Genomic DNA, 144,179 nt, shown 5'->3' on the forward strand with positions numbered 1-144,179 from the left:
GTTTCTTGAAGTTGTTAGATTAAGAAAAAAAAAAATCAAGGGTTGGAGAGTTAACTCAAAGGGCTAGTGCATGCCCTCTGCATGCCATAGGCCCAGGTCTGATCTCCAGTACTACAAGGTCTCCTGCACTGATGGGTGTGAGCTCTGAACTGGGAAAACCCCTTGAGCACGGCCAGGCACAGTCCCAAAACAAAATAAAATTTAATTTAGTTTAAAAACCAGGCTTATTGGGGGTATGGTGCCGCCAGCAGGTCTATCTGTACCTGTGAGGCGAGTGCATCAGCAGCCTGATAGCGCCTTCAGACTTCCAGATACCCCCAAATTGCTGCTGTGCCTTTGGCCAGACCCCAAAAACTTGGGGCAAAGTTTACCAAGAAAGTAAACGGCCAAAAGTTAGGTATGTGGGAAACACACCCACAAACCACCTCCGGCTCAGCTATATACTTGGAGGCATGGCCTCTCTGGTTTCTGATTGAACTGCTTAATGGCCATGATCCCAGAGACTCAGAAACAAATCTTGAAACCCAACGGCTTTTGGCAGAAATGTGTCTGATCTCTGCAGTAGGTCACCGGTGCTGGGCCAACCCAGGTGGGAAGTGGTTTTGTGCCTTGGCCTGTTCCCCCTGGTGGCCCAGTGACCACCATCCTTCAGAGGCCACTGGACAGTCAGGTTTGGGCCCCCAGTGATGAGACACGCAGGGTCTCATGGGATGGGGGTGGAGCCAGTCCTGTCCTCCTCACCCAATGAGACCCCAAGTCATTGCCCACAAACGGCCTCTCTGGCTCCTGAACAAACTCTTTAACGGCCATGATCCCAGAGACTCAGAAGCAAATCTTGAAACCCAGTGGCTTTTTGTAGAAATGTGTCCGGACCCCACAGTACGTTACTGTCGCCGGGCCACCCCAGGGGGAAAGGGTGTTGTCACTCAGCCTGCTCCCCCTTGGCGGCTCGGTGGCCGTCATCCTCCAGAGGCCATTGGACAGTCAGGCTTGGGCCAGCAGTGACGAAACTTGTTGGGCCTCACGGGATGAGGGGGGAGCCGGGCCTGTCCTCCCCACCCCAATGAGACCCCTAGTCATCGCCCACGAACGGCCTCTCTGGCTCCTGATCAAGCTGCTCAACGGTCATGATCCCAGAGACTCAGGAGCAAATCTCTAAACCCAGTGGCTTTTGGCAGAAATCCCTCCAGATTTAAGTGTTAAAATTTCGGAATTTCAAAATCACATGGCCCTACTGCAGCCATGCGACATCATATGTTATTCATAACCAGCAATATAACACAAATTGTCTATTGTTGCTTTTTCAGCAGATCCTAGTGTTGGGGTATGGGTCTGGTGTCAAAATATTGAATGTGATCAAAGTAGAGAGAGAGTAATGTGGAAATCATCTGCCCCACAGGCAGGGGGAGGGTGTGGGATGGGGGTATACTGGGGTTTTTGGTGGTGGAGAATGGGCACTGGTGAAGGTACGGGTGTTTCATTGTTTGACCGAGACTTAGATCCGAAAACTTTGTAACTGCTCTCATGGTGATTCAATAAATAAAATTATAAAAAATGAAAAAAAAAAACTAGGTTTACTAGTTTTCAGTTTGAATCTTTCCAATTTAGTAAAATTGAAACAAAAAAACAAATAAGAAAACTCTAAATCCAATATCAAATGTTTCCTTAAAACTTAAGTAATTTCATACTAGTTCTTATTACCAAAACCCAAAAACTTGTGCAGAATGTCTGTTTCAATTTTTAAGAAAAGCACACAATGAAATACTCTGGAAATGACTGATTCTTAAAAAATACATAGTTACAAACCAGACAAATGTAAAAACATAAAGCAAGGAGAGGTTATTTTTCTGGTCATAAAATATTTATTAAGGTATACTTTGGGGAATATAGTGAATATAAAATTTAGGATCACAATATGAAGTAATTTCAATCCTCTCAAAAGTCAGCCCAGCCCTCAATGCTTTGCAGATGTAAAACCACTGGTGAGACTCACTAAAAGCAGTTTGACTAGTACAGAAGAGGCATTTCATGAACATTTACAACTAGAGCATCTGAATACCTCTTTTAAGTGCAAAACCACGCCACATTACACTAATGCAGTAACAATGCATTCATATTGTTCTCATTAGTCATTAGTAGTCAACTTGCATAAAACACCAGAAAAAAAGCACAGTGGTGCTCACAAAATGGGCTAAAAAACACATTGCAATGGAAGAAGATACATTAAAACAAAATATGCACACTACAGAAGCTGCGGTCATTTCAAAGATCTCAGTTATCATTTCCTTTTCTGTGAAATCAAATTACATGAACCAGGCACAACTAATATTTGAGAGGCAGTGTGTAGCTAAAATTTCATGTAACTAATTATTCAATGATTTAAAAAATCCCCATAAATCTTTTCTGTCCTGAGGTAGTTGCAAAATAAATCATAACTTGGTTATCAACTAGAGCTGAGGCTTTGACTTTTTGCTCATTCAAACTAGTTGTTACTGTCAGGAACTACCTTTGATATTTAAAAGACAGCTGAGAAATGGGCCTCTTACTACACACACAGGATGATGGCTAAGTAGGAAAGAGGATTAGCTGCTTCAGAACGTGAGCGAGATATGGTCCACCATAGCTTCCACGTCCCCCCACCCGCCCCCCCCGTTTAGATTCTTTATTGTCCAAAAAGCCGCCAGGAACAACACAGTGGTCGATCATCGTCCTTTGCTGTACCCGGGGAAGAAAAGGTCAAGTAGAGTCTGCAGAACTTCATTGGGGATCATGACGTAATTCTGGCCAAGATCATGACGGCAAGCAGGGCAGGAGAAAACCTGTGCCTTAAAGGAGCGCTGCAAGCAATCCTATGGCAAAAGCAAGACGAGACAAAAGACAAAACGAAACATTCAATTTCATCTGAGGATAAAGCATGTAAAAACGTACGTAACAACTACATTTTTTAGTAGAAACTATAAAATTACTGTGTGGCGTAACAGGAACATACGTGGTAAGCTCTGAAACTGCATTATTAAAAACAGTCTACAAATATACCTTTTTGGGGGCGGGGGGGGAGGGTCACATCTTGCTGCGCTTGGGCAACCATATTGGGTGTCAGGAATGAACCCAGGTTGGCTATGTGCAGCCCGACCTACTATATACCATGGCTCCAGCCCCCTTTGTTCATTTTAATTTTTTTAATTTTTATTTATTTTTGCTTTTAACTCAGATTTGTTTTCTATTTATTTATTTTTTATTTTTTAAAATTGTTATTAGTGAGACATCATGAGGTACAGTTGTAGACTTACAAATTTTTGTGCTTGGATTTCAATTACACAGTGATCAAATACCCATCCCTCCACCAGTGCCCATTTCCCACCACCATGGATCCCAGTATCCCTTCCACCCCCCAACCCCCTGTTCATTTTTAGCACATAATATTATGAGGAAGATGACTACACTTTTGTTTTCATTTTCTCATTCAGTAAGTGGGGACTCCACGAGACCCATTTTTTGAGCTGCATTTTAATTGGAAGTTGGGGGAGGGGAGGACTCAGGGGCCACTTCAGCAATGCTCAGCCAACCGGGCTTGAGGATGTGTACTATAGATCCTCTGTGGTTAAGGGGACCCTCAAGGCCACCCTGGCAGTGGTATCAGGCCTCCAGAGCTGTGCCTGGTGGTGTTTGGAAAGACAGGTGGCATGAGACATCAAACCAGAAACCCTGCACTCATGATCCCTATGCTAGTTCACCTACGCTAGGCTGCATTTTAATGGAGAAAAGGCTTAAGAAAATAAATTCAGGATTCCTCAGCTTGGAACTATGTTATATATTTTACTAAAAATATGTAACATCATGCAGCATATAAAGGAACTTCCGAAACTATAGTATTACATAGTTATAGCACATTGTTATATATTACATAAGACGAACACTATGGGGAAATTTTATTTCTAATTTATGAAGGAAAGTATAGATTAGAAGTTAGAAGTTAGAGCACAAAACTGCTAAGCAGTAGAATAGGGTATTCTAAGCCTGGTTTCTTCTTCTTTTTTTTTTTTTGGTCACACCCAGCGATGCTCAGGGGACACTCCTGGCTCACGCACTCAGGAATTGCTCCTGGCTGTGCTCAGGGGACCATATGGGATGCTGGGAATTGAACCTGTGTTGGCCATGTTGGCTGCGTGCAAGGCAAACGCCTTACCCGCTGTGCTATGGCTCCAGCCCCATACGCCTGGTTTTAAAACTCTGTTTTACTCTTACACAACTTCTACTAAATAATATTCAATTCATATGGGCATGCTGCCAAGGTAGAATAAGTTTAGAATTCCACAAATTGCATGGAACAATTCCAGCTTGACTTTCAATATAGCAAACATATTTGTTACATCTTAGAAAACAGCACTGACATATCCTTACTACTTTCTCCCCATTCTAATCCCTTCTTCGCAATTCTGAACAATACAGAATAACTCAACATATCCATCTAAATCAGTATTACAGAATTAAAATTTACCATCAAGATGCAATTGTATGTTTCTGAACAAGCAAGGTTCTAGAACTGTTCTGTTTGCTGCTTGCTTCAGAACAGTGCTTCTTCATATATTACAAATAGGTTTTGTATGCCTTTTGTCTTAACAAGGGTGAATATGAAAGGAATTCTACTTACTTTACAGACATTGTGGAGGCAATCTGTTGTAACAGGCTGGTAGACTAGCTCCTGGCAGCAGACACACATGAAAGATTGTTCCAATTTTTTCAGAAAATTCTAACATGGTAAAAAAGGGTAAGAGAAAAAGGTTAGTTTTATGTATGTTCTTCATGTTAATAGAAAGGCAGAATTTAGGGGAGATGTCAAAAAACTCACATTTTAACATCACACATTCTCTCCCTGACAAATGGTTAATGACTAATATTTCTCAGTACCTCCATGATAACTGAAATTAAAATTTAGATACTAGAGGGATTTTGAGTTCCGCATGTACTCAGGCACTCATCTCTGTGAAGTGGTGATGAAAACGGCAAGGTCCCTGCTCTTAGAGAACCCTAATTTTCATTTGAAGAGCAGACAAAAAATTTATTTCACGTAAGAGTACTAGAAGAAATAAATCAAAACAACAGAGTGGCTCTTTTTGAAGCAGTGGCCAGGGAAGGCCTCATTGAACAATGTCGTACTTTTGCAGAAACTTAAAGGATAAGGCGTGAGTCATACAAGGATAGAGAAGAGGATTCTAGTCAGCGAGGTAATACATATGGGAAAGCGCTTGAAGCAGAAATCACTGTAACCAAAGCAGTCTGGGCCTGACTGAGTGGCAAGAGGAGACTGAAGAAGTAGGTACAGAAGCCAGAGTATGTAGAACTCTGGGAAGGTATTTGGGTAGAAATACGCACACATATGTAATATATTTAGTTATTTAAGTCATGTTAGTCAATTCCTGTCTATTTTTTTTTTTTGAGCTAATGATTTTTTCCTAGCTTATCAGTGGAGAACAGGTATAAAATAACAGGACAATAACAGTGCATCAGCACTAAGAATTACTCCCAGCATCTGGCTTATTTTACCCGTAGGCTGAACAAATAGGTATTGCACGATCACGATCACAACCATCCTGTTATTCCATCCTGTCATTTGTCGATTGCCTCGAGCAGGCCCCAGTAACGTCTCCTTTGTCTTAGCCCTGAGATTTTTTAAATAAAGTCCCATATTCAAGGCTCTTTCAGAGTTAGGAGAATGAGACCCATCATTGTTACTGGTATTTGGCATATTGGGTATGCCACGGGGAGTTTGCCAGACTCTGCCGTGTGGACAGGTTACTTTCGGCAGCCTGCCAGTTTGTCCAAAGTAGGAATAAGATAATAAGATGTTGCGTGGCCGCATTAGCGGCCGCGCGCTTCCAGGAGCTGGGTTTTATAGTCTCTTTTATAGGTATTGCAACTTGTGCTTAATTTCCTGATTAGGTTTTGTTTTGGTGCCACACCCAATGATTCTTAGGACTTACTCCTGGCCCTGTGCTCAGGAATCACTCCTGGCAGGGCTCAGGAAATGGCATGTGGTGCTGAAAATCAAACCTGGGTTGATGTGAGCAAGGTCAGTGCCCTTTTTGCTGGCCTACTGCCCTAGCCCTCCTGATGAGTTCTAAATTAAGCTGAATAGATTCTACAACAGAAAACATCATCATATCTGAATCTCAACATAAACGAAGTTCAGACACGCACAAGTAAAAAGTCAATTTTGAAGTATCTAAATATTATCCTAGATTATTTCCGAAAGGTGATGGCAGCACTGGATGAGAAGACTGGGTAAAAGGATGAGGTTGTGACGGAGTTGAGAAAATGACACATCACACGGAAACAAGTTTTCATCATTTGTTAATACACAACATTGTGATTTAAAAGAACATTTACATACTGGTCCTTCCACAAGCGACGCGAGCACTTCATCCCATAGCTTCTGGTTTTGATGGTCTTCTCTGATGAGACGTTGTTGTTGCGGTGTGAGTTGGAAAGCCTCCACTGCTTCTGCGGAATCTGATGCTTTGGGCACTTTGGAGGCACTTGGACAATTGTCTAGATTTATGTAAAATCACGTCAGAGAACTGATGAGTGAGTGGCTCTGAGCAGAACTATGCAACCGAAGTGTAAATGCACCAGTTCTGTTGAACTTATTTAAAGGTAAGCTACATAAAGCAGACTCTAACCTCCCCTGAAGTCTAGGTTATTTATTGTTGGTTCAAACCCTATTAAAATATACAAGAAGTATCTCTCTGACCTTCCCAGCACCGGTCCCCACAAAACATTAGCTTTAAATTTCGTATCAATTTCTTTCTCAAATAATTTGCTTAATATTCTCTTTCTTAGAAACTGTGTCGTTAGGGCTTATGCTCGGCAATCATTACCTACCATCTGGAGTTGGCCTTTTGGAGACTTCATTGGCCTGCTTCTTTGACTGTCCTTTAGTCTTTTTCCCGTCCTTATCTGAAGGGTAACCGACTGGATACTGATGGGAGGAAAAAGTATAATACAGACTCAAATTTCATTCAGAGGGGGAATGGACTCTAGATCTTGGTGAGAAATTTAAAAAGGCAGTGGGGGAGGAATTTATACTTTCCCTGAACTGTAGTATATCTTTAAACATAGGCAACAGACATTAAAAAAAAAAAAGTCTAACAGAAACAGAATAACAGAATTCTCTGTAGGTTCCTAAAATCCCCAATTCAATTTAAAGCCTTGTTTTTACACTAGATTTGGTATCAAAATAATGTTAGTTTTGGAATCTAAATGAGGAAAGGTAAGTTGTGAACACTTGGTTAGAAAAGCTTAAGGAAGTAGGAAAACTGGAACTGAGATATAAAGGTTGGGGAAAATCAACTACACAGGGAAAAGAGCTAGCTCTCAGTGGGATAACACTACAGATAGAGCCAATCTTAAAAACAGCCTTGGGCAAGAGCGCCTCCCTTCTCAACAAACCTTAAGGGTTAAGCTTCTTATCTTCCAAATTATGGGATGGGGGGAAGTTTCAGAACACTTAAAGTCACTAAATTATGGGAATTTACATCAGCTGAAAGTTAGACTTTACTGTGTTAATGTCAGAGTACACAACAGGCAACTCACATTTGAATGTGGCTTAATTAACACATATTGTAACGCCAGCATCTAAGTGTTAAGGAATTAATTCTAACAATTATCCTTGCATTTTACTGGCTACTTGTTATTGTTTTGTTTTTTCCTCCCTTGCAGGTGGCAAGCATTGTGATTAACATGCCCGTTTAAAGCTCAATGTATTCCCAGTCTTATCGATGACATCCTGGGGCTGGTGTAACAGTACAGCTTGTATGGCGTTTGCCCTGCACGCGGCCAACCCGGGTTTGATCCCCGGCATCCCATATGGTCCCCCAGCACCATCAGGAGTGATTCCTGAGTGTACAGTCAGGTGTAACCCCTGAGTATCACTGGGTGTGATCCAAAAAGCAAAAAAAGACATCCTTAACTCTTTGTAGAGGATGGTCTACTGCTCAGTTTCAAATCTATTTAAGAAAACTACTCTCCTGGAGTGGAGCTGCAAACATTTTTGAAAACCGGATTTAACAAGTTTTAAAATATTGTCTTATTTATTTTTGTTTTATTTTGGGCCAACCCCAGCGGTGCTCAGGGCATATACTTGGCTCTGTGCTGGTGGACTCGGGAGACCGGATGGCGTGCTGGGGATCAAACTTGAGTTGGTTGTGTGCAAGGCAAGTGCTCTGCCCACTGTACTATCTGGCTTCAAAATTTTGTTTAAAAATTTTGAGGGGGTGGGAGGGTCAGTTATTTTAGCAGGTGTCGATCAAACAAATTTTGAGTTTTAAAAGAAAGCAAAACCAGAAACAGACTCAATGGGTAGTCAGGCCTTTGCCCATAGTTCAGCCTCTACACGTGCAGTGGGCAGACCAGGAAGCACAATGATGGGGAAGGACAGGGTCTGATGGAGGATAAACTCGAACCATGCTCTGAAGTCAGTGTCGGACGAAGTCTGGAGTGTACAGGCAGCAGAGGGGGGGAATGCACATCCAGCACATAAGGTCTATATGGGTCAATAGCTGAGCATGGACAAGGTGGGGGACACAAAGGCCAAATCACTAAACATGGCAGCAGGACAGGGAAGGAGCTTGGGTGGGGAACAGAGGGGTGAGGAAGAGAGAAAAGGGTAGAAAGCACACCACTCTTATTAGCCACCTTCCCCCACCCCTACCAGACATGCCCCCACGACCTCTAGAACTAACTTCCCTTCTCAAGGACTCCTCATACATCAGTTGTCAGTTTTTCTTGAATTCTCAATTTGTATGGAGATTCTGTGGCTTACAATTTTTTGTTTTATTTTTTATAAAGTTCTTTACAATATTTGATTACATTTAATATTCAAACACCAATCCCACCGCCATTACACCTTCCCACCCCCATACTTCCATCCCGAACCCCAAACCCTGCCCCTGAAGAAGAACCGAAATAATTTATTTTGTATGGCTTGTTATGAATAATCTAAAAAAAATGATCCAAAAAAGGTTTCTCAGAGGACAGTGTGTGAAGAGCGTTGCATTTCACCCAGGAGCCAGTAAGCCCTTCTATAAGAGATCACGAACATCTTGTTAAAGGTTGAGCCTTGTGTGCTTATGTCTATATCTCTATAAAGATATTTCCCCCTAAGGTTGGTTGCCTTCTACTTTAAACCCAACCAAATGTTGTACTGCAACTCTTGGTACACTGGTAGTATAAAGTATGAGTTGTCCAGGAATAGACGGACTCATGGGTGAGGCTCAGCCCAAGCGTGTGGAGAGCGGCTGTGAGCAGGGGTGGTGGTTGAGTTCTGGAGGTTTCAGCTGCCAGTTTTCAGGTGCATTGGGGCAGGGAGGGGCCTCACCCACCCCGCTCAGGGGTGCCCCAGTGAAACAGCCTGGCAATGGGTCTGGAGGCATGGCTATGGCGTATTGTTCTGTGTTTTCTGGATCGTGGCCATTAGTGAAGTTCTCCTCCCCCCAACCTTTTTTTTAAAATACCTTGAGACATTCCAAACTGAATGGAAGCACTTTACTTTTCATTTACAAGCCCAGCTTTTCCCAAGCACAAATTGTGGGCTTAAGGCAGTTTGGCACCTAGAAAGCTATCTTCTTCCTTTTGTATACTTGGAAGATCTCACTCCTCACCCCCCTTAGATGTTCTAACCTTATAGGTCATGTTCAGTGTTAAGGAATATCAAACAGTACAGAGGTGTGTGTTTTTAACAAACATGCAAGTAGTTTAGACAAATGTAATCTAACCTGTAAACGTAGACACAACCTCCTTGACCGCTCAATTCCTTCGGAGGTCCAAGGAGCAGGTTCAACATCATCTCTTCTTAAAAGATAGCGCCAAACCAAAAACCCATGGCTTGATGAAATTTCTGGCCAGTATTTCACCACCTAAATAATGATATGTGAGTACCAGTTTGAAATATAAAGTATGCACTTATTTATAATGTCATGTTAGTGTAAACTTCGCAGAACTAAGCACAAAATGCCAAAGAAAAATTCAAGATACTTGCTTTGCTGTATGAGTATAAACAGACTATTCACTGATACATTGTTTTGACTTTATTTTCAATTAAGAAAGTTCCCGTAAGTACAGACTGCTATCTATTTGAAATAGGAGATTTTGCTACTTAACAAGACTTTGCAAAAGCAGTACATAAAATGGAGGCCGTAGAGGCTTGTATTTTTTTTCAATGAATAAACTTACTTTCAATATGATAATGTGCTCTTCTTTGAAAATTACAACTTAATTCATTATGAAAGATGTTAAGAATCAAGTTCTGTAATAGCCAAATTTTTATCGAAGAGAATATAATATATACTTGTGAAAGTCATAGCCCCAAATATAACTGCCTTGAGGAATTTCAAATAAGCTTTAAAAGCAAAGTATCAAAGTTAAGAGCTTGCTTGCGCATCTGTTACATTCGCAGAAAAAGTAGAAATGGTGATTACAATGATCTACTTCCTTCAGCCCACCCACAGAAGAGTAGTTCCCTGTGGCTACTCTGTCTGGAAAGCCCAGGAAGAATGACTAACAAGATGTCATGCCAGATAGAGCACCTTATAAATGCCATCATATCTGTTGCCTTCTTCAGGAGCATATTTGCTGATCTTCCTCCCTTTAAAACTGCGTATCACTCTGACTGGCTTACCAGCTCTCCAATTCCGAGACTCTGCTCCAATTTTATCATCCAATGGAGCATCACAGTTTAGGGCCAATGCCCTAAAAAAATAAAACAAAGTCTTTATACCAAGTAATCTTTCTTCAATTACGTAATCGCATCATTAGCTCAATTGAAAGGTGAATTATGCCTTACCTGATGGTTAAGATTCTATGATTCTTTCCATATTATTCCAGATAATAGGATTATGCTTTCCCCCACCAGCAGAGAAGACAAATCAGTTTTCTGATGTCACCCCCAAGCCGGGGGATTGGTTCTCAGATAGCCTGTAGGGTTCTTCTGAAAGTAATAACATCTGTGCCACGTATAATAGAAAACAACTAAAAATACATGGAATTTTCTTTAAATAACGTTTGTTGAGGGAAGGGAGAAAGTTGGATAACTAAAGCAAGTGATTGTTGTAATATTTATTTTTGATAAGGGAATGAGGTAAAATTGCTGGAATAATGTAGAAAGAAATCCAGAAAATTTGTCAGCAAGGTACAAATGACCTTTCCAGGTAAACTTTGCACATTCCAGACAAGCAATAGAGGTTTCTTATAGTTTAGAATATATTAAGACAAAGTTCAATATGAGAGTATTCTTTAAAGACCTCCAGTAAAGGATAAATTTAATTAAAACTGAAGCATTAAATGCCTTTGCTAAATCATGATAATAAAGATTTTTGGCTGCTTGATATCTCATTTTACTGATATATGAGAAATGCAAAAGAGTGAACTGGAAGCAGTGCCTGGTTGAGTTTCCTTAGTATGTGTGCTCACTTAGTAAAAATTGATCAATAAGGTTATGGGAAGTTAAAAGTTTCTTGGTAGGGTTTAGCCCTTCCAAACAAAACAAAACAAAACAAAACAAAAACCCTAAACTGGAATCTGTTTAAAATTAGTGTTCTTCCTCTAAGACATCTACTTCCTAAGTGAAAACAAACTGCTAAAAATAGGTAAAGTTATAATGTGTGTGAGTGTATGTGTGTGTGTGTGTGTGTGCCTTTACACTGTGAGTCTGTGTCTGTCCTCCAGTTGTTCATCGATTTGCTCGAGCAGCAGGCCCAGTAACATCTCCATCGTGAGACTTGGTGTTACTGTGTTTGGCAGATAGAATACGTCATGTGGAGCTTGCCAGGCTTTGCCGTGCAGGCGAGATACTCTCGGCAGCTTGCCGGGCTCTCTGAGATGGGCAGAGGAATTGAACCTGGGTCAACCGGGTCAGCCGTGTGCAAGGCAAATGCCGCACTCACTGTGCTACCGCTCCTTTACACTCAATTTCAAAAAAACAAAACAAAACAACTTGAAACTAATCTACTGAAATCTTTTTTGTTAAAGTAAATTCACTTTTTAAGTACTCTAAAAAAAAATCTTTTCTAGATGTAGTCAAAGCTAAGTTTACCAAGTTATCTGTTTTTACTGTAGGAACTGCTTTAAAATTCTGAGAGGTAGGAGGAAATGTTGATGTCAACTTCAGGGCTAGTGTTCTATCATATTTATGGAATGCTTATTGAGACATACTTAGTTTATTCTCTTCAGCTTAAGCCAGGGCAAAGATAATACTACCTTCCTATTTAATAAGTGGACCGTTCTGGTGCGCTCTGGTACCTTCAGTCAAAATGAATGCCACCAGTAACTTGCACTGTTAACTCACTCCTAACTTCATATTCTATCCAAGCTGTTCAAGGATGTAAGAAGAGTCCAAGAGGATAAAACGAGGCAAAATAACAAGGCTTTTCCATTACGGTAGCTGCAGCTCAAGGGGCTGCCTCCGAATGCCCTGATAAAGGATGGACCTCGTTGCTCTTTAACTTTCATAAAGGAAAAGCTAAGAGATAGCAACAAGTTTCTACAAAGCAAGAAACAGATACCTAAACTAACTCATACAAACGCGAATCAATTTTCGAGTTAGAAAAGAACGTAGCATGGGTCAGAAGCAAAGCCCCTTCCTTCCAATTTTCATGTTTTAAAAAGTTCTGCTTGAGGTATTTATAACCACAAGGTGTACACATAGCCTAGTGTAGAAATGAACCATATGGATGTTAGAATCGGTATGCCAAGTTCATCCTAAATGGTTTTGAGTCACTATTTCCTCCTCGCTACCTTCCATTTTATACATTTTTGCTGCTGTCAATTATTTTCTAATGAGACAATCATAAGCTAAACAAGGTGTACTGATTTGATTATGCAAAAGCTTGAAATGCATTTACCATGGACATCGCAAGTGCAAGCAGCTAACATAAGTACTTTCATTCCAGCAAAATTATTACCATTAAATGAGAGATGTAATTTTCAAATTTGACAGCTGGAAAAAACCTTCTGAAAAGTCTAAGTATATTTTCATTGATAAAAAGATGTAAAAATATTTCTCTTTTAAGATCATTCCTCTTGAAGAGCTGCTTTCATTTTAGAAAAATTGCTAGGGACTGAATTCCTACCTCAGGAATGTTTTCACCAGCAAATCTGACCTGTCTCCTCTGCTGGTTCAATAAAATAATCCTACTGTCAGAAATAATATAGAAGGAAGATACAAAAACACAGAGTCTATATAACTCCGTAGGCAACAAAGCCTTAACATCATATGGGTATAGTCTTCACCCGGGAATCAGAAATTGAGGGCACACTACTTAAAACTGATTGACTTAGACTCAAGAAAGAAAGGAATAAAAAACCCCCAAACCCCAATTCGCTTTTACTTAATGGCTCACAAAACACCCATAATAATAGGATATAAAAATGTTCAACTGTATGAGATGATCATATAATTTTAAGTGTACCAAGTTATAATGTGGTTCTTGTTATCTAGTAGTTTGGGTTACTAATTCTTTTATTATTGGTATTAGCATGCATTCATTTATGAAATAAAACACTTTGAAGTTACTTATATGTTCCCAGGGAAGTTGAATGTCAGTAATATATTTATAAAATAAAGGTCAATAAACAAGGTGGCTCTTTTGTAACAGCTTAGAAGCAGTTAGGAAGTCTTTTTGGTAACTAAATTAATATTCCCTTTTATAACACTTAAGTGGCATCTTATTATTATGACTCTTAGAAGCACCTTGAATATAGTTTTCATTAAGTTATTCGGTGTTTCATTTCTACACATAAATGTGGCTCACAGAGAGATTCCAAATTGACACTGTTGAATTTCTTTTAAAAAGGAGTTTGTCATTTGCAAAGACAAATTTTACTGAGCATAACTTTAACCTATGGGGTAGCAAATTAAAAGGGCCACCTTGTACTCAGATTCGCTTAAATCATATAGGCTTCTTTCCTTTAAAGTTTTTAACGTGTTTCCAAACGCAAGCAAGTATTAGGACTAAGAATTATGCAATTTTAAAATAACGAAATAAATATGTTAGGATGCATAGAATTATCTTATCAGATAATGGGACTTTTATTTTAGATTTTCATCTAAATTTGTTGTTTTTTCTCTAGAATATATGACACCGATTATAGTCCTATGATTAAACTTTTATAATAGGCCACATTCTAAATAATTTTTACAAACTCTAACGAGTACCTGTTCATGTTTGTTAATGTTTGGTCAGCTGAAGGTGCACCAATTCGCTTATTACCAGCCAGATTTTTACCACCACTCCCCGTGTACGTGAACTCATCACCTCGGTCCTGCAGGGGAAGATTTTTGGCATTTAGAAAGTAAAACCCAGTAATAGTTCCATCAATTCTGTCAGATTTGGTTAAGACATCATGAATTAAAATGTTCTCTCAAAGAATCTACCGGAATAAGGCAAATTCAACAGCAAATCCAAAGCAACATGTGTGCAATGAAACATGAACTTATATCACTTCATGAAAAATATTTATCTTAAATTTATAGTTTTTAACACCTGAAAATGTGACTATGAAGATGCACACATATACTTAGCCAAATAACTGACTGAGTATTTTACCATTTTAATGGATGACTTTCCTCTTGCCACCTGTACCAGTGTTTCTCAACCTTTCTTTGATTGTGGCCCTGATCTGAACGTTTTTCTATCCTTCTTGTGGACCCTGGTCCCTACTTGACTTCCTAATCTCATGCCATAGTCCCCCATTTATGTGAGTTGTGACTCCTTTGGAACATCATAGGAAAACACAGGGGATCACATAGTTGAGAAATATTGATCTATACCATAATTAAGTTCGTCCTAAATTTTAAGTTCCAACAGCAATAAGTTCCCACAATGAACATTTTATACGTTTACTCAAATCACATTCAAGTAAAATATAATTGAAAATAATATGAAAAGTTGTACAAAATATTTTTAAAATCCCCTGAAGTTAAAAAGTTACATAAACTCTAAATATTCCACAAATATTATATAGTACCATAGTATTTCTGTAATAGCTAACAGATTTACATTGATTTTCTCTACTCAATTCAGCACTAAATTACAGTTAAAAGTAATTAACAGTTCACATATTGATTCTACAAACACTAGCGAGGTAACATTTATTCTAAGATTATTTTAATAAGTTCAGAATGAGCTGGAGACATGAAGTTCTCTCTCTAAATGTCGCTGATATTAATGGTCAATTATTTTTCATCTTGCTTTTCCTTTAAAGTAAAGGCATAAATAAGATTTCATGGCTTTAAACATATCTCTATCTGCCAAAAGAACTTGAGTTCACTTTCTGTAGCTCCACTTTTGAGGTGTGCACTCTAAAGACTAAGGAATTAAATTCTTTTTTAAAAGATTTTGGGCCGGGGCTGGAGCAATTGCACAGCGGGTAGGGCGTTTGCCTTGCACATGGTCAATCCAGGTTGGATTCCCAGCATCCCATATGGTCCCCAGAGCACCGCCAGGAGTGATTCTTGAGTGCAAAGCCAGGAGTAACCCCTGAGCATCACTGGGTGTGACCCAAAAAGCAAAACAAAAAGGTTTTGGGCCACACCTGGCTCTGTACTCAGAAATCACTCCTGGCAGAGCTCAAGGGACCATAAAGGATGCTGGGGACCAAACCCAAGTTGGCTGTGAGTACGGCAAGTGCCTTACCCACAGTGCTATCTCTCCAGTCCGAGCAATTGAATGTTTTAACCTTTGCTCTGCACTTGGTCTAAAGGAATTCTAATAATTAAATACATCTAGAACAGTCTAAGGCACTTCTGAAATTGATCAGAAACAATACTTCAAATGTTATCTGGACTTGCTTCACAATGCTCAGACTTTACCCTGTTGACTTTTTTGTTGTTGTTTATTCCTTTATTCTGTTCCTTTATTCCTTTGGTTCACATTATTACAAATTTGGAATAATTGCAACTGAATGATTTTTTTGAATTTTTATTAGTGAGACACCATGAGTTACAGTTGTAGACTTACATATTTTTGTGCTTGGGTTTCAATTATACAATGATCAAATACCCATCCCTCCACCAGTGCCCATTTTCCACCACCACGGATTCCAATATCCCTCCCCCTCACACCCCCATCCCACCCTGCCTCTGTGGCAGGGCATTCCCTTTTGCTCTCTCTCTCCTTTTGGGTGTTGTGTTTTGCAAAAGAGGCAATGGGTGGCAATCATGTTTGGTCTATAGTCTACTTTCAGCATGTTTCTCCCACCCTGTTGACTTTTAAAGATATAATGTTGGAGTTCTGTCACTGTCACTGTCACTCCCGTTGTTCGTCGATTTGCTCGAGCGGGCCCAGTAACGTCTCCATTGTGACACTTGTTACTTTTTTTGGCATATCGAATATGTACGGGGAGCTTGCCAGGCTTTGCCGTGCGGGCGAGATACTCTCAGTAGCTTGCTGGGCTCTCCGAGAGGGGCGGAGGAGTCGAACCTGGGTTAGCCAGGTCAGCTGCGTGCAACGCAAATGTCCTACCTGCTGTGCTAACGCTCCAGCCCAAAGGCAAAAGCAGTGTGGAGTAGGAGGGCACAGTAGAGGCAAGTTAAGCTACACAGATAGCATTTGAAACAGGCAAAAATATTTTGAATTATTCTCCAAGCAGTCAATAAACAAAAAGTGAAAATTTAAAATTCAGTCATTAATTCCTCTACACCTCAAATCTTTATAGCAACATAAAGTTATACAAAACAAAGAACCCAAACCTCTGTATTTTACTGAATGATCAAGACAGGTTCTTCCCACCCTCCTATCCTAGATTTTTTTTTTTTTTGGCCACATCCAGTGGTATTCAGAGTTACTCCTGGCTCTGCTCTCAAGAATCACTTCTGGATGTGCACAGGAGACCTTATGGGGTGCCTGGCATTAAACCTGATTCGACCATGTACAAGGCAAGCACCCTACCCAATATAGTATCATTCAAAACCTTCCCTTGAAGTAACATTGTTTTAAAACATTATATTGGAGCCCATGTCTGCATTTTTTTTTTATTTTTGGGTCACACCCAGCGATGCACAGGGGTTACTCCTGGCTCATGAACTCAGGAATTACTCCTGGCGGTGTTTGGGGGGACCATATGGGATGCTGGGAATGGAACCCAGGATCAAACCCACATGCAAGGCAAACGCCCTACCCACTGTGCTATTGCTCCAGCTAATGGAGCAATAGCACAGTGGGTAGGGCGTTTGCACGTGGCCGACCTATTCCTCTGTCCCTCTTGGAGAGTGGCAAGCTACTGAGAGTATCTTACCTGCATGGCAGAGCCTCACAAGCTCCCCATGGTGTATTCGATATGCCAAAAACAGTAACAACAAGTCTCACAATGGAGACGTTACTGGTGCCCTCTCAAGCAAATCGATGAACAATGGGAAGGCAGAGGTACAGTGCAACATACAGATAGGAGCCAGAGAAATAGTACATTAAGCTTGCCTTACTGACAAGCCAACCACGGTACACACCACATGATTCCCCCAAGCACTGCCAGGAGTGATCCCTGAGCACATGTACAGGACTAAGTTCTGAGCACCACCGGATATGGCTCAAAAACTAAAAATAAAATAGAATGCAACTTTATAGAGATGTCAGGTATACATCTGTAGTTTAATACATTAAGTTCATCATTAAAATTCAAACTTCAGTCCTTAAACAAACAGAATCAAAAGAATAGGTTATAAAGGTGGTATTAAAACTTACTACTTCATCTGCAAATCCTCCAGCCAGGACAAGAGAATAAGCGCCATCATTACTTCGACCATGAATCCCCCCAACATGAGGCCTATGGACACCAGCTTCGCTCACCTACAAATGAAGTAAAGAGAGTCAAAATGTCTTTAAAAAGTTAGTTGAGTTACATTTTTAAAATGCTTATCATATATCATTGTCTGATTAAGAAAAATATTAAAGATGCAATGGAGAATGGGTCTTAAACACATAAACCATATACTAATATTCAAATTTTCTAGCAATGTACATATATTACATTACTTTAATTTTAAAACATTATTAAAAATATCAATAAGAGTAACTCAATGATTATTAAAAATTTAATAATTTCTAATCGGAAACTATACTGCTTTAAGTAGGCTTCTTCCCCCACCCCACAGTAATTAATCTTGATGAAATTACCTAAATATATTAGCACTACTCAAAGGGGTAAAAAGAAATAATCTTATCTTTGGTTTTTTTTTTAGCACTTCCTTTAGTCAGTATTTATGTTAACTTTTATTTAGGAGAGTAAGTCCCTAAGAATACACCTGAGGTTGAAAGCTTTCTTAAAGTTCAATCTCAGTAAATGAAAAAGCACTAAAAGGCTTAATATTTTGATAATTTGGTTCTTGAATTCAAGCTCCCATTTTTTGGGGGGGAGTCACACCCAGTGATGCTCAGAGCTTACTCTTGACTGCATTCAAGGATCACTCCTGGAGGACTCAGGTGATTAGATGGGGTGCTGAGAATTAAACCCAGATAGGCTCTGTGCAAGACAAACACCTTACCTGCTGTTCTACCACTCTGCCCCCTAATGATTTTTTTAAACTTAAAAAAAAATTCCTTGGCAGAACTATACAAAAAGCTTAACAATAATATTAAATACCTTAGCTGTAATAAAAAAATAAAGTTATGAAAGGCATAGTTGATGCTTTGTTAATTCCCTGAGGTATGTTCCTCTCAGGGAGACCTTGTCATTCTTAAGAAAATCTTTCATTGGTGGGGATATGGTGCCGCCAGCAGGTCAATCTGTACCTGTGAGGCGAGTGCATCAGCAGCCTGGTGGTGCCTTTAGACTTCTAGATACCCCCAAATTGCTGCTGTACCTTTGGACAGACCCCAACAACTTGCGGCCAAGTTTACCAAGAAAGTAAATGGCCAAAAGTTAGGTATGTGGGAGACACACCTACATACCACCTCCAGCTCAGCTATATAATTGGAGGCAAGGCCTCTCTGGTTCCTGATCAAGCTGCTTAATGGTCATGACCCCAGAAACCTAGAGGCAGGTCTCAGAAGCCAGTGGCTTTTGACAGAAATGCGTCCGGTCCCCGCAGTAAGTTACCAGCACCAGGCCACCCCAGGGCGGAAAGGGTGCTGTCCCTCCACCTCCTCTTCTTGGTGGCTTGGTGGCCACCATCCTCCAGAGGCCATTGGACAGTCAGGTTTGGGGCCTCAGTGATTAGACACATGGGGTCTCATGGTATTGGAGTGGAGTCAGCCCATTCCTCCCCACCCCAACGAGACCCTAATTCACCGCACACGAACAGCCTCTCTGCTCCTATTCAAGCTGCTTAACGGCCATGATCCCAGAGACTCAGAAACAAATCTCGGAACCCAGCGACTTTTGACAGAAATGCCTCTGTCCCCACAGTAGGTTAATGGTGCCAGTCACCCCAGCTGGATATAGGTTTTGTGCTTTGGCCTATTCCACCTGGCGGCTTGGTGGCCACCATCCTTCAGAAGCCATTGGACAGTCAGGTTTGGGCCCGCAGTGACCAGACATGCAGGGCCTCACAGGATGAGGGTGGAACCGGCCCTTTCCTCCCCGCCACAACGAGACTCTGGGTCACCACCATGAACGGCCTCTCTGGCTCCTGGTCAAGCTGTGTAACAGCCATAATCCCAGAGACTCGGGAACAAATCTCAGAACCCAGCAGGTTTTGGCAGAAATCCCTCCAGATTTAATTGCTAAAATTTTGGAATTCCAAAATTGTGTGGCCACACTGTGGCCATGTGACATCATGTTATTCATAATCAGCAATAGAAAACAAATTAACTACGGTTGCCTTTTCGGCAGATCTGAGTGTTGGGGTAAAATCCCAAATAATAATGGTAGGTCTAGTGTCGAAATATTGAATGTAATCAAAGTAGAGAGAGAGTAATGTGGAAATCATCTGCCCCACAGGTAGGGGAAGGGTGTGGGATGGGGGGTATACTGGAGTTTTTGGTGGTGAAGAATGTCAAGAAAAAAATAAATAAATAAAATAAAATCTTTCACTGGGCCAGAGACATAGTACTGTGGGTAGGGCACTTGCCTTGCATGTGGGTGGGTTCAATCCCTGGCACATTCTATGGTACCCTGTTCCTCACCAGAAGTGATCCCCGAGCACAGCCAGGTACACTCCACCCCCCCCCCCAAAAAAAAAAGAAAAAGAAAAATTTTAATTGTAACAACCAAATGCCATGTGATACTATCTAGGTTAGAGCACTGATAATCAACAGAATGACACTGGTACAATTTGAAATTTTACCCTTTTGACTAAGCCAAAAAAATAAAAGTACCTGAACTCTAAATCTCCATGTTGATCCAACAGGAATCCCAGGAATAGGTCCATAATGATTTGAAGGAACAATAGTACATTCTTTAGTACGACCAACACAGGCCATTCCCTATAAATCAAAGAACAAGCTTTTTGAGAAATCAGTTAGGTTAAATCTTAAAGAAAGATTCCATATGACCCAGCAATTGCACTCCTGGGAATATACCCCAATGGCCCAAAAGCACAAATTAGAAAAATACATCTGTAGTCCTAGTGACTGTAGCACTATATTAGCCCAATCACGGAAACAACACACGTGTCCATAAACAGATAACTGGATATAGAAACCAGGGTACATACACTCAATGGGTTACTATGCAGCCTTCATAAAAGATACAGTCATGCAATTTGCTGAATCACGTTTAGTGAAATCAGTCAGAGGGAGAGGAAGACTCAGAATGATATATGTCATGTGTAGATATGAAGAAATCTCCTGAGGGAGTATCAAATGCCCAATGGCAACAGAAATGAAGAGCAGGAGAATTGGTCTTCGGCAGGAAGCTTGGCACTGGGGCAGGAGTAAGGGAGCAAGTTGGGGAAGGGAACACTAAGACTATGGGGGAGGGGAAAGTGCCTGCCACAGAAGCAGGCTGCGAGGTAGGAGAGAAGCTGGGGACACTGGTGGAGGGCAGTGAGTTCCCTGGTGAAGGGACTGATGTTAGAACAATATATGCCTAAGAAAGATCAATCATAAATATCTTTGCAATTTTGTAATTCAGTGATAAAAAGGAAAGCCCTTACTTAGCTCCCCTAAAATGCGACTAAAGTAGAAGCCCAGTTACTTTTGAATAACATAATTATTATATAATTAACACACATATCAAATTAACAGTATAAATTATGTAATTAAATAATAGTTATTTGTTAATGTTGTTGGCAATCATCACTAATTTCAATGTCACCACTAGTACTGAAACATAACTTGCATTGCTGTTATAAACATTATAATTAGAAAGAAAATGCAACGTCTTTTTTTTACCCTGCCCCAGTCTCTCCGGCTTTCTGTACTAGCTGATGGCATCTTAGCTTTCTTTTTACTCATTTTCAGTTTTTCACCAGCCTTTACAACTTCACTGGAATCAGTTTTACAGGACGGACAATACCTTTGAAAGAAAAAATAAGAAAATTTGTTAATGGGGCTGAAGAGATATGGTAACATAGGTAACACACCTTTAGTACAGAGCAATTGTAAAGCAGGCAAGGTGTTGCTTCTGCAAGCAGCTGACCTGAGTTTCATCCCTGGCATCCTGTATGGTTCCCCAGGGCCCTGCCATGAGTGATTAGTGAGCACAGAGCCAGGAATCACCCCCAAGTATTGCCAGGGGTGGCCCAAATACAAAAGAAAAAAAAGGGAAAAAAGAAAATGTGTTAATACAACATTAAAACCAATAATGGAATGGCCTATTTATGTAAAAACCATTTTTAAGATAAAAAATTTTTAGTGCTTTAAGAGCTTCAAAGTATTAAGCTTACAAAATATTTACATAGTTATGAGCACTGCCAAGTGTGGCTTCAAAAGAAATTATACACACACACACACACACACACACACACACACACACACACACACACATAAATAGCCAGAGAGGTAGGACAGCAGGTATGGCACTTGTTTTGTATGCAGGTGACCCGAGTTCAGTTTCCAGCCCCACGTATGGCTCCTCAGTTACTTCAGGGTTCATGCTCTGAGCACAGAGCCAAGAGAAATCCCTGAGTATCATAGGTCTGGACTCCCCCTCCCCCAAATAAATTAATTAAAAAGGCATACAGCCAGGGGCTGGAGGAACAGTACAATGGGTGGGGCATTTGCCTTGAAGGCTGGCATCCTGGGTTCAATCCCTGGCACACCATATGACCCAAGCGCCATCAGGAATGATCCCTGATTGCAGAGCCAAGAGGAAGGCCTGAACATCAGGAAAAAAAAAAGAAAGGAAAGGAAAGGAAAGGAAAGGAAAGGAAAGGAAAGGAAAGGAAAGGAAGAAAGGGAGGGAAGGATAAAAGGTATACAGGTAGAAATATTAAGTCAAAGACACTGTGTTCAGCACTAAAAGGTAGTATCAAGTCTCCAAAATAATACGACTGATTTATATTTGAAAGAACAAATATTCCAGGTTAAGGAAGAACTAGAGTAACTAACAGTTTATAAACTATTATAATAATCAAAGTATCAATTCCTAAGTATAAGATGGCTACCCACTTTATACATAAAGAACCACTTTCACACTACTTACAGAAATCTTCTATTAGTTCAAGGGTATTATTTTAAAAATGCAATTCTTAATACAGTCACAGTGAAAATTCTTGATCATCATACCAGTATTCTTCTTCAGGGATCTTCTCCAAAGGTGGGTCCAGGCAGTAGATGTGATATGCCATGTTACATTCATCACATAGAAGTTGCATATTGGGTTCCTGTTTCCCACCACACGTACGGCAGGAGCAAGAATGGCATTTCTTGTCTGGGTCTCCACCACAAGAATCACATTCAGGGTCATTTTTCCCTATTAAGAACAAAGTTATAGCAATCTCCATCTTAAGGTCACTATTGTATTTAAAAAGTCAAAAATGGTGTACAGTTCTATTAATAAAGGACTCATAAGGAAACATCATGTATGGAACTTTCCAGAATAAATGAGGTGGGGGTAGTGGAGAATGACGAGTAGCAAAGCACATGACTTACATATGCAAGGCCTGGGTTTGATCTTGGCATGACATAAGTGCCCTTCCTGTCCCCACTGTGACGCCCAGAACAGTTAATTCCTGAACTGCATACAAGATTGATGAATTATATTTTTAGGGTTGGAGCCAGGCATCTAACAGTGATCAATCTAATGACCCACAAGCATGAGGACTAGTATTCCCCTTTGTCTTAAAAACTGTTTGTTTTCAAAGACAGATTTTTTTTGGGGGGGCCCACACCTGCCAGGGCTCAGGGGTTATTCCTGGCTCTGCCCTTAGGAATTACTCCTGGTGGTGTGAGGGAACCATATGAGGGCCAGGGGATCAAACCCACATCAGCCAAATCCAAGGCAAGAGCTCTACTTGCTTTGCTATAGCTCTGCCCCCCAGATATGAAAGGCAAGTTTTGCAAGCAGGAGCCCTGGGCTTGAGCCACTGCACCATGTTGTCCCTCAAACAAAAATGTTATCTGTATTGACTTGGACTCCATAATGTGCACCATGACGTAAAGGAGCAAAGCAGAGAAATCACTAGGGCGCCATTTGGAGGGAAATAAAATGACACCTATTGAACAAAGTTACAGATCAAGACCTTTCCATGGGTAGTCAGAGCTAGGAGAGGGAGAGAGCTGTTGAGTTAGCAGGGCAACTTTGGTTTCTATATAGCTACGCCTCGAACATACTCTCTACTAGTAACAGCAGTATTTCTTTTACTTTTCATTTTTTGGGGGGCGTGAGCCACGTGTAGCAGTGCTCCTGATCACTCATGAGCAGAGCTAGGGGACCATATGCAGTGCCAGGTATCAAACCAGGCTGCCTGAATGAAAAACAAGTGCCAAGTGCCTTGCACCTTTTATTATCTCTCTGGCCTCAGTAAACAGGAATGAAGATGGGTTCCCCAAGCGGTTCTGAGGAGGCCTGGGGACCACCTGAAGCAATACTTAGACCACCAGATCAAGCAGGTCAATGCTGGAGTGTGGGGATGTGGAGCTAATTGCTCTCTGTGGTGCCCAGGACCACCTGGCAGTGCTGGGAGGCCTCTAGGGTCACACCTGGAGGAACTTGGAGGCCCCTACAGCTATGCGAAGTGATGCCCAGGAGGTCATGTGGTGCTTGGGGTCAAACCTTGGCCCTAAGGTATGCAATGCATGCACTCCTGGGCTCTTTCCTGGCCTCACTCAGCTGAGTTCTCAGTTTGTTTTGGTTTACGCCTGGAGCCACACCTAGGGGTGCTCAGGGAATTGGGATGCGAACCAAGCTGCAGGCATTTGCTTATCAAGCATCTTTATCACTGGGCAAGCATCTTTATCTTTCCAGCCCACTCACTTGATTTTTATTTTCTTGTTGCTGGTTCAGAACTCTAGAAAAAGGTAACAATTATCGTCCACCACACCTCATTTAAACCAAAACACATTTTGCCAAATTATTTTTTACTGAACTTAAAAATTAAATCACAACAGAGAGGTAGGCAGGTATACTGAATTCAAATAGGAAATTACACAGAATTTATTTATTTATTTATTTATTTAGCTTTTGGGGTCACACCCGGCAATGCATAGGGGTTACTCCTGGCTCATGCACTCGGGAATTACTCCTGGCGGTGCTCTGGGGACCATATGGGATGCTGGGGATCGAACCTGGGTTGGCTTTGTGCAAGGCAAATGCCCTACCCGCTGTACCATTGCTCTGGTCCCTGAAATGCTTTCCTTAGAAAGAAGTTTAAAGGCATAGCTATGGACCATAGAGAAAAGAGGTGCAGGCTCTTGTCTTGCATCCAGCTGACTCAGGAATTCAATCTCTGGCACCACATGACCTACCACTATCACTCAGTATGGTGCAAACCACCCTCAAATTAAAATTTAAAAAATAATAACAAAAGTATAGCTATGTGATTAGTTTTAGGCAAAGAATAAAAATATGCAAACAATAAAAAAACCCCACAAGGACGTAAGATAAGCCTTGCTAATCATGGCTTTTTATAGTGCTTTATTAAAAATGTCTGTCACATGAAATAAATTTACTTATTAAGTTTTTATTCCTAGGATATAACCATTTAAATAATTATAGAAAATATGCTTTCGTGTTCTTTATTCAAACATAGGTATATTAGCATTGAAAAAAAATGATAACAACTTATACAGATGAGTAACATGAAGTCTATTTATTGGCCCATTAAAGATCTTTGCCATCGCTCCATGGACGTAATGCACTGCATAAGGCAGGAAGTCTAATTCTCCGGTATTACATGGTTCCTACCAAGAGAAACCACCAAGCACCATTTCAGGAGTAGCCACTAAGTACATGGCTGAGAGTGGCCCCAAATGTATAGAGGGAAAAGGATCTTTGTTGTCTACTTCTAATGTTGAAACACTATGGTAAGAAGTTATTTCCTTGCAGAATTAACTAAGCATTGGTATGGTACTGGGCTGCCTAAAAAGAATGGAACTATCAGAGTCAGATACTGTAATCTATTTGGAAAGATTCTGAGGCACGTGAACAAAAAAAAATGCCTAGGATCTAGTACTATAACTATTAAATATGTATAATAAAAAGGTAAGGCTACAGTAGAATATTATGATTATGTCCCAGAAACTTGAGGCACACTCAGCATCATTCTTAACTGCACTGACATAATAAGTTTTGTAAAACCAGAAAGAATACAAAGGTTAGGATCCTGCCTGTCATGGGGCTGGGGACATGACCCTGGTTCAAATCCCAGCATCACATGATTCCCCAGGGACTGCCAGACGTGGCCCCTAAGTGCCACAGGTGGGGCCCAAAACCAAAATAAAAATTTAATTATTAAAAAAAAATTTGTGTGCCAGGGGAGATGGATCAAAGGTGTACAGCACCTGCTTTGCTGGTGGCAGGACCCTGGATTCAACTCCAGACATTACATGGTCCACCAAGCACCACCCGAAACACGAAGCTGGTAGTTACCCTGAGCACTGTCAAGTGTGGTTGAAAATCAACAACAACAAAAATCTGAATGATGGAAAAATAACAGATGGTTCACTTTTAAATTTTACTACTTTTTTACTGAATGCACCAGGATTTACAATACTGTTAACAATAGGGTTTTTAATTTAGACATTCTGTAACAGGAAAAATTGCTAAGAAAATGTCCATAAAATGTCAAGATTAGAAGAATATTTCTTGGAAAAGAGTTTATCATTTGGAAAAGTTATTAAATAAAAACAATTTTAGACTCCCAAAAAAAGTTGTCTTGGAAAATAAGTTCTTCTGATACAATGATACTATTTTATACTTTTCCAAAAGTATCCCCAAGACAAATTTCAATCATGTATGTCAGTCTAAACCTGTAAGAAAAATTCATACTTAAAAACTTTCCATCTGCTAACGAGAGAGGATGAGCTCCAGGTTTCTCAATCTTGAAGATTTCATTTACGAATGTTATCTGGCAGTCATTTAATTTTCCTTCGGTACCCCTGTTTGAGAAAGGAAGAAAGATTAACCTTTGACAACAATACATAGTCCTGTTCAAATGATTAAGTCAGTTTACAAACTCACTGAATTTTGTCTATTTTCAAATTAGAATGATATTACTGCAATCATTGTTATTGTTTACAGTAACAGGGAAAAAACTGGAGATTTCATTGTTAACTAGTAAGAAAACTTAAACATTTAAAGACAAAATAATTGAGTGTCCAAAGGTTTAGACATACTTTCAATAATATTATGTTTCCATAAATAAATTACTTTTATCAATGTCTTCCAAACACAAGTCATATTTTTAAGACATACATTATATCTATTTGCAAATGCTTCTTCAAACTTTCCTGCTATGATCGAAATTACATATGTTCTTTAATCTGTCAACTTTTGCTTTATATTTTTGAAGCTAGTTACTGGGAACATGCAAACTTAGAATTCTTAGTAATACTTAGTAATGTATTCTGTACCTTTGCTTTTCTGGTCATCACTACTTACTGACTTCATCTTTTTATTCTTTTCTTTGAAAAATTTTAATAAAATACACAAGTATTTAATAAAACTTAAATGTAGGAAACTGCATAAATGTATAGTTAACCCATTACATATAGGCACATATCCTTGTAACCACCAATCATGACAAAAGACAGAACGTTCCATTATCTCAAAACTTTTGACACATTCTATTCCAATCACAACTGTTCACTCACTCCCAAGATAGGTATTTTCCTCAATTTTCTTCAGTCATATCATATTTTCCTACCTTCCTAACCAGATGGAAATACTTGTCTGTTTAAAAGACTACAAATTCCCATAGAATCTTTTTTTATCTTGCAATTCAAAGAAACTCATCATTTCTTCTATTTCCCAAAGTATTGATTTTTATATCTGCACCCCCAAGGTGTAGTTTATTTTATTTATTTTTATTTTTTATTTGTAAAAAATTTTTATTAGTGAAACACCATGAGGTACAGTTGTAGACTTACAAATTTTTGTGCTTGGGTTTCAGTTATACAATGATCGAGTACCCATCCTTCCATCTGTGCCCATTCTCCACCACCCATGATCCCAGTATCCCTCCCACCCCTCTTCCCCCCAGCCCACCCTGTCTTTGTGGCAGGGCATTTCTTTTTGTTCTCTCTCTCCTTTTGAGTGCTGTGGTTTGCAAAAGAGGCATTGAGTGGAAATCATGTTTGGTCTATAGTCTACTTTCAGCATGCATCTCCCATCCTGGGCGGATCTTCCCAACACCCTTTATTTGGTGCTCCCTTCTCTATCTGAGCTGCCTTTTCCCCTAGCATGTGCGGCTGGCCTCCAAGTCACGGAGTAAATCTCCTGGTACTTATCTCGGCTATTCTTGGGTGTTAGTCTCCTATTTTGTTACTTTATATATAAATGCCATCTTTCTATGTCTGTCCCTCTCTTTCTGACTCATTTCACTTAGCATGATACTTTCCATGAAGTACCCAAAGTGTAGTTTAAATTGTGCTTTCTGACATCTTTATTTCCATTAAATTGACTGCTGGCTTTGAGCAAAGGTAAAAAATAAACACCCTTAATTCACTGATTATTTTTACTGGCACATGATTCGCCAAGTTGTTTATATATTCTTTAAGTCTGGTTTTTGCTAAAACGGCAGAGCCGAGTACTTGTGACAAAGATTACCTGCAAGCCCCCCCTCTGCTACTCCCCCCGTCCTCAGAAGGCCTACTATCTAGATCTCTATAGAAAACCAAGTCAATCTTCACACTAAATGCTTATCCAAAATGCAGGTTCATTTACTCAGTAAAATTATGTCAGTTTCCATCAAGTAGTACCCAGTTTTTTAACTGTTTCTTCATATACTCAGTGCCTGTATTTATTGATTGGGGACTGGAAAACTATATTATTCCCCTTCTTGTTTATGTGCTGAAATCTACAAAGAGATGCCTGGCTTCATCAAGCACTGGTAACCCAGTAGTATTGCTTATATAACAAGAGCAACCACTTTTTTTTTAAGCAGTTTTTTTTTAAACACTTTTAATATAACCAATGATTTTCTGTTTCACTAAGAACTCACGAATTTGAGATGTTTAATCCACCAGTTATTTTTCTTATTAAGATTCAAACTGTCTCCTCTTTGGTCAATGACTCTTCCAGTTAACACAAATTTTTCTTAAAAGAAACTTACTCATCTTTGCAGACTACCTTTTATCCTCTGTAAGAGAAGATATTACCAAGTTCATCTTGTACATTTTTCTAGTCTCAGCCAGAAATCTCCAAGGAAGAAGATTGATTTCCTTAAGGTGCAAATGGTTTCTTCAAGACCACAATTTAGGAGTAGGAAAGCTTACTGAAAGCTGACAGACCACTTCAGTGGACAGATATAAAATTTAAACATATATATTAATACAGCTATAAAAAATCTTTTGTGTCCAGATGAAGCATTTCTGTTTATATTTAGGAACGGAGAATAAATTTGCTTGTTGCTCCTGGCTGGGGAGTCAAACCACGAGGCAGTCAGGGTCATCACATTGTAGGACATGGCAGCACCACCTGGAAAGCTAACTCATGGTCTCAAGCCTGCGTTAGATACTGGCTAAACCACTGTGAGCCATCATCCATCTTCCAGCCCTTTCTCACTGGGGATCTCCAGACCTGCTTTTGGACAGGATCACAGTTTACACCAGTGTCGGCAAGTGCCTTAAGCCACTTGTCATTTTCTGGACCTAGATAAATCTATTTTTTAAAAAGTTAGCTTTATATGCTGCTGCTTTTTCCTCCAATAAGAATCCCCGTTCTCAGGAGCTGCAGAGATATACAGCAGGTAGTACAGTGCCCGCTTGCATTCAGGTGACACAGATTTGATCCCTGGCACTCTATATGGCCCAAGCCCTGCCAAAAGTGATCCCTATGCGTAGAGACAAAACTAAATCCTGAACTCTGCTGAGGCCCCAAAACAAACAAACAAACAAAAAAAAAACAAAGAAAAAGAAAAAGAAAAAAAAATCCCCGATCTAAAAGCCATTAGGAGGGCTGGAGAGATAGCACAGTGGGTAGGACAGTTTACCTTGTCCGCGGCTGGCCCGGGTTCGATTCCCAGCATCCCATATGGTCCCCGGAGCACTGCCAGGAGTAATTCCTGAGTGCAGAGCCAGGAGTAACCCCTGTGCATTGCCGGGTATGACCCAAAAAGCAAAAAGAAAAAAAAACAAAAAAGAAAGAAAAACCATTAGGAGGCCTGCTCTTCAAGCCCACGTTCTCTCTTGAATATGTATCTTGCTTGCTTATTTCCCGCTCATGTCAGATGGGCAATGTGCCTATGTCATACAAGATTTAAGGGAGGCACATCAAACAAATGTGTGAACACACAATCATCCTACTGATAAAGCTGAAAAGGATCTGTTTCTTTGCTTCTTCTTTCCTCTCTTCCTGTGTTTTCTCTCTAACTCCCTCTCCCCTCATATCTTTCTAAAGAAATTTCAATAAAAACTACCTTGCTTCATTAAAAGGCATAGGAATGCCAAAATCAGAATGCACAAATACTGCTTTGCTTTACTTTTCATTACACACAAGACCGTTTCACTGCTTGTTACAATTTCTATCTTCCTCCAAGTCTTAGATCTATGGTGTCAAGTCATATAACTATTAAGTACCACAATTCTCTTTGATCCCACACTGTTATAGTTCTAAATGTGAAAACATCCCTAAGGTCTATCACTCTTCTTTAAGTCAAAAATCTCTTAAGTCATCTTGAGAGTTGAGGACCAGAGAAATTACAGAGGTTAGTAAGCTTACCACCTTACATATGAATGACTGGTTCAAATTCCCAGTATCACATATGGGACCCTGAGCACCACTGCCAGGGCTCACTCCAGAGCACAGAGCCAAGAAGATCAGGTGTGTCCCATTCTCTCCCCCCCACCCCCCACCCCTGCAAGTAGTAATCTGGAAACAAGATTAAGGAGGTTCATGACGGTGATAATAAGAGAACTCTTAGGAGTAGTGAAAAGGCTCTGTACCTTGATTCTGGCGGTGGCAAGTATTTAGACACTTGACAATATTCACTTAAAATATCTAGCACATTAATGCACATGATTTATAGCGAAAATAATTTTTAATCATGAAAGCTCACTTTTTGAAATCTCCTGGTTTTACTCTCCCTTACATTTTTAAAAAAATTTTTTTGGGTCATACACAGCAATCGTTAGGGGTTACTCCTGGCTCTGCACTCATGAATTCATTCTTGGGGTACTCTGGGATGCTGAGGCTAGAAACCAGGTTGGCAGCAGGTAAACGCCCTATTTGTACTTTTTTTTGTTGCTTGGAGGACCCTTCTAGTACTACTTGATCAAAGGACTGAACAGTTCAATCCAAGGGTCTGGCAAAAAAAATACTGCTCAGAGTCCAGTGATGCCAAGCATCACCAAGAGCACCCCAGCAGTGCTCAGGTATCATGTGGTGGCAGGGATTGAACTTGAGGTCTTGCACACATAAGACAAGTGCCCCGGACCTCTGAGCTATCTCTTTTCTCCTACCTTTTTGTTGTTGTTGCTTTGGGGGCCACAACTAGCATTCAAGGCTTATTCCTGGCTTTGTGCTCAGGGATCACTCCTGTTAACGCTTGAGGACCTGATGCAGTAACAGGGGAATTGAACCCAGGTCATGTGCATACAAGGCAAGCACCCTACCTTCTGTGCTATCACTAGGCCTAAACGAAAATAAAAGATTTGTACTCTTTTCACCTTTCTAGATTACTATATATTTAAAGATTTTTTAATTGAATCACTGTGAGGTAAACCCTTATAAAGCTGTTCACAGATAAGTTTCAGTCATACAGTGTTCTAACACCCACCCCTCCATCAGTGTAGTTTTCCAGACCAGTCAGTATCCCCAGTTTCCCTCCCATACTCACCTCCAGCCTGCCTCTAGGGCAGGTACTTTTCTTCCCTGAACTCCCCACCTCCTCCCACCATTCTGGGCACTGTGGTTTGCAAGACAGATGCTGCGAGGTTGTGTATCTCCCTTTACCTACTCAGTTCTTGTCCAAAATGATCATTTCTAGCGACTGTTGTCATTCTGGCACCTTTCCTGTCTTACCTACCCTCTGCCCACACAACCCACAGTTGTGGTTGTTGTGGTTGATTCCAACTATTGACCAGTCTTCTTGGTACCTGTTTACCCTGACCATGGATATTAGTCTCCTAATATTTATATATATTTTTTATATACCACAAATGAATGCAGTCTAAAATATATTCTTGTATTTTCAACTTCTGACTTCATTTTGAAAGTCTTTTATAAGTAGCATATAGTTTTGTTTTGTAAATCTTGCTTGCCTTGATTTTAATTTTATTGCTTATTCACATGTTGTTATATAATGGCTAATCTATTTACTTTTTGTTTCTACCATTTCAGTTTTTATTTTATTCTTCTATTTTAACAGTCATGATTACATTCCAGGAGGAGCGATAGCACAGAGGGTAGGGCATTTGCCTTGCACTCGGCCGACCCGGGTTCGATTCCTCCATCCCTCTCAGAAAGCCTGGAAAGCTACGAAGAGTATCTAATCCACCCATACAACAGAGTCTGGCAAGTTTCCTGTGGCATATTCGATATGCCAAAAACAGTAACAATGATAGGTCTCACTTTGTGTTCCTGGAGTGAGCAGACGCCATTGGGCTACACCAGCACGTGACAGGGACGAATGGAGACATTACTGGTGCCTGCTGGAGCAAATCAATGAGCAACGGGATGACAAGTGATACAAGTGATTTAGTATTTCATTTCCATCTTAATTTACAAATGTTTTATCAAAGTTTAGTAGTTGTTGGATATTGCACCATCCAATCCAGACAAGTCATTCTTTTTTCCACTAGTTTTCCCCAATTATTCCTGAATTCATAGCAATATTTGCTAACTCCATCTTCTCACTGAGATGTCATGCATTTTAGTCTATACATATTCAAAACCTCATTTTTAATGTTTCTAATAGTCTATTTGTACTTATATTGTCACCTTTTTGTTCTCAAATCCCTTTCCATTGTCTGTCTGATATTACAGTCCTTTTCTTTTAAGATCTCCCTTTAGTATTTTTAGTGCATCTTTTCGTATTCAATTCTCTGATATTTGACTTGGTAACATCTTCATGTGGACTTTTTATAGGATCTTGTTTATACATTCATAGAAATATATATAAGTTGAGAATGTATTAGTTGCTTGGCTCATGCCTGAAGCACTTGCAATGTGTGCGGGAGGGGAGATGCATGTGAGACCAGATATTGAATTCAGGAATTGAAGATCATATCCTCAACTACTTAAATTGAGAAATTTTAAATCAGAGTTTTCAGGTCCATCCCTTGTGTTCTAGCTCACACAACTTGCAATGTAACAAAAACAGTTGTATTTCCGTTATTTTTATCTTCTGTTTTCAACAGCCAAATGCAATAAGATACTATTTCCTTTAACCTGCTTGCAAGGTTCACAAAACTGTCATAGTAGGCTGACAGCTTTAAAACGTTTCCGAAAATTCTGTGTTTTTCTTGTTTGGTGGTCCATCCACTGACACACAGTGGTTATTCCTGACTCTGCACTCAGGAGTCACTCCTTGTGGGATTGAGGGACCAGATGGGGTGCCAGGGATTGAATCCTCGCCAGCAACATGCAAGGCAAACACCTTGCCTGCTATACCATTACTTCAGTCCCCAAATCCTGTTTTCTAATCTTTCTACCCTAATTCCTCATGTGGGGAACTGCAAACATATGGAATACATACCTTTTCACCAAATAATGTAACCCATTTTCTGTGTTGTTTTCTGTTACTTTTTCTGTCTTTGCCTGATCAACTATCAAGATAATTTTCAAGCATATTTCTAGTTTTGGTTTTTCTTCTTCTGGTTTTGATTATGTGATGCTACCTTTCAATAGCTCAGTCTTTTAGGTTCATGATGGCGGTGGATATAAGACATTAGAAGCTTCAGATGTTATCTTGCCTCAAAGAAGGTCCAAGTTTTCTTATGCTGAGTGCTACTGTTGTGACTGAACATTTTAATAATCAACTCTATACTAAGGGCTGGAGCAATAGCACAGCGGTAGGGCGTTTGCCTTGCACGCAGCCAACATGGCCGACCCGAGTTCGATTCCCCCGTCCCTCTCGGAGAGCCTGGCAAGCTACCGAGAGTATCTCGCCCGCAGGGCAGAGCCTGGCAAGCTACCCGTGATGTATTCGATATGCCAAACACAGTAACAACAAAGTCTCCAATGGAGACGTTACTGGGCCCGCTCGAGCAAGGGAAAACTGGTGCATAGCCTTCGTAAGGTTTAACCTATTTGTTTTGCCATGGGCATCCACATCTTTTTTGTATATTCTGTAGGACCATTAAATCAGTGATGGTAAAACCTATGTGTGCCATCTAAGTCTTTTAAGTTCAAATGTTTATTCTATTTTTTTTCTTTGCTTATGTTTTCATTCTAACCAGCAGAAGCTGAGTATTTGGCAAAAAATATGACAGGAATATGCTTGAGGCATTCCAATGCCAAAAGCTGATTTCTATCCCTACCCTGCTATCAGTTGCTACAAGCTAGATTTGCTCCGCATTCATAATTAGAAGTCTCCATGACAAAAGCAACTACAAAAGTCAACTGCTTTCAAATACAAAATTGTATTTGTTTGGCTATTCTACTTGCTTTAGACAAGAATTCTAATGTAATTAATTCTAATCTAATTAATTCTAATCACTGCTAGTGATTCCATTCTACTGGGAAACAGAAACTCTGTGTGTGCTTCTTTACACAGTGCTAAGATTAATGTCACATAAACATCAAAACTAAAATCACTTTCCTACTCATTTACCTATTTTAGTTGAAGATTTACCATACCCTCAGCATAAATTGATGAACATACAGTTTAAAATCAAAACTTAAACTGTTCATTTTTTCAAGAATTGTGTGCACGCGTGTGTGTTCCCCTCTCTGTACCAGGAAGAAAAGTATAAATTTTCATTAATAAATACCACTTTATTGCTGGAGGCAATAAGATGAGATTGAACAACAAATCTAATCTATATAATGAACATAACATAATAGATAACAACCCTTATTTGTCATATATTTTCTGTCTTCTTGTCACAATTTATTTTCCAATATAATAGCTATGTTACAATTTGTAGTACTACTTGGACTGGAGAGATAATATAGTGGGTAGTGAGCCTGCCTTGCATGTGGCAAACCGGGTTTGATTCCTGGCACTTCGTATGGTCCCCTGAGCTCTACCAGGTGTGAGCCTTAAGTGCAAGACCAGGAGTAAGCCCTGAGCACTGCTGGGTGTTCTCCACCAAAAGACAAACGAGTAATATTCAATATGACTCAACAGAGATTCTCCAGTTTACCTTCTACCCACTTTTATTTCAATCTAATAAATCTACGGTTATAAATGCAACATTTCACAAAGAACTGGTCTGTCAAAAGGCAGTTCAAGAAGAATCATCAGATAAAGCTGGGACAACAAATGGACGCACACAACTGTGAGATGTGTAACTTCATGAAATTTAAGAAAGAAAAATGGAAAAAACTAAAGATGAGGTGTCTAAGAGGGTTCTAAGGTAAAGGTTTCTTTTATAGTCAAAGATAAGTGAAAAATAAACTGCCTTACAGATTAAAAACAAAATATACTCGCTTGTTTCAATATTACCACTGAAAGAGAAGTGCTTGTATCTCCTTAAAGTTGAAGTACAAGATATCATTCATGCAGATTTACAGATATAAATTAACAATACCTATATTGTCTTTTTAAAAAAAGTTCAAGCAGAAAATTAAGTTAGATGACACTCTAAACCAACTAGCAAAAGGAAACTCAAAATTCTGAAAGAATTTAGCTTCAGTCTACCAGGAACTTTAAGAGTTATACTGTTTTCAGAGGATTCGAAAAACTAAATCTAAGATTCTATTAAATATTTTATTTACTGAATAGACACTGTAATAAGTACCTAGAAGATGGTCTAACATAAGAGCAAACAATAATCAAGGCACTGACAGTCTAATAATACAACCAGCAGAATGATGGGCCCCAGAGATGTGCATGTTCTAAGTCCAGAAAGCCATCAATATGTGCAAAAGAAACTTAGCAGAAATGATTACAATAATAACTTTTAAACAGAAGAATCATCCAGGTTGGCCCAGGTCATTAAGAGAAACTGAAAAATAGAAGAGGGAAGGAAAAGAGAGACTGGGGTTGTAGAGGGATAGTTACAAAAGAAGAGATATTGAAATTTAACATTGTTGGTCTTGAAAATGGAAGAAGCCAACCAGACTATCAGAGTTAGGTGGCTGCTAAAATACAGAAATGAAAATATAATTTCCTTTAAAGTTCTTAGCAAGGTAAGGATCCTGGATGAAGTAATACATATTCCACACACCCCTTTCTTTCTTGACCACCCCCGATCCCCCCAGCAACTCCCCCAGCCAGGAGCGATCCTTAGGCACGGAACCAGGAGGAAGCCCTGAGTACCGATGGTGTGCATTCCTCCCCCAAAATAAAAAACAAAGATCAAGACAACAACTCTGAAATTTTAGCCAAATAAGACTCATCTAAGACTTTGCCCTACAAATGGGATGCAATGCAGACCAATCTCAATTAACAAAATATAAACACAGAAGGCTTAACCTGTAACATGTTAGTAATCTCTTTTACAAGGGCTTAATGGCGCCATACAACAATTCTTATTAACTTTCTTCTAGGAAAACATTTTTGATTATTCTTTCAACAAATTTTTAAAAAAATTTTTATTAGTGAAACACCATGAGGTACAGTTGTAGACTTACAAGTTTTTGTGCTTGGGTTTCAGTTATATAATGATCGAGTATCTTTTAGCAAATTTTTTTTTATAACAAACAACATAAAATAAATTATTGAGGGCCTGCTATGGGAGCAGGATTAAGGGGAGGTTGGGGAAATTGGAAATAATGGTGGTAAGAAGTGCAATGGTGTCGGAATATTGAATGTCTATAATAAATCATCATGAACAACTTAGTAAAACACAGTGTTTATATAAAAAAGTATAAGGGAAAAATAAAATTATTTAAAAAAGACTCTGTCCTATTGTACTGTACAATAGAACATTTGTTCTGTTGATTAAGCCACTTATTTTGTGGTAAGCTGTTATAGTAATAAGAACTTAATATAAATGAGGTAAAAAATACAAATACGCTAAATGCTTATAAGAAAAATAAGTCAGAACAAGGGAGAATTCAAGCAATTTATGCCTTGGTCATGTATATATAATTTTGCACAGCTTGATCAAGAAAAGCATTTTTTGAAGTGACTGAGGTTTGGTTATAACTTGACATTATGAAACAGTGGTACATTTACTAAGAAAGTCATTAAAGAGATTGTTATGGTAAACAACTATAAATAAAACTTAGTAAATAAATCCATATAAAAATGACCCTGAAAATTAAGTATGCTCATAGCTTAAGTATTAGATCAAATTATTATTTTACTATAGAAATCTGAATTCAGATTCTACTTGTATCCACCTAAATTTTGGATTGGGATTGTGGCTTAGTGGTAGAGCACTTGACTTGAATGTGTGAAGAAGCCCTCTGTTCAATTCCCACCACTGTCCCTTCTCAGAAAATATTTATTACTATAGTAATGACCAAAATATTCTGACGAATGAACTTAAACCCTCACCTTTTGTTTTAAATTGTTTTTCAAACTAAAGAAGCAACATAATATATAGCAAGTTAAAAACAGAACTTGATAGCTAGAATTAAACAGTTCAAGCATTTTCACTTTTTGGTACTCACAAATTAAAAACAGAAACAAGCATGAACTTTAACTCCAAGTTCCCTTATCAAATCTCCAAGGCAGATAAAAAATCATGTCCTCTATTTTGCTTCTTCCTTTGTACCTTCAATACAATAGAGAGGATCAAAGCTAAAGATTACTTTGCAAAAGTCTAATAAAATGTCTGCTAAACCTCTGGTGATACTGATTAAAAAAGTCACAAACTATGTTTGGGAATAAAAAAAGGATTATGTATATGAAGAGGAATATTACAACAAAGGTTCAAAACATTTAAAAATATAAGAGTACCAAATAAACATATGAGTAAAATTTAAATAAAATAAGAAAGTGTCTATAAAATTAAACCCTACTTCAAGAACAAAATGAGAATAGTCCTATGATCATCACAGAAATTGAATTAATTGTTGAAAAAAAGCCATTTCTCAAACAAAGTTCATTGCCAGAAAACCTTTAGGAAAAGTCCTATTAAGCATTCAAGGAAAGGACAAAATTCTGTCATAAAATATAGAAAGAATATTCAAGCAAATTATTTTTAAAGCTAAAACAACTTTTGAAGAACAGCTAGACAGAAAAAAATGCATTTTTTACTCATTAACACAACTATAAAAATCCTTACATGATATATTAATCCTATCCTATATACTGTTAAACAAAATCCAAGAAAGCATATCTACAAAATACCTGCATCAATTATAGTTACTGGTGGAATTCTGAAAATTTCCCTTGAAGCTCAAAGAGAAAAGAGATGCCTGCTATCATCATTTCTTTTCAAAACTGTGCTAACAGGCAGCTAATGAGTAAAGATGAAGAAGTGACCACGGATTAAAAATAAAATGTTAAAAAAACACAGATGATTATGTTAAAAATTCCAAACCCATTTAAATGTAAATTATAATTAGTAACTCAGTAAGGCTACTAGATCCAAGCTCAAAGGTTACCAGTATCAGAGTGAAAAATGAACTAAAAATATAACTTACAGCAACAAGTGGTACTTAAGATTAAATAGGAAAAAGGGACAATAACAGAACTCTGGAGAGATTATCAGGACAAAACTCTCAAAATGCCATTATTAAAATATTCTAAACCTATAAATGTATATTTCATATGGATCAACCTAATAAAAACATGGGGGGAAAATCACATTCATGGAGAAGACTGAATTCAGTGCCTATCAAATCCACAAAATTTTTAATGGGGCAATTAATAAGATAACCGGAAAATTCAACTGGAAGTACAAAGATCTGAGAGAACTACTGAAGACTGAGGTAGAAAGATCTGTCATATGAAAATGATGAAAAGGATACACAAAATGGATCAATAGTACAGAATAAAGAAATCAAATGGATACATCAAAGATAGATATGTGACTTGAGGTTATATTGGTAATCTGTGGGGGAAATGAGCTTTTCAATAAATGGTGCTAAGAAAAATGATTATAAATCCAGGTAAGTAAAATCCTTACATTGTACACAAACAAAAAAAACTATCCAAGTAGATTAAGGCCCTCAAGAAAGACAAAACCAGGATGAGTACTTGATCATTGTATAATCAAAACCCAAGCACAAAACTTTGTAAATCTACAACTGTACCTCATGGTGTTCCACTAATAAAAAAAAAGTTCAACAACAACAACAAAAAAAGAAAGACAAAACCAGTTTTTATAATATAATAACAATCATCTTAATGTTTCTTAGTAGAGAAAGTTCCTATCAATCATTATATTGATATAATTGATATACAACATTGTGTAGCCTTAAGGCAGTCAACATGATATATTAGACAAATAATCACAGAAAGTTTAGTTAACATACTTCATCTCAAATTTTCTAATATTTCCGCATAAGTAAAACGCACTGTCTTTGGCTTTGCGCTTTCAGACCACACCCAGATCTCCTCAGGGCATATTTCTTGCTCTGTGCTCAGGGAATAGAGCACTGGTGGGACTTGAGGACATTATTTGGTGCCAGAGGTCAAACGCAGGTTGGCCACATGCAAGGCAAACACCTTAACCTCTGCACTATCACTCTGGTCCCTTAGAATTTTTTTTTAAAGACTCATCATTGGTTTATAATGCTACTGAATTTCAGGAGCATAGCTTAATAACTCTATTTGTATAAGAGATTCACAATGCCCACGAAAGTTCCAGTGCCCTCCCACCACCGAGAGACATCCTCACTTAATGTACGTGCTTTCCAACCATCATCCCTTTACCTCTGGTAAACCCTGGCATTTTCACCAAGTCTTAGAGTTAAGTTTTGGGTTTAGCCAATTTGGTTATTTTTACCACATATAAACAAAACCATTATCTTCCACTTATTTCATTTAGCATAATCATCACAAGTCTCACCCGTTTGTCCCCAAAGGCACCTTTAAAATGGCAGAGTACCACTGACTGTATATATCCAGCCTCTTTACCTACATTTTCTTTTTTGCTTTTTGGGTCACACCCAGCGATGCTCAGGGGTTACTCCTGGCTCTGCACTTAGGAATTACTCCTGGCGGTGCTTGGGGGGCCATATGGGATGCTGGGATCAAACCCAGGTTGGCTGTGTGCAAGGCAAACGCCCTATTCACTGTACTATCGCTCTGCCCCCCCCACTTAACTACTTTTTAATCTGATGGATATTTGTACTGATTCTTCCATATTTTACCTATTTTTTTTAAAAAAAATAACATTGTAACATTGTGATCTGAACACAGAAGTACTTTTCAAATTACTTTTACATATTTCAAATAAATCCTTATGAGCAGCACTGGTAAATCATATGGTATTTCCATAAAATAAAATAAGACAGGTATAGGCGTAACCCCTGAGCAACACTAGAAGTGCCACCCCCACCAAAAAATCATCTCCATACTGAAGCAGCTGCACCAATTTACATTTTCATCCACAATATACTTGGATTCCTCTTTCTCCCCATATTTCCCAATACATTTTTGATATATGCTGCTCTCACAGGCATGAGGTGACAGTTCATTATGGTTTGATTTGTGCTTTCCTTGATACATAAACAATCATTTTTTCATATGTCTATGGGAATCTATACATGTACACCCAATTTTGATACAGAAGCATTTTTTTTCATGTGTCTATGGCCATCTATACAGGCACACAGACTTTGGATCAGTGTCTATTCAGGTCTTTAGATCATTTTCTAAAAATTACATTGCTTTTTTGTTGTGGTGTTATATACTCTTTATATATTCCAAAATCCGACACACCATTTCATCAGTAAAGAAGCAAACAGCACTCGGCCCAGACAAGGTCAGAGCAGAACACCTGAAGAATCTGCCATCAGTACTCATCAATACACTAGCTCGGCTCTTCACACGCTACCTGTCTGAATGCAAGGTTCTGTCCCAATGGAAAACCAGCAGGACCGTTCTACTGTACAAGAAGGGAGACATCCATGACATTGGCAACTATTGCCCGATCTGCCTGTTGTCTGTCGTCTACAAGCCGTTCCCTCGAGTCATCGTAAATAGGATTGGCAGAACACTACATGAAGGACAACCAGGCGAGCAAGCTGGGTTCCGAAAAGGATTCAGCACCATTGACCAAATCCACATGGTAACCAAGCTCATTGAGGTTTCTCGGTAGCTCAAGTTGCTGCTCTGTCTAACGTTCATTGATTTAAAGAAGGCCTTTGATTCTGTTGAGACGGAAGCAGTCATCGAAGCCCTAGCCAATCAGGGCATTCAAGCCCAATACATCAGGATCCTCCGTGAGCTGTATTGTGGATTCACTACCAGGATCTCACCATTCTACAAAGAAGTGATCGTTGATGTCAAGAGAGGGGTTCGGCAGGGTGATACCATTTCACCGAAACTCTTCAGTGCCACCCTCGAGAATGTCATGTGATGACTGGAATGGGAGGGAATGGGAGTGAAGATAGATGGTCAGCAACTACACCACCTCCGCTTTGCTGATGACACTGTTCTAGTAACACCAAACATTAGCCAAGCAGCACAAATCATGGCCGACTTCGACCATGAGTGGAAAGGTTGGACTACAGTTGAATCTCACAAAGACAATGTTCATGAGAAATGGACTCATTCCTGATTTTCCATTTGCTCTCAACAGAACGAACATCTCTGAATGCAACAGTTATGTATATCTAGGTCGAGAAGTCAACAATGACGAATGACCTGGCACCTGAGTTGCACAAGAGGAAGAGAGTGGCTTGGAACGCTTTCAAGAGTGTCAAAGAAATTAAGAGGATGAAGAACCTCCGGCTCCAGACACATCTCTTCAATGCCACTGTTCTTCCTGCATTAACATATGCCTCAGAGACCTGGGCCCTACGAAAACAGGATGAGAATGCTGTTTGAGTCTCCCAAAGAGGAATAGATAGAGCTATGCTTGGAGTATCATGCTTCATTCAAGTGAGAGAAGGAATCCAGACCTCCATTGACGATCAAGAATCAGGCATGCTGTCTCGTTTGCCAAGGCGTCGAAAATCAGATGGGCTGGACACCTAATGTGATTTGGAGACGACTGCTGGCCTAGAGCCGTTACAGACTGGATTCCACAAGATGTCAAAAGATCGGGTGGCTGCCCACCTATGAGATGGTCAGACTTCTTCATCAAGACCCTGAACAATAGTTTTGAGGCTCTTTGTGTTCCTGAAGAGAGCAGACACCATTGGGCTACACTAGCACTCGACAGGGATGAATGGAGATGTTATTGGTGCCTGCTCGAGCAAATCAATGAAGAACGGGGTGTCAAGTGATCAAGTGAAGTGATATGTTCTAGAACGGGGTGTCAAGTGATCAAGTGAAGTGATATGTTCGAGATACACAGCCATTGCCATGCATGTGAATGGACTAAATATTTTTTCCTAATCCAAATTTTTTTTGTTTTGGGTCACACCCAGAGATGCACAGGGCTTACTTCTGGCTCTGAACTCAGGAATTACCCATAGCGGAGCTCAGGGGACCATATAGGATGCTGGGGATCGAACTTGAGTCAGCCGTGTGCAAGGCAAACACCCTACCTGCTGTGCTATTGCTCCAGTTCCCTAATTTGAAATTTTTAAGCTGCCATTGTTTTTGTGATTCCTTTTCAGTATCAAAGCTTTTTAATTTGATATGAACCTAACTGTTTAATCTTGCTTCACTTTCCTTGCTAATGAAGCTAGAGTCCTCAAAATACATTTTATGTCAGGCTACTTGAAAATATTATCTATACTGTCTTCTATGTATTTGATGGTTTGGGGTCTTTCAAAGACAAAACACAGTATCTTTGATCCTTTTTGAGTTAATTTTTATGTGCAGTATTAAATTGTGATTTAATGTCTTTAAAGTTCCTCCCCCAGCTTCCAACTGTAGTATCTTGGTTCCTTTATCATAGATTACATGTCCATATACTTATGAGTCTACTTCTAGACACTCTATGCTCTCCCATTGGTCTATGTCATTTTATTTTAATATTTCTGTCTGAATTATTATTATCTTTGTAATACAGCTTGAAGTTGGGGAATGTAACGTCCACATATTTATTCTTTTATTTTAGAAATGTGCTGGTTATTTGTGATCTTTCATGGTTCTATACACACTTTAGAATTGATCTATAAAATTTCCAAATAATCACTGTGCTTCATATATTACATCCCCAGAACTCATTTCTTTAGGTTTACGCATTTTCACCACCTTCACCCATTTCACATACACACACAGAGATTTCTTAAGCAAAATATAGCACGAATGTAAAAAAGTAATAATAATGCAAAACTAAGAAAACTAACATTAAGTCCTAGGTTCTGCAAACAGAACCAACAAAAACAAATTAAGATTATTCAAATATAACAGAAAATTAAACCACATACTGGGGGTGAGGGGGAAAGGTACTTTCTCTACATGTAACTACTAACAGCCAAGCCCCTACCATGAGATCTAAAAAGCCTAAAGGCAGACTGGAGAGAGAGCATTAAAGGTCAAATGCTTGGTTTACAAGCATCACAGTAGGTCTCCCAGACAGAGCTAGGAGTGACTCTGCAGAGCAGAAGTGGCTGCTTCTGGGTGTAGCCTGAAAACGTCCTCCCAATCCCCAAATCAGAATACAGACAGATGAAAAAATAGCAATGTTTATAACATGGCCCTGAAATTGCTAATAATGTTAGGGAAAGGTTCTGGGGCCTAGAGAGAGTACACAACTTAAGGCCTTTCCTTGCACACAGCTACAACCACAAACCTGGTTCAAAGCCTGGATATAACATAAGGTCCCTAGAACACTGCAGGCATAACCCTGGAGTAGAGTACCAGGAGTGACCCTTGAGTACATATGGGTGTAGCACCCCCCAAAAAAAGAAAGGTTCTCGGAAACTCTCAAAGAAGAAATCCAAATGGCAAAAAGGCACATGAGAAAATGCTCTACATCATTAATCATCAGGGAGATGCAGATCAAAACCACAATGAGATACCATCTCACACCTCAGAGACTGGCCCACATCCAAAAGAACAAAAGCAACCGATGCTGACACAGATGTGGCGAGAAAGGGACACTCCTTCGCTGTCGGTGGGAATGCCAACTGGTTCAGCCCTTTCGGAAAACAGTATGGACGATTCTCAAAAAATTAGAAATTGAGCTCCCATTTGACCCAGCAATACTACTCCTGGGAATATATCCCAGAAAGGCAAAAATGTATAGTCGAAGTGACATCTGCACTTGGCTATACCCAAGAATAGCTGAGATCAGTACCAGGAGGATTACTCCATGGCTTAGAGGCCAGCCGGGCATTCTAGGGGAAAGGGCAGCTCAGATAGAGAAGGGAGCACCAAATAAAGGGTGTTTGGAGGATACTCCCAGGAGGGGAGATGCATGCTGAAAGTAGACTATGGACCGAACATGATTGCCACTCAATGCCTCTTTTGCAGACCACAACACCCAAAAGGAGAGAGAAAACAAAAGGGAATGCCCTGCCACAGAGGCAGGGTGGGATGGGGAGGATGCGGGGTGGGAGGGATACTGGGATCCGTGGTGGTGGGAAATGGGCACTGGTGGAGGGATGGGTATTTGATCATTGTATAATTGAAACCCAAGCACAAAAATTTCTAAGTCTACAACTGTACCTCATGGTGTTTCACTAATAAAAATATTTTTTTAAAAAAAGGTTCTCAATCTTATTAGTAGTCAATTCCTTGACAAGTCAAATCAAAGCAAGAATGATACTATTTTATTATTCACTGAACTGTAGCACTGTCCTCCCATTGTTCATCAATTTGCTCAAGTGGGCACCATTAACGTCTCCGTTGTGAGACTTGTTACTCCTTTTCACATATCAAATATGACACGGGGAGCTTGCCAAGCTCTGCCGTGAGGGTGGGATACTCTCAGTAGCTTGCCAGGCTCTCTGAGAGGGACGAAGGAATCGAACTCAGGTCGGCTGCTTGCAAGGCAAACGCCATACCTGCTGTGCTATTGCTCCAGCACTCACTATCCCTCACTATTTTATTATATACTAACAAAACCCCAAGTCTGACAAAATTAATGACAGAGGGGAATGCACTATAATGGCAGCTTTCATACTGCTGTGAAGTGTAGCACTGTAGCACTGGTCCTCCCGTTGTTCATCGATTTGTTCGAGTGTGCCCAGTAACATCTCCATCGTGAGACTTGTTGTTACTGTGTTTGGCATATCGAACACATCACGAGTAGCTGTAACCTGGTATAATCAATTGAATATTTCCTCCTATCTACTAAAAGTGAAGATGTATAGATTCCACAAGTCAGCAATTTTACTCCTATGCATGATACACTTTACAAAACTAGTATACAATACACACCAAGCCATGGGGACAATTAAAAAAAAAAGAACACAGTACTTTACATGACAAAGTATTTTATTTTTGTTTTGTCTTTTTTTGGGAGGGGGGGTGGGGTTCACATTCAGCCATGCTCAGGGCTTACTTCTGGCTCTTTCTCTGCTCAGGGATCACTCCTGGTGGAGCTCAGAGGACCGTGTGTGTCAGAAGATGGAACCCTGGTCAATGTATATATAAGACAAATGCCCTACATGACAAAACATTTTATTTTTTGTTTTGTCTTTTTTTGGGGGGTGGGGTTCACATTCAGCAATGCTCAGGGCTTACTTCTGGCTCTTTGTCTGCTCAGGGATCACTTTTGGTGGAGTTCGGAGGACCATGTGAATTATCTACAATTTATACTCACTTTGAGTTCTAGTTCCTAAAGCCAGAGATACTCATATGCCACTCAACCTGTACCCCTGCCCTCCAAAAAGATAAATATACTCTTTAGAAGAACCAGAGAGATGTTGATAATTATGTACATAAGTGAAAAAAAATAAAGATAATTGTGTGTCAATGCATCATAGTAAGCCATTTGAGGAAATACTTGCAATAATGACAGAGGGCTGGAGAGATAGTAGTCAAGGGGCTAAGGCAAGACAAAATTTAATTACAGAAATAGGTATGTTGTTTATTATCTTCATAAGTATATTACTTCTACAAGTTAAGGAAAATAACTGAAGAAAAACGTCAGTTAATCTAACAAATCCAGCAGATAAATCTTAATTTTGTAGATATTCACTACTGGAAGGCTGGATACTTCTAATAAAATATTATTTACAGGCTGAGGATGTGGTTCAGAGGTAGAGCACATGCTTAACACCCCTACAACTGGGGATATAATTTCCAAGATGTTTCAAATAATATTTCTAATATTATAGTAGCCATAGAAATTTATAGACTATTCATGAGAAAAAGTTAAAAGAATTTATTTTGAAAGGTTCTAAATTTCTATCTTTGACAGATTCTACAGCTAAACTAAGGAACATAAACTTAATTTCTAAGAATAGCATGTCTTGGTCCAGAGATGTGGTTGAGTGGAGAGATCACATGCCTTGAGTGTGAGTGGCCTCGAGCATACACAATGATTCTTGGAATTGCAAAAGCAAAAACCAAACCCATTAATTCAATAAGTAGGTGGTATCAGTGAAGAGAATCTTACCCCAAGAAAATATTCACATGAAGCTCTTTTTTGGTTCTGGAGATTGTCTTCAATGTAGTAATCTCTGCATCAAACCAAAATCCTCTATCTTTTGGACTTTCGACATTGTAATTAACCATTACCACATCACCGACATTTAGTTCGTTCCATTTCAAAATGGTTCTAGCTCGTGGTCGAAGATCCTTGACATTTATTTCTACAGTACCACTTTCTGGATATCTGAGGAAAAAGAAAAAGAATCTTAGAACACTGATTGCTAAAGATTCTCAACAAAGACAAAATGATATGCAATGCATAAAAAAGCCCTATGTTTAGAGTTAGTCATCTAGGATAAAAAAAGTAAAACGGGAAGGTCCTTATGTCGCAGATGTACTTCTTCCCTCTAATGTGATACCTACACATGAAGGTTAAGTATGAGCATGAAAATCTCCCCCCATTTTCAGTCTTGGAGAAGTGACTCTCCTCAAACCTTGTACTGTGTGCAAGTGTTAACTTCTATGTGTAAAAACAACAATCTTATCTACTTTGAAGGGAGTGTATCTGCAGAACATAGTATGTCTACTCAGACAGCTACTGATGCCACCCATTGAAATTCTGAACAAGAAACCTCTATTATTAATGATACATAAATAGACATAATAATGATTTTAACTGCCAGAGTAAACAATTCTTGCTAAAATCTTAGCGTATTCTTTGCTAGTTTAATTAAAGAGTATAGGGATTGGCACATTCTTATGCTACAATTTCTCAATCTTACTTTAAAAATTGTTTTGCTAGTATTAGATGTTGACTCCCTAAACTTGGGACTAGCTCCCTAAATTTGACCTTTTGTTCTACACAAAACAAGGACATGAACTTGGTACATTTCAGTAGCATCCATTACTTAGAAAGAAAAGGAAAGACTCTTGTTCATGCATACAGCCGCACCCTAGTAATGGGGAAAAAAAGATGGGGGGTTTTTTTAAAAAAATGCACCAAAACGTGAAACCATGTGCAACAATCATAGCAGAGGGGTTGATTAGTTGGGGGTAAGATACTTGCTTCGCATGTGGCAGATCCTGCATATGGTCTCCTGAGCACAATCAGTATCTCTGCTGAGTAGAGCCGGGAGTAGCCCTGAGAGCCACTGGGTTTAGCCCAACCCCCATCCTCAATCAAAAAAAGAATTCTAATGGAATCCTTATTTTACTTGTAGAAAAAGGTAAGCTTAATAAAAACCTTTATCTGACCAGAATTAGAACCTCAAGTACTTCCTCAGGACTAATGTCAGAAGGTCAGTTAAGAGTAATAGAATAGTTGATAATTGTCCTGTAAAATTAATACTTTTGTACAGTGATCACTTCTGGCAGTGTTCCTGGGACCATATGCGATGTGAGGGACCAAACTAGGGCCAGCCATAAGTAAGGAAAGCACACCTTCTGTACTAACAGTCTGGTCGAGGCCCTGTCACTTTTAAGAATTGCTTCGTAGGGGCTGGAGATATGATGCAGGGGTAAGGTACTTGCCATGTGCATAGCCAACTCTATTGTGATATACTGCACCACCCCAGATCATTGTTTCCTGAGCAGTGCCAGGAGGGATACCTAAGCACAGAGGCAGGAGGAAGTCATGAGCACTAAGCAGTGTAGCCCCCAAACAAAAACAAAATGGAATTGATTGGTAGTAATTAAAAAAAATGAATAAAGGAGTAATAACTAAGTTCTACTCTTGGTGAGCTCAATCAACTTGGGTAGGTCAGTCTGCTTTGGTAGTGGTTCTCATGTATGGTCCTCAAAATAGCATCAGCAGCAGCATCTGGAAATATGTTAAAATGCAAATTCTGAACCCCCACTTTCAATCTATTGAGTCAAACTTGGAATAAGATTCCGTAATCCATTTCACAGATGTCCTCAGTGATTCTAAAACATCTTCATGTTTGATTATTTACTGTGCTATAGGAAACATAACAATTAAGTGCTACAGTACAAAGGTCATTAGCTTTTCACTTAATGACCTGTTCAAAATGTGAATGAACACGAAATGCAGCTTTAGAAACTAATAGGTTTTTGTAAATTAAACTAGTACCATGTAAGCCTAAAACTCTTACACTATTAACTCATTTGAATAAATAATTATTAATTTTAGGTAGGGCTTTTTACTCAACCACCTAATTTACTCAAATTTCTTAGCACAGCGGGTAGGGCGTTCGCCTTACACGCGGCCAACATGGCCGACCCGAGTTCGATTCCTCCGCCCCTCTCGGAGAGCCCGGCAAGCTACCGAGAGTATTCGATATGCCAGACACAGTAACAACAAAGTCTCCAATGGAGACGTTACTGGGCCCGCTCGAGCAAATCGACGATCAACGGGAGGGCCTTTACTTTACTTTACTTTACTTGAAGAAAAGAAAAATATTGGCAAGAAACCCAGAGCAGATCTGATTCATTTACCCTCACTTGCACAATTCTCTTTTACCACAAACCTTCCAAATAATCAACCAAACTCTGCTCAGACAGTAAGTGATGAAGTGGCTGTTAAGTAAAGCAAATTGTCTTCACACAGATATGACATTGGAAAGAAAAGATATTTAACACTAAGTAAGTTTTGCACTCATTCCATGCCTAAGTTCCATGAGGAAATGTTTTTTTTTTCTCTACAAAAGACCCCAATAGCTGTCCGTCTAAATGTTCCCACCCATCTTTTCTTTAGGCAAAAGCATTTTTAATGGACTCCCATTAACTTATACAAAAATTTGATTCCTTTATTATCATGATATATTGACTCAAATTATGTTCTATTTTCAGTCAACCTAGATTTAAATGACAATATAGCACATCTTTGAGAAACAAACTAAATCATGTGTAAAAAATATTTAATGAAGACTAACTACCTCCTATCCTTTTTTTTCCCCAGAAGTAAAATAAAGACCCTGCAACTAAATGAAGAAATGTTTGCCGGGGTTTGCAAAAATTCCATAGAAGAATGGAAATACTATGAACAGAGTATTTGAATAAGGTTTAGAAACTGTATATAAAATGTTTATTGTAATAAGGCAAAATTAAAAATTTTATATACCACAGCAAGGTATAATACTGGTATAATAAGCTAATACTGTTCTGAAACTAAATTTTTATGAGTTCAGAACAGAATTATTGAATATATGAATTATAGAATATCAAATTATAGAATAGAAAGTCTTTGAAAGATACATGAACCGGGTTCCCAAACTTAACTGGCCTACTTAATCTTGCAGAAAACACATTACTCAGCAATCCCCTGGAATTCTACCTTAAAAGCAAACAGAAGAGGTCCCACAATTACACTTGAGGCTACACTGTACGTCTCCCACTTCAGGTATTACATGTCTCAACATAAGAAAACATAGGAAACATCCACTTTCCTCACCAAAGTCAAAACTTGTCAGGTTTTCAAATTCTATTTTTCTTTCCTTGGGGCATCTTTACACATCTTATCACATGAAGTCATAACTTGGAAGCATTGCTCTAACCCAAAACTTTGTGCTAAGATTCATATTCCAACTATATTTCTAACTCTGAAGTCTCAAAAGCATCTAATTCAAAGGATTCATTATGAAACCTCCACCTTCACTGCACCCACCCCATAACTGCTAACACTATTTTCTAGAGGAAATTTGCACATTCTCAATTTAGGAGTCATTCCTAATTGCTCTTAACATGTGTCCGCCTGGTAACTAAGTCTCTCTCTCTGTGGTATAACCCTTAGAGAAGACCTGCATTTCTGAGACTGTCAAAGCACAACTCTTCTTTTTGCTTTGGGGTTACACTCTGAAGTGCTCAGGATGTACTCCTGGCTTAACACTTAGGGATTACTTCTGGCAAGTTCAGGATACCACATGGGTTGCCAGAGATCGAACCCAGGGTGGCCCCGTGCAAGGCAGATGCCCTACCCTCTGTACTATCACCCTGACCTCAGCTCTTCTACCTTTTGGGTTACTCCTTACAATGCAAATAATACTTTTGCCAAAGTGTCTAAACCAAGTCATTGGTCTGACCGAGACAAGAAGGCATCAACCACATCACGCCATTTTCAACACTGGAGAAGAACTGTTCCTCGGAACATGCGACAAAAGAGGCATCGATGGTGTCTGTGTCCTTGTTAACACGAACTTAGCCATGAGCATTGATTCATTTAAATGCCTAAAAACCCACATCGGATGATTACACTTGAATAGATGTGGTTTACTGCCAGCAGTTTCTATCTTCATTGTCTATGTACCAACATCTAATTACGATGAAGAAGAAATGGAGAAGTTCTACATGGAGCTGGAGAAGTTCTCTAAAGAAGACCACACCTTCTATAAGATCATTGTCAGTGATTTTAATATCAAGATAGGACCGAGAAGATCAGACCAAAAACTCCACATTGGGACCCATGGCCTAAAATGGAACGAACAGGGTGAGAGACTGTCTGAGTTCATCATGTTGACCAAGACCATCCATGGAAACTCACAGTTGCAGTAGGTCAAATCTAAATATTGGATATAGGAGTCTCCTGGTGGACGGTTACACAATGAAATTGACCACATCATATGAAATTGACCACATCATATTCAATCGACGGTTTTGCCTGACCAATGTCACTGTTGTCCCAAAATTCCAAATGGGATTGGACCACTATCTCCTTTGTGCAAAATTCTACTTCATGGAGCAGGGAGAAAGGGCTGCAAAGTTTAAGAAGAGAACTCCCAGAACAACTACCAACTGGGAGCTCTTTGACACTATTGCGGCAACATGGAAAGATGCCGTCGTTGACAACATTGACAAAGAATACGATCAACTGGTTCAGCACCTCCATGATTGTGTGAGGAACACGGAGAGAGATAGCCACAAAAAGATGCCTGTCTTCGAAAACTCTCGAGCTCATTCACCAATGTGGCTTGGCGCAAGCCTCGGGCAAGCAAACGCCTGAACTTGCAAAGCAGTGCAGAGAAGCGATCAAGGAAGACCTCAAAGACAGAAGAGCAGCAGTGCTGGTCGATGTAGCAGAAGCCAGGAAAATCATTCACAATGCCCGCCTGTCCTTGGCCAACTACAAGACCAAGATGACTGCCCTCCAACGTTCTGATGGATCTATCACATCTTCCAGAAGGGCAATGGAGAAGATGAGAAGATTATCCATGACTTCTACTTGGACCTCTTCGATAGTCACGTCCACCTGCCCACATACCAAATTCCGCAGGATGGATATACTGTTCCCAACGTTCTCCCTTCTGAAATTCGACACACCATTACATCAGTAAAGAAGCAAACTGCACCCAGCCCAGACAAGGTCAGACCAGAACACCTGAAGAACCTGCTGTGAGTACTCATCAATTCACTGGCTCGGCTCTTCACATGCTAGCTGTCTGAATGCAAGGTTCCGTCCCAGTGGAAAACCAGCAGGACTGTTCTACTGTACAAGAAGGTAGACATCCATGACACTGGCGACTATTGCCCGATCTGCCTGTTGTCCATCGCCTACAAGCTATTCACTCGAGTTATCCTGAATAGGACTGGCAGAAGACTAGATGAAGGACAACCATGCGAGCAAGCCAGTTTCTGAAAAGGATTCAGAACGATCGACCGTATCCACACGATAATCAAGCTCATTGAGGTTTCTCAGGAGTTCAAGATGCCACTCTGTCTACCGTTCATTGATTTAAAGAAGGCCTTTGATTCTATTGAGACTGAAGCAGTCATGGAAGCTCTAGCCAAACAGGGCGTTCAGACTCAATCCTCCATGAGTTGTATTACGAATTCACTAATGGGATCTCACCATTCTACAAGGAAGTGATCATCAACATTAAGAGAGGGGTTCGGCAGCGTGATACCATTTAACCAAAGCTCTTCAGTGCCACCCTTGAGAACGTCATGTGACAACTGGAATGGGAAGGAATGGGAGTGAAAATAGATGGTTGGCAACTACACCACCTCCACTTCGCTGATGACTCATTCTAATAACACCAAACATTAGCCAAGTGGCACAAAAGCTGACCGATTTCGACCGTGAGTGGAAAGGTCAGACTACAGCTGAATCTCACAAAGACAATGTTCATGAGAAACATAGTCATTCCTGATGTTCCATTCGCTCTCAACAGAATGAACATCTCCAAATACAACAGTTATGTGTACCTAGGTCGAGAAGTCAACATAATGAATGACCTGGCACCTGAGTTGCGCAGGAGGAAGAGAGCAGATTGGAACGCTTTCAAGAGTGTCAAAGAAATTGCTAAGAGGATGAAGAACCTCCAGCTCCAGGCACATCTCTTAGATTCCACTGTTCTACCTGCATTAACATATACCTCAGAGACCTGGGCCCGACGAAAACAGGATGAGAATGCTGTTTGAGTCTCCCAAAGAGGAATAGATAGAGCTATGCTTGGAGTGTCATGCTTCACTCAAGTGAGAGAAGGAGTCTGGAGTTCCGACCTCCATCGACGATCGAAAATCAGGGATGCTGTCTCGTTTGCCAAGGCATCGAAAATCAGATGGGTTGGACACATAATGCGACTTAGAGACGACTACTGGACTAGAGCCAGAGCCGTTACAGACTGGATTCCACGGGACGTCAAAAGATCGAGTGGCCGCCCACCTATGAGATGGTCAGACTTTATCAAAACCCTGAACGATCGGTTTGAGGCTCTTCATGTTCCTGGAACTTGCAGACACCATTGGTCTACACTAGCACGAGACAGGGACGAATGGAGACGTTATTGGCACCCGCTCAAGCAAATCATTAAGTAACGGGATGTCAAGTGATCAAGTGATATTAATGATGGGAATACAATATGATACTACCCCCTGAACCCTGTATTCCAAATATCACATCTACTTCTTTGGTTTAGGTTCTAATTAGGGTGGGGTGGTTAAAAGATTTATTCCTGTAAATTAACCAATCCTCTTATTAAAGCATTTTTGTTGTTTACAGTTTGCTTTCTGATAGTTTTATTCTATATGCCTACCTCCAAAGAACCTGATGAATCAAAGGCCAAAGTCTTCCAAAAGTTCTTTAGTGCCACTTTATTTGCTTACATGTTGTTGGCTTCTCACCCTTACGTTTCTGCTTACTCTGGTCTAGTAGTAAGGTATCATGTACTCATTAGCTTAACTTCCAAGTGTTTTTTTTTTTATTTCTCATATGTATCTTACCCCACTTTTTAGACATGAGGGTTTATACATGAATTTTTAAATGGAGGAAGAGGGGTGTTGGACTACACCTGGTAATGCTTATGAGTTACTCCTGACTCTGCACTCAGGAATCATTCCTGATGGTGCTTGGTGGTCCACATGGGATGCCAGGGATTGAATACGGGTGGGTGTATGAGAGGCAAATGCCCTTCCTGCTGTATTATCACTAAGCTCTAAAACATGATTTTTTTTTAACTGTCTTCAAGTACAGTTTAAAGAGTTGAAGTAAATATGGCAAACTCCCCGTGGCGTACCCAATATGCCAAATACCAGTAACAATGATGGGTCTCATTCTCCTGAAGAGCCTTGAATATAATCTCAGGGCTAGGATGAAGGAGACGTTATTGGGGCCTGCTCGAGGCAACCGACAAATAACAGGAGGATTTGTGTGTGTGTGAATCTGCCATGACTAACTAGAAATCTTTAGTTGCCTTTAGTTTTACATACCAATATTACCTTTTCAATTCGAGCCATACTAATCTATTCTCAGGTTGCCTCATATTTCCTACTTCATTTTCAGTGTACTATTTTATCTCAGGAATATAGAAATAACTTTACACGAGACTCTCAGCAGTCTAGGTACTCTAAAAGGTATACATAATTCTTGGAATTTAGACTAAAACAGCAAATTTTTGTTGAGTTTTAACACTACATTCAAACTCTAGTGTTGGGATATACCAAGACCTGCAAATGTTTAAAAACAGGTAGCTCGGGGTCGGAGCAATAGCACAGCAGGTAGGGTGTTTGCCTTGCATGCAGCCGACCTGGGTTCAATCCCCGGCATCCCATATGGTCCCCTAAGCACTGCCAGGAGTAATTCCTGAGTGCGGAGCCAGGAGTAACCCATAAGCATTACCAGGTGTAGTCCAACACCCCTCTCAGCATCGCTAGGTGTGGCCCAAAAAGCAAAATAATAATAATAAAATAAAAATATAAACAGATAGCTCATTAAAAAGACTATTTTTTTGTAACTAAAAGTTTTAACCAAGTGCAATAAACTGAATATTTAAAAAAGATCCCCTTGGAGACCCTCCTCCACTGCTGGTGGGAATGCCAACTGGTTCAGCCCTTTTTTGAAAACAGTATGGATGATTCTCAAAAAATTAGAAATTGAGGGGCTGGAGCAATAGCACAACGGGTAGGGCATTTGCTTTGCAGGCGGCTGACCCGGGTTCGATTCCCAGCATCCCATATGGTCCCCTGAGCACCGCCAGGAATAATTCCTGAGCGCAGAGCCAGGAGTAACTCCTGTGCATTGCCGGGTGTGACCCAAAAAGAAAAAGAAAATTAGAAATTGAGCTCCCATTTGATCCAGCAATGCCACTTCTGGGAATATATCCTAGAGAAGCAAAAAAGTATAGTTGAAGTGACATCTGCACTTGTTTGTTCACTGCAGCACTCTTTACAATAGCCAGAAACTGGAAGAAACCTGAATGCCCACGAACAGATGACTGGGTAAAGAAACTTTGGTACATCTACACAATGGAGTACTATGTAGCTCTTAGAAAAGATGAAGTCATGAAATTTACATACAAGTGGTACAATATGGAAAGTATCATGCTAAGCGAAATGAGTCAGAAAGAGAGGGATAGACATAGAAAGATTGCATTCATCTGGGGGATATAAAGTAACAAAGTATGAGATTAATACCCAAGAATAGCTGATATCAGCACCAGGAGGATTACTCCATAACTTAGAGGCCAGCCGGGTATCCTAGAGGAAAGGGCTGTTCAGATAGAGAAGGAGCACCAAATAAAGGATGTTTGAAGGATCCTCCCAGGAGGGGAGATGCATGTCGAAAGTAGACTATGGACTGAACATGTTTGCCACTCAATGCCTCTTTTGCAGACCACAACACCCAAAAGGAGAGAGAGAACACAGGGGATTGCCCTGCCACAGAGACAGGGGGGATTGGGGCATGGGGGTGGGAGGGATATTATCCATGGTGGTGGAAAATGGGCACTGGTGGAGGGATGGGTATCTGATCATTGTATAATTGAAACCAAAGCACAAAAAATTGTAAATCTACAACTTTAAAAAAAATAAAATAAAATAAAGGGGAAAAAAAAAAAGTATAGTTGAAGTGACATCTGCACTTGTTTGTTCACTGCAGCACTCTTTACAATAGCCAGAAACTGGAAGAAACCTGAATGCCCACGAACAGATGACTGGGTAAAGAAACTTTGGTACATCTACACAATGGAGTACTATGTAGCTGTTAGAAAAGATGAAGTCATGAAATTTACATACAAGTGGTACAACATGGAAAATGTCATGCTAAGCGAAATGAGTCAGAAAGAGAGGGATAGAAAGATTGCATTCATCTGGGGAACATAGAGTAACAAAATAGGAGACTAACACCCAAGAATAGCTGAGATAAGTACCAGGAGGTTCACTCCATGGTTTGCAGGCCATCCACGCATGCCAGGGGAAAAGGCAGCTCAGATAGAGAAGGGAGCACCAAATAAAGGGCATTGGGAGGATCCTCCCAGGATGGGAGATGCATGCTGAAAGTAGACTATAGACCGAACATGATTGCCACTCAATGCCTCTTTTGCAAACCACACCACCCAAAAGAAGAGAGAGAACAAAAGGGAATGCCCTGCCACAGAGGCAGGGTGGGATGGGGGGATGGGGGGTGGGAGGGATACTGGGATCAGTGATGGTGGAAAATGTGCACTGGTGGAGGGATGGATACTCGATCACTTGAAACCCAAGCACAAAAATTTGTAAGTCTACAACTGTACCTCAGGTGTTTCACTAATAAAAATTTTTTAAAAAATCGCCTTGGAGCCATGAATGTGGCTCAAGTGGTAGAAACCCATGCCTTGCTTAGTAGAGCTCCTGGGTTTAACCCTATACTATCATGTCTCCACCCTTCCCAGCACTTCCAAGTATGACCCAAGTGACTGTTCCCCAATCACCTTCCTTTGCTTGTGGCCTGAGCACCTTCAAGTTGCAGTTCCCACAATAAAAAGATCTCTGGGAGCTGGAGTGATAGCACAGCAGACAAGGCGCTTGCAACCAGGGTATGGCATTCCATATGGTTCCTTGAGCACCACTAGGAGTGATTCCTGAATGCAGAGCCAGGAGTAGCCCCTGGCATCATGGGGAGGGGCCACCTCTTCCCTGTCAAGGAATCTCTGATCTGCTTCGTTTCCTTCCGTCTTTAATCTTGTTACATAGGAACACAGAATTCAATGCAGTATAATTTCTTTAAAAACCTTTTGAAGATTAATTCAACAACAAAAACACCTATAGCCAGCTCAATTACAATAGTAATACTTGGAAAAATCCGGATTATAGGCAGTCCCTAATACGTTTTCATAAACTATCACTCCGCCCCCCCCCCCACGTTTGTGCTGAAGATAGTCACTGCAAATTAATCTAAGCAATTATCAACTTCTCTCAGAAATTACACTGCAGGAGAATGAAACATTTTGGGAAGTACTGGACACACTTTAATGACTTTTAAACCAGGTCTCAAGAATAGCCCAAAGAACTGAACACAGATTTAGAACAATTCAATGTCTATTATGTCCTCATTGAATCAAAGAGCAACCCTTAAATGTGAAAGAGAAAATAAGTTATTATTTCTCTAGCACAATATGATCTCCTGTTCTCAGAACTTGAAAGTATTATTCTTATAGCAGCATAAAAGAAATTATTCTAGTTAGTCATATACATCCTTCAGAGCTTCAAATCACTTTGATGTCAAATTATTTTCAGATAATCTTTAAACATTCATAGCTGAAATTTTCGACTTTTTGCTTGTTTTTTTGTTTTTGGACCTCTGGTGGTACTCAGGGTTTAGTCCTGGTTCTGTGTTAAGGGATCACTCTTGGCAGGTTCAAAGGACCACATGCGGTGCTGGTATGAACACAGGTCAATCACAGACAAGACAAGTACCCTACCCATTCTACTATTACTCTGGCCCCAGTTTTCAGCTTTTTCATTGCTCCCAATACTCCCTATATGTCTCTCACAGCTATTTTTCAGAGCACATGCTCTTTTGATTATTCTTAACTATGTGACATCTTAGCAATAACCAAGTTTTAAACTGGCGTATAAGGTAATCATTGATTACATAGAAAACCCTGAGGAATTAAATTCAATTAACCCCAGCCACAATATGGTTCCCAGAGCATCGCAAGTACCAAGCTTGCTATAGTAAACTGAACACTGTCAGATGTGCTCACAAAAAAAAAAATTAAAAAAAAAAAACAACCTTCTTTTTTGGCAAGTGAGGTGGTTCAAAGAGGCAGAGCTCATACATTGAATGCTGGAACTCTCTGGGTTTGATTCTGGCATTCTATGGTCCCACACACAATTTCTCAACCAAGAAGGACCCCTGAGCACTGCTGGGTGTAGCACGACCCTACCTCCACACCCAAAATTTTTCTAAACGTATGAAGCAAAGGAGTATTACACTTATTTCTTCAAATCGTTGCTTCTTAAGGTTAATGCACTTAAATGAGGACATTATGCTGAAGGCATGCACTGGTTTATCAAATCTCTAATATACCACACGCCTCCCCCCAAAAAAAAGCATTACTTATTCTACTAAATAACACTAGATTTCAAACTTTAAATGTTTACTCAGAGGCAAGAATAACTTATTTCAAACTGTTTCAACAGGACTTGATAAACAACATGGAAAAGAAAATCTCATTGTAGAACACATTAACGATATATAAGTATGGTCTGATAACAGCAGAAACAGTAACTAGGTTTAAAAAATGGTATGTCAAATTCATACTAGTTAAGAATATTTACCAAAACAATTATGCTTTATCAAAAAATAAAGAGCAGAAAGTTTAATTCTATTATTCCTGGGTCCATCTCAAGTTTATTAGGAAAAGAACATAGATTAAAATGTTTGTAGATGAATGGAGTACTATGTAGCTGTTAGGAAAAATGAAGTCATGAAATTTACTTACAAGTGGTACTACATGGAAAGTATCATACTAAGCAAAATGAGTCAGAAAAAGAGGGATAGACATAGAAAGATTGCATTCATCTGGGGAACATAAAGTAACAAAACAGGAGACAAACACCCAAGAGTGTCCGGGATTAGTACCAGGAGGTTTGCTCCATGGCTTGGAGGCCAACCACACATCCTAGGGGAAAAGGGAGCTCAGATAGAGAAGGGAACAACAAATAAAGGGTGTTGGGAGTATCCTCCCAAGATGGGAGAAGCATGCTGAAAGTAGACCATAGACCAAACATGATTGTCACCCATTGCCTCTTTTGCAAACCACAACACCCAAGAGGAGAGAGTGAACAAAAGGGAATGCCCTGCCAAGAGGCAGGGTGGGATGGCGGGTGGGAGGGATACTGGGACCCATGGTGGTGGAAAATGGGCAACGATGCAGGGATGGGTATTTGATCATTGTATAATTGAAACCCAAGCACAAAAATTTGTAAGTCTACAACTGTACCTCATGGTGTCTCACTAATAAAATTTTTTAAAACATTTTTAAAAATGTTGGTAGATAAAAATATTAAAATTCCAAGAGTACAGCAAAACAAAAAATTCTGAGAAAACCAAAGCATAATTTAAACCAAGTTTTTTTTCTAATGTCTTAACTACAAAGCCTCTTAGAGAATCACTTAAAGTATATATACCTCTCGGGTGCCCACATGAGCTCTTATCCCAGACACACCAATCACACAATATGTAGAAGTAGGACTTGGTGTCAATCACGATTATGCATTTTCAACATTTAATATGTTGAATACTATTTACAGTACTGTTGGCCATCTTTCTAAGAAATACTAATGTAGAGGGGTAACATAATCTGAAAAGATGAAATCAACTGATGCTTATAGTCAGTTTTCTAAAGTCAGATCACTTGATCTAACAACACAACAGAAGAGCAATGTATAAAGTCACAGACCTAATTTCGTCCACCCTCACTTGATCATGCACTTGAGATGCTATGCAAGTCATAAATACTGACTGCATGCACTGTGCAATAGCTCCAAATTCCACAATGCTGACAGCCCAGTAGGAGCACACTGGATTAGACAGGAAAGAAGCATAGAAGCCAACTAAGCTTAGTGAACACAAGCAGTAACACAGAAGACTCAACTAGCAACATGCAGTTTGCAAACCTTCAAGGAAAGAGGGTGGGGAGGGAGGGAAGGAAGAAAGGGAAGGGTGGATGAAGGAAATAAGGCTATTATAACACACTCATAAACAGTTTTAACATTCTATTAAAAAAATCTTTAATCATGCCACTTGAGAGCCCAGGAAATAGAGGCCTAAAACTTTTTCTTTTAAGTGCAGGGCTACTGCATGCATAGTCAAATCCCGGCAGCTCTACCACCGGAGACCCCGCCCGGCACTGCAAGTTGCTCTCCGACTGCATATGGCTAGGTGTTAGTTATGTGAGCACAACTAAAAGGGGTGAAGGGATATGATTTCCCCTCCCCTCCCCCTCAGAGAGCATCAAAACTGGCAAAAGAAATGTGTGAGCACTGTAGCAAGCAGCAATCATGTGTGCTTAGTGAGCACCACAACCTCATATATGACTCTGAGTAAACACACAACTAAAATGTGCAGACACCATAACCACACGTAGCCACAAGTCACTGCAACAACAGCAGTAAGGGAGGGAAAACAACTTTCTTAAACATAACTGGGCCTAATTTAGGATTTCCTAACTGACCTCTATTTTCAATGACAAAATTAACTCTAGCCAAAGGCAAGCACTATGGTGTGGCAACAGCTTGAACAATCTGATGCAACGCTGGGAGCAATCTTAAGACATATGCCAATCACACTTTTAATTATAGCCTGGTATTAAATTCCTTCAAAGTACTAAGTAAAGGAATGACATTGTTAAAAGCATTTTAACCTATTTCAATTAAATTTCCTTTACTAATAAGTTATTTATTCTCAAACAGATATTTATGGATAAGTAAATGACCTGTGGTTTATAGTATCTGTTCTGTGAAAGCACTGTAACTGGAAAGATGATAGAAATCTTTTAAATTATATAAATGCTTTTTGCTACAATCACTTTAGATTATTTTATAAACACACTTCTGTCAACAAATAAAGACAGTATAGTAAAAGTTACAATAATGTGCTTTTCTGAATCCAGGTTTCCTAACTTACACTAGCCAATAGTCAACAATAGATAAGTTACTTAAATTTCAAAACCTCGCAGTTGTATCACACATAAAATATTTTTTTAAAAAAAATCTTGATTACATGAGATAATCCAGGTGAAATATTTACATAGTGTTTGGCACATAGGGTTATTTTGCATAATTACTTAATTAAAAAGAGGATTAAACCATTATTCTTATTTGAGGTACCTTCAAATAATTAACTAGGGAGTCAAAACAAAAAGAATCTTTTTCTAAAGTAAACTAACATTTCTATTTTAATGTTCTGTGAACATTACAGCGCATGGAAAATCAGAGTAATTTTCCTGTCATTATGAAAACTGTTAGCAATCATTTACTTGTTTTTAAGAATTTCAACTTTGCCTAAGTCGGCAATTATTCAGTCACATGAGACAAAAACGAAAGTGACTACTTTCACATGCACTTTTCCTTCTTTATATATAATGACTTTCTGTTTAAATTATTGGGTGTTTTCTAGTCAACTTTTCTCTATATTGAACTCAGCTAAAATTTACAAATCAAAGGGTTGGAGTAATAGCACAGTGGGGTGGGGTAGGGCCTTGCATGTGGCCTATGGGGGGGTGGTTAGATTCCCAGCCCCCCCAAAAAAAAGACATTAAACAAATCAAGACCTCTAACTGAGGTCACTAAACACAACACTAAATACAACATAGCAATTAAAGAAAGTAAATCACCAACAACAGCCTTCCCAGCTTCATCTTCTTTGGTGGCCTGAAAATTACCTAAAGGTACAGATTTCTGGGAACAGAGAGATAGTACAATTAGTACGGTGCTTGCCTCGCACACAGTCAACCTGGGTTCAATTCCCAGCACCCCATAGAATTCCCAAGTCCACCATGAGTGACCCCGGGCATAGAACCAGGAATAATTCCTGAGAACTGTTGGGTGTCCCAAAAATCAAAATAGAGATAATAATAATAATAATATAAAGTATATGCTGAATCTTCAGTTACAAGTTATTATGGGAAAACCTAAGATCTATTCAACCCTATGTCAAATTGAAAAAAAAAAAGACTCAGGATATAAAACTCAAGCAAGATCTCAAAATATTCAACTATCCGCGAATATTTTCCCCTATTCAGGAATTTACCAATATACAGCTAGAGAGAGTATTCAAAGGGATGGACCTTATGTTTGACATGTAGAGTCCCTGGGTTCCACCCTCAGCACCACATTGTCCCTTAGCACTGCTGGGGTAGCCTCAAGGACCTCAGTATCACTGGACCCAAGCAGCACTGCATCCTTGGGCCTGAGCATTCAACTAGCACAGCTAGGCCAAGTATTGCCATGAGTGGCCCCCAAGATTCAGAATAATACTCGGGAACACCCCTCTGGCCACCCCCTGTAACACAATACATAATAAATTTCCCATCAACATAATAGACTGCATTTCATGAAGTAAATACTACCCAGTAGAAAATGGTCTCTCAATTAAATTTATATTTAGATTCTTTAGTTTGAAAATTTTGTGTGGTTTTGGGCTTCACCAGTGGTACTGGGAGACCTGTAGTGTTTGTTGTCAGAGATGGACGAGGCCTCCTGCATGCCAAACATGCTAATCTTAGCCTACTGAGTAACCTCTCTGTCCCTAAAATAATTTTCTTTAAAACATCTTTTTAACGCTAATAATTTTGTCCATGTTGGGGGAAAATACCAACAAACCTAGACATATGCTAAAACCTTTATACACACTTTTAACGCTCTTTAGTAACAGTTACTGGATAGCAACTCATAAGGCTGGGCCAAAGACAATGAGTGATTCAGAAACTCGAAAGCTCATCAGAATCACTATGAGAAGTTAAGAAAACAAATGCTGGACCAATTCCCAGAGATTGATTCATTAAATCTGGAGTGGGTCCAAAAATTTGCATTTCTAACAAGTCATTCTGATGTTCTTGCCCAAAAGACAATACTTTTAGGAACACTGGTCTAGGACCACTGTTCTCAATCACGGATACAATAGAATCACAGGAAACTTCTGAAAACACCAAAACTTAGAGATCCTTTAGGTCAATCAGATGAACGTTCTAAAAGTAGATCTCCAAGCACTGTTATTTGTATTTATTTTTAGTGAGGTAGTATTGAGTTACAGTTGCATGTTTTAAGGGTATTTCCACACTTCTCCTTAATGTTACCATGCTAAAACCACCAAAATACTAATATCACTCCACCACCACAGTCTGCTGAAATATTACCCAAATCCACCCACCCCCTCATCAGTTCAGTGGTCTGATCCCAAACGCCTATACAAGACTATGCACTATTTGTCTTTCTCCTGATTTCTATTATCAACAAACCTAGACATATGCTGAATCCTTACACACACTTTTAAATGGTTAAAAGGTTCTCTCTGGTTTCATCCAAGTTGTTGCAAGAGGCAAGATTTTATCTTCTGGCTGAGCAGTTTTCTATTGTGTAGATAGGCTGCAACTTCTTTACTTACTCATGCCTTTGGGCACTTTGGTTGCTCCCAGATTTGGGCTCTTATAAGAAGTGTGCAATGAACATAGCTATTTTTTTTTTTTGTCCAGGAAGGGTTTTTTGGAGGGGGCAAGGGGGTTACAACAGTCGGAGATGCTCAGGGATCACTCCTGGCAGGGCTTGGGGGGATTATATAGGATGTCTGGGATTGAACCTGGATTGGTTACATGTGAGGCAAGCCCCTTCAACCTGTACCTCCTCCGCCCTACTATTTTATCTTTTTCAATTAGGGCTTTTGTGTTCTTTAGAAACCTAAGTGTGAAATTGCTGGATCACATGGTGTATCTACTATTTTGAAAACTTTGCAGACTGTTCTCCATAGACACCGAGCCCATTTAATATTCCAACCGAGAGTGTATGGGGCTCCTTTCTCTTTATATTTCTGCCAAAACTTGTTTCTAGTCATTTTGATGTAGGCCATTTCCACAGGTGTGAGGTGCTATTTCATTATGGTTTTGATTTGCATTTCCTCTTTACCTGGATTATTTCTTTTTGGTTAAATTCCTTTTCTTCACTGTTCCCCCCCCTTCACTGTTCCCCCCCCCCCCTTTTCCCTCATTTTTTGTTACTATTGGGGTTGATGAGCTTTGAATTTATATATCTTAAAGATTAGCCTTGAGAGATGTAGGGTATATAAATATCTTCATCCATTCAGTAGGATACCTTTTCATGTTTTGGAGGCCATAACCAGCATTGCTCAGGAGAACCATCCAATGACCTGGATTGAACTGGGACTGGCCCAATACAAAGCCAGTACCTTAATTTCTATAGTATCCCCTTCAACCCCTCATCTTTTTGCTCTGTAGAGGTATTTTTTAGTCTGATGTAATTACACCAAACTATTATTTTTGCTTTAGTTCTCTTGTTGATTTTTTTTGCCCCCACCCCCAACCCCACCCCTGCAACTGGCAAAACTGGAAGATGGTGGTGATGACACTATGCGCAGTGTGAGATTCAAATCAGGACCATAGGTAAGCACCTTAACTTTTGTACTCACTCCTGCACCAAAGCCATTATTTTTAAAAGAGTTTCCTAGACATCTAATATGTGGCCAGGGTTGAGAACTAATCTAAAATAAATCAATCTATTCCAAATTCACAGAAAATGGGTATTTTTTTAAAAAGAAAGGTAAGGATTTAGTGCCCCTCCAGATAAAGCAGCCAAGTGATATAGTAAAGGTTATATCCAGTAAAAGTGGTATCAGTTGCTTACATAATTATGTTTAACCGCAATATAAGTTCTATTTGTGCTTTCTGCTTTAAATCCAGGCAGTCTTAAAATATTGGTCATTAAATGGTTAACTTCTAAAGGTTACAGTAGTACAAGTTATTACCAACAGACAAGCACCATGTTTAAGCTAAGTGGCAATTTTGCATACTGTTTAACATTTAGGTGCTGGAGTTTAGACCATTTAATAGAGTCGACCTTTGCCAAGTTATATGATCATTCCTTGGTCTCTTCATAAGGAAATTAATAACAAAGTAGTTACAGATATCACATGAAAATCCATTTAAGAAGTTAGCTCATTGCCTAGCCTAGAAGACTTACCATCACCTAAACTGCACATAAGCTGAACAGATGTGCTTACATAGGACAGACAGTGCCTCCCTTGCATGTGGTCAACTTGGGTTCAATCCCTGGCATCTGATATGATCCCCCAACCATGACCAAGAATGATTCCTGAGTTTAGAGCCAGGAATAACTCCTGAGTACTGCTGTGTGGCCCAAACATCAAATAAAAAAAATAACCTGCACATAAGCTATGCCCTGCACAATGTTTACTTACTAGAAACTCTAAAGAAATTATTGTCCTTCTCCAACTTGATTTCTGGCTCCTTAGTCAACTGCAGGGTTCTTCATAGCAGCCCCTAACTTTATTCTCACAAGTCTGCAGTCACAACTCTAGAAATACAGATGTGCAGGGCCCTCAAAGGATGCAAAACAATTCCTGTCTTAAATACAGAAAGGATAACTGATGGAAATAAAAAGAAATTTTAGAAAGCTACAAAAGCACCTAGTACACATTTCCAAAATGAAATCTAACATTCTCTTGCCCTTTTAATGACTTTGTGTCTTTTTCAGAAAAATACTGTACATTATCTTAACAAATTTGTTCACTCAAGACCCCTTCCTTTCTTTCCCTTGTGCTTTTTTGTTGTTGAAAATAACTTTCCAGTCCGGCATAATGTCTCTACAATAATCTTTCTTACAATATTGAGGGGAACAAAGGTAGTTATATTAATACCTTGTGTGTGCTAACAAGGTAATTATAAACTCCTGAGTCCAGAGAGTACAGTGGGTATAGTGCTTGCCTTGCACTAAATACAGTGCTTGGGTACAACTGACCCAGGTCTGATACCTGGCACCACATACAGTCCCCTAAGCCTTGCTAAGAGTGACTGTTGAGTGCAGAGACAAGTGTTAAGCCTTGAGTACAGTGGGTTGTGCCACTTGCCCCCAAAATTCTGAGGGCTTAGTTCCTTGGAATATAAATCTCTCGTCTAAATTTAAGATTCCTAATACCAATTCTTGCTCACCAAGTAATTGCTAGGTTGGTTAAGTTCTATAAGTACATGGTCCTCCTAAGACAAAGTTCACAAAAGATGAGACATATAGAATGAACTGTCCTCCCATTGTTCATCGTTTTGCTCGAGCAGGCCCAGTAACATCTCCATTGTGAGACTTGTTGTTACTGTGTTTGGCATACTGAATACATCACGGGGAGCTTACCAGGCTTTGCCGTGCAGGCGAGATACTCTCGGTAGCTTGCCGAGCTCTCAGTGAGGGGCGGAGGAATCGAACCCAGGTCGGCCAGGCCAGCAGCAAGCAAGGCAAATGCCTACCACTGTGCTATCACTCCAGCCCAATAGCAATAGAATAGCAATCAGAAAAAATGTTAACTCCGTATTTCCTTCATGTATTTGTAGGAATATGTGAATAATTAAGTTTACAAGCAAAATAAAGGTTTCTTTAGATGTTTACAAATATCATTAAAAACAAATTTAAGGCTAACATTTTACACCTCTTTTTAGACTCAATGTGCCCACCCTCAAAACTCCAGTCCTATCCACCACCAAAAAGTCCTCTCTACCCATCCTTTCCGCTACCCTCTCCCATTATCTCAGAAACCACCATTGTTTATAGTTTTTGCTTATGTGAAACTATGCTGCAAGTATCTTTAACTTCCTAATTTCACTCAGCACAGCTACCTTAAATTTTATTTATTCCGTTTCCAAAGGCATGATTTCATCGTTCTTTTGGGGCAACACCTGACTGGTGGATAGCATGCAGTGCACAGGATCAATCCAGGATTGGATGGATGCAAGGCAAGTGCCTTACCTCCTGCAATATTCTCTCTAGCTCTGATTACATCTTTTTAAATGGTAGAGTTCCATTCAGAACATATAACCCCAGCTTCTTTAACAAGCAGTTTGTTGATGGGCACTTAAACCGGTGTTTTAGCTATTGTGAATAATGCTGTTATTAACATAGGAATGGAAACATTCTTCCAAATTATTATCTTCAGATAAATACTTAGAATAGTACTGCCTTGTCATTGCATTTTTCCCCCTTTGCTGTTATTACTGCTCTGGTCCACATCCAATGGTGGTGTGTGTGTTCAAGTGCGTATATAGGGATGGGGGTGGGGGAGGGTGGTTTAGAGCCCAAAATATATACCAGGCAGTATACGCTGGACCACTCAGCGTGGCGGATCAAACACAGGGTATCACATGTGTGGGGCATACACTCTACCACTTAAAGCCTCATGCCCTGCTTTCTGTTTTTGTTTCTAAGTAACCTCACTACTGTTTTCCACAATGACACCAATTTATTCCCACCTAACCATATATCAGTTCAATTTTCTCCATGTTTTCAACAATATTTATTTCCTGCCTTTTTTTTTTTTTTTGCTTTTGTTCAGGGATCAAGCCCAGAAGTTTAGGGACCATATGGAGCATTGGAGATGGAACCTAGGTTCACCATGCACAAGGCCCTACCCTCTGTATTATCTGACCTCTGATGTTTTTTTATATACGCCATTTTCAGAGGTGTGGAGCAATTAACTCTAATTTGCATTTTCCTAATGATGTTGACCAGTTCTCTTTAATGTATATGTGGATAACTTGCATGTCTTCTTAGGAGTACTGCCTCTTCAGATCTTGCTTTTTGTTTTCAATTTGTGCAGTTTTTTCCCTTAATTTTGGGCACTGTGATTTACAAACTATTATTAGTAAGTTGTGTAGTTCTTTATGTATTTTGGACATCCACCTGTTGACATATGATGTGCAAACACATCCTCCCAATTGGCAAGGTTGTCTTTTGTTTTTATAGAAGGTCTATTTGCTGTGTAAAATATTATTAATCCAATGCAGACTCAATTATTTTTAACTAATTTCTTTTACTAAAGAAGTCTCCAAAATATAACTGATGTTGGGGTGCTACGGTGTATCTCAACCAGGTTTTCTCCTGTGTACCTGATAGTTTCAGGCCTAATGCCAAGTTGTTTTTTTTTTTTGCTTTTTTTTGGGGGGGTCACACCCAGCAATGCTCAGGACTTACTCCTGGCTCTGCACTCAGGAATTACTCCTGGCAGTGTTTGGGGAACCATACGGGATGCCGGGGATCAAACCCAGGTAGGCCACGTGCAAGGCAAACAACCTACCTGCTGTACTATCGCTCTGGTCCCTTGAGTTGATTTTTTTATATATGGTGCTAGTGATTTCAATTTTTGTTTTGCATGTGGCTCTCCATTTTTTCCAAGACCATTTTTGAAAAGGTTTTTCATTTTATGGACACTCTCCTTTATTGTAGATTAGATGCTTATAAATAGGGATTTATTTCTAGTATTTCTTTCCTATTCCACTGATGTGTTTTTATTCCAATATAGACTATTTTAACTGCATTGTTCTGCAACAATTTGAAGTCAGAGAGCACTTTTCTTCTATCCTTCTCTTTCAGGAGTGTTTTTGTTTTCACTATCCTATACAAATTTTATTTATTTATTCATTTTTTCTTTTTGGGTCACACTCGATGATGCTCAGGGGTTACTCCTGGCTTTGCACTCAGGAATTACTCCTGGTGGTGCTCAGGGAACCATATGGGATGCTGGGACTCGAACCCGGGTCGGCCGTGTGCAAGGCAAACGCCCTACTTGCTGTACTATCACTCCATCCCCCTATACAAATTTTTTACCTATTCTATTTCCTTGGGGAAAAAAAAGTGAATGGTCTTTTGACAGGGATTATGTTCAATCTATAGATTGGTTTATAAGTGGTTATACTGCGGCCACTTTACCAGTATACTTCCAATTCATGAACATGCTGTCTTTCCATTTGTGTCAATATACCTCATTTTCAGTATATAGTTCTTTCACCAAGTACTTTATTTTTTTGATGCAATTGTAAATGGGATGGTTTCCATAATTTTAATTCTATGTTTGCATGTAGAAAATATTTCTATATATTGATTTTGTATCCTGACGTTTTACTGAACTCATTACTGCTAATAGCTTTTTTTTTGTGGAGTCCAGGGTATTCTATGTATACTTTCATGTTGCTCACAAACCGCAATAGCCTTATTTTCCAAACTGGATTTTTTCCTCACCTAACTACTCTGGCTAGGACTTCTAGAACCATGTTGGAGTTGGAGAGAAGTGCTGAGTGGATATCTTGTCTTGTTCATACATTTTTTTAAAAAAAAATTTTCAATTTCCACCATCCTTATCTTAGTGGAGGGTTTATTATATATAGCCCTAATCATGCTGAGGTATGTTTTTTCTAGTCACAATTACTGTGCTACCACAAAAGGATGCTGAGAGGTGGGAAACACAGCTCTATGGGTTAGTGTGCATGCTTTGCCAGCAAGGAGGCCCATATTCAATTTCAGGTACCACACAGTCTCCCAGGCAGCTCCCAGAGCAATCCCCAGCAATTCCCAGTGTGGCCCAAAAACCATAATTAAAAAAAATTTTTTTAGAGTCCAGAGATAGTAAAGCAGGTAGGGCATTTGCCTTGCATGCAGCCAACTTGGGTTCAATCCCTGGCACTCAATATGTGATACGTCCCCCAAGCACCACCATGTCCCTGAGCACGGAGCTAGGAGTTAGCCCTGAGCAGTCAGCTGTGCCCCCCCCCCCACAAAAAAACCCAAAAATAAACAAACAAGAAAAAGCTTTATCAAGGTACATATTTTGTAATAAGATTTTGATTTGTTGCTATGATATATTACAAATGCTGAACTATCATTTGTATTCCTGGAATGAATCCAAGTATCATGATAATCTAAACGTATTGTTAGATTGACCAAAATTGTGTTGAGGACTTATGCATCTATGTAATCAGAAATATTGGTTTGCAGTTTTATTTTTATTGGTCTCTTTGTGCACTGTACTTTTCTGGTCTGGGGATGAGGCTACTAATGACCTCCTAGACTATGTTCCTGGCCTCTAAGTTTTTTGAAGAGTTCAGCAGCAGTATTTTCTTTGTAAGTTTTATGAAATAAGCTGATGAAGCCATCTGATTCTGGGATTTTGTTCCTAGAGAAAATTTTAATTACTATTTCCATCAAGATACCTCTCTTACAAACAGAAAAACACAAGACAATTAAATGTGAGTCTTAACCTATTTTTTTATGTGTTTGCAATATGTGTATCTTTATTATCTGGGGAGGGGGTTGGAAATGGGATCACACATGGCTGTCCTCAGTCATGGCTTATTCCTACTCCCAGGGATCAGTCCTTCTGGTAGTGTTTCAGGGACAATATGTGGTACTGGGTAATCAAACCCAGGTCAGCAGCACTTGAGACAAGAGCCTTTTCTCTCTGGCTTCAGTATATTTATCTTTAATTGATATCAGTGAAAAAAGAAAAACAATTAGGGGAAATGATTTATACTGCAGAATAAAATCTACCAGATTTAGCTTTCTTTTTTTTGGGGGGGGGGGGAGATTAGATAACATTCTTAATATAAATCTGACACCAATCATTACACATAGATTAATAACATACCAGATCGCAGGTGATTATAAAAATAGCTCTTAAGCAGCAATATTTTTTAATTGACATTACATATTCCAAAACAACTAGAGAAAAGGTTCCTTAGTCTCATATATAGTACCTCCCTATCTTGGTTAAATGAGAATTCGTTTAAGTTGCAGAATACAGAGATAAGGAGATAGAACTGTTGCACAGTTTTGCCAAATGAGCAGATTACTTTTCAACTTAACTTTAGGGAAGAAATGAAGGAAAATATCACATGGAAGGAGATGGAGAGCCCCCTTAAGCACTTCAAGTACAAAAAAACTGAGGAATTCTGAACTGAACTGGAAGTAAAAATTATGTGGAATTTGGGGCCAGAGCAATACTGGCCAGAGCCAGTACGGGACTTGCCTTAAGATGAAGCAAACCCTGCCTTGATCCCCAGCATCCAATATGGTTCCTGAACCCTGTCAGGAGTGATTCCTGAGTGCAGAGGCAGGACTAAACCCTGAGGTGTGTGCCCCTCTCTCTCCAAAAAATTTATACAGAAGTTTCAGATAATCTAATCCCACTATTCTAACTTCATAAATTCTGTCACAAAGTTCTATTTCAAAATGCAAGATGGCCAATTCTTATTTACTGGCTACTTTCAAAGCAAACCATCCTCTATCTTCAGAGAGTAAAAATCCATATTATGGGGCTGAAGAGCTAGTATAGGATGATCAGGTGCTGTCTTGCACGCCATTAACCCAGGTTCCATTCACAGCTCCACCAGGACTAGCCCTGAGTACCAAAAACTGTATTGTAACTAGAAAATAACTGGCCTCGTACAATTGTAGTATCACTCAACCTGTTCTACAAACACCTTCCGAGAAACCATTTTTACTATCTGAAACTATCTGAAAGTCCCATATTCTATGGACTCATCCAGAGATTAGCACTGTCTATAGCACTGTCCTCCCGCTGTTCATCGATTTGCTCGAGCGGGCCCAGAAACGTCTCCATTGTGATACTTGTTGTTACTGTGTTTGGCATATCGAATACATCATGGGTAGCTTGTCAGGCTTTGCCATGCGGGCGAGATACTCTTGGTAGCTTGCCGGGCTCTCCAAGGAGAGGAGGAACCAAACCTGGGTTGGCCGGGACAGTGCTACAGTGCTCTATAAGTAATATACTAAAAATCTAATGATTAACAGAAGATAAAACAGAAAATTAAACAGCTTATTTCAGAGTAAAAATTAGATCCATTTGTTTGTTACAAACAGATCAGGCCACAGAACTAGCCCAGAGGGCTGGAGCACATGCTCTCTATGCAGGAGGTCTGAGGTTTGATCTCCAGCATCACATGGTCCCTTGAGCACTACTGATGGTAATCAATTGAGCACAGAGCTGGGAGTAGCCCCAAACATTGTTGGTGTGCCTTCCTAAGCCTCCATTGCAAATAATACAAACAAACAAACAAACACACACTGTCCTCCCATTGTTCATCATGGGTAGCTTGTCAGGCTTTGCCATGCGGGCGAGATACTCTCGGTAGCTTCCCAGGCTCTCCAAGAGGGGTGGAGGAATCAAACCCCGCCCAGCCACGCTGGCTGCACGCAAGGCAAACGCCCTACCGCTGTGCTATCGCTCCAGCCCCATTGCAAATAATAAAAATTAAAAATAAATCTATCTTTCATATGTAACAATTAATAAATTGTGGTTCCTGGTAAAAGTTTCAAAACAAATTTAACGTAACAATATATTTTTTTTAAAATTCAGAGATTTTAATCCAGAGATTAATCCTCAATAAAATCTATTACTACTGTTAATTTCCACAATTCTGCATGTTCTCTTCAATATATCCTCTTCCACCATCCTAGGACTTTCCGCCATCCTGAGACATTCAAATGAACAAGTACAGGGGCTGACGAAAGAGGGTAGGGCCCTGACTTTGCATGTAGCCATTAGCTGGGCTCGTTTCCTGGCACCCCATACAGTCCCAGGAGCTCTCCAGGAGTGATCCCTGAGCACAGAGCCAGGAATATGCCCTGCGCAATGCCAGGTGTAGTCCCCAAACTAGAAACAAAACAAAAATCAACAAGTATTGTACTATTTCCCAAGTTTTCTAACAGCCAAAAGGAATAACATTTTAACAGAATTTTGTTATCAAATTCATATGAGGTCATGGTTCTTTCTAGGTGCTTATACCAGTCTCGTACTTGGACCTCTTGTCGCTCACCTACTTATATTATACAGCTCTTTTCTCTTTAAAAATATGTGAATCACTTTTACAGCTTAGCTTTTTTGCCCCACAAAATATTCAGCTATCATCTCTTAAAATTACAGTACTGATACACTTAATTCTATCATGCTAAATAATTTAAGGCAAGTAATTTTCAGTCTTCTGATCCATGTTGACTTAGAGTTCCCTTTGTTAACATTCATTCTTATTAAGACAAATTCCTCCATTTAAAAAATAATAATAAACAAAGTATAAGGTACTCTGATGTTTGCTCTAATATCAAATTCGGGCCTATCTCTCAAAATCTTCTTTCAAAATTAACTTCAAGAGCACTTAAAATGATAAAACTTTAATAAGCTTGCTCATTCAGAAGCAACAGTTCAAAACATCCAGCTGGTGAAATAGTTGAACAGTATGAGGGCATGCTTTGCATGCAGGACACCTGGGTTCCATTTCTGTGTTCTGTTACATTTACAGTTTTTGTGTTTTTTTTTTTCTTTTTGGGTCACACCTGGCGATGCACAGCAGTTACTCCTGGCTCTGCACTCAGGAGTTACTCCTGGCGGTGCGCATGGGACCATATGGGATGCTGGGAATCAAACCTGGGTCGACCGCGTGCAAGGCAAACGCCCTACCCACTGTGCTATATCTCCAGCCCATGTACAGTATTTTTGTACTGTACAAAATTACCCTTTATTAGCCAAAATAGACTCACAGTAGTGTTTTTATGTATTTCTTCAATTCTCTTGAGAAGCAAAACTCAAAACATACCAAAAATTCTACTTGTTGACAGCATATATATAAAATTATTATTTGGCAAACTGATGCCATCTCAAAATAAATTACTGAGCACTACTTTGGAAATAGTACCATTTTTCAAGGGAACAAAGAGCCCCACCCATTACACCAAATGTCTCAATCACCCTCCCCCAACCCCCATTACTATAGTGTTCCTTCTGGGGGGAAGAGAGCATTATCGCCCATTTTGGGGAACACTGGTCTAGACCCTAATTTTCCTACACTGCGGGTTTGATCCCATATGTGTCATGTAATTGAAAGCGAGCGTCATAAAAATTTGGCAATAGTAGAGCATTTTTCAACATATAGTGACCAAACATTAATTCAAAATTACATGTGCATGGATTGTTTCTGGCATTACTCACCCATGTTGTATTTCTCAAGCCAAAAGGGTTAGTGAGAGAAAAAATACGTTTTAGGGAATGCAGTATAGATTAATTCCCCAGATCTTTATTCATTTTAGTTTTTGATTCTAAAACCATCTACACGGGTTTTTTGAAAAAAGAATAGCACAGGCCAGAAAGGTAGTACAGTGAGAGGGATGTCTGCTTTGCAGGTACTCAACAGGGGTTTGGTCCTCAGCACCCCATTTAGTTCCCTGGGCCCCACCAGGAATGATCCCTAAGCACAAAGCCAGGAGTAAGCCCTGCACACCACTCGGTAGGGCATAAAAATAAGCAACCAAAACCAAAAAAAGTAGTGCACTGGTTCACTTAAATAAGCCATATGAACAGACCATAACCCTACGCATTGAAAATTACAGGGACCTAATTTCAACCTTTTCAGGTGTTATGAAAATCTCAATTGCATGTTTTCTATACATAGTATAAGATACTACTAGAGTGTTAACAGATATTCATTCAATATACTGAAAAGACTAATTTGTCCCAATAATTCTAACATTTCAGCATCAATTTTTAGGATAAGTTTAAAAATAATTTTGAATTAAAACCTAGATTCTCCAAGACAAGTTTTCCCTTTTCAGTAAAAAAAAAAAAAAGAAAAATCTAATAAAATTTTATCAATTAGAAAAAGAGGGAATTAAGAGTGACTGATAATGAAAATGGGGTTTATTTCTGGGAAGATAAAATGCTCTAAACTTAATTTGTGATAATGTACAATTCCACAAATTGACAAAAGTTAAATTTAATCCTTTAAATAAACTGTCTCTAGCATTATCTCAATAAGCCATTTAAGAAGTATTTCAGGGTCTGGAGCAATAGGACAGCCGCTTTCCTTCATGCAGCTGATCGAGGTCAATCCCCAGCATCCCATATGGTCCCCAGAAACTGCCAGGAGTGATTCCTGAGAGTAGAATCAGGAGTAATCCCTAAATAACACTGAGTATGCCCCCATAACCAAAAAATATAAATAGTATTTTAACCTCACTCTAATTACATTACATGGTATCAAAAAACTCTGAAAAAGAAACCATTACATCATAAATTAAGTTAGATATGAGGATATTAAAAAAAGAATCTACTTAGGAGCCAGAGTTGACTGAATACTAGGAAACCCTTATTTTAAAACCAACCAAACAAAAGATAAGACAGACTGAATATAACCCCTACATGACTCCTCCAGGAAGACTATGACACAAAAACATGAAGTCCTCAACAGCATGAGCACTTACTCATCATACTCGATATGATAAATAACGTCTTCATCAGCAGCAACAGAGTCTGAATTAGACGTAGAGGGCACACTGTCCAATTTATTTGTGTTTTCTTTGGAATTAAGATTTACATTTCCATTAGTCCTTTTACAAGAACTGCCATTCTTCAGTGGAGTTTTGCCACGTGAATGTCCATCAGAAGCTCTAGTAACACTATGTATATGTGCTTCAAACCAAGCACCAAGGCCGACATCTCTGGCATCCACCAATTCATTTACCTAAAAAAAGTTTAAAATTAGTTAATGAAGCTTAATTTCATCTGCTGCTTCAAAAACCTTAACTCAAGTTATTTCAGGATTATCAGGTTAACAATATTTACACCTTACTCATCTAAAATAATCTCAAAAATTAGATCCAAATTACTCTTTTTGGATCATACTCTCTTAAAGTTCTTATTTACTAGTATGAATATTATATACTCTCAATTTTCTCCAAGAGGCATTTTAACTGCTCCTTATTCATGTCTACTTTAGACACTTTTTTACTTTTGTGGTCTCCAGGACTGAACCCAGGTCTCACATGTTTGAGGTGTGCATTCTATCACTGCACCGGGACCCTACATTAGACTTTTAAAAATATAACTTTTATGTATGTAAGTCATTATAGTAGGTCATTTAACAAAGAAAATACTGCTAGAAAACCAGGAGCCAGAAAGATAGAATTAGTAGGTAAGTCTTGCACGGGGCTGACCAGAGTTCAATCCCAGGTACCACATACAGTCCCACGACATAGCCAGGAGTGATCCCTGAGCATGGAGCCAGGTTAAGTCCTGAGCACCACCAGGTGTGGAACCCCACCCCCAAATTAAAATTGAATAAAAAGTCACAACTTTGTATTAATTTGTTCCCTTAATTTCTTCACAATGATAAAGATTATTTAGAATCACAGTCCAAACAAAAAATAGTAATGCACTAAACAGGAAAATAAAATTTAAATGATGGAATAAAAATACTACATAATCAATATTAGCATATGATTCAGAGCTAAAGGCAGTTTGAACAAAGAAAGCCAGCATTAAGAAACAAGCATGCTCCTCTCTTCATAGTACAGGAGGTAAAGGCATCTGCCTTGAGTGCCACCAAATGCTATTTGATCCCCAGCACAGCAGGGTCCCCCCCCAAACACCACCCAGTAGCACCCTGAACACAGAACCGCGAGTAGCCTCTGAGGACCACCAAAAAAAATGAGTGTTTGGATAAATAAATGTTCCTCTCCCCCTCCAATGACATTATTGGAGTGGTACCTAATCAAGTTGACTCTGAGGGTTTCGGAAACCATGAAAGGAGTGGAACAGACTGAACAGTCTGTGTGTGTGTGTGTGTGTGTGTGTGTGTGTGTGTGTGTGTGTGTGGTGGGGGGAAGGGTGGAAGAAGGGATTATAAAGTAAGAGTTTGAATATCTATCCATATGCAAGGTGTTATACAAAAATCCTTACTTAGGCTTGCCTAGCTCTATCCTTGATTCCTATTTTTAAGAGATAAATTTTTTTTTTTTTTTTTTGCTTTTTGGGTCACAAACCAGTGATGCACAGGGGTTACTCCTGGCTCACGCACTCAGGAATTACTCCTGGCGGTGCTCAGGGGACCATATGGGATGCTGAGAATTGAACACGGGTCAGCCATTCGCAAGGCAAACTCCCTATCTGCTGTGCTATTGCTCCAGCCCCAACTCTGGTACATCTACATAATGGAATACTATGCAGCTGTTAGGAGAGATGAAGTCATGAAATTTGCTTATAAGTGAATGGACATGGAGAGTATTTGCTAAGTGAAATGAGTCAGAAAGAGAGGGACAGACATTGAATGACTGTATATGTTTGTGGAATATACTGTGAGACTGACACCCAAGGACAGCAGACACAAGGGCCAGGAATTCTGCCCCATAGATGGAAGCCTGTGTCATGAGCTGTGGGAAAAGGTAGCTGGAATAGAGAAGGGATCACTAAAGACAATGATGGTTGGGGAGATCTTCGAGATGGCAGATGCGTGCTGAAAGTAGATAAAGGACCAAATGTGATAACCTCTCAGAATCTGTATTGCAAACCATAATGTCCAAAAGTAGAGAGAGAGTAGCACTGTAGCACCATCGATTTGCTCGAGCGAGTATGGTGGGAAATGGTGGGTCTGTCATGGAGGCAGGGGGAGCGTTGGAGTGGGGGGTGGGGTATACCGGAGACATGCACGGGTGGAGGGATGGGTGTTTGATCATTGTATGACTGAAACTCAAACATGAAAGCTTTGTGACTGTATCTTGCAGTGATTCAATTAAAAAATTTTTTTCCAGAAGAAGCTACTGAAATGTAAGCTACAACTTAAAAGTACCTTGAGTTTAAGGCATATATCCTCGATTTCTAGACAATATATGATAATTTAAAAATAATCAGAATATCAAAGATTAAAGTTAGGAACTTAGAAAAAAGATATTTAAACTATATAAAAAAGAGTCAAATCATATCAGCGTAGATGTTAATGAGAAAGACAGATAAAACCAAAATAATCACTGCCAGAGTAGTATGACATTTTACCAAAAACACTCTAAGAATCAACACTGTAGCAATAAAACAGTGAAATATAGATCCAATTTAAACTATGAATGATGAGTTTAGGAGAAAAGGCTGAAGAACTAAGTAGGATTAATGGAGGAAAAAAATCAGATGAAATATGGTAAGAGTTCAGATATTAAATACATGCAGAAATAGTGACTGAAAATTTCAAAGACATTTAGGTCACAGAGCTAAAACAAAACATGTCAAAAGATCTATCACTGTTGAGAGAACTAACTAAGGCTACTACTTTTTGATAGAAAATTAAGATACAAAGGGATTTCATATAGTACTAAAGATATAAAGCTAGCAAAGAATCGAGGGTATAATACTGTAACTGATAAAAAAAACACTTAGCAATAGAAATCTTACAATGTAAAATTGTAAGAGGCATCAATAAAAATTAGAATTTCATATTTCTACCAAATATAAGAAACATCACTTCTAAAGGAGAACTTAATCACTTGAAAGTCTAGGCACTCTCTAAGGAAAACTAGAATTTAAACTACAAACAGTAACTTAAGAGGTAGGAGAAATAGTACAGGACCCAAGCCTGATTTGGTTCCCAGTAACTGCACTTGGTCTCCTGAGTATGGCTGGGGTCAACTCCTGAGCAGATAGGAATATTTCCAAAGCACCACTGGTGTATCACCCATACCACAAGAAAAGTAAGAAAGGAAAGGAGGGAGGGAGGGAGGGCAGGAGGACGGGAGGGAGGGAGGAGGAAAAAAAGGGAAAAAACTGCAGAAACTAAAAATTTTATAAGCAGTTGACAACATATAACCCGGTAGAAAAAATATTTTTCAATTCAAACTAAAGTTGCAGGAAATCATACAGCACAGATATACTATGCACTAAACTGCATCTAAGAAGCTAAACTTTCCTCTGCAAAGCCAGAGCTTTGAAGGCAGTTCAGGAGAGAACTTAAACCTGTAAGAGTAATATGGAAACAGAAGATACTGCCGTGCTTTTTAGCAGAAATTAAGAACTGTAATGTTCAAACTCACAAAATTACTATACCACAAATGAAGACTATGGACTATGAACGTCAGGAAGAATCGTAATAGTTAAACTTAGAACACTGTAATATCAATAACAGAATTTATGTGAGTCATACAGGGCTTCCACATCCAAATATCAAAATTAACATTGGCTTCTCAAAATTTCACTGTTTCAGAAAATAAATTGCTTTCAAGAGTTGGTGTGATCGATTTGTACTAATGATTGATACATGGGGAAGGAAGAATTCAGCCTCTAAATAATCTACAGGCTCTCCCAATGTGATAGTAGTATCAAGTTTCTTACAACCTCTAAAAATATACCTGAAACTGATTAAATACTGTTCAGTTATCAAATGTGGCTAAGGAATAAGATTCACCATAACATATTAAGTTGAAATAATTACCTAAGCCAGTTTTGAATAACAAAAATTTAAACTCACATTTATACCAGCCTATCATTATGATTCAAAGAAAGGGCCAGAGAATGTGGGAGACCTGGGTCTGACAGGAAGAAGAGAAAAGGAAAAGAGAAAATAGGCTAGAATGCGGCTCAGAAATAGAGAGTTTTCCTTGCACATGTGAGGGCCTGAGTTCAATCCAAGAACGCCACAAATAAATAAATAAATAAATAAAGCAAACCCATCCACCCAAACCCAGTAGTTGTTTGTTTGTCCACGAACCAATTTTAGTTACAGAAAACTGTTTCTAAAAAGAAAATTTAAAAAGGCATAACATAATCAAGAATTTAAAATAAAGGTCCTAACTTCTAGCGATGTATATCTTATTCATAGAACTGTTCTGAGGAAAATTTACCGACTCAAAAGTTTTAAGAGTTTTCAGATTAACCCAGAAAGAATATCTAACAAAATTCCAGAGGGGCAGGGGGCAAAACAACCTATTCATATTTCTCTAAACTGATTACAAATAAATACATACTAGAAATCCAAATATTCGTTCAAGAATGAAGTACTTCTAAACTGAAGAGTTCATGAGTCAAAATACCCAAATACCTATGACAGTTACTGAGCTTTCTCAGAAAAAACAATTATTAATCTGTTCAACAAGGAAGTTTAAAAGCATTTTGCTTTATAATTGAAAGTAGCCTTCTAAGAGTTTATATGCCAGAAGCCAACTCTGTTTCTAAAAGAGAAATGTGATACAAAGTAAATTTTTCTTGGCAACCTTGTACAAGAGCTGTACTGAATGAAATTAGAAACCAAGTGTGATGACAAACTGGAAGCCTTTAATATTAAGTCTATATTAATATGAACTACAAGACTACTTAAAGTTAGGTACTAAAAGTAGTTAACAGCCAAAACACTAAAACCGAAGATGAAAAGAAAAGATCTGTTGAGAGCAAGTTTTTTACATTACTCTAAATTAGAGGTGAAGGAATACAGCAGGGTATTGAAAAAGGAATTTCAAACAACCAGAACTGTTTGATCTTGATTACTCTCAAATTTGCAAACACATAAGCTGCAATTCCTATGAAAACAAATCTATGCGTTCCACTGTCCAAACAAGTCAAATGTAGCTAGCAGTTTCTAGAATGCTGTCACATCGCCACCACTCTTAGAATCCCAGGAACCACTTACACCCAAGCACTGCCAGGGGTCACTCCTAAGAACAGAGCCAGAAAATCTGAGAACCTCCAGGTGTGGTCAAAACAAAACACCAGGCTGCTGCCACTTACCAAAAGTTAACAATAATGCAAGCTTATTATACAGATGGTCACACAAATATTTACCGACATATGGATATACAAAAGTCAGTATCTAAACATGAATTTCCATATTGTCCTCTTTGGGTCCTAAAGGCTGTTAATACCCCAGAGTAACATGGAACATACAGAGTCTGCCTATTGGTTTTTAATACCATTTTCCAATTCAAAGTGCACAGGGGACCACATGGAATGAATTGAATCCAGGTCAGCTGCACGCAAGGCCAGCTCCCTAGCCACTGTATCATCTTTTCAGACTCCAGAGAATAATTTTTAATAGCATCAAAAATAAAGCTACTAGGAAGAAATCAACAAGATAGTTAAGAGGAAAAAATAAGGCACTACATGCAAAATAGCACAAAGGGCTAAAGTGTCTCCCAACCAGAATATCCCTAGTAGCATGACTTGGTAACTGACCCTTGAGCAACAGTCACCAGCAACAGAGAGAAAAAAAACAAAAATCAAAAAAAAAGATATAAAATATTAGGATTGGAGAGGTAGGACAGCAGAGAAGGCACTTGTCTTGCAAGCTGCTGATCCAGGTTTGGTCCCTGTGCCCCACTAGAAATAACCCCTGCGCACAGAGCCAGGAGTTAAGCCCTGCGCATAACTGGACGTGGTCCCCAAACCAAATCAAAACAAAAATATATCTAAACAATGGAGAATCTATTCTGTTCATGAATTGAGGACTAAACATTGTAAAAATATCAATTCTCCAAAGCTCTTTTTTTCACTCTCCATTGAAATTCTGTCAGTTTATTTGTACAGTTTTGAGAAGCTAATTCTCAAAAGTTTTTACATGGGGGCTGGAGCAACAGCACAGCGGGTAGGGCGTTTGCCTTGCATGCAAACAACATGGCCGACCCAGGTTTGATTCCCAGCATCCCATATGGTCCTCTGAGCACCGCCAAGAGTAATTCCTGAGTGCAGAGCCAGGAGTAACCCCTGTGCATCGCCGGGTGTGACCCAAAAACCAAAAAAAAAAAAAAAAAAGTTTTTACATGCAGATACTAAAAGCCAAAAAGCAAGACGTCCCTAAAGAAAACTTTAATTTGGAAGATGGGAAAAGGGAAATCAAAACAGCTTACAAAGCTAGAGTACTTAAGATCAGTATGGGCACAGGAAAAAAGCAAATGATGAAACTAAACAGACAGTAATCTGGCAGTATCCCACAACGAAAGCACCGGCACTTCTAATTCTAGGCAAAAATTCCTAAACAAATTCTTGGAACACACCAGGATACACATAATAGTTTCAAACAGTACTTTCTAACACAGCTGAAAGGAAACAGCCCAAATATCAATCACAGGTTAGATAGACAGACAGATTCTGGTATCTATGGGTTAGCTAGATTGTAGCATCTGAATAGAATAATGTAGCTGAAAAACATACATACATACGTACATACATACATATGACAATCTCTCAAAGTTGAGAAAAAGTGGAATTCCATGTAGAATTTAAAAATACTGGTCAAATAACATTATTTAGTGATATATAATAATACTCAAAGAAAATTATAAAAACCAGAGTAAGTAATTTAAGTTTCAGGGTCAGAAGGAGATACATGTTATTTTAGAGTACTATATAGACTTTAAGACAGAAGTTGAGCACTGGGTGTGACACCAGTGACTGCCAGCAGTTACCTGATAGGTCCAAGCTCTAAATCAGGACCACACAGCCAGATCCAGTACTGCCATTAAGTGGCTCTTGGACCCTCTCTCTGAGCACTGAGGAGCCCTCTCTCAAAATAATCATATGGTCCCCTGAGCACAGTCAGGAGTAGGCCCTGACCACTACCAGATATGGCCCAAATTAATCTCCACTCACCCTATCCCCAACTCTCAAACTGGCATCATTCTATTTCTGGACCTTTGGGGAATTACCCACGTGTGTCTATTTTATTTCTAAAATATATATATCCACTATATACGTGTCTAAACATTTTCCACAAATTTTTTAAGACTACTTTTAAGTCGATAGTATTATAGCATGAACAGTCCCAGCTAAGCTTTCCAATGGCAATGCTTACTTATTCACAATGTACAGAGTACAAACATCTGTATTGTCAAAATAAATCTGAAGAAAACGACATACCTTGTATAGTCCGATGCCTGGATCAATAAGAAAAACACGAGAAGATGTAGACTGCTGACCTGAAGATCCCGCCCTTGGGGTTTTCTTTGCTTTAGGTGGAGGATTAGAAGAGGGTTTGGCATGTACATCTGTCTGTTTAGATGTGCTAGGAAGATCGGCGTCTGGACGAACTAGTAGCTGAATTATATCATTCAGTCCAACATCATAGTCAAACAAAGTATATCCATTTTCCAACTACAAAAAAGATTAAAATGCTTTTCTCAAAATGTGATCTTTACATATTCAGTTTTCCATATATTCTAGCCAAGTATTTTCAATAAAATACAAAGTATTAAAGTCTATGGACTCTGATGTCAGCAATGTCTTCTCTGGAACCCAATAAATCACCCCACATTAGACAACCACCCCACAATGACTACAGGGAATATGTACAGTCACTGAAACCAAAAAGGCATAGATGCTGAAACTCACAGTCTAGGGAAATAATTCCAGATCTCACATCAGTTATTAAAAAAAAAAAAAGCCTAAATCTCCAACTACAGCCAGGGAGTGCAAAGGTTAAGGGATGTTTGCTTGCCTTAGCATCTGCATGTTGCCATGACCCTGATTTGAATTATGGTCTCTCACAAACTCTGCCAGGTGTGGCTTCTGAGCACAGAACCAGGCATGGCCTCAAAACCAAAACAAACAAATCAAAAAGACCGACTCCAAGAAAAATGTGAATTTTGAAATTGAGTTTTTTCATGACCAGGTGTTCATAAACACACTGGCCATTTCATCTTTTTCAAATACTATAATTTTTTAAAAAATAGAACAGAAAAAAATTCAAGCAAGAATAATTATAATTCTGGCTCAAGCTTTTCAACTTGCTTGGAGCTCTCTAATTCAATCCATCTAGAAAGGTCAGTTACAGCAGGAAATGTTCCAAGATGAATTGTAAATAAATTACCTTGCATCACCAATATTTTGGAAAATCCTTTCTAATGAGTTGAACTGTTTCTCTCTCTCTCCCCTAAATATGCTGAAATCCTAAAACAGAGTTTCCTAGAAGTATTTCAGCATATAACTGTATTTGGAAAGAGAGTCTACTGTAGTGATCAAGGTAAAATTAGGCCATGTGGGTGAATCCCTAAGTCCTCTGTGATAGATGTTTACAGAGAGTTAAAATTTGGGCTGTGATTCATTGTAGAGTGAAGTCTTGTGTATGTGAGGACCTGGATTCAACTGCCAGAACTATGGAGCAGGGGATGGGGGCACTGGGCCAGAGTTGAAATTTAGACAGAGAATTAAATATACTGAGTGAAGATGTCAAGACACAGGGAGAAACAGAATGACTGGAATGATACATCTATAGGCCAAGGAATACCAGGAATTGCTAACAAACATCAGAAGCTAAAGGAAGGATTCTCTCCTAGAGTCAGGGAGATAACATGGTCCAGCTAACACCTCGACTTGAGTTTTACAGCCTCCAGAACCACGAGCAATAAATGTGTTAAGATTCTGATTTGCTTTTGTATTTTTAAATAGAAGCCCTAAAAAATGAAGTTACCATTTGTTTTTCTATACAACTCAGTTGGGGCGGGGAAACCCTCAAAATTAAAGATAATAACTGTCACTTTCCCCAAAAAACATTAGTAACCTATAAACAGTTAATTTTCCTTCTTCGCCTGTAATATCAATAGCCACCCAAAACTCTCTAGGTACAATATGATCATATTTGAGATGTAAACCAAAGGAAACAAACAGAAACCAGTCCTGGAATAAGAAGCTTATTAAATAAGAAATTCGGGGCTGGAGAAATAATACAGCAGGTAGGGCATTTGCCTTGATGCAGCCATACTGAGTTCGATCCTAAGCACCCCACAGGGAGCCTTGGAGCCAGCCAGCAGTGAGTGGTCCTTGAATGCTAAGCCAGGAGTATGGCCTGAGGGCCACTGGGAGTGGGCCAAACCATCCCAAAGATATTCAAGTGGTTCAAGAAACATACAGAACTCAATTCAGCTCATTATAGATGTTTAACATGGGATCACAAATTTCCTAGTGTGAGAATGAAATCAGATACTATCTCATAGACTAGTTAACACATTTATTCCAAATAAACCCATAGAATCTTGCAAGTCAGTAAGTAAATAAGTCCTTAAAGGAATAGGGACATTAATACTGCTTACCTTACTTAAAGCAAGTAAGAATGTTGGCTAACCCTGAACTCCTAGGAGAAAAAAACTCAAGAAATAAAACTATCCATTCTCCACTGCATGAACTCCAATCCCATTGAAAGGCAGAAGCACCAATTGTGGAACAATTTAAATACAAATGCTGCCCTTTTTCCCCCTTCAGTGGAAAAGAAATTAAACAGCATAAAGCATGCAAACTAACTTGTATGTGATTTGTCCAAATAAAGTTAGCTGTCACAATGGTGAAATAATTTAAAAAATCTCCCAAATATTTCCACAATCAGTTCCACTGAAATTTGAAGTTCAAGAGTGTGAGTCCTTGGAATCATTATTTACCTTGGGTAGGGAATGTGGGAAGCCCTGGGGAGAGTAGAGAGGTTTAGATCACATCTGGCAGTACTCAGGAGTCCATGAGGTACTAAGGATGGAATCATGGTCATTTGCTTATGCAACTTAACCCCTGTACTATCTCTTGTCCCAGGGAGCACCCTTACATCCACTCGGGCTAGTTGCTAATCAAGCGCGCAGAATAATAGCTGCTTCAAGAGATACTTAGTTTGAGGAACACAATGTCTTGCATTAATTGAAATAATAAGCATATCAATGCATAAGACTCAATAATAGAAGTTCGAAACATATTAACATATAACCACTTGCCTCCAATTATTTCTACTTGGTTAAAAAAACAACTTTTACAAAGATTATCTACTCCTTTCACTAATTTGCAAGTCTTCCTTTTAGTCATACTAAAATAGGGATTATTGTCGTAGAACAGTTGTAAGAATGTTTATAAATATGGTGGTTGAAAAGTACTGAAGTTCTCCTAAATTTAATCAAGGTACATAATAAAAGTTGTCACTTAGATTATCTGGGGGAGAAAGGGATTGGGTCACTTAGAAATTAGACAGTTATGAGGGCTGGAGTGATAGCACAGCAGGTAGGGTGTTTGCCTTACATGTGGCCTAACCCGGGTTCGATTCCCAGCATCCTATATGGTCCCCCAGGCATGGCCAGGAGTAACTCCTGAGTGCATGAACCAGGAGTAACCCCTGTGCATTGATGGGTGTGATCCAAAAAGCAAAAAAAAAAAAAAAAATCAGACAGTTATGAATTTCAGGCATGCTACTATATAGTCTATCGATATTCACAGCAGAAAGTGTGAGAACTGAAACACTAGAACTTGTTTTTCCAGACTGCACTCTTGCATTTGTACAGAAATAAAGGAAGAAATTCCAAGAAACAGGATGAATTGCAATAATGATACAAGAAAAAGAAGTCTTAAGCAAATACTAGTGGGAGTGGCTGAGAAGACAACAGGGAATTTTGGCAAATGTGATGAATTAACTTACTTTCATGTGTCTTTTGATGCATTTATGTCATACTTTAAGCAAATACTTTTGCATTTGTGTGAAAATAAATGTGTGTTGGGGGAAGGGCACAGCAAAAGGTTATTCAGTATTTTTTTCTAGTTCTTTTCATGTTCCGTGTCTATAAATTATTCTAAAACTAATACTACCACAGTACAAGGGAAAGAATAAGAGGGGTAGAGAACACCTACAAAATAGGAAAAGTTCTGAGGCAGGAGAAGTAGTACAGGGTCAAGGCATTAGTTTTGCATGTAACCAATCTTGTTTAATCCCTGGCAGTGTATAAGGTCTCTCAAGTACTGCCAGGAGTGACCCCTCAATACAGAGCCCAGAGTATGTCCTGGTACTGCCAAGAATTTCCTCCCTCCCTCAAAAAATAAAATAAAAAAGTAAAAGAAAAAAAAAGAAAAAGGAAGGGAGGGAGGGGGGAGGGAGGGAGGGAGGGAGGGAGGGAGGGAGGAAGGAAGGAAGGAAGGAAGGAAGGAAGGAAAAATAGTCCTGGAGCCTAAAAAGATTTCCAGATCCACTAATATAACTCACTTTAAAAACAAAAAGAAAATTCCCGGGGTATTTTACTACTTAATGTTTCACTCACAAGTATGTCCAAATAGTTACCCTACTCGAACCTGTAATTCTGAATCAATACTTTGACCCTCCTCAATTACTGCTCCTCAAATCGAAATTACATACACGTCACAAGCAGACCTTGTTAAAATAGATTCTGCTAGAGTTGGCCTGATGTGAGGCTCCCTGTGAAGCTAATGCTACTGGGGTCCTTTTCCCAATCCAAGAACCCTACTTTGAAAGAAACAGAGACAACTATCTCCCCAAATTCATTCTCAAAGTCCAGTTTTCATGAGGATCTTCTATGGGATCTCATTAAGTTAGACCACGCAAAATTCTGGAGAGAACAGAGCACTGATAATAAAGATCCACAAGTGATTTTGATGTACACCAAAAAATGAAAAGTCGGAGACCTAAAATACGGTGGCACGAAGAGAAGGGTGTCTTTCTATCACTGACACTGTTAATCTGTTTTCACTTGATGACTAGTACCCATTTGTGGCAGTAAACTCATCCTGAGGAAAGGCGGACTTTCTTCCAGTAAGCACAAAGGCATTCTACAGTAAAGCAGCAGCCATGTGATGATGCCTGCTACACTACCTCGTCATAGACTGTGGGCTCCAAAAAAAGAGAACGAAGAGAAAAACCACTGTCATGGCTACAGGGAGGCTCACGAAGAAAACCTAGCTGCATGGTCTTCCTGTCTTTAACCCAAAAAGTGCAGTAAGGTTCATTCCTATTGGCTTGTCACTGACCTCTGCACTACACTGTAGCACTGTCCTCCCGTTGTTCATCGATTTGCTCGAGCCTGCACCAGGAACGTCTCACAACAATTTGTGAACTTGTTGTTACTGATTTTGGCATACCGAATACCTCACAGGGAGCCTGCTAGGCTTTGCCGTGTGGGCGAGATACTCTCAGTAGCTTGCCGGGCTCTCCGATACTGGCGGAGGAAGCAAACCCAAGTTGGCCATCTCGGCCGCATGCAAGGCAAACGCCTTACCTGCTGTGCTATCGCTCAGCCCATCACTGACCTCAAGAAATCAAAATACAGTAGCCAGTTATCGACTCTCCTGGTGGAAGGGCAAAAGGCTGATCTCCTTAACAGTCTTTGCCTAAACCTGGAACCAGATTCCCAGATTAGTGAAGCTACCTTGTTGCACAATTTTGACCTCAACACAACGAATTTTATGTATTTTCTTTTATATATTTAATCATTAGACTCAAGGGGAATGGTCCAGGAATACATACTCATGCTTCATTTCTATATCTGGACTGAAGTTAGAATTGTCACAGAATTCCTGTACTTTTGTGCCTAGCAAGAAAATAAAACCTAAAAGCTTGTTTATAAGCTTTCACCTTTGGTCTAAAGATAGACTACATCGCAGTTAAAGCAATTACTTCAAAAACGAAGTTTACAAAGCAAATTACAAGTTTCCTTTATAACTAAATTGAACACTTGTTTTTACAAGTCAAACATAAAAAACGCAACGTGATGCTTACAATACACATCAAAAGATACTGTAACCTATGGAAAAAGATTCAAACCACCCTTGGCTTTTTTAGTGGGATTCTGTTACTCTTAAATTTCTGGGCAGCCCAGGAAGGGTAAGCAAGCCTAAGAAGAGAAAAACGATATTTTCAAATCCTCTGTGGTCGGGGCGGGGGCGATAGTACTGCGCGAAGGGCGCTGGCCTTGCATGTGGCCAACCCTTGTTAGATCCACAGTATCCAACATGGTCCCCGGTCCCTGCCAGGAGTTATCCCAGAATGCAGAATCGGGAGTAAGCCCAGAGCACCGCTTCGTGTGACCCCAAACACCCCGCCAATAAAATAAAACCCTTTGTGACTGTAGCAAAACACCTACTTTCACCAAATCAGAGCTGCGTTTATTTCACACCATAATCCAGAAGCCTAATTGGTCTATGAAATGGAGGGGTCTAACTTTTTTGTGGATGAACTTTCTTTTCTTCTTAAGGCCAAAATGGCATGGGGGCCACGGGGGTGTGTAGATTTAGACCACAAGAGGCTTATGGCTAAGGAAGAAAAAAAAAATCTTCCATAGGGCATCTCAAGGCTACTCCATCCAAGTAAGAAAGACACCCCCAGTCACCCTCACCGCCAAAAAAAAAACGCTTTCAGCCTTCAAATATGTACCCACGGGCTATGTTCCAGTCGCTGCGTTAAAAGCTTGGGCGAGGGCACTCAGAGAAGGTGGAAGGAGAACAAAAAACAAGTTGTTGTTGGTTTCTTTTTTCAAATTTTCCTTAAACTTTCCGATCTGCGGGATCTGCGCAACTAAAACCCGTGCCCTACGCTGGGCAGCTGGAAACCCGGGCCACACCGCCAGGTCTCTAACCTACTCCCCCGCCCCCAGCCCCCATCAGGAATCTAGGAGGGAAGAAGGGAGGGGGACCCGAAGTTCTGCAAATCCTCCGGACTCTACCCTGTAAACAAATCCCTCCCAGCGCCCGGGAGCAGCAGCGCTCGGAAGGGGCAGGAGGCCGACTTCCCCCTCCGATGTCCGAGCGTCGGGAGCGCAGCGACCCGTTAGTTGGCCCGGCGCTGCCCGGAGGCCGGAGTGGCCGGCCCTGCCCGCCCGCGCTATGGCCTGGCCGCCGGGGGCCCCCGGGGCCACCACCCCGCGTCCCCGGGGGCGCTCGGGTAGGGTCGCTTTTCCCGGACGGGCAGGGAACCAGAGCGGCAGCGAGCCGAGCCCTCGACGGACGATGCCACCCGACCCTGGGACGCGCCCGTCGGGGAGGACGCACCTGCGCTGGCGGGCGGGCGGGCAGCGGGGCACCCTCAGCGCTGCGCCCCTCTCGGCGGGGCCCAGGCCGGATGCCCACCCGACGCGGAGCCAGGTGCCTTCCGGAGGGCACCGAGAGCCCGCAGGTCCGCGCTGCCCACGCGATCGGGACTTTTCCAAACCTCGGCGCCGCCCCCAACCCCCCCCCGACCCCCGACACACACACACACAGCCCGACGAGGGGCTTCCCGAGGGGCGCGGCGGGGCACGCCTCACCTGCTTGCCCCGGTAAAAGAGGCGCTGGCACTCGGGCCGCACGTCGAACAGCGCCCACACCCGCTCGCGCAGCTCCTCGATCGTGGCTTTGCGGGACACGTCCTCGATGGTGCGCGTCTGGGAGCCGTCGATGGTGCGAACCTGTATCCACATCTCGGCGCGGGGGCGGGCGGGGGTGCGTGTGTGCGTGTGCGTGTGCGTGTGCGTGTGTGTGTGTGTGTGTGTGTGTGTGTGGTGGGGGGGGGGGGAGCTAGCCCGGCTTTGTCTCCCCCTGCGCTTCGTTCGGGGCGCTGCGCCCCGCCCGGCTCGCGCCGCGCCGCGCCGCGCCGCGCCGCTTCCTCGGGCGTCTCCGGCCGCCGAGCGGCGCCGGGCTGAGCGCGCTCACGCTCACGCGCGGGCAAGATCGCCCCGACCGGACGCTTCGGCCTCGACCGGCGGCGGCGGCGGCGCCTCGCCCGCGACCGCCCGAGGAGCCGGAGAAAGCCGAGCCCGCCGCGGGCTCCGCGCGCCGCGCCCGCAGCCCCCACCCCGAGCCCCGAGGAGAGAAGCCGCCCGGTCCGCGCCGCGCCGCGCCGAGTGTTTACTTAGAGAGCGCTCGCTCGCTCCCACATGGAGGTCACGGCGCCAACCCGGATCTCGCGAGATCTGCGCCCGGCTGCGCCTTAAAGAGGAAGAGGCCCGGGAAGGCGCCCCGGACTCGGGCGGGGGGGGGGGGGCAGGAAAATGGGCGGGTGCGGGGAGGTCGGGAAGGAGGGGAGGGGCCGCCCAGGCGCGTTCTTTGCCCGCAGGCCGGCACCCCCCGGGCCTCGGTCACGCCCTCTTGTCGCCCCCCGAGCCGCCGCTCCGTTAGGCTCCCGTTTTGGAAGCGAGGGGGCCGCGCTTGCCCCACGGGCCTAACGGAGACGCTTCCGGGCTCTCCAAAACGCACCAAAATCTGTATACACGCATTTATGTATTCTTCAATTGATGTGCATTTCTAGGAGCCTGACTCGTGGAGTGCACGGGCAGGCGCGGCCTCAGCGTCCGAGAAAGGACAAGGGCGGTGGGGGCAGCGTGCACCAGCAGCCGGTCAGCGCCCGCCACGCGGCCCGGCGGGACCCGCAGCCCGCCCCGACTGGGCCCCCAGGGACCCTTGTGCTTCGCCACCTCGTTTCCCGCCCGACCGGAAAGCTGCCTTCGCGCGGAAACCTCCTTCCTGGGGTTTCCCGCCGCCCGGCCGAGGTGACGGCCCGGGCCCTGGGGCCGCGGGTCCTGCCGGGATCGAGGCTGTCGCCGCCCGGAGGGCCGCGCGCGCTGCAGGCACCGGGCTCTGCTCGTGGCCCTTTTGTGCGAGTCCACCTCCGGCCCCGGGAGCCGCGAAGGCCGGGCGAGATCCTTTTAGGGGAGGCAGAAGCACACAGCTCTGGAGAAGGAATCGTAAAGACCCCCAGGGGTGAGAAACAGGCCCCACTAGCTGACAGGGAGCTTATTAAAATGAAAGTGCGGCTCCATAAGAAGGGAGAGAGCGTGTGAACGTGGGAGAGGGGGAAATCCACGGCAGTTTGGACTTTGGTGTTGCTCAAAACCCATAACTTGAATGTTCAGGCTGATGTTCATTCTTACGATGAACGACTCCAGCGTTTGGGAAACGATCAGTTGCAATAATTCCAAGCACCGAGAAGAAACCTGGCGTGTCGTTACGTAAAACAGAAAAGGAAAGATGGACCCAGAATGGGAGGGACAGAAAAATGGAAAACATGCATATTTCATGTTTCCACCCATGCTGAAAATTTTTACCTTCTTCTGTATCCTCTAAATTAATCGTGTTGGCTCCTCATTTAAGTAAAGCAAGCATTGAGCGTTCATGGCATGCATAAATGAACGAGATACCGTAACCTGCCCTCATCAGGGAGAGCTATGAGCAGTGAAAAGGTATGCAATGCCCTGGTGGAAACATTAAAAACATTTTTTTTATACTTGCACATATGAAATCTCCATAAAGTTTAGAAAAGGGAAAACATTTGATGACTAATTTAGTACCAAACAAAAGAGGACAATTTGACCAGAACTTGATGACAAGTTGTAATGGAAGCTGCATTTAAATACTCAGTTTACAGACTGAGATAAATCTGAATTGTAAACCCAGATTTGCTACTTACTTAAAATGTGATCTGGGGCAAATTGCTTAGAACATCCAGGAGGAAAAACGATTGACTTGGTGCTTATTCTTTGTCAGTATGATGCAAAGATTTTAGTGCTCTTAGGATGGAGAGGATAGAGATAAGTAGAGAACACCCACTCAGAGAGTATTTAAGCAAAAAAAAGAAAAAAACAAGGAATGCTCCTTTTTAAAAAGAACAAAAATGTCCCCCAGTCTTGATTAGCAGTTTGATGGGGGCCACCAGGACACACCCAGAGGTGCTGGAGAGGTGGGGCATACAAAGACAAGGATTGAACTTGGGGACCCTTGCTCAAGGCAGGCAAGCACTGCACAATTTAAGCTATCTCCCAATTCCTGAAGGCAAGCTTTTTAACAGATTAGAAGAGATTGCATATCAGAGAAAGGCCAACTAAAGGGAGAGGGCAAGAGTGTGAAGATTAGCATGCAAAGAAGATTTTGCTGGCCCCAGGGGGAAAAGTAAGGTTTTTTTAAGGAACCTACTGTTGTGCTTAAATCTGCATTTGGAAAACCTCCGGAGGAATGTGGAAGAATGCCTCAGGGGGAAGTTAAGGGACTGGGAGATGAGACTTCTGGCTGGAAGAGTCAATTTACCATAGAGGCCATTTTGTCTGCTTTGTGAATTTTTTTTGTGGCTTTAAGTAATGAAAGGATAACTTATTCTAAAATATGAATCCTTTATAAGGCTTACAGAATGTGTGAATGTGAGAAATGAGGACTATTGAGTGCTAAGAGTAATTAATTCCCTAGTTTCTAGTTTGGGCGACTTGGGTAGATGTTCTTCATTGTTCTTTAATGTTCTTCATTGAAGTAGAAGCAAAAACAATCTAGGAATTGTAGTGAGCTTCGCACAAGCTATTTTGCACTTGAAATGCATTCAGTGTGGAGAGTTCTAAAGGACAGAAATACAAAATCTAAGTTTTAGAAGGAAGTAAAAATGTGCAAAAGAAAACTAGTCAAGACCTTTGTACTAATTCCCATGAAATGATTTTCACCCCCTCTTAATGTTTCGCCCCAGCTTTAATGAAGAGAACTGATTGAGGGAAGAAAAACTGCTGTCAAAATAGAGTACCCACTGAGACTATGGTGGACTTATGGCAGTCATTATCGGGTTTAAAAGATTGACCCGGCAGGGCTTAGAGACAATTTATCCAGAAACAATGTATTGGCCCTCAGCAAGTTACAACTGGAAACAAGCTTATAAATATATGCTACTTAGTATACAAAGTTGCAAATAGTGATCCTATGTGTTACAAAATATATCCTTTGAGGCTGTAGTGATAGTGCTGCGGGTAGGCGCTTACCTTACAGGTCCTGGCACTACACATGGTTCCCTAAGAAACTCCAGGAGTGATCCCAAGCATGTAGAGCCAGAAATAAGACCTGAGCACCCCTGGGTGAGGCCCACAAGCAAACAACAAGAAATAATGCTATAAGAAGTGAACTAGAGGGGAGAGAGCGGTTTGCCTCGCACATGCCAGGCCTGGGTTTTACACCCAGCAACCATATGGTCCCCCAAGGCCACCAGGCGTGATCCCTGAGCACAGTCATATATGGCCCAATTTCTATTCATCACATAAAAGCACTTTGCTTTGTGGCTCATTCTTTAAACTGGTTTTTTTTTAATTAAATTACCTTGTGATACAGTTACAGAGTTGTTCAGTCATACAAGGTTCCAACACCAGTCCCTTCACCAGTGTACATTTTTCCACTAATGTCCCATTTCCTTGGTTCCACCCCTTACCCCAGTCTGCCTCTACAGCAAGGCACTTTTCTTCTCTCTCTCTCTCTCTCTCTCTCTCTCTCTCTCTCTCTCTCTCCACCACCCCACAACATTTCCTTTTGGGCATTATGGTTTGTAATATAGGTTTTGAAATGTTATTGTATTTGTCCATTTGCTTATTTTCAACACTCAGTTCTTATATAGAGTGATCACTCCCAACTATCATCATAATGGTCTATATTTTTCAAGGTGTACAGTAGGGCGTCTGCCTTGCACGCGGCCGGCACAGCCGAGCCGAGTTTGATTCCAACGCCCCTCTCGGAGAGCCTGGCAAACTACCGAGACTATCTTGCCCACACGGCAAAGCCTGGCAAGCTACCCGTGATGTATTCAATATGCCAAACACAGTAGCAACAAGTATCACAATGGAGACGTTACTGGGCCAGCTCGAGCAAATCGATGAGCAACGGGAGGACAGTGCTATAGTGAACTTTCTTTTAATGGAATCACAGATTTTTGCTGTGTAAATTTAGAGATCATTCCATTCCAACCTTTTTCACAAATGAGAAAATGATTTGCTGAAGGATATGTAATCAATGAGTGGCAGAGTTACAGCTTAACAAACATACCCTATTTTTCTACTTAGATCTTTGCACTCTTTAGCTCTCTTAATTCTCTGGAGTCTTTGTCGAGAAAATATGCCTCATCTTTTCTGCTATGAGTGCCCCTGGTTCTCGGAAGTAGATGACAGCTCTGGTCAGAGTGGGGATCAAAGATTTTTACTAAACTTGCAATTTATCCTCCTTTTTCTGTCACATGTCCTCTCCTGTCTTCTGATATTGGTCCTTTTATTTCTTAAAGTATTTGGATCAGTTTAGCTCAGATTTCCCCCACTACTACAGGCAATTAATATTTAACTTTCTAGTTATCGATTCTAACTTATAGTTTAGCTTCCAGTTAGCTTGTCAAAACTTGCTTGTGAAAAATAGGCTTTATGTGACTCAGGGTCTGGAAAAATAGCACAGTGGGTAGGGTGTTTGCTTTCACGCAGCCGGCATGGCCGACCCGAGTTCGATTCCTCCACCCCTCTCGGAGAGCCCAGCAAGCTACCGAGAGTATCTCGCCCGCACGGCAGAGCCTGGCAAGCTCCCCGTGACGTATTCGATATGCCAAACACAGTAACAACAAAGTCTCCAATGGAGATGTTACTGGGCCCGCTCGAGCAAATCGATGATCAACAGGAGGACAGTGACAGTGATGTGACTCAGAACTTGTTCCCCAAAACATGCCACTTTGAGGGATTGGAGAAATAGTACCGGAGATAAGGCATTTGCCTTGCATGCTGTTATGGCAACTGCAACCCTGGTTTGAATCCCCAGCACCACATGTAGGCCCCTGAGCACAGCTCGAAATCACAAGTACAGAGCTAGGAATAGCCCTTGAGCACCTTGGGTGCAGTTCAACCCCACCCCTGAAAAGAAGAAAACACTTTGATGCGTGGTTATTTTTGGTTGTGAGATTATTAGAGTACATTTAGGCTCAAGGGAAGCTTGATATACCTTTTTAACTCCCTAGAAAAGTAGAAAACAGATAATTATCCAGAACTTTTGTTTGGTTGGTTGCAGTGCACAGGGGACAATACAGCTCTAGGCTTGGAGATCACACCTGACAGTATTTGGGACACCATGCAGTTTTTGGAATCAAAACCAGGACTCCGATATGCAAAACATGAGGTGAGCCTGTTGACCTATCCAACTCCAAAAATAGAATTTTTATCAGGCTTAACATGTCTGTTGGAGAAACTTGTCTCCATTGATATTTGCAGAGCATCTGATCTTCATCACATGAGTCACTTCTCATGTGAGTCTTGACTCCTCTTTCCTGATGCTCATGTTCCTATCTCATTACTTAAATTCAGGAATATCCTCATTTTGCCCCATTGACTTTAGATTCCTCATCTATGTAGAATGCCCGTGTTTGTATAAATGAAATACATTTCTTCCTCCTACTAATCTGTCTGATGTTAATTTGATTGACCCACCAGAAGAAGAAGAACCCAGAGGGGTAGAGGAAAAATTCTTCCTCCCCAGTGTATTGCAAAAATAAATTTTAGAGGTTAAAAGTAACAAGAGTTACTTTACTTTTCTGGGGGATAACAATTCTGAAATGACTCACTTGAGAAGCATGGGTTCTGGTTCCAAATTTTTTATACCGTTGCAAGTTAGATGCTACTAGACCTGGAGAAGAGTAGCTGGAAGTTATCTGGGCATTTCCCCTTAAGAGGTCTTTGGATTTGGTCATATGGACTCTTTCTATAGACCAGTTTGGATTTTCTCATATCAAGGTCATCTCAGAATAGTCAGCTGCTTGTTTGGAAACTTAAAAAGTAAGAATTCCAGTAAGCAGAGTGTTAGCTGTATCAGATCTTACAGCATATATTGAGTCACAGTATCTCTTCTACCATATTAATTCATAAAATATTCATAGAAGTTACAATCAGAGTGCTAGTACAGCTGGTAGGGTGTTTGCCTTGCATGTGGTCAACCCAGGTTTTATCTTCGGCACCCCACATGGTCCCTCAGGAGTGATCCCTGAGCACAGAGCCAGGGTAAACCCTGAGTACCACTTGGGTGTGGCCCCAAAACAAAGTTCCCTTGGTTTCCAGGGAAGTGGATAGTGATACCTCCTCTCAATGGAGGGTGTCATAATTTCATAACAAGAAGACCATGTAGAATGGAACATACTGGAGTCACAATCACGATCACGATCATCCTGTTGTTCGTCGATTGCCTCAAGCAGGCCCCAGTAATGTCTCCTTCGTCCTAGCCCTGAGATTTTAAAAAGTGCCATATTCAAGGCTCTTTCAGGGTTAGGAGAATGAGACCCATTATTGTTACTGGTATTTGGCATATAGGGTACGCCACGGGGAGTTTGCCAGACTGTGCCATGTGGGCATGTTACATTCTGTAGCCTGCCAAGTTGTCAAGAATGGGATAATAAGATGTCACGTGGCCGCGAATGTGGCTGCGTGCTTCCGGAAGCTGGGTTTTATAGTCTCTGGGTCTTGGCCGCTGATGGGATTACATGGCACCAGGGGACCAGTTGGTGGGTGTGACCCCTGCCTACTGGAAAATGGAGGATCTGGGTGGAGGATGCTCAGCCCAGATCCAAGCAGGCTTGGAGATCTCAGCCCCGGGACCCACATACCTTTGTTCCTCTGCCAGTACCTTCATGCATGTGGAGAGTAGTCTCAGCATGGTTGTGACTGGTTCTGGAGGTCTTTGGCTGCCGGAGCTCTGCTCGGGGCGGGGAGAGAAACTCAAACCAGTATAGTTGAGTTTCCCATACTGGAGTCATTTTTGGGAAGTAGAACCTGCAGCAGAACTCCAAGTAATGGGTGAGGGGGAACAAAGATGGGTTTTGGAACACACCTGGCATATGACCCAACAGCCCCTCCCCCACCACAAGAATCTTTAAAGTGTTTAATGCAAAAAAAAATCAAGAATATAAACTTTTATAATAACCACTCTGTTTTAGAAATAAAATTTGAAAAGTTTCAAACTTAAACATCACCATCACCACCAACCCTAACTTACATTTCTCTTCCTCTGCCTTTTGAAAAGTGAGAAACATAGTCTTGAATTGTTACTTATTGTTGTCCTGCTAGGATTTTATGTTTGGTGGCATTGGGGGATGAACCACACCTACTCCCAACTCTACTCAGGAGACCATGCAGTTCCAAGGATGGGATCCAGTACCCCTGTATGGAAAGCATGTGCTCCAGATCATTGAGCTCTCTTTTTGGCCTATTTCTTCAATGCTACTTTTTGACTACACATGGTAGTGCTCAGGGTTTAATCTTGGTAGTGCTGAGAGACCATATGTGGTTCTGGGGTTTGAATGATTGTCACAGCAGCAGCTGAATGCAAAGCAACTGACAGCCTACATTCCATCTCTCTGGTTCTTTACTTTTTTAACTTTAACACATATAGTTTAGTAATAGTCTTTATACTTTATATACATACACACACACACACACATATATATGGCAGTAAATTGGAGGAGAGTATCACCTTTCAAATTTTCTATAACATGATTTTGTTATTGTTGTTTTGGGCCACCCCAGTGATCTCAGTGGTTAACTCCTGACTGCACTCAGGAATTACTTCTAGTGGTCTGTGGGGGGACCTTATGGTATGTTATCCAAGGCAAACGCCTTACCTTCTGTACTGTAACTGCCTTCTGTACCACCTATAACATGATTTTTAAAATAATATTGAAACTTGCTTTTTAAACTATTTTTTCCTGAGATATATTTATATTGTAATATATGCGATATACAATTCTTTTTAAATTTTTATTTATTTTGTTAAGACACCATGATTTACAAAGTTGTTGTTTCAGGCATACAGTATTGCAACACCAATCCCACGACCAGTGTCCCTGGGATCTTTTTTTTTTTTTTTTAAAAATGCAGAACAAGTCTTTTGATTTTATTCAAAAAGGCTTCATTAAAAAATATATTTCTTGCTGACTGTGTTTCTGCCAGGCTGGAGCAATAGCACAGTGGGTAAGGCCTTGCACGCGGCCAACATGGCCAACCTGGGTTCGATTCCTCCGCCCCTCTCAGAGAGCCCAGCAAGCTACCGAGAGTATCTTGCCCTCAGAGCAAAAGCCTGGCAAGCTACTCATGACGTATTTGATATGCCAAAAACAGTACCAACAAGTTTCACAATTTGTTGTGAGACGTTACTGGTGCCCACTAAGTACAGTACAGTATAGTGTTTCTGCCTTCAGCACTTTCATCACAATTTCCTGTTCAATAAAGGAAATATGCTTGATTCTGTCTTGGACACACAAAGCATATATAGAACTATCATAGGCCTAGCTGACATGAGGCTTTTTGTTGTTGTTTTAGATGCCTCTTAAGAACTTCTGTCCTCATGACCAAACTCCTCAAAGCCAGCTGGGGTACACACCACATGCAGACTTTGGGGCCTTCCCAACCTTTTTGGTATAAAAGTAAACGATTCTATTTTCAAGGGTTAGGGACAGCCTAATTTTGTTGGATACTGTATTGGAGGAGAGCTAACAAAGGTATGTCAAATGCTGGACCATTCTGAAGGCCCCTAACACACCAGAAAAGGAAAATGGCTATGCTATATAATTCTAAACTTTCCTTCCTTCCTTCCTTCCTTCCTTCCTTCCTTCCTTCCTTCCTTCCTTCCTATGTTCTCTGAAGAATGCTTCTAGCATAAACCAAAATATTTTTTTATCTAACCCCACTTTTATAATGATCTCAGCTAAAGAAGGAATTTTGGAAAACACTGACATAGCAGTTAAGCCAGTAGATTTGCTAAATTTTTATTTGTGGAAAGCTTCATTAGACTTTAGTTTTCATCTTTTACACCAGAGGGTAAAAGATCAGCAAACTTCTGCCTGAGACTGCAGAGATAGTACAGTGGGAGAGACACTTGCCTTGCATGTGACAGACCTTAGTTTCCCCAGCACCACAGGATCTTCCAAGCACTTCTAGGAGTGACCCCCTGATCATAGAGTTGGGATTAGCCCCTGAGCACTGCTGGGTGTGACCCCAGATTCCCCCCAAAACACACTAACAACAACAACCAAAAAAGTTTCCTAGTGCCTGGAGCGATAGCACAGTGAGTAGGGCGTTTGCCTTACATGTGGCCAACCTGGGTTCGATTCCAAGCATCCTACATGCTCCCCCGAGCACCACCATGAGTGATTCCTGTGTGCATGAGCCAGGAATAATCCCTGTGCATTGCCGTGTGTTACCCAAAAAGCAAAAAAAAAAAAAAAAAAAAAAAAAAAAAAAAAAAAGCTTCCTAACTATAATCTATTAAGCACCTAATAGATTTGTGATAAGGATAAATGACTCGTTACATATGAGTTCTTAACATACCACTCATTGTGGACAGTTACTAGCAGGAGTGGGCTGGAGTGATAGCACAGCGGGTAGGGCATTTGCCTTGCACGCAGCTGATCCAAGTTCGATTCCTCTGCCCCTCTCGGAAACTCGGCAAGCCACCGAGACTATCTCGCCTGCACGGCAAAGCCTGGCAAGCTACCCGTGATGTATTCGATAAGCCAAACACAATAACAACAAGTCTCACAATGGAGATGTTACTGGGCCCACTCGAGCAAATCGTGAACAACGGGAGGACAGTGACAGTGACTAGCAGGAGCAGCTATTGGCAGGGATCAGTGGCAACTGTGAGTTCTTCATACTGACTAGTGATATGCTTCTTGTATTTATTTATATTTTGCTTCATTACAACGTACCTCAAAATGTAGAAGGTTTTGAGGACCCAGGGAATGGATTAGTGGCAACCGCCAACCCCACAAAAACCTCCAAACCCACCTGCCTTGTCAGCATGAGGCATCGAATTGCATCCCTGATGCCACATACATGGTTTGAGCATGGTCCTTACTCTGTTTGGCACCTTCAGTGCCCTAACCAAGTGTGACATACTGTGCACTACAGCTCACATGAGTGAGCACTGTGTTCAGGTGTGAAACCCAAGCAAGTGTGTGAGAACCACAAAAATCCATGGCAAACTCTACAACCAGAATGTATGTGAGTACCATAACTAAAACCCCTCCAGCAAAGCATTACATTTAAATCTGTTGACTATCTCCCCAGTATGAGGTACAGTTGCAGACTTACACATTTTTGTGCTTGGGTTTCAATTATACAATGATTATAAATGCTTTGCTGTACCTCCAGCAAAGCATTTACATTAATCTGTTGACTATCTCCCCAGTATGATTCACTTTATGTAAAGTTTAGTAGCATGAAAATTTGGTCCATAATATTTGAAGTCAAACTTTTGGGTGGTGGGGTTGGAGCGATAGCACAGCAGGTAGGGCATTTGCCTTGCACATGGCCGACCCGGGTTCAATTCCCAGGAGTAATTCCTGAGTGCATGAGCCAGGAGTAACACCTGGTCAACGCCGGGTGTGACCCAAAAAGAAAAAAAATGGGGATAGTTGGAAGAACTGGGAAACTGGGAGAACTAGAGAAGAAACTCCAAGGTGAGAATAATTGTCTATATCATGATCTGAATAGTGGCCACAAGGGTTTTGTATGTAAAAATTTACTGAATGGTATCGTTATATTTCTTTTACTATGTATACACTAGTACTGTAGCGCTATCCTCCCGTTGTTCATCGATTTGCTCCAGCGGGCCCAGTAAGTCTCCATTATGAGACTTGTTGTTACTGTGTTTGGCATATGGAGCTTGCCAGGCTTTGCTGTGCAGGTGAGATACTCTCAGTAGCTTGCCAAGCTCTCCAAGAGGGATGGAGGAATTGAACTCAGGTTGGCCCTGTCGGCCGCGTGCAGGGCAAATGCCCTACTACTGTGCTGTCACTTCAGCCCCATGTATACACTAAATATTTAACTACTCATATACTCACAAAATTATATAGATTGAATCCTTAGAAAAGTGTATTTTTAAGTAGACTATAGACTAAACATGATTGTCATCTATTGCCTCTTTTGCAAACCACAACACCCAATAAGAGAGAGAACAAAAGGGAATGCCCTGCCACAGAGGCAGGGTGGGGGGGATGGGGGGTGGGAGGGATACCGGGATCCGTGGTGGTGGGAAATGGGCACCGGTGGAGGGATGGGTATTTGATCATTGTATAATTGAAACTCAAGCACAAAAATGTGTAAGTCTGCAACTGTACCTCATGAGGGCTGGAGCGATAGCACAGCGGGTAGGGCGTTCGCCTTACAAGCGGCCAACATGGCCGACCCGAGTTCGATTCCTCCGCCCCTCTCGGAGAGCCCGGCAAGCTACCGAGAGTATTCGATATGCCAGACACAGTAACAACAAAGTCTCCAATGGAGATGTTACTATTAAAAATAAATAAAATAAAATAAAGATACATCCATAAAAAAAAGAAAAGTGTACTTTTATATCCATAAATATCTGATACAAATAACACATACATCCTTCCTGGACCTCAGTGTTTATCTGTAGAAAAAAAATTAAAAAGATTTCTGCTTTTCATCCTCCTCTCTCAGAGATTAATTGGAAAATCCTGGATAAGAATATGGTTTGTGGCCTGAGTGATAGCATAGCAAGTAGGGTGCTTGCTTTTCTCATGGCCCACCCGGGTTCGATTCCCAGCATCACATTTAGTCCTCCAAACATGCTACGAGTGATCCCTCAACACAGATCAAGGAGTAAGACGAGCAACACCAGGTATGCACCCTTCACCCTTACGGGGGGTGAGGGGAGGTGTTTGGATATATATATCCTCTAGCCACAATAGTTGTAAATCTTAATATTTTGGGAAATGTCCATATTTTCCACATATTTACATATTCTAAATATTTACATATTCATATGGTTGAGAATCACCAACCATGAATGATGGTTCCTTTCTAAACATATTCTTCCTAGCGTTTCTTGGTTCTGGCCTTCTTAATATAAGCCATTTTTTTAATCATTTTTTTTATTAGTGAAACACCATGAAGTACACTTATAGACTTATAAATTTTTGTGCTTGGATTTCAGTTATACAATGATCAAGTACCCATCCCTCCACCAGTGCCCATCCTCCCCCACCACGGGTCCTAGCATCCCTCCCACCCCTCATCCCCCCCCCCCCCCCGTCCCACCCTGCCGCTGTGGCAGGGCATTCCCCCCTGTTCTCTCTCTCTTCTTTTGGGTACTGTGTTTTGCCAGAGAGGCATTGAGTGGCAATCATGTTTGGTCTATAGACTACTTTTAGCATGTCTCTCCCACCCTGGGAGGGTCTTCACAACACCCTTTATTTGGTGAATATAAGCCATTTTTACTGGTATAAGGTGAAAATTCACTCTTTAGAAAATGTGTACTGAAGGCCACAAAATACACTGGCTGTGGACTTGGAGGCCTCCACGCACCACTAGCGGAACCCAGGTAATCCCTAGTATATCACATTTATCTGGGAAGTCCTCAAATGCTCAGAATAAACTGCCAAACATTCAGCCAAGAATTTCTGGGAAGAGGGGGATGGGGAAATAATTACTGGAAGTGGCTTTTGGACCTCCTAAGCACTGTTTTGGAGGTGCTCCCCTAAAGTTATTATTATTATTATTTTATTTTGATGTCATCAAGCAGTGCTTAGTAGTGCCTCAAAGTTTAGTGCTAAAGGGTCACTCCAGTGGTGGTAGGGTGAACCATGACATGCCAGGGATAAAACCTAGGGCTGCTGCCTACCAAATATGTAGCCCAGATCTTTGAACTATTTCCCTGGCCCTTGTTTTATTTTATCTTTATTATCTAATACCCCTAATATGAATGCATTTTAATTTACAAGTTTAGATGGAATTTAAACTTTATTTTTCAAGCTGAAAATGGTGGTGGTGTTGACACCAAGACCTCTGATTAAAATTTCATGTAATCTCTTATCTTTCTTGGATAGATGATATGCCCAATTCACAGTTTGAGATTTTTAATTTTGGGGTTTTTTCACCCCAAATTTTGGGCCACACTTGCTAATGATCAGGAATCACTCGTGGCTCTGCACTCAGGAATTACTTTTGGTGGTGTTCAGGAGACCATACCGGTGCCACAGGATATAGCCCCGAATTTCTGACACTACCAGGTGTGGCCCTAGAGGCCCTTGAGCATCAGTAGGGTAGCCTGAGTGAGTAACCCCCAGCACTGCAGGGGTCAAGCAGCACCTTTCCCTGAAACCCTCAGTCTTAACCATCCTGGTTGACTGAGTCACAGGAGTGGATTCTCACAAACACTTGATCAGCACTTGGGAACCCAATCCCCATAAAATCCTAGACTGAGGTCATTTTTATTTATTTATTTATTTTTTTTACGTAGGAGTGCTGCTATTTATTCAGTCACTGATTAGCTGATTGAATTGGGCATGAACTCCACCTTACTTTTTTTTTTTCATAGTTTTATTTATTTATTTTTCGTCTTATATTTATTTATTGAATCACTGTGGGAAAAGTTACTAAGCTTTCAGGTTTAAGTCTCGGTCACACAATGATCAAACACCTTTCCCTTCACCAGTACTCACATTTCACCACCAAGAACCCCAATATACCCCCCTCCCACCCCACCCAATGCCTATGAGGCAGATGATTTCTACTTAATTCTTCTCTACATCGATTACATTCATCTTTTCGACAAAAGATGCACCAATATTGTTTAGAATTCCCCCCCTCCCCCAACAATCAGAATTGCTGAAAAGGCATTGTGAAATACTTCATTTTCTATAGCTGGTTATGAGAATCATATAACATTGTGCAGCCGCTATTGCGGCCACGCAATTTTGGATTCCTGCAAAGGGCCAGATAATTTAGAGATAGGTTTCTGTGCATCTGGTGTTATGGCTGTGCCGGAGAGCCACTTGTGGGAGGTAACTCAGGACCTCAGTAGGGTGTGAAGGATGAGCCAGTACCGCCCCTCTTCCCATGAGACTGCAGTTGCCTTGCCACCTTGTCACCTTGCTGCCGGGAGTGGGGGAAGTCGGGGGAGAAAAGGCGGAAGGGAGCAACACCCTTTCCCTTCTGGGGAGGCATGGTGCCGTAGTTTACCACATGGTCCATTCATTTTTCTGCCGCAAGCTGCCGGGCTCTGGATTAAGTCCTTTTGCCTCTGGAGCCATGGCCGTGCCAGAGAGCCGCTCATGGGGGGCAACTTGTGACCTCAGTAGGGCACTGAAGGACGAGCCGGTACCGTCCCCTTTCCCATGAGAATGCAGTTGCCCCGCTCATACCTTGCTTTCCAGTAAGCTCTGAGGTGGCGGCTACCTTGCTGGGAGGGGGTGGGGGGGAAGGCGGAAGGGAGCAACACCCTTTCCCTCCCAGGGAGACATGGCACCGTAGTTTAATGCATGGTAGTCACCTTTCTGCTGCAAGGTGCTGGGCTCTGGATTAAGTCCTTTTGCCTCTGGAACCATGGACATGTATGTGGTCCAGATGCATTTCTGCCAAAAGCCGCTGGGTTTCGAGGTTTGTTTCTGAGTCTCTGGGATCATGGCCATTAATCAGCTTGATCAGGAGCCAGAGAGGCCATTTGTGGGCAGCGACTCGAGGTCTCGCTGGGATGGGGAGGAAAGGGCTGGTTCCACCCCCATCTGGTGAGGCCCCGCGTGTCTCGTCACTGCAGGCCCAAACCTGACTGTCCTGTGGCCTCTGGAGGATGACAGTCACCAGCCACCAAGGGGAACAGGCCAAGGCACGAAACCTATTCCCACCTGGAGTGGCCCAGCCCCAGTAACCTACCGCAGGAACAGGACGCATATCTGCCAAAAGCTTTTGGGTTCCGAGATTCGTTTCTGAGCCTCTGGGATCATGGCTGTTAAGCAGTTAAAAGAGAGGCCATGCTTCCAATTATATAGTTGAGCCGGAGGTGGTTTGTGTGTGTGTCTCCCACATACCTAACTTTGGCCGTTTACTTTCTTGGTAAACTTGGCCCCAAGTTTTTGGGGTCTGGCCAAAGGCACAGCAGCAATTTTGGGGTATCTGAAAGCCTGACGGTGCCATCAGGCTGCTGATGCACTCGCCTCACAGGTACAGATTGACCTGCTGGTGGCACCATACCCCCTGTTTAAATTTTTTTTACTGTGTCTTAGCAGCAGTGACAGATACTCTTAAGATACATGAAGTAGGTTTTTTCCAGAACTTGTCTCAAATTTTAGTGTTTCGGGCCACTCCTAGAAGTTCTTGAATTGTGTTTGCACTGTAGCACTGTTCTCCCGTTGTTCATCGATTTGTTCGAGTGGGCACCAGTAACGTCTCCATTGTGAGACTTGTTACTGTTTTTGGCATATCAAATATGTCACAGTTAGCTTGCCAGGCTCTGCCGTGCGGGCGAGATACTCTCGGTAGCTTGCCCGGCTCTCCGAGAGGGGCGGAGGATTCAAACCGGGGTCGGCCCAGGTCGGCTGCATGCAAGGCAAGCGCCCTACCTGCTGTGCTATCGCTCTAGCTTTAGATGGTAAAAATTGTGCTACAGGTATATTGTTATAGAGGGGAATGGGGAAAGTCAACTTGTCACCCTGATCACATCCTACATGGGACCCCTAGTGCTCTTGCTTTTGCTACCATGGCCCCTGCATCCTGAACAAGCTAGTGGTTTTTATTAAGAGCAGAATAAATACAGTACAGCTTGTAGTCTTAAGGCAGCAATACACTGGATTGACCAGAAATCCACAGTCCATAGAACAGATAAGCATGCAAGAGTACGATTACTCTTGGAGGCAAAAGAAAAAGTGTGGGAATGTAAGGGCGCAAGTGATGCCATGATAGGCAGCAGAAATGAGAAAAATCAAGTAGGCCTTAGGTTCAGTTCCTGGAACTGAAACAGATTCAGTTTCCCAGAAATAAAACAATGCATTACTAGCCAACCTAAACCCACCTGGGAACGTTCCTGGGCTCAGCAAATGGGCTCAATTAATCAACTCTCACAATGCCCCAGAAGCTGCTTTTTGATAACCCTAAAAGAACGAGAAGTCTGTGTAATCATAAAATTGGTACTGATACTGGAAATCATTGTTTAATTGTTGCCTAAACATTGTTACCCTAGACACCAAAACACCTTTGTTTGGTAACCAAGTAAGATTCTTTACAGAAACAATAAGGCATGTACTGCTTATGTACTCAAATCCTATATAAACTGCTTGCTGTCTGAAGTCAGGGTCGCTATCAAGAGACCACTCTGTGGGTGAGAGAGTTGACCCCAGTATAGTGGAATAAAACTCCTTCTGCTTTTGCATTATTGAGTTAGTGTTTCTGTCTATCTTGCCGCTTGGGAACCCAGAATCCTGGGCTTAACAGGACTTTTATAACTCTGTGCTCAAGAGACCATATATGGGACTAGGGATTTGAACCAGGGTCAGCAGCAGGATGCAAGGCAGTACTGGTTCCCTGTACTCGTTCTCCAGCCCTTAGAACTCAGGTTCTTGACTATCTAGAACATATTCTCAGAGGGAAACCTACCTCACTTTGCTATGAAAATAAAATTTACAGATGGGAAGGTAGCTCAGAGGGGTAAAGCATGTTCACTGCATGTACAAGGCCCTAAATTAGATCCCAGGTCCCATATGGTCCCCCAAGTACCAAAGCATCAGGCCTTTTCCACAGGTTCACATATCGCAGGGTGTTACCCCTGGGCTCCAAAGTTCATCTGGAGAGGTCCCTATACAATTTATATATTTATTTTTGAACACCCTATAACATTTAAATAAGTGTATCAAAAGAACTTATTTAAAGACTTTAGATAAAGAAGAAATGTGTTCTTTCAAAACTATGTCCATAATAAGTCAAAGGTATTAAAACCTCAATTTAAAAGAGGTAGGTAGTGATGTCAATTTTCCACTAACAAAACAGCAACAAAATGCAATTTATCTTTGGAGAGCAGTAAGTTAGAGTTAATCTGCTAACGCCCTTAGTTGTGAAGGGCTAATTCATCTCAACTACATTGCAGTAGAGATAGCAGTGCTTTGCAGAGCAGAGCAGATGATAAGGTGATATTGATCAGGTATTCTAGCTGTTTTGCTAGAGTTGAGGAAATGGAAGTCAGCTTCCAAAGAAGATGATTTTTTAATAGGGTGAATGTTTCTGATTTTTTCTTGCAAGTTATAGTTTGGGGGCACTGAGGAGTGCCAGGGCAAGCCTGCTGGAGTCAACTGGTATCAGGAAGGGCCTGACAGAAATAGAATGGATTTGAAATCTGAAGATTCCACATGTGGTTCAGAAGATGGAAAAAGATGGACTTTTTAAAGAAGGTGTTTGAGGTTTTCATCTGTGATTCAGGCAGGAATTATTACAGAACCTAGCCTTTACAGAAAAGTGTAGTACTATGTATGAGTATTAGGTTTAAGTTCAAGGTTTTTAGGGCTTACTGGTCCTGTGCTCAGGGATCACTCCTGGAAGTGGTCAGGAGGCCATATATTGTGCTGAGGATCAAACCACCAGATTACCTGCATGCAAGACAAGTGCCCAATCAATCATCTGTACTCTCTGCTCAGCCTACCTTTGTAAGGTTTACAGAGAAGACATATTTTGTTATTTACTTTGGGAGTCATACCTGGTGGGGCTCAGGGACTAGTTCTAGTTCAGTTCACAGTCAAAGGGCCATGACTACTAAAAGGATTAAGGGGCTTGCCTTGAACAAGGTAGACCAGGTCAATTGAGGCAAGGTAAGGCAAGCCCCTAAACCTTTTTAATATTTTTCCAGTCCCTTTGGGCGATTTGAACAGAACCTTCTGTGATCCCAGGAATCCCAAGCATATTCTAGAAAATTTGGTGATACTGGGTTTTAGTAGTCATGGCCCCTTGACTGTGAAGTTTGCCGTACACAAAGGGGCATGAGTTAAGGAAGTCTAGATGATGAGTAGTAACAAAGATGGATTTGATCAAGGATTACTTAAAGGAGGTAATCATGGAACACAATGGTAACGAGTTTGAGTAGAGTGGACATAAAGATGATAATGAGGTGCTTGGATTTTTTTTTTATTTATTGAATCACCATGAGAACAGTTAAAAAGTTTTCATGTTTGAGTCTCACTTGTACAATGATCAAACACACATACCTTCACCAGTGCACAATTTCCACCACCAAAACTCCCAGTATACCCCGCATCCGCATCCCATCCCACACTGCTTGTGTGGCAGATAATTTCCACATTACTTTCTCTCTCTATTTTGATCACATTCAATATTTCGACACCAGTCCCACCATTGATATTTGGAATTTTCACCCAACACTCAGACCTGCCAAAAGGGCAACATTAGACAAATTGTTTCCTATTGCTGGTTATGAATAGCATATGATATTGCGCCACTGCTCTTGTGGCCACACAGTCTTGAAATTCTAAATTTTTTTTTTTTTTGCTTTTTGGGTCACACCTGGCAATGCACAGGGGTTACTCCTGACTGATGCACTCAGAAATTATTCCTGGCGATGCTCCGGGGATCATATGGGATGCTGGGAATCAAACTTGGGTCAGCCGCGTGCAAGGCAAACGCCCTACCCACTGTGCTATCACTCCAGCCCCCGAAATTCTAAAATTTTAATAATTAGGTCTGGAGAGATTTCTACCAAGAGCCGCTCGGTTCCGAGATTTGTTGGTGTGTCTCTGGGATCATGGCCATTAAGGAGCTTAATAAGTAGCTGGGAGGAGGAGGCCTTCGTGGACGGCATCTCAGGGTCCCATTGGGGCCAGGGAGGAGAAGGACCGGCTCCTCCCCTATCCCGAAAGGCCTGGAATGTGTCATCTCTACTGGCCCGTACCTGGATTTTCCAATGAATTCTGAAAGATGGTGGCTGCTGGGATCTCCAGGGAACAGGCAGAGGGACAGCACCCGCTCCCATCTGGGGTGGTCCAGTGAAGGAGGCCTAATGCAAAGTCCAGAGGCATTTCTGCCAAGAGCCACTTGGTTCCGAGATTCATCTGTGTCGGATTTTTGTTTTATTTGCAAACTTATTATTGTTCATCTGTACTGAGTCCTGGGAGGCATTATGTGAGAACTAATTGAGACTTTGCCTAAAGTTTTTTTGGTAAAAACTTGGAACAGGAAGGCCTGATGAAAGAAGGTACATTAAATTGTGAATCTATGGTCAAGTAGTTCAAGTTTTTGTCTAGAACTAAATATGATATCGTAGCCCTAAGATATGTAAAACATAGCTTTTGTAAAACATGGTTTACTGCTGCACACCCTTGGGCCTAGCACTAGAAACAGGATCTATTCAGTTTACCCAAGTGTCAGGCACAAGATTGGAAGCTTTGAATCTGTCTAATCTGCTCATGTATCCTTTTATGTTTGTAGTGTCTTGGTTTCACTTGCAAAAATACCCTAAGGCTCTTTGTGGCAGTGTCCTTGGACATTTTCTTCCTTCCTCCTTGTAAACTGAATACAAGTCAGCTTCATTCTCAAATTCTGGTATCATAATCCCAGGTTTGGGGTTATGTATTAGTTCTTTTGTCCTGCAGCTTTCCAAGTAAACTTTCTGCTATGAATTCTCCCTTAATGACCTATCTGACTTCCTGATCCTACACAGCAATTTTGAGCATTTAGAATCTAACTTTTATTCTACCTAGAAAGAACTTTGTATCTCAGCAAGGAGCAATTGAGCGGTGTTTTTTTTTTTTTTTTTTTATGAACTACTGGATTCAGAGCACCTACTCGGTTTCCCTGGCAACAAGGCAATGGTTCCGCTTTTCTTTAGTCCCTGGGATTGAGAATATGACACTAGAGAAGGAAAATATGGAAGGAGGCCCCTGCTGGAACCGTTCAGTCAGCAGAAGTTGCAATGCAGATACAGTCCTTGCTTTATTACATGAGACTAGCTGCATCTGGGGACAGGCAGCACCATCCATCTAGAGAAATCTAGCGGCAATTTAACAGGACTATCTGTATCAAGCAGTCGTAATGATTCATCAATATCCAGAGCACTGACTAAGAATTTGGAAGTAGTGTGGGGGTGGGTATACTGGTAGGTACACATTGAGTTGCATTTATGATAGAGTGCTTTAAAAAATGTGTTTTTTTTAGAGAGATTGGTATGTTTATTTCATGTGATGGCACCTTTCACAAGATATGTATGTTCAGAATGTTGACATACCACTCACTGACTTTCATACACCACCTCTGTAAAGGATTGAGTTATAATATATGCCACACTGCAATAAATTCTTATTTGTAAGCAGCAATCCTCTATAGAGAGCAAGTAATTCAGAGAGAAATCTTTAGTGTTTAATTTCTGCTCAGCTTTCAACAGTACTGGTAGATATTTTAATAATACACAGAATTGTGGCTCTTTATTGACTGCATACCTTCTACTGTCCTAACTGGGCCTTTCAACATGCCACTTATACTGTTCATGATAAAGGCCGAGCTGTTATATTATATATATTGTAGTCTGTAGTTTACAGTCAAGAAGGGTGCATTTTGAAGAAATATGGAGGGTGACAGCTCTGCTCCTGAAGCTCAATGGCCATTTCCGGAGGAAGGATTGACAAAGTTCCAACCACAAGAACTGACAGGCATTGCTCAATCACAATCAATCAAAACCATCCTGTTATTCGTCCATTGCCTCGAGCAGGCCCCAGTAACGTCTCCTTCATCCTAGCCCTGAGATCTTTTAAAAAAGTGCCATATTCAAGGCTCTTTCAGAGTTAGGAGAATGAGACCCTTCATTGTTACTGGTATTTGGCATATTGGGTACGCCACGGGGAGTTTGCCAGACTCTGCCGTGTGGGCAGGTTACATTCGGTAGCCTGCCAGTTTGTCCAAAGTAGGAATGAGATGATAAGATGTAGCACGGCCGCAAATGCTCAGCTTCTGGGAATAAAGATGGATACTTATAGAGCTTTAAACACTATCCTGGAAGAAATTATAGCAAGCAATCCAAAGTTTCACCACATTTCAGTCATAGCTTCAAAAAATGAGCTTATTCAGGTTCCCAAGATAGAGTCTCCCAAAATATGCAAGCCTCAGGATTGATCCCCAAAACATACAAGCCTCTGTACTAGGCAAGGTATGGGCCTAGCACACCCCATGCTTCCCTCTTGACTCTTGTGGACACAGAAGCCTATGTGTGCATGTAGACATACTGCCCCCTTCTGTCTGCCTATCAACCTAAGCAGGGCACCTATGGCCCTACATGACATTATGTCTTTTCTTTATGCAGACTGTTCATATTCTACTTTGAAAAGATTCATGCTCAAACAATATCTATTGCACGATATACTAATATATTGCATTAATCTTTAGGATTTGTGACTAGCAATAATGTTCAAGAATCCCTTCTTCTGTCGAGTGTCCTTTCCTACAGGGAAAACCTGACTGTGTTTTGCACAGGGTAATCCTTGGTCATAGTGGCTAATGTTTAATAGAAGCGGCAGGATTCCTGACATTTGGAAGGCAGCGGAATAGGTAAAAGGCTAGTTTTCATTCAAATGTACACACTGTCATTTGCAAGCTGCGAAAACTCAGGAAAATTCCCAATCTCTCCACTTCAATTTCATCATTTGTGAGGAGCATTAAATTCTTTATTAAAAGGCATTAGTGGGGTCAGAGTGATACTACACAGGTAGAATGCTTGCCTTACAAACAATAAACATTGGTTCGATCCCAGCACCCCATGGTAGTCCCCTAGTCCCACCAAGAGTGATCCCTGAGTGCAGAGGCAGGAGTAAGCCCTAGGTAATGACACTCCCTCCCCCCACCGAAACCCTCTCCCAAACAGCATAACAGGAACAACAACAAAAACCAAAAAAATGGACCAGGATGACAGTACAGCAGATAGGGTGCTTGCTAGCATGCAGGCAATAATGACCCAGGTTAGATCTCTGGCACCCCAAATGGTATCCTGAGCACCACCAGGAATGATCCCTGAGTGCAGAGCAGGAGAAAACCCTGAACACCAAAGCAGGGTATGGCAGAAAAACAAAAACAAAGATAAATAAAAGGCATTAGTGGTGACTAGAAAAGATAATAAATCTAAAGTATCTAGCATATAGTACCCAAATACATGATATACATATTTATTTGACTTTATCACTGATGTGTGCACTTTAAATTTTGCCAAATATTTCTTATATGTAAAAACGTTTGTTACTGAAACAGTAAACTTGAAACATGATCTCTTGCGATTTTCTTTTTTGTTTGCTTTGGGGCCACATCTGGCAATGTCCAGGGGTTACTCCTGACTCTACACTCAGGAATTACTTCTGTTGGTGCTCAGGGAACCAGATAGGATGCTGGGGATCAAATCCAGGTTGAAAATATGCAAAGCAAGTCCCTTACCCCCGTACGATCTCTCTGGCCCTCATCTTGCTGCTTTCAAAGCATGTTTTTGGGGGCATATCCACTGGCATGTTTTTTGGGGGGGTCAATCCCAGTGGTGCTTGGGTGATCAAGAGATGCTGGGGATTAAACCAGGCCTCCTTCATGGAAAGCACTCACACTTTGGGCACTTTGGATTACATCCCCTTTGCCCCTCCACTTTTTTTTTTTTTTGTAAAAGACTACAGTGTAGAAATATTTTCATGTACTAGAAGTTGATTGAATTGTTTTGCTCAGGGCACCTAAAAGAACAAATATGATCTGGTGGTTAGCTTGCTTATAAACAATGAGCTCACTTAGTCACGATGTCTTAGCTGAGTTAACTAGACTGAAAGCTTCACTGAGAAGACAGCTGAGTTATTTTCTCTCCTTTGCTCCCTTTGTCTCTGTCTTTCTCACACACAATTATATCAAAGCAAGTAAAATACTGTTTCATAATCCAATTTTAGATAAACTTAATTCTCAGAGCTTTGGTTAAAAAAAAAGTACACTTTTATCAGATATGCTTTGGTAGTTTCCATGAGTAAACTGCCCAGAGAGAGCTGTGGAGACAACTCCAGTTGTCCCAGCTAGCACATGGCTAGCACACATGAGACCCCAATTTCAATCGCTGAGCTACATGATTCCTGATCTCTCATGCACCATCAGGTGACAATTGCTGGGAGTGTTTCCAGGCTCCCCGAGCTCCACTGGGGCTGATTCCTTACACCAAAGACTTAAAACTCACATGAAACCTTATAAAATGCCTTAAAGGGCCTAAATTAAACTTCCTGGTAACTTTTACTTGTTTTCTTATGTTTCTAACTGAGTTTCATACATATCTTTGTTTTATCTTTACACATATCAAGGATGTGTTGATCAGAATCTTTTAAGACCTGGCCAGAAGGAAGAGAACATATTTTTTTGATCTCTAAGATGATCAAAAGATAATGCAAGAAAGCATTCAAGCAAAAAGGACACACAATCCTTTCTTGTCTTATGAAGCTAACTGTTCTGAAAGACATCAATGTATTTTCCTCTCTCATCTGAGAGTAGCATGAGCAGTCCCCATGTCGGAATGGCAGAATTCCAGTAGTTCACTTGTAGAAGTGAATTATGTGGAACTCGGAATGCTTTCTCCACAGAAAACATATTATGCATGGTGGTGGTTAGCTATGTTTAACCCATGACGCTCTACAGTAGAATTTCAATGAATGATATGTAAGACTTGGTTACTAGAGGAATACTATTTTTAGGGAGATTATGGTCAAGGGTTCTAATTAGGAGGCTAGAAATGGAGTGTTAAACCCTCCTCTTCTATGTCCCTCTTCTGAGCCTGTTGCCTAGGGTTGAAAACCCCTACTCTGGGAAAACAGGGAGGAGGGTAATGAGGTGTGGAGCTCCAGGCCTTCAGCGTTGGGGGTGGGGATGTGTTGTGAGAATCTGAGAATTCTTCCTTGCTCCACTTTGGAGCTACTCCTGGTGCACTTTGTTCCTTTTTCTTTTATATTCTTTTCCATTCCTTCCTTCCTTCCTTCCTTCCTTCCTTCCTTCCTTCCTTCCTTCCTTCCTTCCTCTTTCACTTTCTCTCTTTTGGTGGGCAGGTAGGGAGGTTGGGCCACAGCAAGTGGTGCTTAGAGACCACTCCTGACTCTGCTCAGGGACAAGTCTTGGCAGTACTTGGGGGACCATATGTGGTACTGGCTATTAGATCTGGGTAGGCCCCATGCACGGTTAATGCCTTAGTCCTGTTTTGTTCCTTTTCATCTGCTCATCCTAATAACTGGCCCTCTGGCTTTTCTTATCACTACCGCAGTTTATTCAGAGGGAAATTTCTGTTTTCTCATTTTCAACCTGAATGAGACTTGCTCGCTTGGTCCTAAAAGCAAGTACATAAATTTTCTCACGTACTCTGAGAGTTAATACGAAGATTCCCCTTTAACTCTCTTCTTAGTGCTCAGAGTGGAGTTTCTGATCTATAAGGCAAAACCCTAATAAATGCTGCCTTTTTCTTCTTAAGGAATAGGTCTGAATTTTATCCACATTTTAGGTAGTATAGTATGTAGAGTAATAGATTTGGGCTTTATTGAAAAACATTTTTATCAAAAGATGTGATTGATGGAGGTTTAGGGGTAAAGCATATGGCAGTGGGGTTTGTGTGGGTAAATGGATAAAAGAGAGTGAAAATAATAGTATCTGGAATCATCTAATAATGGAGTAAAGAATCTTTGAATGGAGCTGGAGGGAAGGAGCAGGCAGGAGATGGCTGAGGGAAGGGGCAGATGATAGTTTCTCTGTATTCATTTACTCTAAATTGACTTTTTTTTTTTACTTTTTAAGGTTATACTTAGTGATGCTCAGTTTCTTCTGGCTCTGCACTCAGGAATCATTCTTGACATTGCCCAGGGGACCACATGGAATACCGGAGATTGAATTCAGGTCGGATACATGCAAGGCAAGTACCTTATCCATTGTACTATCTCTGCAGCCTCTTCTAAATTTATTCTTTAGAGAGACAAGGAGTCCCATATCCTGTTCGTCTGCTCAGGAATTTATGATAAAGGTATTTAATATAACTCAAGAGACAGCATCTAAGAACAAACCACATTTAATATGCTATCGACAGGAAACTGGGAGAGAGGCAACATCCAAGTGACCACCTAGGAGACAATGGGAAAAATGAAGCAAAAGTTTCTAGATTTAGGTGGGAGCTCTTGAAGAGATTCTCAGCTGCAGGGGCACAATAAGCATTGTCTTTCTTTGGCCTCTCAAATCCTAGGATAGAAAGACATGATGGAAAGCACTTAATATGTGGTGTATCTTTTCTCACATTATCACCTTACTGCCTGGGCACAGGATTACTGGGCACAGGACTGCTGAAGCATGAGAGATGCTTTTATTATTTTTTTATCATGAAAAGTATTTTATTTATTTATTTTAATGAATCACCACAGAGCTGGAGCGATAGCACAGTGGGTAGGGTGTTTGCCTTGCACGCAGCCAACATGTCCGAGTTTGATTCCTCCGCCCCTCTCGGAGAGCCTGGCAAGCGACCAAGAGTATCTCACCTGCACTGCAAAGCCTGGCAAGCTCCCCGTGATGTATTTGATATGCCAAACACAGTAACAACAAAGTCTCACAATGGCGACGTTACTGGGCCTGCTTGAGAAAATCGATGAACAATGGGAGGACAGTGACAGTGAATCATCATGAGATACAGTTACAGACTTACAAACTTTCATGCTTACATTTTAGTCATACAATGATTGAGTACTCATCCCTCCACCAGTGCCCATTCTCTACCACCAATGTTTCCAGTATCCCTCCCATCATTCCCACCCCATCCCCTGCCCTGCCGCCCCCCTCCTCCACCTCTGTTGCAGGCACATTCCCTTTTACTCTCTCTCTTCTTTAGGGTGTTGTGGTTTGAAATGCAGGTATTAAGTGGCCATTGTGTTTAGTCTATCGTCTACTTTCAGCATGCATCTCCCATTTTGAGTGGGCCCTCCAAGCATCCTTTACTTGGTGGTCCCTTCTCTATCTGAGCTGCCTTTTCCCCCAGCACGTGAGGCCGGTTTCCAAGCTGTGGAGCAATCCTTCTGCTCCTTATCTCTACTATCCTTGGGAGTTAGTCTCTCATTCTGTTACTTTATATTCCACAAATGAGTGCATTCCTACTATGTCTGTCCCTCTATTTATGACTCATTTCACTTAACATGATACTCTCCTTGTTGATCCACTTATATGAAAATTTCATGACTTCATCTTTTCTAACAACTTCATAGTATTCCATTGTGCAGATGTACCAAAGTTTCTTTAACCAGTCATCTGTTCTCAGGCACTTGGACTTTTTTGCACTTGGACTGGCTAATTGTAAACAGTGCTGCAGTGAACATACAAGTGCAGATGTCGTTTCTTCCATACTTTTTGCATCTCCAGGATATATCCTCAGAAGTGGTATTGCTGGGTCAAATGGGAGCTCAATTTCTACTTTTTTGAGAAATGTCCATACTGTTTTCCAAAAGGACTGAACCAGTCAGCATTCCCACCAGCAGCGAAGGAGAGTCCCTTTCTCGCCACATCCACGCCAACACCAGTTACTTTTGTTCTTTTGGATGTGGGCCAGTCTCTGTGATGTGAGACGCTTTTAAAAGCACCCAGGAGGTTGACTTCTTAGCAGGAATCAAGCAGAAACAAGGCACAAGGCCTAACAGCAAGTTACGTGGCAGAGTAGTTCTTGGTTGACCGTATATCTCTATGTTTTTAGTGATTTCAAATTCCTTCTTGGTTGGAACCTAATATGCTTTTCTGATCGGCTATTAGGATCTTCTGGTGAAGTGGATATTTGTCATCGTTTTGACATCATTCTGAGTATAGACTATGTTCCGCTTATTGGTCCAGTTCTGCCTCCTTTCTGAACTGTTGCATCTGATGAAGTATGAGGACAGTTCTGTTAGTTTCTGGCCTTTACCTCAGCCCTTGTCATTTCTTTGTTGAGCACTTTTTATGTGCCAGATATTGTATCCAATTTGAGATGTAACAGTGGACAAAACTGGCAAAAATATCTGCCCTTATAGAGTTTGCATTAAGGTGAAAGAGATAACAAATAGTAGTCACTTAGTCACTTAACTTCCCGTTAGTCGTCGATTTGCTCGAGCGGGCGCCAGTAACGTCTCCATTTGTCCCTGTCGCATGCTAGTGTAGCCCAATGGCATCTGTTCGCTCCGGGAACATGAAGAGCCTCAAACCGATCGTTCATGATCTTGACGAAGAAGTCTGACCATCTGGTAGGTGGGTGGCCACGCGGTCTTTTGACATCCCGTGGAATCCAGTCGGTAACAGCTCTAGTCCAGCGGTCGTCTTTGAATCTCATTACGTGACCAGCCCATCTGACTTTTGACACCTTGGCAAACGAGACAACGTCCCTGATTCTTGATCGTGGATGGAGGTCGGAACTCCGGATTCTTTCTCTCATTTGAGTGAAACGTGATATTCCAAGCATAGCTCTTTCTATTCCTCTTTGGGAGACCCGAATAGCATTCTCATCCTGTTTATGTAGGGCCCAGGTCTCTGAGGCATATGTTAATGCAAACAAATAGTAAGTGACATGCAATTGTTAGTTCTCATTTTTAATTGTTAACTCTTATACAAAGGTAAATTAACAGAAAACATAATCTGTGCTACTTGGCATTAAAGACAGAAATTACTATATGATAGTCATATGATGATCAAAATGATTATATATATTTATATATGTATATATTTATATATATAAAATTTCCCCCCACTTTATTTAACACCATGGTTTACAAAGTTTTTCTTGCTGATTTGCTACAGATATTCACAGATATTCAATATTCCAACACCAATTCCACCACCACTCACTTTCTCTTCACTCATTGTTTCCAATTTCCCAACCACTCCTCAAGTCTGCCCCCATAGCAGACAAAAGTCCTTATCTGAGGGCTCACTAAGCTGTTGCTGCAGGTTAAGCCATCTCTGTCAATGTTTTTATTAGTCAATATTGGTCGTCTCCTACATTACATCCTATCCAATCTAGTGTGCTACTACTGAGATGTAGAGTTTGGAGATGTTGTGCCAGAAAATCCAGAATATTCAACTAGGCAGTCTGACTGGATGCAGGGTGGTGACTTTGGGGTGTGGGAGCAGCTGCTGGGGCTTTGGTGGGGTGAAAGTTGGTCTGCCCCCTTCTGAGATTGTCCTGGAGTTCTCAGCCTGGACCACATATCTGAGAAATTTTTTCAGCTAGTTAATCTGTTTTGAGATTTATTTATGTGTCTCTGGAACGAGACACATAAAGCTGGTAGATGATCTTACCTGGTGGTGGCAGTGGGACATGGGCATGACTGCCAGGTCTTCCAGAAGTATGGGGAGGTCAGGAGAGGTCACACATTCTGACTCTGAGAAGGCCTGGAGTTTTCAGTGTGCGTTTGTGTGTGTGTGTGTTTTCTTTTGCTTTTTGGGTCATACCCAGCAGTGATCAGGTGTTACTCCTAGCTCTGCACTCAGGAATTACTCTTGGCGGTGCTTGGGGGACCATATGGGCTGCTGGGGTGGAGCCTGGGTCAGCTGTATACAAGGCAAACACCTTATCCACTGTACTATTACTCTGGCCCTGGCCTGGAGTTTTCAGGAAAAAAAATCCCATGTACCTGAAACTTTCTACAGATTAGGACAGGATCTGAAAACTAAAAGGACAGGCAGTTGTGGTGGCATCAAGGGCTCTGCATTGAACGCAGGGTTGCCATTCTGCTCCATAGATACCAGGGAATTCTGTCCACGAAGAGTGGGAGGGCTAGCCATCCTGGCTTGGCCCTGCCCAGCCATGGGACCTGAAAACTAAAAGGATAGGTAGGCAAAGTGGTGTCTGGGGCTCTGCATTGAACTAAGGGGTGCCATTCTGCTGTGCAGTATCAGGGAACGCTGCCCACGAAGAGCATGGCTGTTCCGTGTTGCTCTGCAGCTCCACATTTCTTCACATCTCCATAATTCACTGTAATCATACAAAGACATCCTAACTGTAGGTTCCTAACCACACAGCAACACACAAGAGACAACTCCAAACTGCAGAGGTCACAATGGTAAAGGAATGCAGAAATCCACCAGGCTTAGTGAGTGAAGACACTAGCCCAGATGACCCAACGAGTAATAAAGGGCTATAAAACCTCTCTGATAAGGAATTTAGAATGGAATTGCTGAGGATTCATAAGAAGCTCAACGAAACAGTGGAACTCACTGTCAACAAAATGCAAGAGGAGATGAGAGCAGAAATGAGGAAAATACAAATGAAAAATACAAGCATGAATGACAGATCTGAAAAAACCTGGAAGGTGAAATGAAACACTCTCTGAAAGGTCTCAGAAGCAGAGTAACAGCTGATAAGGACAGAATCAGTGAGTTCCAAGATGAGGTGCAGGAAATCTTCAGACAACAGCAGAAGGTGAAAAAGAGCCTCAAAATAAGCCAACAGATGACAGATTGTCTGTGGAACTCAGTCCTGAGGCAGGGGAGTACTGCAGGAGGCTTGGTGGGTGATTTTGGGGAGTGGGCGCTACTGCTGGGGCTTATTAGGGTTAGCGCTCCTAAGATTTTCCTCAAAGGGGAATATATTTTTTGGGAGGGCCACACCCAAAGGCACTCAGAAATTTATCCTGTCTCTACACTTAGGGATCATTCCTGGGCTCAGGGGACCATATGGGGTTCTAGAGATCAAACCCAGGTTGGTTGCATGCAAGGCAAATGCCCCTATTCTATACTATTCCTCTTACCCCAGGAATGTTGTTTTTGAATAAAAATTTGGAGCTTGTCTTAGTTTAGTAGGCTGACATCAAAAGAGAGCACAGACTGGTGACTCGAACAATGTGCATTTGTTTTGCTCTTTGTATGCATGTGTATGTTGCTGGGGGTCAAACCCAGAGCTTTTTACATGCCAGACATTCTACTGCAGAGTCATATTCTTGGCAGATATCTATTTTCTCACAGTTCTGGAAGCTGGAAGTCCAAGGTCAAGGTTGTGGCAGGCCTAGTCTCTAGTGAGACATACCTTCGTGGCTTGCTTAAGATGGTTCTGCTACTTCTTAAAAAAAGTTATTTAACTTTAGAGGCGTAGTTTCCTAATTTGCAAAACTGAAATAATAAAGAACTGAACCTGCAGAACTGTAATGAAGATTAAATGAGTTAAGGCCATGTAGTACTAGAATAATTTCTGAATCATAGTTAAGTGAGATGTAAATGCTAGCTCTTAAACAGCTGACCCCTTGCCAATTATTTGCTTGCTAGCCAATTTTGGTGACTTCAAATGTGTGAGTTGCTCATCTTTATCATATTTAGATGGGCTTATCAGGTTTTTAAAAATAAGAAGACATGGGCCAGAGAGATTGTATAGCGGGTAGGGCACTTGACTTCCATATAGCTGACCTGGGTTAGTCTCTGCAATCCCATACGTTCCCAGAGCCCACCAGGAGTGATTCCTGAGCAGAGTTAAGAGTAAACCCTGAGTGCACGCACACACACATACACACACACACACACACACACACACACACACACAACAATAAAACAAAGATAACAGGAACAAAGTCAGAAAACTAAGAGAATACTAAATGAAAAAATATTCCATTATGCAACAACAAGGGCTTTTCAACAGAATGCTTGGTTTAATACCAGATCCACAGCATGAAGTCCGAAGTTTTCAGTGAAGAGAGTCAAATATTTGCACTCAGAGGCAGGAGAGTTCAGAGGAAGGAGAGATCAGAGTATAGAAATTGGCTCCTGGGACCCTGGGCACCACTGTGTTTATTTGTTCCAATAAAACAAAAAACCCTGGCTGGGGTCTAGAAATTGCTTGCAGTGGAATGCTAATTTTCATGGTCATTTTTCTGTTTCCTCTACAGTTTTAAGAATGGAGAATGCTCAGGTTTCAAACAGCAGGCATCTGATCTTTCTAAGGCTACAACTTCTCAGGACAGGATTTTGTAAAGGTGGGTTTGGATTTAGAGGGACCAGACTTAGAAATGATCAATAAAAGGCAGGATGACTATTTAGGGATGGAAATAATTAGGGAACTTTTATGAGGTAAAGATTTTGAATGTGGAAAGGAAGACATACTTCTTTTTTGCTTGTTACTTATTTTTGGGGGGGCTACCCCTCTTTTGGGCTACTTCTGGCTTTCTGCTGAGGGATCACTCTGTTTGCTGTGCTTGGGGACCATATAAGGTACCAGGGATAGAATCAGGGGTGGCCTACAAGGCCCTGTGCTATCTCTTTTGTTCCCTGAATCTTTGTCTGTGGCAAACAGAGTAATCTTTCTATAACACAAACTAAATGTAATAAACTTCATGGTTATTTTTCTAATGAAGTAACTTTAGAGACTCCTCATTTCTTATAAAAATAAATACTATGTATAAGATAGTGTGCAAGACTATGATTTTTGCCCCTTAAGTGATTAGTCATTTATTTCTCTTTCTCTCTTATCCCTCTTCTTAGCCGTAGTGACTTGTTACACTACCATTACATTCCTGCATGACTTAGTGACTCTGGTTTGTCCCACTCTTTCCTGCCTAGATAATGCCTAATTACCTCTGAGACTTTCTGCCTTCATGAATTCTTTTCTGACCTGCTAATGTAGCCTTGCACTGTCTTTTCTTCAAAGACTTCTTAGGCACAGAATTTATCTGTAGCACCTACTACAGTGAATTGTAATGTTCGGAAATCTGTTTCTAGAGAGAAAGAATCATGTCTAATTACTACTTGTGCCTTTGAGTTTATGACACTGCCTGATACATAGTAGGGTTTCAGATTATTTTCAAATAGGGAAAATGATTTAAAATTAGAAGCAAATTGTTCTTCAGCTCATGTTTTTGCTAACATCCAGGATCCAAGATTTGATGTCTCAACTATGTGACAATCACTTCTACACAATGGAGTACTATGTAGCTGTTAGAAAAAATGAAATCATGAAATTTACATACAGGTGGTACTACATGGAAAATATTATGCTAAGCGAAATGAACCAGAAAGAGAGGGGTAGACATAGAAAGATTGCGTTCATCTGGGTAACATAAAGTAACAAAATAAAAGACTAACACCCAAGAACAGCTGTGATAAATATCAAGACGTTCACTCCATGGCTTCGAGGCCAGCTGCACACTCTAGGGGTAAAGGCAGCTCAGAGAGAGAAGGGAGCACCAAATAAAGGGTGCTGGGAAGATCCACCCAGGATGGGAGATGCATGCTGAAAGTAGAATATAGACCGAACATGATTGCCACCCAATGCCTCTCCTGCAAACCACAGCACTCAAAAGGAGAGAGAGAACAAAAGGGAGTGCCCTGCCACAGAGGCAGGGTGGGATGGGGGATGGGGAGGTGGGAGGGATACTGGGATTGGTGGGGGTGGAGAATGGGCACTGGTGGTGGGATGCTTACTTGATCATTGTATAACTGAAATCCAACCACAAAAACTTGTAAGTCTACAACTGTACCTCATGGTATTTCACTAATAAAAAAAAAGTAAAAAAAGAAGTAAATATAATTTTGCAGAAAGGTAAAAATAAAACCTGAGGCATTGTAGAAAAAAAACTATGTGACAATCTATCATTACTACAATTTGTATTTATTAGATAGCCACACTAAACCAGTGTACATGGTTTACAACAATGACTAAAACAAGAATGATGACTAAAAAAGATTCTTTCCCTTTGTGTGTGTGTGTGTGTGGGGGAACACCCAAAGGTGCTCAGAGCTTACTACTGGCTCCGTGGTAGGTTTGAAGATCATATAGGAAGCTGGGAATAGAACCTGAGTCAGCTGAGTGCAAGACAGTACTATCATTCTGTCCCCGAACAATTTCTTTATAGCTCCCAGGAGTTGAGAATTTACTAGGGAAGTCATTACTGCATTTGTTTTAATTACTTAGTAAATTAGGACATAGTCTGCTTTTGGCCCATGATGTCAACCTGATATTTCTCTAACACAAAGCCTTCTGTCATATGGAGTCAAAGCTTTTGTCTTTTGGACTATTTTAACTTTTTCACACTCTAAGACTGTCCTGAGTTATTCAATATAGAAAATCATTTTGGTTGATAAGTGGAACAAAATAAAAGGAAATGCAAAGTACTTAAAGATCTGTTTTAATCCAAGTAAAGCTTTGATTTTAGAAATCTGTGAAGTGTGTAATATATTAATGGCTATTGTTTATCAAGAGCTTTTGCATTTATAGTGATATTTGTTCTTCTTAAAGGAAACCCAAAGGTATGTATGGAGCACACACAGAAGAATCAACAAATCAGGAATATCATCTTAGACTGGAGACACTCATTATCTGCAGTGTGATGTTATAAACAAAACCCAAGAAATAAAGGTCGTAGTCTTCCTGATAAAAATCTGTTAAGGATTAAAACACAAAGTGTGGATGGAGGTCCCCCCAGAAGCCTAGAGAAAAGCAGTTCTGAGCGTCTGCCCTCCCCTCTTCACTCCTGCTGCACCCATCTTGTCCCAAACCCAGGTTTCCATAGAGAAGTGGCCTCTTCACAAGTGGGCGTGGCTTCTGCAGAAGTGGGAGTGGCCAAATTTTTAGTGGGCCAACGTGGCGGCTGCAGGTTGTTTACCCATACTAAGGAACCTAGTTCCCAAGGAATCTAGTCCCCAACCTACACAGCAATATGAAGAAACTACGCAAATCCCCACCACAAGGGGAGGACAACGAAAACAATCTAGAAGATTCTGTTGATACTGCTCACCTAAGGGACCTCTCTGACATAGAATTCAGATACAAAGTCATGAAGATGTTCAATCAACTCAATGAAACAGTCAGACAGACAGCCAGTAACACCACAGAAAAAATCGACAAGAAATGAGAAGCAGAAATGTCACGATTAAGAGGTTCCGTAGATGAAATGAGAAACTCAGTCTCTTCCCTTAACAATAGAATGACTGCAGCTGAAGAGAGAATCAGTGAGATGGAAGATCAGCTGCACCAAGTCAACAGGCAACAACAAACAGTGGCAAGGGACCTCAAAATAGCTTTACGGAGAATCAGAGTTCTAGCAGATGATTCCAAGAGGAACAACAATAGAATCATGGGACTACCAGAAGTTCAGGGAAACAATCCCAACGAAAAAAACACGGTCAAACAAATCATTGCTGAAAAATTCCCAGAGCTCCACAATGCAGTCATTCAGGTTCAAGGAGCCCGAAGGGTGCCAGCTAAAAGAGACCCTAACAAAAACACTCCAAGACATAGCAGAGTTAGAATGATTGATGATGCCAATAGAGATACAATATTGCAAGCAGCAAGGGCAAAGAAGGAAATCACATACAAAGGAGCAACCCTTGGATTCACAGCAGATCTATCGGAGGAAACCCTCGAAGCCCGAAGGCAGTGGCGAGATATAGTGAAAAAACTCACTGAAATGAATGCTTCACCAAGAATACTCTATCTGGCTAAATTCTCACTCAAAATCAAAGGAACGGTACACTATTTTCTAGACAAACAACAGCTCAGGAACTTCATAGACTCAAAACCAAACCTAAAACAAGGGCTAAAGGGGATACTATAAGACAAGACAAACCCTACAACCACAACACACCCTCACAGAAAGATGACACAAAACCCCAGAACAATAATCTCTCTCAATGTCAACAGTCTAAATTCACCAATTAAGAGACACAGAGTGGCAAAATAGAATCAGAGACAGAACCCAACATTCTGCTGCCTACAAGAAACACATCTCAACAGTCAGAGCAAACACAGACTCAAAGTCAAAGGATGGAAAACAATCCTACAAGCAAACAGCTCCCTCAAAAAAGCTAGGGTGGCCATACTAGTATCCGACAGCATTCATTTTGTGTTAAAAAAGATTAGAAGGGACAGCGAAGGCTATTTTCTGCTCATCAAGGAATACGTACCACAGGAAGAAATCACACTCTTAAATGTATACGCACCTAATGAGGGAACAGCTAAATATTTAAAACAACCGCTAACAGATTTTTAAGGAAGACATTGCTAGCAACACAATAGTAGTTGGAGACTTCAACATCGCCTTATCACCCCTGGATAGATCAACAAGAACAAAACTCAGCAAGGAAACATTGGCTTTGAAAGAAGAAATAGAAGAGAAAGGGCTTATAGACCTATACAGGGCTATAAGCTATACACCTATACACCTATAGGGCTATAAGCTATACACCTATACACTTATACACTTATACACCTATACACCTATAACCTATACACCCCCAAAAGAAAGAATACACATTCTTCTCCAGTGCACATGGAACATTTTCCAAAATAGACTATGTCCTAGGCCACAAAACATACCCAAATAGAATCAGGAAGATAGAAATAGTATCAACAAACTTTTCAGACCATGACGCACTGAGAATAGAAGTGAATCACACACAGACGTGGAGAACCAAATCAATCACCTGGAAATTAAACAACTCAATGCTTAACAACAAGTGGATCAGGAAGGAAGTCAAGGATGAAATCAAAAGATACTTGGAAACAAATGAGAATGAAGACACGAGCTACCAAAACTTATGGGATGCAGCAAAAGCCATTTTAAGGGGAAAATTTATAGCTCTGCAAGCATATCTCAGGACAGAAGAAAGGATGCACACAAACAACTTGACTTCACAGCTCAAGATCTTAGAAAAGGAACAACAGAAAGAGCCCAAATTGGGCAGAAGGAAAGAGATCATAAAACTTAGAGCAGAAATTAATGACATGGAAAACAAAGAAACAATCCGAAAGATCAATGAAACCAAGAGCTGGTTCTTCTAGAAAATAAATAAGATAGACAAACCACTAGCAACACTCACAAAGAAACAGAGAGAGAGAACCCTAATAAATCGAATCAGAAATAAGACTGGGGATATCACAATAGAAACTAAAGAAATTCAAGAGATCATCAGAGACTACTTTGAAAGTCTGTATGCCATGAAACAAGAGAACCTTGAAGAAATGGATAAATTCCTGGATTCCTATCATCTCCCAAAGCTGAATCAAGAAGATATAGAGTACCTGAATTGACCTATTCACATCAAGGAAATTTAAATTGTAATCAAAAGTCTTCCCAAAAACAAAAGCCCAGGTCCAGATGGATTCACTAGTGAATTTTTCCAAACATTTAAAGAGGACCTATTGCCAGTTCTTCTAAAGCTTTTCCAGGAAATTGAAAAAACAGAAACTCTCCCAAACCGTTTCTATGAAGCCCATATTTCTCTAATACCAAAAGGAAACAAAGACACCACAAGAAAAGAAAACTACAGGCCGATATCCCTGATGAACACGGATGCAAAGATTCTCAACAAAATACTAGCCAATAGAATTCAACAATTCATCAAAAAGATCATACATCATGACCAAGTGGGATTCATCCCAGGGATGCAAGGATGGTTCAACATTCGGAAATCAATCAACATAATCCATCATATCAACAAAAGAAAAGATAAAAATCATATGATCATATCAATAGATGCAGAGAAAGCATTTGACAAGATACAGCACCCATTCATGATGAAAACCCTTGCCAAAATGGGGATAGAGGGGACTTTCCTCAATATAGTTAAAGCCATCTACCACAAGCCTACAGCAAGCATCATCCTCAATGGGGAAAAACTGAGAGCCTTCCCCCTAAGGTCAGGGACGAGACAAGTATGCCCACTCTCTCCACTACTGTTCAATATAGTACTGGAAGTACTTGCAATAGCGATTAGGCAAGAAAAAGATATTAAGGGCATCCAGGTAGGGAAAGAAGAAATTAAGCTTTCACTAATCGCAGATGATATGATACTATACCAAGAGAACCCTAAAACCTCTACCAAGAAACTCCTAGAAACAATAGGCTTGTATAGTAAAGTGGCAGGCTATAAAATCAATACCCCAAAATCCATGACTTTCCTATACGCAAATAGTGAAAGAGAAAAAAGTGACATGAAGAAAACAATCCCATTCACAATTGTGCGCTAGAAAATCAAGTACCTGGGAATCAGCTTAACTAAGGAAGTAAAGGACCTGTACAAAGAAAACTACTAAACGCTACTTCAGGAAATAAAAGAGGACATGAGGAAATGGAAAAATATCCCCTGTTCATGCATGGGGGAAATCAACATTGTCAAAATGGCAATACTTCCCAAAGCACTGTACAAATTCAATGCGATCCCTATTAAAGATACCCATGACATTCTTCAAAGAAATGGAGCGAACACTCCTGAAATTTATATGGAATAATAAGCCCCCACGAATGGCTAAAACAATTCTTGGGAAAAAGAAAATGGGAGGAATCAACCTACCTAACTTCAAGCTCTACTACAAAGCAGTAATAATTAAAACAGCATGGTACTGGAACAAAGGCAGAGCTGCAGACCAGTGGAACAGGGTTGAATATATTGACATGTCCTCCCAAGATCTCTGCATAACGCCAAGCACAAAAGTAAGATGAAAATGGATTTATGACCTCTACATCAGACCGGAATCCATAATGTTTATTGAAGACAAAGTTGGCAAAACTCTTCATGATATTGAAGCTAATGGTATCTTCAGAGATGTCACAACACTGGCCAAGCAAGTGAAAACAGATATAGACAAATGGGACTATCTTAAACTAAGAAGCTTCTGCACCTCAAAAAAAACAATGACCAAAATACAAAGACAGTCTACAGAATGGGAAAGGATATTCACCAGATACACATCCGACAAGGGGTTGATATCAAGGATATACAAGGTACTGGTTGAACTCCACAAGAAGAAATCACCCAACCCCATCAAAAAATGGGGCGAGGAAATGAACAGAAACTTTCGCAAAGAAGAAATCCGAATGGCAAAAAGGCACATGAGAAAATGCTCTACATCACTAATCATCAAAGAGATGTAGATCAAAACAACAATGAGATATCATTTCACACTACAGAGACTGGCCCACATCCACAAGAACAAAAGCAACCGGTGCTGGCATGGATGTGGTAAGAAAGGGACCCTCCTTCACTGCTAGTGGGAATGCAGGCTGGTCCAACCCTTTTGGAAAACAGTATGGACAATTCTCAAAAAATTAGAATTTGATCTTGCATTTGATCCAGCAATAGCACTCCTGGGAATATATCCCAGAGAGGCAAAAAAGTATAGTCGAAGTGACATCAGCAATTGTTTGTTCATTGCAGCACTCTTTACAATAGCCAGAATCTGGAAAAAACCTGAGTGCCCGAGAACAGATGACTGGTTAAAGAAACTTTGGTACATTTACACAATGAAGTACTATGTAGCTGTTAGAAAAGATGAAGTTATGAAATTTACATACAAGTGGTACTACATGGAAAGTATCATGTTAAGCAAAAAGAGTTGGAAAGAGCGGGATAGACACAGAAAGACTGCATTCATCTGGGGAACATAAAGCAACAAAATGGGAGACTAACACCCCGGAATGGCTGAGATTAGTACCAGGAATTTTGCTCCATGACTTGGAGGCCAGCCACACGTGCTAGGGGAATAGGAAGCTCAGATAGAGAAGAAAGCACCAAATAAAGGGTGTTATGAGGATCCTCCCAGTGTGGGAGAAGCATGCTGAAAGTAGACTATAGACTAAACATGATTGCCACTCAATGCCTCTCTTGCAAAACACAGTACCCAAAAGAGAGAGGGAATGCCTTGCCACAGAGGCAGGGTGGGTTGGGGGGCATGGGGGTGGGAGGGATGCTGGGACCCATGGTGGTGGAGATGGGCACTGGTGGAGGGATGGGTACTTGATCATTGTATAACTGAAACCCAAGCACAAACATTTATAAGTCTATAACTGTACCTCATGGTGTTTCACTAATAATATATATATATATATATATATATATATAGTGTGGATGGAGGAAAGAAAGATGCTGTGAGTCTCATCATTTTGAAAATGGAACAGAATAAAAAAACCCTGAAAAGCATTTATAGCTTCAGTGAAAATCAGATATGGGAAAATTTGAACCAAATCAAGCACCAATGGGTTTTCACTATCCTGACTTCCAATTTTGTCAGGATTCTATTCCTTCTCAGTTGGGTTTAGCTATAATGATAGACTTGGAGTCAAGTGGACCAGTGAAGTATAATCAGGTTTTCTCAAAAGGGAACAGTCAACATTATAGGAGATAGACATTCTGTTTTATTTTTTATTTTAAACACGTTTAAAAACATTCTGTTTTAAACGTTGCTTAAGATAGGGATTTAGGGACTAGGGATGAGCTTAGTGAGACTGCACTTTACTTGCATATGTGAAGCCCTATGTTTCAATCCCAGCACTGTGTGAGGGAGTGGGGGAAGACAGAAATTTAACTTCCTTGAATTTGGTGATTCTGCTTTTTTCTCCAGCTCTTCAGTTGCTTACTAACAAGGAACTACTGCAAAGCAGAGAAGAAATTTTCTTCTTTTTAAATGATGTCTCACTGATAGAGATATCCTATCACAGGGTTAAATTTACCCCCACCCCCCCCCCACATTTTTATAAATAAAAAGATTAGAAAGCACAGGGTGAAAAAAAATTTTCAACATCAGTTAGGATGCCAGTAGTTAGCAATCTCCAAAAACCAAACTAAAATTATTTTGCTCAATTAAGAACTTAAAAAAAAAGATTTGTTTTTGTTTTCTTGGTCACTCCCATAGTTTATCAGGGGCTAGATTTTTAAGATGCTTTTTTGGGGGGATGGAGAGGAGTGGTCACATCCAGTGATCCTCAGAGCTTCCTCCTGGCTCTGTGCTCAGGGATCACTCCTGGAACTCAGGAGACCTTATGCAGTGCAGAGGCTCCTCGTTGGTTACGTGCAAGGCAAGTACTCTAGCCTCTATACTATCTCTGGCCCCAAATTACAGAGTATTTTAAAAGGTTTCCCAATTCTAAATATTCGTCCTAATTGGCCACCTGATAGACTAGAATTTTAAAAGTTTGGGTTTTGGCCTAAGATCCCGCTGAAGCCACAACACTACCCATTTAAATGCAACCCCAGGAAGACTAGCATAGTGATACATTTCATCTACAAACTTTAGTGTAAAATAACCAGATACGAAAGCGTGCTTTCTTTTTTAAGAGCAGCAAATATCTGTCTATGAAACCGGAATGCCTTTTCTTAAATCAGACGCTGTCCATCTCCTGTTTAACTTTACCATTGTGGTTTGGCGCTTGCTTTTGGTGCGCCCAGTTGTAACAGCGATGAAGGGAGGGAGTTCTTGTCCCGGTAGGTCAGGTGACCCAGGGTTCATTCAGGATCCAGAAAGGGGAGGAGGTCATCCTTGTCTTGCAGAGGCTGATCATCTCCTCTGCCTGGGGTGGCATCATTCCCATTCCCTAAAGGCGGGGGAGGGTCATCTCCCCTCCCTGTAGAAGGAATGCAGTCACTGCCAAACTCTCTGCCACCTGTGACCCTGGACTTGAATGTCCCCATCAGACCTTCAAAAGATCTATACGTGGCTGACTTCTTCATGTCCCCTAGTTTTCTGCAGATGGCAGTGCCCATCATGGACAGGGCAGCTGACGTTTTTTGTTTCACGTAGGCGTTGGACACCTGGACATCTTGCCAGCTCTTGGACAGATTCTGTTTCAGGCCCACCAAAGCCGTGTGGCCCAGCTGCTTCTTGAGCTCCACACAGCGTCTCTCCTTGGCTGCCAAGGTGCAGCGCAGGGCAACAATTTCCGCCTCCAATTTCCCGAGCTCTGCTTTGAGCTTCTTTTGCTCGGCTTCTGTGAGTACCTCTTGTCCGGTCTTTGGGTGGAATTCAAAGACGTCGTCAGGATTCTGGGTCAGGGCATTTGGCAGTGACTGGGCAAGATCTTCGTTGAGTGAGTCCAGGTCCAATTCTTGGTAGAAAGAGTCGAAGTTGTAACTGGTGGTGACAAGATCTTGGCCAGTAGAGTTGAAGTCTAAGCCTGCGGGGTTGGACTCTTGCCCAGCGGGTGCACGGTCAAGCTCCTGCCCTGTGGGATGCGGCTCTAGGCTGGGCAGGTCCATCGCATGCGAGTGGAATGGCCTTGGCCTGTAGGCCCGTGCACTGCCGGGCCAAGTGGATGCCTAGCCAGCAGGGATCCACTTCTGGCTGAGCAGGTGGAGGCGGGGGTGGGTGTCCAGAGGCGGGACTTTTGGCCCCAGGGCAGCTGTGAGAGGAATCCTGCGGGGCTCTGCTTTGGTACCTCCCTCGCTCTTGTTGGGGTTTAGACATCACAACGACCCTGTGAGGTAGGCAGTACCTCTGTTACTATCAGGGGGGAGAGGGTGTTTCCCCCGCTGCTGCTATGGGGTCTGTCTTTAGAAAAAAGTCTCAGTCCCGTCATAGTCCTCTTCCTGCCACTTCATTTTCAAACCTTTTATCAAAGGTTCCAGAGTAGCAGAGAGCCTGTAACGTGTCACGAGAGACCCCATTTCACCCTTCCTAGTTCCCAAAGGGACTCAGAGAAACTCCTGGCACCTCTCAGTGTTTATTCTGAAGGTGTCTCAGACCTCCCAGGGGCTAACATGTTCCTGCAGTGTCCGAGGCTTGAAATAGCGGAGCTGAGAGTGTGAGTCCTTTCAGTCACAAATGACATGGTTTTGGGGAGGGGGGTGGAGAGGAGGGGAGAACGGTAAATATATCATTGTATGGCATTAAAGAAAGCGTTGTCTTTCTCTTGATTTGCAGTGCTATCTCAAGGAGTTCAGCTTAAACCTCTGTGCTGTCTCTGCCCACAGCCAAAGTTCCAGGACCATTGACCACTATCTGATTGATTCACCCCTACCCATTTCTCTTATCCCTCTGGAAAACACCATTTCGATTTTAAAGGTTTCTTTTTCTTTTGTTTGTTTGTTTTGCTTTGTTTTGGTTAGGGGCTTGGGAGATAATACAGATGTTAGACATGTATTCTACCTGGGTTTGATCTCTGGCACCACATGACCTTTCGAGCATCACTGACTATAGCCCTGGAAGATCCTGAAAAATCCAGGTGTGGTCATGGAGGCCCCCATGATCACTGAGTGGATCTAGTGGTCCCCTGACACTGTAGGAACCAAGCAGTACCAATCTGTAGTTCATAGCAATGAACATCCAGTCAGGTGACTGAATATTACTGAATATTTTTTCTATTCAGAGCTTGTAATTTATCTGTTTTAGTTTATTTTTTTCAATTGCAACAGACAGTGCTCAGAGGATATGGCTCTGTGCTCAGAAGTCATTTCTGGAAGTGCTTGGGGGACCATTTGTGGTACTAGGCAAAACTGGGCATGGCAAAATGCAAAGCAACCACCTTAACCCTCTCCAGTTCTCAGAACTTGTAATTAATGCAGTGGAAAAATTAGGACTTTAATCCTATGAGGGAAGACAGTCAGGAATCACAGAGCCCATTGTCTGGCTGTCTATCCCATTGAATAACCTCAAGCAAATATTAGACTCCAATGATTTTTTTCTTAGAATGTTCTGTAATTTTTACCATTATTATCTTGTGGAATATGATATACTCCATAGCAAATTTCAGCAATTTGTTATACTCTTGCCTGAGTAGCTGTAATGAAGCATGTACTAGTGCATGCAAACCAAATTTAGCTCTCCTTTTGGTTTCAAGTCAATAACCATTGCCACAGAACTTAGTAGTGCATTGGGATTTTTTTTTGCCCTGAAGCAAGAATAAATTTCCTCTACAGATTAAAAAATGTGGATAGTTCTTGTTGGCAACATGAAGTCTTGTGAGGGATTTGGATGTGTGTATAAAGGCCTGAACAACATCAAGGACTTTCTAAAAACTACTTTGATGAAGAGAATGGCTTTTTCCTTCAATATGCCTGCAGAAATACCAGTACATTTTTGAAATGCTCTCAGACTTAAAATTTCTCTTTGAAAATTGATGACAAATGGATAAAGAAACTAAATAACATGGACTACATTTATGTTTGATATTGAGATTCTAAATCATCAGATATGATCTTGCATTTTTGTATGGTTTCCTGCATTGTTTTAGCTACTGACCTTACTGCCTATTTTTTTGTGTGTGTGTCCTTACCCTTCAGTCAAAGTATGAAATCCTTTGTTGGGCTTTCATTCCTTTTGATAGCATAATTGTATCCCTCATCGCAGAATTGACCTGACCCCTTTCAGCAAATTGGTTTTAAGGTTACAAATAAAAATGTGGCCACTGAAGCACATGGGACTGCTTAACTGTTGCGCCACCACCCAGGGGAGGGATACTTCAGTTTCTTGCTCAACTCAGATCAGAAGGTTATGGCAGGGGAGCAACGTTGGGGAGCAGATGAGGAAGTTAGCTATATAGTGAAGTTTTAAGCCAAGGGCCTTGTTATTGCAAAAACAAAAAGCTACACATTAAAGGGGTTGTGGGCATTGTTGTGAGTGGTGGGCACCTTGCTATGCTGGGATATCATTGAAACTTTAAAAAATTGTAGTGAATGAAGGTTAGAGCCATAATATAGTGGGTAGGGCACTTGCTTTGCACAGGGCCGACGCAGGTTCGAGCACTCCTATGGTCTCTGAACTTGCCAGGAGTGATCCCTGAGTGCAGAGTGAGGAGTAAGTCCTGAATACTGCTGAATGCGGCCCAACTACTCCCCCTCCCAAAAAAACCCCAGAACTAATTAAGGTAACATGGTTAGAATAGAGTTCTGTCACTGTCACTGTCCTCCCATTGTTCATCGATTTGTTCGAGTGGGCCCAGTAACATTGTGAGACTTGTTACTGTCTTTGGCGTATCGAATATGTCATGGGTAGTTTGCTAGGCATTGCTGTGTGAGCAAGATACTCTTGGTAGCTTGCCGGGCTCTCCGAGAGGGGTGAGGAATCAAACTTGGGTCGGCCATATCCGTGTTGGCCGTGTGCAAGGCAAATGCCCTACCCACTGTGCTATTTATTAACTTAATTATTTTTAAAATAATTTTTCTATTCAGCACAGTGATCTACAAAGTTATTCATACTAGAATACAGTGAATTTGAGGAACAGTCTCACCACCAGTGTCCACTTCCATTCACCAGGGTCCCTTGGTCACACCTAGTCCCAGAACTAGACTCCTTGTTGGGCACATTTTAAAGTATTTTGGTTATTGTTATTTGTATCTCATGCTTATGGTATTGTTGGCTCTGTGTTTTAGATAAATATTAATGACACAGTGGGGCGGTGCTGCCAGCAGGTCAACCTGTACCTGCAGGGCAAGTGCATCAGGAGCCTGATAATGCTTTCAGGTTTCCAGATGCCCCAAAACTGCCATTGTGCCTCTGGCCGGACCCCAACAATTTGGGACCAAGTTTCCTGAGAAATAAAATGGCCAAAAGTTAGGTATGTAGTAGTCACACCCACAAACCCCCTCCGGCTCAGCTATACAAGCTCACTTGTTGGCCTTGCTTCAGAGACCCATAAATAAATATAGAAAGAGATCAAAAGCCTCAGTTAATCTCGGACCCAAACAAGGCTGAACACACTGGGTAAATTGGAGGGGACAGGTCAGCCTAGTGCCTGTCCAAGCAGATCTCCCAGCAGCCGCTTGCTTTTACAGTTCAAAATTGCTGCGTGTCCACAGCTGGACTCCACTGTCTCGGGATGGACCTCACTGAGATATTGCATTGTTGCACTGTCCTCCCATTGTTCATCGATTTACTTGAGCGGGCCCAGTAACGTCCCTATCGTGAGACTTGTTACTGTTTTTGGCATATTGAATACGTCACGGGTAGCTTGCCAGGCTTTGCCGTGTGGGCAACATACTCTCGGTAGCTTTCTGGGCTCTCCAAGAGGAGTGGAGGAATTGAACTCAGGTCGGCCAGGTTGGGTGCGTGCAAGGCAAATGCACTACCCGCTGTGCTATAGCTCCAGCCCACTGATACATAATCTGCTGAAAATTCGGTTATGTGGATTTTGTGACTGAAATTTCCAGGATTTGTCAGGGGTTGGGATGGGCTGCCTCCCCCCATCTTCCTGTACTTCTGGAAGCCTTAGCATCATGTCCACACCCCAAAACTGCCACAGAATTAAAAGAGCTACTTTAGCTTTACCTTCCCAATAAAAATACTGAACATCCTGAACAAACACTATGTGCTCTAAGTGTCTGTATTGCAGATTACAGTAGAGAGAGAGAGAGAGAGAGAGAGAGAGAGAGAGAGAGAGAGAGAGAGCTCCTGCCATAGAGGGAGGAGACTGGGGGAGTTTGGTTTTTGGGAGGATGGTGTGAGGGAAACAGGGAACATTGGTGGTGGATATGTACACTGGTGGGATGGGTTTTGGATCATTTCATGACTGAAACCCAATCAGGAACAGTTTTGTAATGGTCTATCTCATACATACAAGTGCAGATGTCATTTCGACTGTACTTTTTTGCCTCTCCGGGATATATTCCCAGGAGTGGTATTGCTGGGTCAAATGGGAGCTCAATTTCTACCTTTTTGAGAATCGTCCATACTGTTTTCCGAAAGGGCTGAACCAGTCAGCATTCCCACCGGCAGTGAAGGAGAGTCCCTTTCTCCCCATATCCATGCCAACACCGTTGCTTTTGTTCTTTTGGATGTGAGCCAGTCTCTGTGGTGTGAGATGATATTTCATTGTGGTTTATGTCTATCCCTTTCTTTCTGAGTCATTTCGCTTAACATGATGCTTTACATGTGGTACCACTTGTATGTAAATTTCGTGACTTCGTCTTTTCTAACAGTTACATAGTACTCCATTCTGTAAATGTACCAAAGTTTCTTTAACCAGTCATCTGTTCTCGAGCACTCAGGTTTTTTCCAGATTCTGGCTATTGTAAAGAGTGCTGCAATGAACAGACAGTTGCAGATGTCACTTCGACTATACTTTTTTGTCTCTCTGGGATATATTCCCAGAAGTGGTATTGCTGGATAAAATGGGAGCTCAATTTCTAATTTTTTGAGAATCATCCATACTGTTTTCCAAAACGGCTGAACCAGTCGGCATTCCCACCAACAGTGAAGGAGCGTCCCTTTTTCACCACATCTGCGCCAGCACTGGTTTCTTTTGTTCTTGTGGATATGGGCCAGTCTCTGTGGTGTGAGATGGTATCTCATTGTGGTTTTGATCTGCATCTCCCTGATGATTAATGATGTGGAGCATTTTCTCATGTGCCTTTTAGCCATTCAGATTTCTTCTTTGTGAAAGTTTCTATTCATTTCATCTCCCCATTTTTTGATGAGGTTGAATGTTTTCTTTTTGTGGAGTTCAACCAGTACCTTGTATATCCTTGACATTAACCCCTTATCGGATGTGTATTTGGTGAATATCCTTTCCCATTCTGTAGACTGTCTTTGTATTTGGTCACTATTTCTTTTGAGGTGCAGAATCTTCTTAGTTTAAGATAGTCCCATTTGTCTATCTCTGTTTTCACTTGCTTGGCCAGCGGTGTGACATCTTTGAAGACACCATTAGCTTCTATGACATGGAGGATTTTGCCAACTTTTCCCTCAATGTACCTTATGGATTCCGGTCTGATGTTGAGGTCTTTAATCCACTTAGATCTTACTTTTGTACATGGAGTTAGGCAGAGGTCTGAGCCCACATTTTTGTATGTAGCCATCCAGTTTTACTAGCACAATTTGTTAAAGAGGCTTTCCCTGCTCCACTTCACTTTTCTTGCCCCCTTATCGAAGATTAGATGCTCGTATGCTTGGGGAGAGATGTCAGTATATTCAACCTTGTTCCATTGGTCTACAGCTCTGCCTTTGTTCCAGTACCATGCTGTTTTAATTATTACTGCCTTGTAGTAGAGTTTGAAGTTAGGGAGGTTGATTCCTCCCATTTTCTTTTTCCCAAGAATTTCTTTAGCTATTCTTGGGGGCTTATTGTTCCATATAAATTTCAGAAGTGTTTGCTCCATTTCTTTGAAGAATGTCATGGGTATCCTAATAGGGATTGTGTTGAATTTATACAGTGCTTTGGGAAGTATTGCCATTTTGACAATGTTAATTCTCCTGATCCATGAACAGGCATCAGCCCATTTAAAAAAATTTTTATTAGTGAAACACCATGAGGTACAGTTGTAGATTTACAATTTTTTGTGCTTGGGTTTCGTTTATACAATGATCAAATACCCATCCCTCCACCAGTGCCCATTTTCCACCACCATGGATAATATCACTCCCACCCCCATCTCCCCCATCCCACCCTGCCTCTGTGGCAGGGCATTCCCTTTTGTTCTCTCTCTCCTTTTGGGTGTTGTGGTCTGCAAAAGAGGCATTGAGTGGCAAACATATTCAGTCCATAATCTACTTTCAACATGAATCTCCCCTCCTGGGAGGATCCTCCAAACACTCTTTATTTGGTGCTCCCTTCTCTATTTGAGCTGCCCTTTCCCCTAGAATGCCCGGCTGTCCTCTAAGCTATGGAGTAATCCTCCTGATCACCCCATTTTTTGATGGAGTTGGATGCTTTCTTCTTGTGGAGTTCAACCAGTGTTTTGTATGTCCTTGATATCAACCCCTTATCGAATGGGTATTGGGTGAATATCCCTTTCCATTCTGTAGATTTGTCTTTGTGTTTTGGTCACTGTATCTTTTGCGGTGAGAAGCTTCTTAGTTTAATATAGTACCATTTGTTTATCTCTGTTTCCACTTGGTTGGTCAGTGGTCAGTGGCATGTCATCTTTGAAGATACTGTTAGCCTCAATATTGTGGAGGGTTTTGCTGACCTTGTCTTCAGTGGACCTTATGGATTCTGGTCTGATGTTGAGGTCTTTATTCCATTTTGATCTTATTTTTGTGCATGGTGTTAAGTCAAGGTCTAAGCCCATTCTTTTGCATGTGGTTGTCCAGTTATGCCAGCACCATTTGTTAAAGAGGTTTTCCTTGCTCCACTTCACATTTCTTGCTCCCTTATCAAAGATTAGATGTTGATACATTTGGGATTGTGTGTAGGGATATTCCACCCTATTCCATTGGTCTGTGGCTCTGCCTTTGTTCCAGTACCATGCAGTTTTAATTGTTTCTGCTTTGTAGTAGAGCTTGAGGTTGGGGAGGGTGATGCCTCCCATTGTCTTTCTCCCAAGAATTGCTTCAGCAATTCGTGAGCGTTTGTTGTTCCAAGTGAATTTTAGGAGTGCTTGATCTATTTCTTCGAAGAATTTCATGGGTATCTTTATAGGGATTGCATTGGATCTTAAAGTGCCTTGGGGAGTATTGCCATTTTGACAGTGTTAATTCTTTCTATCCATGAACAGAGGATATGTTTCCATTTCCTCATGTCCTCTTTCATTTCGTGGAGTAGCGTTTTGTAGTTTTCTTTGTACAGGTCCTTGACCTCCATAGGCTGATTCTGAGGTACTTGATTTTCTGGGGCACGATTGTGAACGGGATTGTGTTTTTCATGTCTCTTTCCTCTGTCTCATTATTTGCACATAGGAAGGCCATAGATTTTGAGTATTGATTTTATAGCCTGCGACTTTACAGTACAAGTCTATTGTTTCTAGGAGTTTCTTGGTAGAGGCTTTAGGATTCTCTAGATATAGTGTCATATCTGTGAATAGTGAGAGCTTGATTTCTTCCTTTCCTATCTGGATGCCCTTAATATATTTTTCTTGCCTAACTGCTATTGCAAGTACTTCCAGTACTATATTGAACAGACGTGGCGAGAGTGGGCATCCTGTGTAGTCCAGTATTTTTAATGTAAAAAGTCACTGCACCTCTACTGCCACAAAGTACGAAAGAATCCCCACCAGGATCTTTGTCTCTTCTATTTTGCTTCTTCTTTGCCCACTCCAAATACTTTCTCCAACTTGATAACCTCAATTCTGTGGTCAAAGTTCAAGGGTTTGTTATAATTTGATACTGTTTATTCCCTCTTGTTTCCTTGTATCACGATCACGACCACCCTCTTGTTCGTCGATTGCCTCAAGCAGGTGCCAGTAACGTCTTCTTCGTCCTAGCCCTGAGATTTTTTTTTTAAAGTGCCATATTCAAGGCTTTTTCAGGGTTAGGAGAATGAGACCCATCATTGTTACTGGTATTTGGCATATTGGGTATGCCACGGGGAGTTTGCCAGACTCTGCCCTGTGGGCAGGTTACATTTGGTAGCCTGCCAGTTTGTCCAAAGTAGGAATGAGATGATAAGATGAGTGTGTTAATCTCTGGATCCTGGCCGTTGTTGGAGTTACACGGCAGTTGGTGGGTGTAACTGTCTAGTTACTGGCAGGTCCAGTCCCAAACTGTGCAGGCTTGGAGATCTCAGCCCCGGGTCCCACACACCTGGGTTCCTCTGTCAGTTCTTATATGCGTGAGGCTCATCCAAGTGTGTGGAGAGTGCTCCCAGCATGGCCTTGGCTGGGCCTCGGTGGTCTTCAGCTGTTGGGCCCTGGTGGAGACAGTCAGGCATAGGGTAGGAGACTCTGTCTTGTTCTCTCCCAGGAGCTGACTGTGATGATCTCTGGATCCTGGCCGTTGTTGGAGTTACACGGCAGTTGGTGGGTGTAACTGTCTAGTTACTGGCAGGTCCAGTCCCAAACTGTGCAGGCTTGGAGATCTCAGCCCCGGGTCCCACACACCTGGGTTCTGCTGCCAGTTCTTTTATGCGTGAGGCTCATCCAAGTGTGTGGAGAGTGGTTCCAGCATGGCCTTGGCTGGGCCCCGGTGGTCTTCAGCTGTTGGGCCCTGGTGGAGACAGTCAGGCACAGGGTAGGAGACTCTTGTATACCATGTGTGAATAATCATCTGGCATTTGTCCTTTTACCTCTGACTTATTTTGCATGACCTAATTTCGTACATGTTGTTTTAGAAAAAAGGTAAGATTTCTTCTTCCCTTAGAGTTGAGTAGTACTCCATTGTGCATATATGTATATATTCCTACCACAGATTTCTTTATCTACTCATATGTCATAGAAAATTTTGGTTGCTTTCAGATCTTGGCTATTGTAAATAGCACTGCAGTGAACATACATAATGTTTCAAAGTTATTGTGATAGATACAATGAGTGGAATTGCTAGATCATATGGGACTTCCATGTGGGAATTCTGGGACAGTGATCTTTTGTGTCACTCTTGAGAGGTGGAGTTATGGGATAAATTTCGTTTGTATCACTCTGTGGAGTTGGAGTAATGGGATGGGTTTCAGAGATGTTGCAGGTGGTTGCATCAGCTTCCAGTTTTGTGCATTGAATTTTGTTTGCTTTCTTGTTTTATTTTTGGATCAAATCTAGTAGTGCTCAGCGTCTACTGTCAGATCACTGCTCGGGAGACATTTCTGTGTTGTTCTGGGGGACCATATGGTGCAGGGAATTGAACCCTGGCTTCCTGCAAGTAATTTTACCCTCAGGCTTTGAGCTATCTCTTCAGACAGATTCCTGTGCATGATCACATCTCTGACTTCCTGATTTCTGTTGCCCTTAAATCTGCCCTTTCTGGTCTAATGCCCCAAGGAGGATGATTACATAGCTGTCATTGGCACTAAAAACGGGTCCTGAAGATTGTACAGGGTTTCAGGCATATGTCTTGCATATGGCCAACTTAGCATCACAGGGTGCAGCCTTGGAGGCTTCCTGAACCCTGTGAGGTGGTCTGGGTAATCCCTGAAACCACAGTATCGCATTTCCAGGCTCTTGCTTTGAACTGCTGGCTATTGGCTAAATATTGCAGGCAGGTTCCCCTGAACCTTCTGAGGACTGCCTGGGAGACCCCTTTCCCCCAAATAAGGTCCTAGGGCACAAGCATGAGGGAATTTCCCTGTTCTGGGTGTGGCAGTGGTGGTGTGGTGAGTGTTTCTACATTCTATTTAAACAAACAAACAAACAAACATATCTCTGGGAGGTGTGGTCTAGACAGGAAATGGGTGTATCTAGGGGTTTGTGAAGACTCTTGGGCAACAAGGATCTGTCCTTTATAACCCTGCCTCATTTTCTAGGTACAAGTGTTTTAACTGTCTGTTTAGACCTGAACAAATAAGTAGCACTCAGGAACAATTTGGTTTATAAACTTTATCTATGATCATATATGAAGCAGTATTTCAAAACATTGATCTATTTATTAAAATTTATTTGACTACATAGTGATTCTGAGCTGGAGCAATAGCACAGCGGTAGGACGTTTGCCTTGCACACGGCTGGCCCAGCCGAGCTGGGTTCAACTCCTCCACCCCTTACCGAGACTATCTCGCTCACATGGCAAAGCCTGGCAAGCTACCCATGACGTATTCGATATGCCAAACACAGTAACGAGTCTCACAATGGATACGGTACTGGGTCCGTTTGAGCATATTGATGAACAACGGGAGGACAGTGCTACAGCGCAGTGCTCCATAGTGATTCTAATCATTTTTAGAACTATTCTTTTTAAATTATAAAAGACCAAATAATCACCACATATGATTTAGAAATTACCACTTCTGGATTAGACAATGAAATCATCTATATTTCATAGAATGCCACAAAAACTGTTTTTTAATTTAATTTATTTTTAATATTCGAACACCAGTTTCCCACCATTACACCTTCCCACCACCGTATTTCGGATCTTTCCATCCTGAACCCCAACTCCTGCTCCCAAAGCAGAACTAAATAATTTATTTTGTATTGTTTGTTATGAATAATCTGCTAAAAATGATCCAAAAAAGATTTCTTAGAGGGATGTGTGTGGATTGTTGTGTTTCACCTTCACACACATTCCTCTAAGAAACCCTTTTTATATTTTGATCAACGAGATAAGTGATACAAGTGATGAATATAAAAAATATATTTTAAATATAAAAATGTATTCTTATATAAAATATATAAAAGTTTATGTTTTATTTTTAAAAAATATAAAATATTTTTAAAATATAAATTTTATTTTTACAAGTATATATACATATACATTTGTAAAAATATATTTCCCCCTAAGATTGGTTGCCTTTTACTTTAAATCCCATAAAATGTGGTGTGCTACTCTTGGAATATTAATGCTGTAAAGTATGAGATATCCAGGAATAGATTCACTCATGCATGAGGCTCATCTGAGCATGTGGAGAGTGGCCATGAACATGGTGGCAGTTGAGTTTTGGAGGTTTTTGGTTGCCGGCGCTGGTTCCATTCGGATGGAGAGAGGTTTCACCCACCCCCTCTGGGTTGTCTCGAATAAAACAGCCTGGTGTGGGGTCTGGAGGCCTGGCTATGTCTAATCCACAGAAATTGTATTTATTTATTTATTTAATTGAATCACCGTAAGATACAGTTACAATGCTTTCATGTTTGAGTTTCAGTCATACAATGATTGAACACCCATCCCTCCACCAGTGCACATTTTCCACCACCAATGTCCCCAGTATCCCGTCTCCCCATCCCAACCCTCCCCTCCCCCTGCTTCTATGCTAGACAATTCTCCCCACACTCTCTCTACTTTTGGGCATTATGGTCTGCAATACAGATACTGAGAGGTTATCATGTTTGGTCCTTTATCTGCTTTCAGCACACATCTCCCATCTGAATGATTCCTCTAACCATCATTGACTTGTGATCCATTCTCTATTCCAGCTGCCTTCTCCCACAGCTCAAGAGGAAGGCTTCCAATCATGGAGCAATATTCCTGGCCCTTGTCTCTACTGTCCTTGGGTATCAATATGTTCCACAAATGAGTGCAGTCATTCTATGTCTGTCTCTCTCTTTATGGCTCCTTTCACTTAGCATGATACTCTCCATATACTTCCACTTATAAGCAAATTTTATGATTTCATCTTTCCTAATAGCTGCATAGTATTCCATTGTGTAGATGTACCAAAGTTTCTTTAACCAGTCATCTGTTCTGGTGCACTTGGGTTGTTTCCAGATTCTGGCTATTGTGAACAGTGCTGCAGTGAACATATAGGTGCAGATGTCATTTCTAGTGTGGTCTTTTGGACCCTCAGGATATATTCCCAGAAGTGGTATTGCGGAATCATATGGAAGTCAATTTCTAGTTTTTTTAAGGAATACCCATATTGTTTTCCAAAAGGTCTGGACGAGTCGGCATTCCCACCAACAGTGAAAGAGAGTCCCCTTCTCCCCACATCCATGCCAACACTGGTTGTTCTTGTTCTTTTTGATGTGTGCCAGTCTCTGTGATGTGAGATGTCTCATTGTTGTTTTGATTTGCATCTCCATGATGATTAGCGATGTAGAGCAATTTTCATGTGCCTTGTGGCCATTTGTATTTCTTTTCTACAAAAGTTGTTTATCTGAAACAGAAAGATGCTATTTAGCCAGTAAAAGCAATAAAAATATTTCATTTAATAATCTATGAAGAAAAATTTTGAGATTTTTTGTAATCCTGCATGATTTGTATTTTTTGTATCCAATGTAGGTATTATTAACCTATTTTTGACGTACATACTATTGACCTAAAGAATAACATTTGAAAGATCAACTTTGGTAGAGTTGATGGAATAACACTCCTTTAACTTAGTGTAACACACATACATGCTATATGATATATATTACTATAATATTTAGGAATTGAATGCATTTTAATTTGGCAAATGAATTATTGAAACTTGAATATATAAAGCAGAGCCATAGCTTCACCAGTTCTGGGTGTTTTGGGGATGAAAAAAGTGAGATGGTAGTGATTGCTTTTCTAGTCTAGAAATGATTACGGATTTGAACCAATGCAGGTTTAATTATATGATATCTTTTGTTATTAAGGGTAAATATGAAGTTTCCTGATTACATTGTCTTCTAAAATAATATACTTTGTTTTTTCAGATTGCTTCTAAAAAAGTGGCAACTCACCTTGCAGTTTGTTCATTTGTTTTGATAGATTTAAGCATAGTGAGTCCTCCAGTGCAATGTTCTTAACCTTTTTCCAGCTGTGGCCCTCTTCAGACCTTGTTTCCTTCCTAAGGACCCCTGTCCTACTGCTTGATGCCCTCATCTCATATTGTGAGCTCCTCATTACACAGTTTTCACTGTAGCTTTCTTAGAATATACTGGGGGCTTACAGGGATGAAAAATGCTACTCTAGGGATTTAAATTTATTATGTATTTATTGTAGAACTACTGCCAAAAACTACCACAGGTAAAATTTTAGCTGAGTACCATAAAAATATTTAAATATTTAAGTGAGCCTAAAAATAAGTTAGTTGGAACTCTAAAATAGACAGAATATTTCAAGAGTAGATGAAAAAAAAACTGACTGTTGGGTTCCTTTTTTTTGTGTGTGTGTAGACACACAAAGAATATATATATTTTATTTCAATTTTCAAGTTAGTTTCACTACTATCTTACATCGTAGCCTAGCCTCATTAATAATAGATGCACTGAGTCACCCTCCTAATAGATATTCTCTAGCATGAACTGGAATATTTGTTGCAGCTTATAGCTGCAAGATTTATTGCTTGCAATCCTCTTATTTCATTAGTGGAGTTGATCTTCATTTAAGATCAGGATCACATTCCTTTCAGCAATCGGCTGATTACCATATATAATTTGGCTAATTAACACATATAAATATACCTAGGCGTGATATAGAATAGGATTTTTCTTCTGGAGCCCAAATGCCCAATTGTATATTAAATCAGAGCTTATTACTGACTGTTACTCACTTTCTCTGGTGGTGCTGAAGTCCTGGGGGGAATCAAGTTAAAAATCAAAATCTAGTATGTGAAGAACCAGAATCCCCACAAGTATCCATTTGTATGTCTTGATATATATATGTATATGTATATATATATATATATACACACACACACAGACACATAGACACACACACACACACACACACACATATAGGAAGAAGGGGTTTGGAGGAATTTTGTGCACTGACCCTCAAAGGTGGAAGAGAATGGTAGTAAAATGGAGGGATGGAGAGAAAGGA

At 40.9% G+C, this 144,179-nt stretch overlaps 2 protein-coding genes, 1 non-coding gene and 1 pseudogene across 3 annotated transcripts; all 4 read right to left on the bottom strand.

Annotated features, from left to right (window-relative positions):
- Positions 1–1,839: 1,839 nt before the first annotated feature.
- On the bottom strand, positions 1,840–89,391 carry UHRF2 (ubiquitin like with PHD and ring finger domains 2). Its single transcript, XM_056130574.1, has 16 exons — positions 89,222–89,391; positions 82,092–82,325; positions 74,690–74,949; positions 46,230–46,448; positions 26,362–26,471; positions 22,659–22,845; positions 21,324–21,447; positions 20,307–20,414; positions 17,733–17,837; positions 14,210–14,316; positions 10,584–10,746; positions 9,774–9,914; positions 6,883–6,979; positions 6,392–6,549; positions 4,652–4,750; positions 1,840–2,849 (listed from the first exon to the last, which is right to left on the bottom strand). The coding sequence occupies exons 1-16, from the start codon at positions 89,372–89,374 to the stop codon at positions 2,703–2,705; spliced, it is 2,412 nt and encodes an 803-aa protein (XP_055986549.1). The 5' UTR covers positions 89,375–89,391; the 3' UTR covers positions 1,840–2,702.
- LOC130038804 (small nucleolar RNA U13) lies at positions 29,756–29,856 on the bottom strand. Its single transcript, XR_008794791.1, has one exon. It is a non-coding gene; the product is annotated as a small nucleolar RNA U13 (small nucleolar RNA).
- An 8,460-nt stretch (positions 89,392–97,851) lies between the features above and the next one.
- On the bottom strand, positions 97,852–98,220 carry LOC130038739 (60S ribosomal protein L34-like; annotated as a pseudogene).
- Positions 98,221–129,664: 31,444 nt separating this feature from the next.
- On the bottom strand, positions 129,665–130,414 carry TPD52L3 (TPD52 like 3). Its single transcript, XM_056130557.1, has one exon. It carries the CDS (start codon positions 130,412–130,414, stop codon positions 129,665–129,667), a length of 750 nt encoding a protein of 249 aa, XP_055986532.1.
- Positions 130,415–144,179: the final 13,765 nt, after the last annotated feature.

Source organism: Sorex fumeus, unplaced genomic scaffold, assembly GCF_029834395.1.
Source record: "Sorex fumeus unplaced genomic scaffold, SorFum_2.1 ptg000079l, whole genome shotgun sequence".
Classification (NCBI taxonomy): Eukaryota; Metazoa; Chordata; class Mammalia; order Eulipotyphla; family Soricidae; genus Sorex; species Sorex fumeus.

Coding starts and splice junctions, on each gene's coding strand:
- TPD52L3 (XM_056130557.1), bottom strand. CDS start 130,414: ATGGACCTGCCCAGCCTAGAGCCGCATCCCACAGGGCAGGAGCTTGAC.
- UHRF2 (XM_056130574.1), bottom strand. CDS start 89,374: ATGTGGATACAGGTTCGCACCATCGACGGCTCCCAGACGCGCACCATC. Junction 26,472..46,229: donor CATGTGAATATTTTCTTGGG/GTAAGATTCTCT, acceptor TTTCTCAAACAG/GGGTACCGAAGGAAAATTAA. Junction 4,751..6,391: donor CGTCGCTTGTGGAAGGACCA/GTATGTAAATGT, acceptor TTACCATGTTAG/AATTTTCTGAAAAAATTGGA.